The sequence below is a fragment of the Dendropsophus ebraccatus genome, chromosome 8, assembly GCF_027789765.1.
Source record: "Dendropsophus ebraccatus isolate aDenEbr1 chromosome 8, aDenEbr1.pat, whole genome shotgun sequence".
Lineage (NCBI taxonomy): Eukaryota > Metazoa > Chordata > Amphibia > Anura > Hylidae > Dendropsophus > Dendropsophus ebraccatus.
In genome coordinates, this window is record NC_091461.1 from 53,217,995 (window position 1) to 53,362,173 (window position 144,179).

At 43.1% G+C, this 144,179-nt stretch overlaps 1 protein-coding gene across 8 annotated transcripts; it reads left to right on the forward strand.

The window, feature by feature from the left end:
* Positions 1–25,648: 25,648 nt before the first annotated feature.
* Positions 25,649–110,771, forward strand: PCGF5 (polycomb group ring finger 5). Of its 8 annotated transcripts, none has more exons than XM_069980367.1 (10): positions 25,649–25,760; positions 88,466–88,779; positions 89,156–89,252; positions 90,250–90,305; positions 91,841–91,900; positions 96,224–96,363; positions 98,822–98,920; positions 105,764–105,853; positions 109,307–109,384; positions 109,753–110,771. In XM_069980367.1, the coding sequence occupies exons 2-10, from the start codon at positions 88,668–88,670 to the stop codon at positions 109,798–109,800; spliced, it is 780 nt and encodes a 259-aa protein (XP_069836468.1). In that variant the 5' UTR covers positions 25,649–25,760; positions 88,466–88,667; the 3' UTR covers positions 109,801–110,771. The 8 variants fall into 8 exon arrangements, with proteins under 8 accessions (XP_069836468.1, XP_069836475.1, XP_069836474.1 ...); XM_069980373.1 differs by lacking the exon at positions 25,649–25,760 and adding an exon at positions 25,972–25,992; XM_069980372.1 differs by lacking the exon at positions 25,649–25,760 and adding an exon at positions 26,609–26,661.
* The last annotated feature ends 33,408 nt before the right edge of the window (positions 110,772–144,179 follow it).

A 144,179-nucleotide genomic window follows, 5' to 3' on the forward strand; every position in this document is an offset into this window, starting at 1 on the left:
TAACAGGGGGGCTGGAGCTAATACAAATCCCCATAAAAACGGTGGATTAACTAGGTTCTTATACATAAGGTATGGTATCACAAAGTAGATAACAGTAAAAAATGGGGAACCTATATATACACATATATACTGGGCACTGGGTTGGTACTACATACAATAAATAAATATATCTCACAGTGAGTACACAGAAAGAAATACCATCCACATATAATAAATATTACCCATACGTGTCCTTAGTATACGAGTCCACCTCACCATACACCCGACGCGCGTTTCGCGTGTTGCTTTATCATCACCCTCGATAAAGCAACACGCGAAACGCGCGTCGGGTGTATGGTGAGGTGGACTCGTATACCAAGGACACGTATGGGTAATATATATTATATGTGGATGGTATTTCTTTCTGTGTACTCACTGTGAGATATATTTATTTATTGTATGTAGTACCAACCCAGTGCCCAGTATATATGTGTATATATAGGTTCCCCATTTTTTACTGTTATCTACTTTGTGATACCATACCTTATGTATAAGAACCTAGTTAATCCACCGTTTTTATGGGGATTTGTATTAGCTCCAGCCCCCCTGTTATGTATTTTTAATTGAAATAATTTATTTTTGATATTCTAATAAAAGATAAAGTACTTATATATACATTGGTCTTGCATTCGTAGTTTTTTCTTTCGGTTTTTATGTTGGACAGTTTTGGATGCGCATAGACTGCACTATTTGGGCCTTATATAGGATTACAAAAAACTGTATGTAAGCTTTTCTCTCTGTTTCCCCCTCCTCCCTTCTGAGACAGATGATGTAAACAAGTCCCTTACTAGCTTTATCTTCAACATGCATAAGTGCATGTGCAAAGTGCATATAAAAGTAGAATCTTTATTTCATTTTCAAGTTAAAAAGTGTATGGGTGCTTACAAGATCTTTTGTATTTTTGCTTGTAAGGGTTAATCTGAGGTCAAGTTGCTGATGAACTCACTGTAATTAATGTTCCCAGCATTAAAAAAAAACTATAATGTTGCAGATAAAGCCAGTCAGGTACTTGTTTACAGCTGTCTCAGAAGGAAGGGGGGAGGAGGGGAAGAGAGACAGAAAGGCTTATACACAGATTTGTGTGACTTCAGCAGAAAGCAGCATCTCATAACTGGGGGAAGGAGATAATTGTTAGTCTCATTATGGGCAGCAACATATGACAAGTTAAGTTTGAGTGGAATACTCCTTTAACTTTTCTCCTCCAGCATAATTCCTGAAGTCACCTTTGGCAGTAGCTTATGTTCATAATCTAAAGTTTGAGCATCATATATGCTTGTTGTATTAGCTTATCTAGTGGAATTAGGACACATTTCTAAATGTCAATCATGTACAATGACAGTGTATCAGATAAATGGGACTTAGCTCTAAAACTGATGTTAGAGGAAATAATCAAGGCAAGAAAAACTAGTTTTTTGTTTTTTTCTGAAACTGCGCCACTACTACCTGTTGGCTCTGTTGGGTATTGCAGCTCAGACCCATTCAGTTTAATTATAATAAAATAAAAGATAAAATAGACACAATTTTTTGACAAATGTTCCATTTCCATGTGCTTATTTTTTATTATTATTATTATTATTATTATTATTATTATTATTATTATTATTATTATTATTATATTTTATTGTAATACTCCTCTTTAACCCCTTAACGACCATGGGCGTACATTTATGCCCCCACTGCCTGGGCCTTAACGCGGGAGGGCGTAAATGTACGCCCTGCTGGGGTCCCGGGCTATGGAGCGGCCTCACAAGCTGAGCTTGCTCCATAGCCGGTGAGGACCGGCTGCTATCTGCAGCCAGGCCCTTACCCTCAATGGCAGGCCACCACGTTTAAGTATAAGTGACCGGAGCATCTCCGGTCACTTAGCAATCAGGACCCCCGCAGAGTGTCTGCGGAGGTTCCAATCGCATGGCCTTACTGCCGTAGGTCTCTTACCTTCCTCCATGCAGTCAGGCAGGCTCTATCAGAAGATCGCCGATAACACTAATCCCTGCTATGCTATGGCATAGCAGTGATCAGTATGAGAAATCTAATGCAATAATGTAAAAGTCCCCTAAGGGGACTTAAAACGTGTAAAAAAAAAAATTATAAAAGTTTTAAAAAATGCCCCAAAGCCCCTCCCCGAATAAAAGTGAAAATCACCCCCCTTCCCATTTTACACATAAAACACATAAAATAATAAAGTTAATTAACATACAATAAACCGTAGCATGCATAATCATCCGATCTATTAAAATAAAGCAATACTCTTCTCACATGGTGAACAGCGTGAACAAAAAGCAGTAAAAAAAATCCAGAGATTGCTTTTTTTTAAATTACATTTTATGTATAAAAATATAATGTTTGATCTAGAAAAAAGATGTTACTTATAAAAACTAAGAGATCATGACACAAAAAAATGATGCCCCATATGACCCCGTCGGTTAAAAAACTGCTACTGCTAATAAAAATAGTAAAATGTTAAAAAACCTAGTAAACATTGTGGACATGTCACTGGTAAAGTGTGCGAGGGGAGGTACATCTCACCCAGGCTACTGCTTACGGTGAGATGGTAAATCCGGGAAAGATCTCTTACTCAGCAGTGTTATGCTGCTGAGTTGTTCTTTACATTTTCCGGGCCGGATTTACTGGAATGGTGGGTAGGTTGGTAGTGGGACCTGCCATTCCCTTCCCCCCGATCCAGTTCGGTTGTTGCAATCAGGTGTGCCCTGATTAGCCTGCAACAACTTAAAAGCTTCACAGTGCTACAGGGGATTGCTCTCAGCCAGGGGTGAACAGCTTGTATGCTGTATCTCCTGGGAGCAACGAATACTGCCGCCGCTGGGGCCTATTCATATCCTGTGATACTGCCTACTGAAGAGTCAGATAGGAGACCTGTGTTAGTAAGTGCCCAGACGGGCAAGGACCTTTTTGTTTTTGTTTTGTTCTGAAAAGCATGGTATTGCTACATTTCTGTTGAGGACTGTTTATGCAGCTAATAAACACCCAGTTGTTTTTTATAAGTCCAAGTTTGCTGTCTGAACTGTGTCCAACCACACCATCCCCCGGGAAGATCCCTACAATTGGTGGAGGATGCGGGCAAAACGGTTGCTAGGGGCAACGGTGTGCATGAACTTGGCTACAACTGCTTATGTCCTGGGTGAAGGCTGCTGCTTCACTCCAAAAACAGCCAAGCAACATGGAGGAGATGATGAAGCAGTTAATGCAAGTGAGTTTGCAGCAACAACAGGCTCTAACAGACGCTAACCTGCGCCATGAACAGACAATGGCAGCACAACAGAGACTTATTGAGCACCTGATAGCAAAGCAGGAAGCGTCTGCAGGTGCTAATCCCCAGCTGGTGGCAGCAGCCGCGCCAGAGACTTTGTCTGTGAAAAGAGCCGTGCAGCGTGCGCTGCAAAAGATGACTGCTGATGATGATATTGAGGCCTACTTAACTGTCTTTGAGCGGGTGGCGGAGAGAGAGAAGTTACCCTCCACTGAGTGGGCAGAAGTGATTGCGCCTTATTTAACAGGCGAACCTCAAAAGGCCTATTATGACCTCAGTGAGCAAGAGGTCAAAGACTATCCTCGGCTAAGAGCAGAGATACTCGCCCGACTAGGAGTTACTGCTGCTGTCCGTGCCCGGAGGGTCCGCAACTGGAGCTACAGTCTGGACAAGTCAGCGAGGTCCCAGATGTATGACCTGATCCATTTGGCAAGAAAGTGGTTGGAGCCAGACACCTCTACTCCTGCCCAGATCCTAGAGAGGGTTGTGATGGATCGCTACCTCCGTGCACTTCCTGCTGATCTACAACGCTGGGTAGGACAAGGTGACCCTAGGAGTGCCGACGAACTCGTCAGCCTTGTGGAGAGGTTCCAGGCGACCGAGGACTACCTCCGTGATGTTCCTGCAGCACCTTCACCTCCACGGAGTGCCAGATCTGTGCCATCATCTGGTAAGAGACTTCCATCTATTGGGGGAGTGTGGAGGGGTGCTGATAGAGGGAAGAGCGCTCAGGAGGTGTCTCAAGGGCAAAAGACTGGTGATGGTCCCAGGTGGCTAAGTGGCCCTAAAAAGGACTCCTTGCCAAGGAGACCAGGCCCTATCCAGTGCTGGAGATGCCATGAGACGGGACATGTGTCTGCCCATTGCCCTCTTACCGCTGAGCCCATGGGGTGTGACGCTAGCCGGCGTCAGTCGCTATTTGCGGAACCGTCTTTTGTTGCAGTCACTGGACTAAAGACTGAACCGCAAGTCTGCCACATTACTGTCAATAACTTCCCTGTTAAGGCGTTGCTGGACTCAGGAAGCCTTGTCACCTTGGTGCATGCCAGCCTGGTGACTGGGGACTTTGTGCCAAAAAGACATATGAGTGTGGTATGCATACATGGTGATACAAAGGTTTACCCTATAGTACTGGCTAATGTCGGGACTGAACTAGGCGCTGTACAATATGAAGTGGGTGTGGTTAAAAACCTTATGCATAATGTGATATTGGGGCGTGATTTTCCATTGTTCTGGGCTCTATGGGGAAAACAACAATCCCCTGAAAGGAGTGAGGAGACCCCTAAGTCTATGGCATTACCCACGGTAAATGATAAAAATGTACAGGATGAAAATGATGCTTTTCCTTTGCAGGTCCTGGCTGGTGAGGAAGAGGCTCCTCCCACTGAGCAGAATATTCCAGACTTAGAGGTGTCTAGGGATAATTTTGGTACTGCACAGTTGCAGGACCCCACTCTCAAAAATGCGAGAGAGCAGGTCACTGTTATGAATGGGGTACCTCAGGAACCAGAAGCTGAGAAAAAGTTTCCACATTTTTCTGTGACTAACGATCTCTACTATAGAGTCACTCAAATTAATGATGAGGTTGTGGAACAGCTTCTGGTGCCTAAGTCGTACCGGCGTCAGGTACTCGACATGGCCCATAATCATGTCCTTGGGGGCCACTTGGGGACAGATAAAACGCAGGAGAGAGTCCTCCAGAGGTTTTATTGGCCTGCGATTTATGCTGACATAAAAAAATACTGTGAGTCGTGCCCCACATGTCAGCTTAGCGCCCCAGTGTCGCATTTCCGCAGTCCGTTGGTTTCGCTCCCCATTATAGAGGTACCTTTTGACCGCATTGCAATGGACTTAGTGGGTCCCATTGTAAAGTCGGCAAGGGGACACCAGTACATTTTGATAGTCTTAGACTACGCAACCCGCTATCCTGAGGCTGTCCCCTTAAGAAACACTGCATCCAAAACAATTGCGCGTGAATTGTTTTATATGTTTTCCAGGGTGGGGATCCCCAAGGAGATTTTGACCGACCAAGGTACCCCGTTTATGTCAAAGGTGATGAAGGATGTATGCAAACTGTTTAAAATCTCACACCTACGTACCTCTGTATATCATCCCCAGACAGATGGATTAGTGGAGAGGTTTAATAAAACCCTAAAACATATGTTAAAGAAAGTGGTGGAAAAAGATGGTCGGGATTGGGATCACTTACTTCCTTACCTGATGTTTTCTATTAGGGAAGTACCCCAAGCGTCCACAGGGTTCTCTCCCTTCGAGTTGGTCTATGGTCGTCACCCTAGGGGTTTGTTGGATATAGCGAAAGAGACCTGGGAAAGCGAGTCCACCCCATATAAGAGTGTTATTGAGCATGTAGCACAAATGCAGGACCGTATAGCCACTGTAATGCCCCTAGTAAGGGAACACCTCCAGAGGGCGCAAGAGAGCCAAAGCAGAATTTACAATCGTTCTGCGAGAATCAGGACATTTAGCCCAGGTGACCGGGTACTCATTCTTGTTCCCACTGTAGAAAGTAAATTCTTAGCAAAGTGGCAGGGTCCCTATGAAATTGTAGAAAAAATCAGTGAGGTAAACTACAAGGTACACCAACCAGGTAGAAGGAAGCCTTTTCAAGTTTATCACATAAACTTGATCAAGCCCTGGAAAGACAGGGAATCCTTGGTGGCGACAAACTCTGTTAATAATTTGTCACAACCAATCCCTCCGGTCAAGATTGGTGATACTCTATCAGTGTCACAGAAGCAGGAGACTAAAGAGTTTTTACAGAAAAATAAAGACAAGTTTTCTGACCTTCCAGGGCGTACGCATCTCATTCACCATCACATTGAAACTGAGCCTAGAAGCAGGGTAAACCTTAAGCCCTATAGGATACCAGAAGCACGGAGGGAGGCGGTATCATCCGAGGTAAAACGTATGCTTGACCTAGGAGTCATTGAGGTGTCCCAGAGCGAGTGGTCCAGCCCGATTGTGTTAATCCCAAAGCCCAATGGAACTTGGAGGTTCTGTAATGATTTTAGAAAGTTAAATGAGATCTCCAAGTTCGATGCCTACCCCATGCCCAGGGTAGATGAGTTGATAGAAAGGATGGGTAATGCCAGGTACATAACTACCCTCGATCTCACAAAAGGCTACTGGCAGATCCCACTCACTCCTGAGGCTAGAGAGAAGACTGCATTCTCCACCCCTGATGGGCTCTTCCAATATGTAGTGATGCCATTCGGGTTACATGGAGCCCCTGCCACTTTTCAGAGGTTGATGGACTTGATTCTGCGACCACATCGTGATTACTCCGCTGCCTACCTCGATGATGTGGTCATTTTTAGCCCTGATTGGGAAAGTCACCTCTGTAAAGTCCAGGCGGTGTTAGAGGCCATAAGTGATGCAGGGTTAACTATCAATGCAGAGAAGTGTGCACTAGCCTTAGAGGAGGCCAAATACTTGGGCTACATTATTGGGAAGGGGTTAATCAAACCACAGCTAAATAAAATTGAGGCAATACAGAATTGGCCTCAACCCCTCACAAAGAAACAGGTCAGAGCTTTCCTGGGTATTACGGGCTATTACCGTAGGTTTGTGCCAAACTTTGCCACAGTTGCAGCCCCGCTAACTGACCTGACAAAGGGAGGTAAGTCCGCAATGGTGACATGGACTCCAGAGGCCGAGAAGGCTTTTCAAAGCCTTAAATCTGCCTTGTGTCAACAACCTGTACTAATCACCCCTGACTTTAGGCAAGAGTTTCTGGTCCAGACAGACGCCTCTAATACAGGGTTAGGCGCCGTTCTCTCACAGATCGTGAATGGCGAGGAGCACCCGGTGATGTACTTAAGCAGGAAGCTATCCCCGGCCGAAAAAAACTACGCCATTGTGGAGCGAGAATGTCTGGCAGTGAAGTGGGCCCTAGAGTCCCTGAGGTATTACTTGCTAGGCAGAAAGTTCAAGTTAGTGACCGACCATGCCCCCCTAACATGGATGAAGGTTAATAAAGAGAAAAATGCGAGGGTGACTAGATGGTTTCTGTCCCTCCAAAACTTTAATTTTACCGTGGAACACAGGCCAGGAAAGTTACAGGCAAATGCGGACGCCCTATCAAGGGTACACTGTCTGTGGGGACAAAATGCTCAGCCCTCCGGTCTGAAAAAGAGGGGGGGGATATGTGGACATGTCACTGGTAAAGTGTGCGAGGGGAGGTACATCTCACCCAGGCTACTGCTTACGGTGAGATGGTAAATCCGGGAAAGATCTCTTACTCAGCAGTGTTATGCTGCTGAGTTGTTCTTTACATTTTCCGGGCCGGATTTACTGGAATGGTGGGTAGGTTGGTAGTGGGACCTGCCATTCCCTTCCCCCCGATCCAGTTCGGTTGTTGCAATCAGGTGTGCCCTGATTAGCCTGCAACAACTTAAAAGCTTCACAGTGCTACAGGGGATTGCTCTCAGCCAGGGGTGAACAGCTTGTATGCTGTATCTCCTGGGAGCAACGAATACTGCCGCCGCTGGGGCCTATTCATATCCTGTGATACTGCCTACTGAAGAGTCAGATAGGAGACCTGTGTTAGTAAGTGCCCAGACGGGCAAGGACCTTTTTGTTTTTGTTTTGTTCTGAAAAGCATGGTATTGCTACATTTCTGTTGAGGACTGTTTATGCAGCTAATAAACACCCAGTTGTTTTTTATAAGTCCAAGTTTGCTGTCTGAACTGTGTCCAACCACACCATCCCCCGGGAAGATCCCTACAACATGCATATCGCTGTGTTCAGACTAACCTATAGAATAAAGACAAAATGCCAGTTTTCCGTAAAGTGCATTACGTAACATATAACCCCACCAAAAAATTTGCGGAATTGCATTTTTTTACCCAAATTCATTATTTGGGGATTCCGTCATTCAAATGAAAGAGTAATGGGTCTTAGAAGGCGAGGAGGAAAAAACTAAAACGCAAAAGTGACAATTGGCCCGGTCCTTAACCCCTTTCATCCACAGGACACACCGGCATGTCCTGCAGGGGGTAGAGAGGCTCAGAGAGGGGCCGCGCCGCGGCCCTGCTCTGAGCCACCGCAATCCTGGCAGCTTACTGCAGCACGGGACCGCGGCTGTTAGCGGGTACCGCCGATCGGCCGCACCTGCTAATTAGACCAGTTAGATGCAGCTGTCAAATATGACAGCTGCCTCTAACACTCCTGTTTGCTCCTCTCCCTGGTGTCCAGTGGCTGGATCTCCCCCCTTACGATGCGATCGCAGGGGGGAGATCCAGTGTACTGAGCCTGTGGCAGACTCAATGAACAGAAAGCCGATCGGACCGCACAGAGGAATATAAGAAACTTCCGGCAGTCCAAAACAGCGATAGGGGCCACCGCAGTCACACTGCGAGGGTTCCGATCGATAAGTGACAGGGGACTCCCCCTGTCACTTACACTTAAACGCCGCGGTCGCACCGCAGCATTTAAGGGGTTAATGACGCGCTGCAGCGCGATTGCTGCAGCGCGATTGCTGCAGCATGTCATTAACGGTGAGGGCCGTTACTGCACCGCTCACTGCAGCCGGCCCCAACCTGCTACGAAGCGTGCTCCACTCCGGAGCGCACTTTATAGCCCAGGACTTACCGGTACACCCAGGGTCGTCTGGGGACAGACTTCCAGGGCGTACTGGTATGTCCTTAGTCATCTAGGGGTTAAGAGAGACTTTGGCAAAAAAAAAGTTTTCTTTCTAATCAACTGGTGTCAGAAGGTTATATAGATTTGTACATTACTTTCATTAAGGCTATGTTCACACTACGGATGAGACTGGCCGTTCTGTGACACCGTCGGAACGGCCGGTCTCTGGCCGGATAATCTCGGAAAATCGGATGATTTTCCGTCGACAGAGCTCTGATGCGGGCGCATCAGTGCACGCCCGCATCAGAGCCTCCCATAGCCCACAGTGAAGCAAGCGGCCGTAGCCGCTCACTTCACTGTGTAAACTGACAGGTCTTTCTGCGGCCGGATTTCACTGAATTCTGGCCGCAGAAAACTGACCTGTCAGTTCTTTGCGGCGCCGCATAGAAAGTAAGATTATGTTCCACCCCGCAAAACTACATCCGTAGTTCTGCGGCGAGGACTACAGCCGTAGTTTTACGTAGTGTGAACATAGCCTTAAAACGCTTAAGTCTTCGAGTACTTATCAGCTGCTGTATTTCCTACAGGAAGGGGTGTATTCTTTCCAGTCTGATAAAGTGCTTTCTGCTGCCACCTCTGTCCATGAGCAGGAGAGGTTTTCTATGGGGATTTGCTGCTGCTCTGGACAGTTCCAGACGTGGACAGAGGTGGCAGCAGAGAGCACTGTTTCATATTGGAAAGAATCCAATAGAAAAAATCCGAAGCACTTGTTTTTCATATGCAAAAAGTGTTCATAAGTTTATTAATAGCGTGCAAAGGGTAAGGCCAGGAAAATAACAATGCTCTCTTATATAGCAAGACAATTAATGGTTTATGGTTTATAGCGACTGTGGACGTTTCGATCCTATCCAGGACCTTTTTCAACGTCGCTGTGGTATGGTCTGATGGGGAGCGCTCCTGGCGCTATCCTGGGCCGTATCAAGCGCTGTGTGGATCTTTTCTATTGGATTATGTTTGGATAAAATATCCGTCCACAAATAGCACCGAATATTCCTGCTGTGCACCCCTATCTCTTCTAAATCATATTGGAAAGAATACACCACATCCTGCAGAACATACAGCAGAAGATAACTACTGGAAGACTTGAAATTTTTAAATATAAGTAAATTATAAATCTATATATTTCTAAAACCAGCATTAAGGGTTTAAGAGCTCACCGTTTTTCAAAATTGTGACTTGCTCTAAGAGCATTGCTTTGGTTTAAGAGCTCCCTGAACTGGGTGGGAGGGGGAGTCTGGGAGGGGCATCGTCTGCATGGCTGCGTCTCTGACTCAGGAAGTCTCCCTCACCTTCCAAATCATAGCAGATCCACTTCAGGCTGGGGCTTACATCAGGGGACAGGACTGTGGAGGTAATCTCTTCATAGCTATAACCCCCCTCTCCCCGGACAGAGAGCGCTGCATGTATGTGCCCACATCTGTCCTGCTCATTCCTTCATGCTCCCTGCAGTCTCTGTCAGCCCTTGTGTTTCCCATCCTCTCCATTACTGTACAGTAACTTATAATATCACATATTCTGCTGTTTCTGAATGTTTGTTTCATCTGTTTTACATGTTATTCAGAATAATAAATCATTATTTTTGGGTTGTTGAACCAATTGTCTGCAGTTCAGTGATCTCTTACGGGAAAATTTGCTTTGGCTTAAGAGTAGATTTGGATTACAAGCACGGTCCCGGAATGAATTATGCTCGTAATGCAAGGCACCACTGTATAGTATTAGCTGGCTACTGACTGTTATCATATCTGACAAAAAGATGGCACAATACCAGTTAAATCATTGCGCTTCCTCACAGTTTACAAACTGTGATATTCTACCATCTGTGAAATGTAGAAACCGTCAATGGAATTAACAGTTGTCAAATATCTGCATAATGATATCTAGAAAAGCATATGTGTAATATGTCAATATCAGCTGGTACGCACTCACATTGGGGTCATAGGTCACACAAATGTATATTAACCTATCAATCCACCACTTAACATACACATTATGGAGCTGGTCAGAGGACTAACATTCGGGCTGGGTAGACATACAGTACTATGGTCATGTCTTTCTTTATAAACCACAATGGAAGAATTGTAAATGATTAACACAGCAATAACCTAGAAAATAACCTGTACTTCATCCACAATAGATATCAAAAGAATTTCATAGTAACGGCTATAAATGGCAAATCAAAGGTACAAAACATAGAGGAAGTTTTAGTATTAGTGCTCATGTGCACTAACTTACATCCTGTGCAGCTATTTTAGAACAACGTGAGCCATGCAGCCTGCACCGCTGTGCCCTGCCAAAAGGTGTTCAGCTGGACTCTATGGGGGACATTCATCAAGACTGGCGTACCAGTACGCCAGTCCTAAATAAAGCCCCACCCACTTTTCCCCAGCCGGATTTACTAAAAGGTGCACACTCTTAGTACAGCCGGCTTGGATGCAGGCATTGTGCAAAAGTCTACACCTACTCTGAAGCAGGTGTACATTTTTGCCTGGGTTATTCCTATTTTCAGGTGTAAACCTTTATAAATCAGGCACAGGAGGAGACCACACCTCCTCCCAAGTCTTGTGGCGCCCCCCATGCCCACCCGTTAGGTGAGCAGGATATGCCTAGCATACGCCATGAAAAAGGGGCAAATCTGCTCCATTCAGATAAGGTAATTCAAATATATAGCAAAGTTATATGCATTTGTAATATATGTGTTATGGGCAGGCAGGGGTGTCCCTGAGCCAGGATTACCCCTTTAAATCATATGTCTATATGGCTACCATACTGGCTTTGCATACTTGCATATGTAATATGACTATATACATATGCATTTTATAGGTTATACACATTGAATAGGGGCATGTGGCTTATATACATATAGGAGTATATACACATAGCAGTGCTCTAGATAGCAGTATCTGCATTATTTGGCTTTAACCCCTAATGGCATGATGACAGGGCCGAAGAAATAGCCGAAAATGTTATCAGAACTTGCAGAACAGTGCCACTGGAAGAAGTATGGGAGCGGGTGGCCATCTACCTTCATCGCACTGATGTGGGGAGGGTAATAGTAGTTATGGGCCAGAGTGGGCCTTGAAGGATGGGCCGCTACCCTGCTACTTATGGGCCAGTGCTGTGTGCTTGTCCCCAGGCTAAAATTTGCCAGCCAGCCCCTGGAGAGAGGTAATGCAAATCACATATGGTCACAAAATATGCACAAAGTCATGTACATACAACCTGCAATTATGGGAGACCGGTATGACCGGTATAATAATTAGAGAACAGAACACCCACCCCTGGGTTACCACATTTGTATATAGCTTAAAGCAGTTTGTCCATGGCTTATGTCTGGTGTTGTAACACCGCTTTAGGTAAGTAAATGGGACTAAGCTGCAATTCTGGCCCATTCTATGAAAAAGTGGTGCTGTTTGTGGGGGGGGGGGGAAGGGACTGATCCTATTTTCTAATCCCAGACAACCCCTTTAAGCAGTGTAAAATACGATATTCTTTATCAAAGTATTTTATCTGTGTATTTCCTTTTATCTCCCTTTAGGAAATCTGTGCCAGAATTCTTTACTTCTCCTTTAGGCATGAAAAATCTGATTTACAGTAAAACATGAATGAGGCTTAGTGAGAATCAGAGCATTAAACTGAATAAATACAAATTAAGTAAACTCTAATTATCTGCTTTGCTGACTTTACAGAATAAGTGTTTCTTAGAGTGAGAGCTAGGATTGTACTAAGTTATATGAGGAGATGTAAGGGATTATTATTATAACCCGCTTACTGTACTTCCACATTTGATGATATCTAATTGTCCTAACCAGACACAATGGGAGGCTCAAACTATCTGTACTCTGTACTCAGTGTCTGTATCAATAGACTATTTCTGGTACTCACTTTAATATCTAACTTGTGACTTCACCTATTCCAGAAGAAGCAATAATTTACAGACAGATCTTTATTCCTAATGTTTAAAGACTCTATAGTGACAGGGCCTGTCCCAAAGGACTGCACATATCAAATATTTGATAAATTTTCAAAAAGTCATAAAAAGACCCCTAAAATCATAGGCTTATAGGTTTACCCTCTGCAATGGATAAATAGTTTGAAGAATTGATAAGGATACTATAAATATACATATTTGCATCATATTTTTGTTGTTGTTGTTATTATTATTATGTTAGTAAGGCTGGGTTCACACTGTTTTTTGCAGTCCATTTTTTCATCCGTTTTTCAACTCCCCCCACCAAAAAAAAAAAAAAAAAATAGACTGTAGAAAACGAAGTGTGAACCAAGCCTTAGTTAATTTTAGAGTCCCCTTTCTTACAAGGTGCTATACAGATATGGAATTAAAAGGGTAGTCTGGGCAAAGAAACAGGGCAAGAAGGAGGTTGCGGGGACAGCTCATGGATGGCTTTGTACGTCATGGTTAACAGTTTAAACTGGATTTGTTTTACTACAGGTAGCCAGTGAAGGGATCGTCAGAGAAGAAAGACAGAGGAGGAGCATTACTGCATTAGAGGAGGGTGCATTAGTCGAGTAGCAGAGTTGAGGATGGATTTGAAAAAAACAAGAGTGTTTAATGGAATTTTACAGTGGAGGATATTGCTGTATTTCAAATGGGAGACGATGTTGAAAAAGGAGAAATGGAGAAAATGTTTTTTTAGGTTGAGGAGGCAGGAGGCGGTAAATATCTCTCTCACTACAGTTCTGGATTAAGAGAAGCATTTCTCAGTACTTCTGTATGTCCCCCATGCTGCTGCTGCTTCTTAGGGTATGCTAGAGAGTCCCCTTTTCTGTTTGTGTGTGGTGTATGTTCTGTGGCTTGGAATGCTGGGACTGGAGTTGAACCTGCTGGTGGGCTCTGGTGTTTTGGGGGCTACTTGTCACGGTGGCCAGGAGTGGTAACACACACACCCGAACACACAGCAACCAGACTGTAGTTAGGAGTAATGTGCGGTGCAGAGTGTAGGTGCGGCGATAGTGTCTCACTTTGAACAATGTCCAACTTTACTAAGAAAAGGTATCTTTAGTGCAAGCGTAGTAACAAACAGTGCTCGAATACATAGTACAAAAATAAATAACAGCAAATAGCAACTGATAGAAGGTGAGTTGATAGTAGAAGATAACAGTAGAAGGTGTCAGGGATCGGATAGGAGGGCCCCAGAGTGAGTACTCTGCCGGGATGTGGTGTCTCTATAGTGCTCTGTAATAATCCTCATAATCACATATACAGTATATGATCTCTGCATATATGAGCGCTTTCTCCCCCTTAGTGTCCGGTTTCTGTCCTAATGGGGTAGTACGAGTCCCAGGTCTTTTGTCACTGGGTGGAGCTAGCTACTAGTATCCTTACTGTTCAGCTGAGCGCAAGTCAGTAGAGAGCAGCTGAACTTGCACTATGCTCTAATGTGGTAAAGCCTTAGGGTCGTATTCCACAGGCCGATGGGGGCCCGATCAATGGTGTAAACAAGCTTGTTTACTGGGCCTATTTCACGGCCCCGTTGATCGTTACCGATGTTCTTGCAGCCCTTGTACCAGATATTACCTGTCCGGGCTGCAGGTCTTCTCCTTCTCCCGGGGTCCCATGGCAAGCAGCTTCAGAGTGGGGCTGTCTGAACTGACAGACCGCTCAGCCAATCACTGGCCGGGACCGCCGCAGCCAGTGATTGGCTGAGCGGTCTGTCAGTTCAGACAGTCCCGCTCCGAAGCTGCTGCACGCAGGACTCGGGAGAAGGAGAAGACCTGCAGCCCGGACAGGTAATGTATGATACTGCTAAAATCGTCGGTCACTGCCGTGCACCGCTATTCCGTAGCGATTCGCTGCTGGCGAACAATGATTTTAGGTCTGAACCTAAATGAACGATCAGCCGATGACACGATCATCGGCTGATCGTTCTCTCCATTCCACGGAGCGATAATATGCCGAATTGGGCCGATTCGGGCGAATATAGCTCCGATTTGTCCGATTATTGCTCCGTGGAATAGGCTCCTTAGTGTTCCTCCCCTTGTCTCCGGCATCCCTAGGGGTGAAGTCTAGCAACCCATTTAGGTTAAGTCACTAGCTCTGGAGAACAAGCTAAGCTAAACTAAAGGAAATGTTGACTATAGAGGGAAGGGTGTGTGTGAAGCTGAACCTAATGTTGATTGCAGCTGTGCTGTGGAAGAGTGTGACACCTAGTGGTTGGAGTAAGGCACAGCAGCTTCCTGTCCTAACTGTGACACTGAATTGATACACTTTTGTCTAGGTCTAAGAAAGAAGAAAAAAACATAGTGGGACCGTACATCATAGCAGTTCCTTCTCCATCATACCCCTTGATTCCCCTAGCTAAGCGCAATTGCCTGTAGTAGGATAGGGGCTGGTGAAAACTGCCAGATAATCATATAATATGCAGTATTGCTTCAATTCCTTCCATCACTTGCATACTATTTGAGCCTTTCACTAGGTTTGGCTATATTTATCATAAAAGAGGACAGTGCAGTTTTCAACCTCTGCATTTCCCCACCTTTTGGTCTCACATATTTCATGATGTGCTGTGTGGAATTTTTACCTTCAATATAAATTAGAAGTGTGTTTCAAGCCTATATGAGCAAAGTGGAATACACAGAGAAGGCTAGCTGTAAATAAGAATAAGGAAACAGATAACTGAGAAGTGCTAGTGTTACAGAGCCAAATTTACTGTAGTGGAGTCTAATTTAAAAGCTAGAATTCCACTATGGTGCCAGCCAGCGTCTGACCTGTCGAGTCTGGTGTCCTTGGCCCCATCACAAGTTTAACTCTACACATCAAAGACATAAAAGTGCCCAATATCTATATAGAATATCTATTAAATACCAAACCAATGTCAAAAAAGAGTTCAGTTCAGGTGGTGGAGAATGTCATCGCTGCAGTGATTTACTTGTACAGGCATCAGCTCAGTGACTGGATCCAGTTTCATTGCACAGGAAATTTTTACTCTGGCCCAAGCTGCGCGGATCTATTGCTGATAATTTTATGCTGATGACTTTTACTTCTGTTCTTTGTGATTCCTTTAGGGAAAAAAAATCAAGTATTAATAAAAAATCAAAGCGGCTGGGAAAGTAGATTGCGCAGTGGTTTGATCATATAGTCACAATCGCTGAAATGTCAAACACAGAAATATTAATATGTCATCCTAATAGCAATCTAAATTTAGTTATAATGTACACATATATTCTCATAATTTATTATGGTTGCTGCACCTAGTTTACGGCTTTTTTTCTTAATTAATATTTGCATATTTATCTCCAAATCCACAAAAGGAAATCAGTCCAGCTTAACACTCTCTCTCCTGCTTCTGGCAGAATTGTACAGTATCTTCCATTGCACTACATCCTGTGATGATCACTAGAGGTTGCAGTGCAGCTGAAGACATAGCCAGGGATGGGGGAGTTAGGTGTGTCTCTATTGAGGAGAACACCTGTCATTTTGAAAGGTGCTCTGCTTCTCTACAGCAAGCAGTGATCTGAATAGATTGCTGCTTACTGTCAGGCCCCCAGGTGCAGGTGACAGGTGCTGGAGACAAATACATAGGTGCAGGCTTAGCTCCTTTTCCCCTTCCTGGTCCCCAGCATAGTTCCTCTTTTCATTCCTGGTCCCCAGCATTCATAACTTTTCATTCCTGACACCATGAATTGCCCCCATCTCACGGTTCTCTGTATAATTCAGCTCTTATTTTAGGTCCCCAGCATCATTTGCATTTCATTCCTAGTGCCCATTATTGTCCCTTTCTTTTCTAGTCTAAAATGTGTCTCGTCTGTCATTACTCCCCTTTTATTCATAGACCCCAAAATAGCTTCTCTCTCATATTCATAGTCCCACACATTGTATTCTATACACTCCTGCTCCTCAACATGGCCCTTCCTAATCCTAGTCCCCAGCATGACTCTCCTCTCATAGTTCTCAGTATCATTCCCATCTCATTCCTGGTCCCAGCATAGTTTACTTTCTCATTCCCAGTCCCTAGCATGGCTTGCCTCCTATTCCTAGTCCAATGTGACAGGGGCTGCACTGTCTCCCTAATTGATGGCCTCATTCCCCCATCCCTATTGCTGTGAAATGTCATGGTGCTGAAGATGCTACCAATCTCTTTGCTCCAATGACTAAGCATTATGCTTTATTAATCTTAAATATAAAGAGATCCCCAGCATTGATCTCTAGCATTGTTACATGGCGGTGTGCTTTATGCTGGCAGGGGTGGCCTTTGGCTGGCTCTGCTGGTAACTTCCAGCCGATTCCCTCATCAGCATGTACTGCACCTACTGTGCCTTTATGGGAAATACAGCCCTGCGCAATCTAATAGTCTATATAACTTGACAATTTACAGCTTCAGCTATTGTAAAGGTATGGATGTTAGGAACTCGGTACACGATGAGTCAAATACAAAGAAAACCTCTGAATTGCTGTAATTGCAAATTTGTGTTTCTAAGTCATGAGCTGATTTGCAAATTATTACCTGTTATGTGATCCTATACAGAATAACCTGTAGTTAAATGTTCTCTTGAGATGTGAGAAGTTCATATATTACATTATTACTAGTTCTTACTGCAACTATTCAGCACTTAGATTTCTTGGCAACAATTCAGTGTTACGTAAAGAAGCAATATGGATTACATAATTTTTTATGCCTATGGGGGGAGGGGTGGCCTCTATGCTCCTTCTTAAGGTGCTAATGCACCTCTAATAGCTGTTGGACAAACATTTATTTAGCTGACAGCTATCTCTACCATTCACTCCATAAACATGAACGTTCAGCTCAGCCAAGTGGTCATGTTCTTTGAGTGGACAGAGGGCTAATCATAGCAAGATGGCTCTGGTGGCAGCTTCTCTCCCTGATAATCAGATAGGCAGCGGACAGCCATTCAGGTTTAGTTGACTCTTCAGTAAGGTGTATGGGGCCCTAGGAGTAAAAGGAGCTATACTTTAAAAATGTCCTGGATACCTAGAGGTCTGAGGTGTATCCAGGACAATGTGTTCTTCAGGTGCGAGCGGTAGTGTAGTAGAGCCAATTTTGATGAAGACCATCCACCTATGCCTCCTCAGGAAGTATATATCAAGCTAACGTCTGCGTGAAGGAGAAAAATCCTGGGAGTCGGTATCCACCTGAATTACAAAGTAAAACATGCAATACTATGTAATGTTCTGTTTAGTTTCTCCTTTGAAACAATAAATAACAGTGCCACTTTGTGTGTATTGTAACTGCCAAACTGTAGTGCCACATCTGAATACTGTAACCAGTAAGCTTCCCGTATCACGGGTCCCCGCTCTGAACACCCCCCGCGGCACCATGACGTACCAGGTACGTCATGGTCGCTAAGGGGTTAATGGTAGAAGTTCACTTTAATCCGCTCAGTACCCATTCCCTCATGTCCCCAATTAGACTTTTTTCTTTTTTTTTTTTTTTTAGCCCCTTACACTTTTTTTCTTTTTAGAGATATACTTATTATGTCATTTTCCCCCTTTGAGGCTATGTTCACACTACGTAAAACTACGGCCGTAGTTCTCGCCGCAGAATTACGGACGTAGTTTTGAGGAGTTGAACATAGCCTTACGTGCAATGGGATCCCGGCCGGAGCGTACACACATGGTATATGCTCCGTCTGGGATCCTATGCGGCGCCGGAAAAAACTGACACGTCAGTTTTCTATGGCCGCTTGCTTCACTGTGGGCTATGGGAAGCTCTGATGCGGGCGCGCGCTGATGCGCCCGCATAAGAGCTCTGCGGCCGGACAGATCATCAGGCCGGTACTTAAGTACTTAAGTACCGCCCGCGATGATCCAGGCACAGACCGGCCGTTCCGTGACCCGGCCGGGTCACGGAATGGCCGCTCTGATACGACGTGTGAACATAGCCTGAATTTGTAAACCTTAAGACTGAAGACTTAAGCTCCCCAGGTGCATTGGGGTTCCTCCTGCCAAGGCTCTGAAACAGTCTTTCATTCTATGGTCACCATTTATAAAGGTATCTTTGTGTATTGCACTATTCGTACCCTAGAGGTAAAATAATACAGGAGACAGGTAGACTATTTATTAACACAATAGGGTGTGCCAGACTCCTTATAGATATGATGTTGTAATTTATAGTTAAATGGGTTTCCCCATCACTAAAAGCACTAGCATATTGCTAAGATATGCTGTTACTCTGATCTTCAAACATGGGTGCTTTCTTCCTTGCTTGTCTCCAGTTCAGGTGTGGTTTGTAATTAAAGGAAAAGTCAGTTAAAATTTTTATTAAAGTACAGTGTTGCCTTGGATTACAAGCATAATCCGTTCCAGGACTGCGCTTGTAATCCAAATCCACTTTTAAACCAAAGCAAATTTTCCCTTAAGAAATCATAGAAGTGCAGACAATTGGTTCCACCCCCCCCCCCCCAAAATAATGATTTATTATTCTGAATAACATGTAAAATAAATGAAACAAACATTCAGAAACAGCAGACTATGTGATATTATATGTTACCGTACAGTAATGGAGAGGATGGGAAACACAAGGGCTGATAGAGACTGCAGGGAGCATGAAGGAATGAGCAAGACATATGTGGGCACATACACGTAGCACTCTCTGTCCGGGGAGAGAGGGGTTACAGCTATGGAGAGATTACCTCCACAGTCCTGTCCCCTGATGTAAGCCCCAGCCTGAAGTGGATCTACTATGAATTGAAAGGTGAGGGAGACTTCCTGGGTCAGAGTACAGGGCTGTAGACCCCACTATGCAGATCATGTCCCTCCTCCACTCGTGCTCCCACCCAGTTCAGGGAGCTCTTAAACCCAAGCAAAGCTCTTAAACCAAGTCACAATTTTGAAAAACGGTGAGCTCTTAAACCAAAACGCTCTAAAACCAAGTTACTCTTAAACCAAGGTAGCACTGTATTGTATTACCCCTTAAAAGTTATACAAATCACCAATATACACTTATTACGGGAAATGCTTATAAAGTGCTTTTTTCCCTGCAATTACTACTGCATCAAGGCTTTATTTCCTGAATAAAATGGTGATGTCACGACTCCCAGAACTGTGCGGGCTGTGACTGCTGGAGAGGATGATGGCAGATGGACACTGAGGCACACAGAGCACTGGAAGGACACTGAGCATCCCTCTGCCATCATCCTCTCCAGCAACCACAGCCCGCACAGCTCTAGGAGTCGGGTCGTGACATCACCATGTTATCCAGGAAGTGAAGCCTTGATGCAGTAGTAAGTGCAGGGAAAAAGGCACTTTATAAGCATTTCCAGTAATAAGTGTATGTTGGTAATTTGTATAACTTTTGGGGGGCAGTACAATACTTTAATAAAGATTTTCACCGGACTTCTTCTATAAGTATTGCAGCTCTTTTCCCTGGATAGTGGTGGTCCTAGGCACGCTCTGTTCAGGGAAATTCAACGCAGCACCACTCACTTGAAAGTGACAGAAGCACCAGAGAGAAAAAGGCAAAAATAAACTTGGTTATTGTATGCTCATGGTTAGCAGCAGCAGTCCCAGCCCCGGGGATAAAACCTCCACAATCATAAAACAATGAGCTTAGTATTTAACTGGGATCCCTGTGGGCCTGTGGTTGGGTGTCTGACAAGTGCAATATTTTATAACGTCCTATGATACTTACGATGTTCTACATTGATATGTACTGTCTTATAATATTTAACCCCTTAAGGTCAAAGCCAATTTTCGTTTTTGCACTTTTGCTTTATCCACTTTATGTTTAAAAGGCCATAGCGCTTGCATTTTTTCACCTAGAGACCCACATGAGCCCTTATTTTTTGTGAAACCAATTGTACTTTGCAATGACAGGCATTATTTTTCCATAACATATGCTGCGAAACTGGAAAAAAATCCTTTGCGCTGTCAAATTAAAAAAAAAAAAAGGAATTTGTTATGATTTCGGGGAGTTTTGCATTTACGCCGTTTGCCCTATGGTAAAACTGACTTGTTATGCATGTTTCTCAAGTCGTTACCATTACAACGATTTGTAACATGTATAACTTTTCTTGTATCTGATAGCTTGTAAAAAATTCAAACCATTGTTAACAAATATATGTTTCTTAAAATCGCTGTATTCCCATGCTTATAACGCTTTTATCCTTTGGTCTATGGGGCTGTGTGAGGTGTCATTTTTTGCGCCATGATGTGTTCTTTCTATCGGTACCTTGATTGCGCATATGCGGCTTTTTGATCACTTTTTATTACATTTTAATCTGGATTTGATGCGACCGCAAATGCGCGATTTTGCACTTTGGAATTTTTTTGCGCTTACGACGTTTACCGTTTGAGATCAGAAATGTGATTAATTAATAGTTCGGGTGATTACGCACGCGGCGATAGCAAACATGTTTGTTTATTTATTTATATTTATAAAATGGTAAAAGGGGGAGGGGATTTTTTATTAATAAAAAAAGATTTTTACTTTTATTTGTACTTTAACTAGAAGTCCCCCTGGGGGACTTGTATATAAACAGCACTGATCTCTCATAGAGCTCAATGCTGTGTATATACACAGCAATGATCGATCAGATCGGTCATAGATCTGCTGCAGGCCATAGCAATCTATTGCCGAGCCGGGATCAGCGTCATTCCGACGCTGAGGCCCGGCATGGACAGAAGAACGAATCTCCCCCCCGCGATCGCATCGCAGGGGGAGATCCGTCCCACTAGACACCAGGGACGGGGAGAGCACAGCATCTAAGTGCAGCTGTCAGGTTTGACAGCTGCACTTAGAGGCTTAATTAGCCGGCGCGGCAACGGGACCCGCGCCGGCTAATAGAGGCACTGCCCGGCTGCACATGTCAGCCGGGATCAGCGCCGTTCAGAGCGGGGTCCCGGCGGGGCCCCGCTCTGAACACCCCCCGCGGCACCATGACATATCAGATACATCATGGGTCGCTAAGGGGTTAAAGAGACATTGTCATCAGGTTTATGCAGCTCTATCTAAGGGTAGCCTAAAGTAGTGACAGAGAGGCTGAACATTGTTCTGTGCAGTTGTTTCAGACATATCCTCCAGGAATTACATAGACAATAAGTAGTCCTCTCCATTATGTGTGTGAGCCCAGGAGTCCTGGATATTCATGAGAAGCAGAAAACTCCGCCCACCAGCTGCTGATTGGCAGTTATCTATTCATGCTGTGTATAGGCAGTCAACTATTAATCAGCAGCTAGAGGGCGGGGGGAGGGCTGTGGCAAGAAACCTATTTTCCTGGAGAACGGCTGAACAGAATGATGTAAGTAATACACCGATCTGTTCTACATTTAGGTCACTTGTTTATACTGCCCTCATTTAAGTTGGAGTAAACCTAGTGACAGATTCCCTTTAATTTAATGATGCTTTATACTGCTTTGTATTGAGTTAAAATGTTAAAACTGTGATGTACCAGATATGGCTGTGAGCAGGTAAGGCATACACACACTGATAGGCACTTTCCTGAGAAAAAGGAGGTTTGCTGCTTTACTGAGGAGGTCTAGTAAGTTGAGAGCTAGCCTGTTTAATGAGAGAGAGAGTCTAGTGTAGCTTAAGAGCTTTGGAGAGGAATAGGGGCTGTCTTGGGGACCTTGCCGTTTTAGAAGTGCACTCTGCCGCAACTATAAAATATTTTGACCATTCAGTTTTAGTTAGCTTAGGTCATGATAAGAATTTTTCCAATATACATTAATAACCTAAAATGAACAGTTTTTTAAATACATAAGGCTGATTAAGCCCTTACAGCCCTCTCTGGCTGTGACTTATTTCTGCATTCCTGCTGGACACGCCCCCTCCCTGCAGATCCCTCCTGAGTGTACGGACTCTGACAGGAGGATCAGATAACAGCCCTGTCACAGAGAGAGACATAAACAAAACCTCCTCCCCCACCACGTTCTCCCCCCTCCCCTCACAGAGGTGACTAAGCAGAGCTGAGGGGGTTGTGTGTGAGGAGCAGCGCAGGGGAAGAGCTGGAGCTGACATTATCCTACAGTGTAATGAGAGCAGATGACTGTATCTAATCCCACTGTGTGTGATACCATCGGCTGGGGCTCTGAATCTAATCTTACATTGTGATACTGTATGCTGGGGCTGTATCTAATCCCACTTTGTGTGATACATCTGCTAAAGTGCTGCTCAGTGAATGGAGGGAGGCAGCCAGAGAGATGAGGGAGAGGCCACGCCCACTTTCTCTCAGCCAGAAGAAAAATTCATTTATTCCTCTGAGCCAAACAACTGGTGATATCTCAGCGAGCGTACATGCTATCAACGCAGTTTAGGGCTCTTTTTAAAGGGTAACATGTGTGCTTTTTATTTGAGGAATTTCATTTTTTGGCTACTGAAATTATAGTTACGCTTTAATGACTTAGTGTTACTGTAGAAAATCTTCATACTCACCAGAGAAAGAAGTAGATAGGAGACTGCCTTTTGCCAAGCCAGCCCAGAGACTGTCAGGTTCACTAGCAAGAATCCCAGGCTTGTACAACAGGGCGAAGCTAACTTCTCAAGATTATCCAAGGAAGTCGAGCAGCTACCAATAGGATACTTCGGCTTAGGCCCTTTGTTGTACTGAGGATCAATCCCTCACTAAAGAAGACCCAAAGACCCAGGCCCTGGCCTAAGCCAGGCTTGGCTGAAGACTGCAGAAGCAACTCTCTTTCTATCTCCTGACTGCAGCTGGCTAGAGAAAAAAGACCCTCCCAGCAGGAACCAACTGACTTCAATAGGGGTGACTGGGTCCAACCTCCCATTAGTGGGGAAGTGTTCAAGAATTGTTATTCAAGAATTGTGTCAGCTTTGTGTATGAACTTGCTGATATTCAGTAAATACCTGTTGCTATGGTTTTCTGGCTTCATCCATACATATTACTTTCAAAGTCACCATAATACACCATCACATAGGGCCTGACTCAGGGGAACTACGAAAAAACTAAATGTGAGAAATTTCAGTGGCCCTCAACATGGCCTTATGACCACGGAGACCCATACCATACCATGACCAATATGAGGTCTACAATCCTCAGCCATCCCAGAGGCCTTCCTCATCTATGTTCCTTACGCTGTCATGTATGTGATAAGCCATCACTTCTAGGAGTATACAAACAATGAAGAATCATATCTGGCAGGTGCTCCTGGGATGAAAGACTCTAATGGGTTTAATGTCAAACTCCTAGGTACAAGAATTACCAACCTGATACAAGACCATACCAGTTTCTTCCTCAGGTTAATACACCAATAAATCATAAGACAGTAGTGTGGCCTTGTGACTTATTGGTCTTGCATAAAGTATATTAAACTCATTGGAATTTGAAATCAGACTGACTAAAATAGTTGGGTTTGGCCAAAATATGGCAAATGTTTAATATTTCAGGATTATTTTTAATATATGCATGTATCATCCACTGGAGTACCTGTATATATATTTTTAATATAAGAATATGTTTTACATGAAAACTTGATTTGAACAAGAGCTCAATCTACTATTGCACATTCCCGTTATTATGGAAATAAAATAGAAAATAACAATGACATGAATAATATAGTCCAAATAAAGACTGATCAGCAATAAAAATATAATCAGACAGTAATGTTCATATATCACGATCATAAGCATGTGTATAAATGCTGATGTAGCTGTGCTGACCCTGTTATTTAGAATTAGATAATTAGGTCCACACTGGCTTTTTTGCAGAATCCGTTTGGCACTGACAGCCGAATGGACTGTTATAGAAACCGACACAAACGGTTGCCCGTTTTTGTCTGTCATCCGACATGCAGCGTTTTTTTTTTCCGGTAATTTAAAACAGTGGTGTGGACCTGTTCTATTTTTAACGGAAGGGAGTGCAGATCCGTGAAAACACTGAACATGTGAATAGCCCAATACAAAGCAATGGGCTATAAATTTGTCTCTGTGCATGGACAACTTCACGGAACATGTGAATTCAGCCTTAGTTCCAAAGATGTGAATGGCTCCAAGTTGTAATACAAAAAACAACCTAAGGACAGAGAAGCAACACCATAAAGGTTTTTTTTATTAGGGTTTTTTTAACTTAACAGTACAGGCATTCACCAGTACGCTCAGAACACCGATGAGTTAAAAGTGCCCATCAAGGGCTAATACAAGTCCTTTAACCACAGCATGTATGTTTAGCATAACAGCAGTTTTCTGTACCGACCATATAGAGTTATAACAAAAAATGCTCCTGAATTGTTATTTCATAGGGAAGACAATAAACTGTCCAGAGAAGTAATAAATAAAAGAAAACCTCTCCTGCTCTAGAATGTTCTTGAAATTGAAAGAATTGGCACTTTAAAAAAAACAACAATTTTTTTCCCAGAGTATCCCTTTAAGCAGACATATCTGGAGTGATGACAGCTCCTTTTTATATGCAATATATAGGAGTAGAAGAATAAATCTACTTTTTTAACCCTTATTTTAGACCAGGGTTTCAGGGTGCGCAAAAGTTTCTTTACTTCATAAAAATCATTCTCTTCACCCATCTGTATACATTTGACAGATCTTTATGGCAGAGAATATGTGATGTCCAATTCTCAGAGTGCTGATGCTTAGGATAAAAAAAATACTAGCCCACTTTGTAAGTTCTTCTTATATAATATATTCCGATGCATTGCTTAGATCTGAACTTCTTGCTGCACTGGTGCTTCTACCCGCTCAGAATTGTGATAAACAGTTCCTGTATCTTTAATGCAGTGCACGCCCACCAAGAAGTCACACGGATCCAGCCCAGCAGCGTGAATTCTGTGTCTGTGTGTGCTGCTGCAGGCTCTAATGAGGAAACACCATGATTCACTGCACACTTTCTGGCTTTACTAAAGATTCTGGTAAGTTTCCGGCTGGGTTCTACCCCGTCCTCTCCCCCTAAGTTCATCTGTGTGGTTATGTGACATTCCAGTACACAGGACAAGTTGACTGTGTGTCTATGAGGATGAGCATACACCCCCCCCCCATTCCTGTATGCTCTGCTCATGTTTCATAACAAACTGCTGGGCTGACATTAGCATCAGATGCTGGCTCAGTGATGCACATGTTAGAAGAGATGCAGAAAGTGGGACAGTGAGTAACTTCCATATATACCGTATAATATACCGCTATAGTAACACTTCTAATAGATTACATTGGAATTGTATCTATCTCTATGGCAGGAGGAATAAGCTACTAAGTCTCCTTGTAAGATGCTGACGCAGGTCCTAATGTGTTGAGCTAGCTGAAGCCACACTGACTTAGCAGGCAGCACTGATCAGTATGTGCTGTTGTTTCTCTGCTGCCAGAGGCATATTACAATGGGCCGGCTTATCATACCGGGAGAGCTGTTACGTAAGATGTCAGTGTTGCCATAAAGGATCCATGACCGTGTTGGAATGGCGTGTATTGGTGGGGTGGGGGGAGGCTGCTCCTTTTCACCTGTGCCATGAAGGGGTGTAGTTGATGTCACTCACTACACGCTTTACGTGGGAGGGCTACGCTACACTAGAGTAGCATCTATCTGCCTGTTTCCTACATTAGCACTGACATTCAGAGGGGTTTTCCATACTGTAAGAGAATGTATGAATCATATCCCAGCCCAGTTCATGAGAATTTGGTTTCTGACTATTTAGAATGATGAATGAGGGTCGCTCTTTAGCTCTTTTATTGATGGATGGGATTCCATGTCTTTCAGTGTATTCAAGCAGAAATTGATGGCAGATACCTTTTAAACAGGCTGCGAGTTGGAGAATGATACCAGTATGTAACAAATGTGTTATTCAGTGCTATAGATGACCAGGCCAGCTCTATATGGCAGGGAAATTAATTTTCTAATGCTTTACAATGTTATTATTGGGCATGCAACCTCTGGGGTAAGTTTCACATGAGCACATTGTGGACATCCATGTTTTAAACTAGTCTCTCAGCCTGACTGTGGGTTTAAAGGGGAACTACTATATATGTCCCTATTGCACACGGAGTGCAGAGGAGAAGGGTATGTCTCTTACCTTCCTCCTCGGCGCCGTTCCTGTGTTGTTACCAGTGTATTCCTTGGTCCGGAGCACCATTAGGAGCATTGCCCTGCCTGCTCCATTGATCATTAGAGGGAGCGGGCCGGCTTGCGAGATGGGGGTGGGGCAGTTCTCCTAACAGTGCTCGGGACCGAGGATTACACTGCTAACAGCACAGGAACGGCGCAGAGGAGGAAGGTAAGAGACATACCCTTCTCCACTGCGCCCCATGTGCAATAGAGGCACAGCCTCTACCCTACCCGCAGGAGGGCATGCTGGCACGTCCTAATGCAGAATGAGGTTAATATGAATGTCTTGTAGCCAAGAGAAGTCAGAGGGTTGAAATTCAAAACACATATTCCATTTTTCATAGTTCACATGTTAGTATTTATTTTAGCTGCTCTGATATGGTAACAGGGAGATATATGAATTGTCAGGTGTGTCCTGCACCTTGTGTGTGTCTTTATGTGTTCTAAAGAACATATACAAATACACTTAAAGAGTCGCTGTCATTATAACTTTCTAATTCTAATCATTATCATCAAAAACTCAACACTTCCTGTAATTTGACAATTTTTTTTCCCAAAGAGACTATACACAGGAAGTACCATGTTACCTGGGTCATCTGACCACCCACAGAGAAGGCAGTCATGTAATTGATGGAGACATTGAACGGTGACACTCTGTACTGGCCAGAATTCCTGTGTTTAGTCTGTTCTTTTTTTTCAATCAGCACAATACTAAAAATCAGAAGATATACTGTATACTGTATACTGTTGCTTCGTTTTACTGCATGATAAGACAAAAATAATAATAATGAATGTGTATTGCAAGCTTGCTTTATTTTACATATGTATACTGTTGATTTAGATTTTGAAAGCTATAATGACCGTGACACTTTAAAAGGGCACTCCAACATCAGGTAAAAAAAAATGAACATACTGCATATAGTAGCATATAAAGCATATAGTATTGCTTACCTGTCTGCCCTAGTTCTGAAAGTACCAAAAGGCCATTAGTTATTATAAGGGACTTAGTTCTGTATTTTGCTGCCCGAGGGGGCAGACCCCAACTGGGCAACAGTCCTTACACTGTTAAGTGCTGGGGCCCTCAGGGAAGAATAATCAACTGTCCATATCAAAACCAACCAAGTTTGGATAAGCCACAAAATCAGAACCAAAGAGAAGTCAAATACTAGGCCAAGGAGTCATAACAGAAAGTAATGAACAGGACAAAATCAGAAACAAAGACAGAACCGCCAAACAAGCTGAGGTCAGAAAACACAGACTGGAGCGAGGTATGAAGACTCTGAAGGAGAGTCAGAAAGCAAGCCAAAGTCAGGGTACACAGAAAACACTATGGAAATGCTGGTGATGAAGGGCAAACCACAATGAATCACAAGTGTCTGCTCAATGCAGATGTCTGTTTAAATATTTTGCCCTTGATTTCCAGAGAGCGTTGGACCACTCATGATTGGCCCGATGCTCTTGCATGATTGATCGGCTGGACAGTGCCCACATCACTGGGGTCAGCCGAAACCAAGTGCCCCCAGCTGCTGACCACAGCCCAAGCAGGCTGGATGGGCACAGAGATGACGCCCCTCCTCTGTCGCCACATCAACAGAGAAGCAGTCACCGCTTGCTGATTAAAGTAACGGCACAATAGAGCTTTTTACCCTGATTGAAGAGATTTTAATCTTATTTCAATCTGTCGCTCCATTGCTGAGATATAAATTTCAGAAGTCTTATGAAAATTAGCAAATAAAGCCCACAGTTTGTTAACCTGGCAATATCAGAAAAGATAAGTAACAGGAGATACCATCAAGCGTCATTTATTTTGCTTCTGTATACAAGGCAAAGTCCAAGCTAGCAGACCACAAGGATGCCAACCAACTCACCGAACAGTGAGACGGCTGTTTTGCATGTAATCACATGCTTCTCCAGAAACCTGGAGAAGCATGTGATGACATGCGAAACAGCTGTCACACTGTTCGGCGAGGTAGTTAGTGTCCCTGTGGCCTACTAGCATTCAGACCGTTCTCTTCTAACCTTGCACTGCTGTGCCCTAAAGTAAACAGCCACTTTATTTAGATTGACAGCTCAAACTTTTCTGGGCTTTTGTAGCCCAGGGGAACACCCTGTGGGTTTTATCTTCAATTTTTCTAAGATCTAAAGCTTATATCTCAGTGCTGGATTGAAACAAGAGTTATATATGTCCACTTATGTCAACTTTAAATAGTTTTTTTTAGAAAGTATATTTTATACTGTATTATATAGTGCATAATACAGTCTGACTTCCTTTACATGATTAATGAATATTCAGAAAAGAAGTAATGTATTTTAATACTATTTGCCTGGGATATAATATTAAATGAGTGTTTTTGCTTATCCCCTAGGTAGACATGACAAATCTGTTTGATGGTCCATAGTTCACGATTTCTGAATCATTAACATCCTTAAGATGTTCAAAGTACAGTTATTTGCTTTATGATATAGTTCAGCATTTCAAGCTTTTTTATAGTAAAATGAAAATGTCTGTAATATTCTAAAATTCTAAATTGAAACATAATTTTATTTAACTCTGGACAGTAAAATAGACATTTATCCTAAACGCCACACTGATAACTCTGTTCTAGACTGATACGTTTGATATGATATGTTAACCCCTTCAGGTCCACAATCCATATATATAAGTTCCTACTGCACATGCCCATGCAGTTGGAATATACACTCACCGGCCACTTTATTAGGTACACCTGTCCAACTGCACGTTACCACTTAATTTCTAATCAGCCAATCACATGGCGGCAACTCAGTGCATTTAGGCATGTAGACATGGTCAAGACAATCTCCTGCAGTTCAAACCGAGCATCAGTATGGGGAAGAAAGGTGATTTGAGTGCCTTTGAACATGGCATGGTTGTTGGTGCCAGAAGGGCTGGTCTGAGTATTTCAGAAACTGCTGATCTACTGGGATTTTCACGCACAACCATCTCTAGGGTTTACAGAGAATGGTCCGAAAAAGAAAAAACATCCAGTGAGCGGCAGTTCTGTGGGCGGAAATGCCTTGTTGATACCAGAGGTCAGAGGAGAATGGGCAGACTGGTTCAAGCTGATAGAAAGGCAACAGTGACTCAAATAGCCAACCGTTACAACCAAAGTAGGCAGAAGAGCATCTCTGAACGCACAGTACGTCGAACTTTGAGGCAGATGGGCTACAACAGCAGAAGACCACACCGGGTGCCACTCCTTTCAGCTAAGAACAGGAAACTGAGGCTACAATTTGCACAAGCTCATCGAAATTGGACAGTAGAAGATTGGAAAAAACGTTGCCTGGTCTGATGAGTCTCGATTTCTGCTGCGACATTCGGATGGTAGGGTCAGAATTTGGCGTCAACAACATGAAAGCATGGATCCATCCTGCCTTGTATCAACGGTTCAGGCTGGTGGTGGTGGTGTCATGGTGTGGGGAATATTTTCTTGGCACTCTTTGGGCCCCTTGGTACCAATTGAGCATCGTTGCAACGCCACAGCCTACCTGAGTATTGTTGATGACCATGTCCATCCCTTTATGACCATAATGTACCCAACATCTGATGGCTACTTTCAGCAGGATAATGCGCCATGTCATAAAGCTAGAATCATCTCAGACTGGTTTCTTGAACATGACAATGACTGTACTCAAATGGCCTCCACAGTCACCAGATCTCAATCCAATAGAGCATCTTTGGGATGTGGTGAAACGGGAGATTCGCATCATGGATGTGCAGCCGACAAATCTGCGGCAACTGTGTGATGCCATCATGTCAATATGGACCAAAATCTCTGAGGAATGCTTCCAGCACCTTGTTGTATCTATGCCACGAAGAATTGAGGCAGTTCTGAAGGCAAAAGGAGGTCCAACCCGTTACTAGCATGGTGTACCTAATAAAGTGGCCGGTGAGTGTATATATACGTTTGTGGACTGAAGGGGCTTTAAATGTTTGTGGGACCGCTCCAATGCGAGTGATCCCGCACACATCGGTGTGGTGGGAGCTAATGACAGGCAGCTGCCCATCATTAACCCCCTAAACACCGCGACGCATAGTGATTACATCGTTTAAGGTAGTCAGTGACAGGTCAAGCATCTGTCACTAACAGTTCGGGACTCTATGCATAGATCACCGTTAATACTGATCAATGCTATATTATAGGATAGCATTCCTCCTCCACATAAGTCCCCTGAGCCCCCTACATATAAATGTATTGAAAATAAATAAATATAAAAAGATTTAAAACATATTTCAAAAAACCCTAACAAAAATACCACAATAAACACGTACAGTACCCCCCTGTCCCATTATACAAATAAAAATATAAAAAAATAAACATATTACATTTTGTAGCTGAAGACCCCCATAAAAAGACCAAAAGCAGGACTTAAAATTGCTACCCAACAGTGCTGACAGGGCCATGATGAAGGAGGAGGGAGTATGCAAATAGGACGAGAGAGGGGGGAAGGCGGAAGAAGGAGGCGTGGCTGAGCTGGGAGGAGGAAGAAGGAGCACCATAGTATCCAGGAACAGCACCCACAGTGGCCTTGTGGTGCCAGGGAGCAGCTCCAGCAGCCACCGGGACCCCCAGACTGACCCCCCTTCTTACCTGGTAATTAGTGTCTTCTGGATGACACAGGCACACAGAATCTGGAGGCTAGAGTTGTCCTGGCTGTTTACAGAGGCCACAGGGAGAGAGGGATGAGTGATGGGAAAAGTGAACTGAATAGTGTACAGTGCTAATAACAGTGATGTAATAGAATGGTGTACAGTGCTAATACCAGTGATGTAATAGAATGGTGTACAGTGCTAATACCAGTGATATAATAGAATGGTGTACAGTGCTAATACCAGTGATGTAATAGAATGGTGTACAGTGCTAATACCAGTGATGTAATAGAATGGTGTACAGTGCTAATACCAGTGATATAATAGAATGGTGTACAGTGCTAATACCAGTGATGTAATAGAATGGTGTACAGTGCTAATACCAGTGATGTAATAGAATGGTGTACAGTGCTAATACCAGTGATGTAATAGAATGGTGTACAGTGCTAATACCAGTGATGTAATAGAATGGTGTATGGATCCTGATACCAGTGATGTAATAGAATGGTGTATGGATCCTGATCAGTAGCGGATTATAATAGGTCCTTTTCTAGCGGTAGCTCGGGGCCCTGAGCTCCTGGCAGGCCCATAGCTGCCCAAACAGACTTATACTTTCAGTGGTGTGTTGTCCTTGGCTACAGTTCTGCCAGGATTTGCGAACAATCTCTGCTTTTTTATCTCGATTTTGCACAAATCAGGGCATCATGACATTATCTATCCTGTACTATGCACACCATGCTACTGCTGCGATAGCTACAGTGGGGTGAGGGGCCCAGGCTTGGCGAACAGCCTGGGGCCTATGGTAAAGTTTATCCGCCCCTGATCTTAATACCAGTGATGTAATAGAATGGTGTATAGAGCTCCTGATTTATCTGATGTAATAGAATGGTGTATAGAGCTCCTGATACCAGTGATTTAATGGAATGATGTATAGAGCAGGGCTGTGGAGTCGGTAAGCCGCAGCTCTGACTCCAACTCCTGAATTTTATCAAGACCGACTCCGACTCCTGCTCCTTCATAAATGGCCAGTCACATACCAGGGGAGTTATTTATCACACTGGCTCAGCAGCTTCTCCCTAATGTCCTACATGACTCTGGGGCGATTTCTGAGGGAATGAGGAAAGATATAAAGCAGCTTCTCCTGTGTGTGCAGTGAATGCAGCCAGTCTCCAGCCTCCATGTCCTGAACTACTCACAACTAGACTAGATGGAGCAGGAGGTCTTTTCCTGCTGACAATCTTCTATGTTTCTAACTAAATATTTACCATACTTAAAGAAACACTGCTAACAATGCCAAATACCTGTAATATAGAGGGGGGTCACACACAGTGATATAGAGGGGTCACTGTGGGTGTGGGGGCACGCCATAGCACACACACAGCCTGCTGCAGCCATAGCACACACACAGCCTGCTGCAGCCATAGCACACATACACACAGCCTGCTGCAGCCATAGCGCACACACACAGCCTGCTGCAGCCAAAGCACGCGCGCGCGCACACACACACACACACACACACAGCCTTCTGCATCCATAGCACACTCACAGCCTGCTGCAGCCATAGCACACACACAGCCTGCTGCAGCCATAGCACACATACACACAGCCTGCTGCAGCCATAGCGCACACACACAGCCTGCTGCAGCCAAAGCACGCGCGCGCGCACACACACACACACACACACACACACACACACACACAGCCTTCTGCATCCATAGCACACTCACAGCCTGCTGCAGCCATAGCACACACACAGCCTGCTGCAGCCATAGCACACACATACAGCCTGCTGCAGCCATAGCACACATACACACAGCCTGCTGCCGCCATAGCACACACACACAGCCTGCTGCAGCCAAAGCACACACACACACAGCCTTCTGCATCCATAGCACACTCACAGCCTGCTGCAGCCATAACACACACACACACACAAGGCCTGCTGCAGCGATAGCACGCGCACACACACACACAGCTCCAGCCATAGAACACTGAAGAAAAACACCACATTGAGGACAGAGGTTACTGCTACACTACTTGTGTCTTCTCCTCCTCTATATTACACAGGATATCTTCATATTACACTGCTGTTCATATACAGTCATCCAGCATCCAGGAAGAGAACAGCACAGATCTCCCCCCACACAATGGAATCTTTCAGCTCAAAAACAAACTGCCAAATAGTGACCGACAACCTTTCCCCGACCACCCTTATCTAATAGGGTCTGTGTGCTATTAGAATGTTGCTCATAATATATATTGATGAGCAAAACTTATTAAATTCATATCAAAACTCAATTCTTAATTGTTCTAGGATTTTTTTTAAAGCTGGAGTCGGAGTCGGTAAATTTTTTTCCGACACCAGCCAAAACTAGCTCTCGACTCCGACTCCATGACTCCAACTCCACAGCCCTGGTATGGAGCTCCTGATTTAACTGATGAAATAGAATGGTGTATAGAGCTCCTGATACCAGTGATGTAATAAAATGGTGTATAGAGCTCCTGATACCAGTGATGTTATAGAATGGTGTATAGAGCTCCTGATAAAAGTGATGTAATAGAATGGTGTATAGAGCTCCTGATACCAGTGATGTAATAGAATGGTGTATAGAGCTCCTGATACCAGTGATGTAATAAAATGGTGTATAGAGCTCCTGATACCAGTGATGTTATAGAATGGTGTATAGAGCTCCTGATAAAAGTGATGTAATAGAATGGTGTATAGAGCTCCTGATACCAGTGATGTAATAGAATGGTGTATAGAGCTCCTGATACCAGTGATATAAGGAATGATGTATAGAGCTGATACCAGTGATGAAATAGAATGATGTATAGAGCTTGTGATACAAGTGATGTAATAGAATGGTCTATACAGCAGATACGGCTGGGCAATACTTCCCATACTGTATGTAGCAATGTACGTAAAAAAAGGTCATAATACAGTACTGTTTGCTGTATGAATGCTGTCTCATTAAACATGTGATAAAAGACATGACTGTAAGCTCTTTCATCATTATATATTTTTTTATTTATATAGCGCCAACAGATTCCGCTGCACTTGATATACGTATACATGTGTGCTGTACATGTTCCTGCTTTAATTAGACACTTAATTCTGCATTTTCTATACTTTGTTTATTGACTAGTTCACCCCCATAAAAGCGTTTTGTTTTTTTCTTGTACAAAATTGGTTGGTCGACTCATAGAGGTTTCACTGAACTAAGGAAATCCTCAAAACATGGCCTGTTGGTGGACCATGAGGACTGGAATAGAGAAGTACTGGTATATAGGGTGCTCAGCAGGGTGGAACACGTGCTCAGGTAGCTACACCCTGGTGTTGGATATACATAAATGCATGCTCAGATTAGGTAAGTGTGCATTCTCATTTCTGTAAGGAGAGGAGTATAAACTTCAGTACTGTCAGACATTGCTGGCTGTGCTTATCTCTTGGAGAATTAACCCAGATGGAATTATCTTGTGAGCTTGGCTAGGTTGCATCTTTTCTTAAGGCCCTATTCCGCGGAACAATTATCGGCCGTATTCGGATGATATCGGCCGTTATGTCCCATAATCGTCCGGTGGAATTGACAGCAAAGATCAGCCGACATCGTTCATGTCGGCTGATCATTGCAGTCGTTTGTTTTTCAACATGTTGAAAAACAAACGACTGATACAGCAACGATCTGCTGCCGTTGTTCCGTGGAACAGGGGCGGAGGCAGCAGACACTGCTGTATGCTATGGGCTGGCCGGACTATCTAGCGATCACCCGGGCAGCCCCCTTGCAGCTCCCTTCAATAGGGCCTTTAGAATATTATGTTGTGATGTTTCTTTGTTATAATTACATTAAGAAGTGGGTGATACCATTCCCTTTGCTGAAGGGACATGTCCCTACGTCCTGTCCAGTCAGTGCAGACAGTGTCAGACTGCGTAGGGACTATTGATGCACAGAATGGTAACTCCAAGCTGACAACTTCTACATTTCCAGAAGAAATAACAGAGTGCCACAAGGCCAGAATAGATGACACACAATTGTAATATAATGGGGAATTGTAGTACTTACTAGCTCACAGGTCATCTGTGGCAGGTCTTCTAATGACTACTAATGCCGTGTCTTATTTATGTAAACCTGTTGCCACCTATACCTGGGGTAATTGGCAGAGAGGGCAAAAGAGGTCTTTAGACCCCAAGTCATGAAATCACTAGTCACAGATGAGTGCATAGTATGGCCTCCACTGCCCACTTTACTTATTAAATTGCTCACTACTTTTCCTTACATACACAGCTCTGTGCCAACCAGTACTCAGGATCTTATTGCTGTTGTTAGTTCTCTGGGGAATTGCCACATATTACAGCGTGACAGAAATTCCAGACCAGTGACACATCAACGATCAAGACGTTTATTGTATGGCTGACAGCTCTCTAAAATAGTTCTTACTAGCAATTATTTTTTATACAATTCGAGGAAATGGAAAGGATACCAAGTAAACAGAGGGTGCCCATAACTGCATGGAACCTTTACCTAACTAAAGGAATGACACAGTCATGTGCAAAGGCTTTTCTACATCCACTATAAGGCTATGTTCACACTGCGTACAATTCCGTCCGCAGTTCTTACGCCGTAGTACATGTGCGGCTGAAACTACGGGCGTGTGAAAAATTGACATGGCGCCGGATGCGTACGCACCGCGAACATACGCCCGTAGTAGAGTTATGCTTCCCTAGCTTGATTCGAAGCGATCTGAGGCAGGTCATTTACTTGGAAATCTTCGCCCAGCCCCGTAAACCACACAGAACCTTTTGGATCGAAAAATCAAGTTCAATTTGGCTGAAATAAGTACTTCGTACGGGACCGCATGGAAATCCACGGCCATGAGTTTCAACATTTCCGTCCTCAAACAATGGTCTTGTTAATTTTTCACGGCGCCGTATACGATCCGGCCGTAAGCTCATACGTAGTGTGCACTGTGTGGGCGTATACTGTATACTTTCAAGCGAACGCATCAACCTCAAAACTACATGCGTATTTTCGCGGTTCGCACTACGGACGGATTCATACGCAGTGTGAACATAGCCTGCTATAAAACGTCAGAGATAAAAATGCCTATAAAAATTTACACAAAAATTAGAAAATACCAGAACAACTACCAAGAAAACCCCAAAAAGCAGGGAAAAAATAGTTGGTAGTTTTTGGGTGTTTTTTGTGGCATTTTTGTTAGCTCAATAAAACATTGTACAAAATTTGTGTCTAAGGGAAGGCTCAAAATAGTCAAGTGACTGCAACTGAAGTTGGCTCCAATACCTGTGACAGTGGCTATCAGCGGCACGGGACAGGTACAAAACATATTGCCCTGTTCAATCGTTTATTTGCACTACATAAATAAAAAGAAACATGCAATAAAAACACTCAAAAAAGCTCACTTGGTGCAAAAAACCACCTAGAAGGAATTAAAACATGCAATAAAAACACTCGAAAAGCTCACATGGTGCAAAGAACCACCTAGACTCATGATTGAAATCACAAAACCTGATTTCAGTACAGAGCAAATCCACATCTAGGTTGTACAATATAGTGCAGTAAGAGTATGTACAACCAATAAATATAAGAAAACATATAAGTGCAAAATCAATTGATAGAAACAGATAAATTGGGTATCCTATAGAAAATCAGGACTTTGTACTTTGAGAACTATATTTGGATTTGGGTACTTTGTATTAGTATTTTAAACAATCGCCCTTCCCAATACCACCCTATGTCTAATATACATGTATAACCTATCCTGCACCCTTTCCCTGTTTGTTTGTTTTTTCTTATGCTTATGTGCTCTGGATGTGTAAAATCCTCTACTATGGGTCCATTCTGACCACGCTCAGCTCTCTTCCCTCCTCTTTACCTGTTCTGTAGTTGTGATCTCCTTTCTGGGGAGCGGGTTAGCTGTTTATTGACTTGGTAACCCGACCCCCAGTAGACATCCTAATGTACACAAACATGTCACAGCACAGAGGTAATTAACAAAGTGACAATTCTTATCAGCACAGGGACAATAAACAGCAAATCATAAGGATAATGTACAGTGTACACATCAGTGATATTACTAAGTGATTTAAGACTACTATTTCCATGGGTGTCAGAGTAGATTTTGGCTCCTCAAAAGACCCTACAGTCCAGATGTAGCTGCAGCATATTTGCCCCTAAATTTACCCTTGCTGTCAACCATCCATTGTATTATCCATTGTATTTGCTGTCACTGTCACTATGAAGGAAGTATGCAAGGGACACCTGTTCATGGCAATGTGACTCCTATAACACTAATGTAATTATCCAATAAAGAACTGGCGATGCATATATTAGTAGTGTAGGTGTAAATGTGACAGCTAGATGAAACATTCCCTGAGTTGGATTTAACAGATTAGATCTTCACCAGTACTTACCTGAGACATCATAAACTGGAAAGTGCCTGAGCTGTATGGTTTATATGGTGTATAATAGAGTGGAGCACTAACTTCTACATACCAGGAATGGCATTCTGTTAGGTCAGGCAATCTATCAAAGCACTAAATTACCAGGAGAATGTGTATATAGTATAGTCAGCAATTCTGATTATTACTTCATCCGGACATCACATTATCATACAGATAGGTTTTAACAGGTTTATTTCTGGAATGTCAATATATTTAGAACTTGCAAATACGGTAATTGAAAATGACAGCTGGTTCCTAAATGCTTAGTATGTATTTATGTACAGGGGTATCTAGTGTGTACCGAATGTTGTTTAACCAGGCATTTATCAGGGAATGCTACATAGATACTAGATGTCTGTCAGAGCTCAGTAGGTTGCCCCAAAGGTTGGACCACCTATGGGCTGTGTTCACACACATTGGCCCACATTTACTAAAACTGCAAACTTAGACTAGACAGAGTTATCAGGCTGTTTGATAAATCTGTCGCACTTAAACACTGTCTAGTTTTTTGGTGCAAAGTTTAAAACATCTGTTACTTGGCTTAAAGTCTGCCAGATTCTTCAGCCAGATTTTGTTGGAAAATAGACCATGCCCCAACTTTGCATAGACACCACCCCTTTATCTAACAGGTGGGAAAGTGTCTGAAAGTGGTGGAAAACTGTCTAAAATGTGTAATAAATGCGGAGAAAAGCCATTTTTGTCAGCCAAAATCCTTACGGAGACACTTTAGTAAATCAGTGCCATTGTTCTGAAGTTTTTGTCATAGTACTTTTACTATTTAACGGCAAAATCCACTCCTGCCAGACATTATTTAACCCTTAGAAGCTGGGCCAATTTAAATTTTAGCACTTTCATTTTTACCTCCTTGTGCTTAACCCCTTAAGGACTGGGCCCATTTTCGTTTTTGCGTTTTCGGTTTTTCCTCCTTGTGTTTAAAAGGCCATAGCACTTGCATTTTTCCACCTAGAAACCCATATGAGCCCTTATTTTTTGCGTCACTAATTGTACTTTGCAATAACACGCTGAATTTTTGCATTTGGTACACTACGAAACCAGAAAAAAATTCTAAGTGTGGTGAAATTGAAAAAAAAACAAACATTTCTTTTATTTGGGGGAACTGTGTTTTTACGCCATTCACCCTGGGGTAAAACTGACTTGTTATGCATGTTCCACAAGTCGTTACGATTAAAACGATATATAATATGTATAACTTATATTGTATCTGATGGCCTATAAAAAATTCAAACCATTGTTAACAAATATACGTTCCTTAAAATCGCTCCATTCCCAGGCTTATAGCGCTTTTATCCTTTGGTCTATGGGGCTGTGTGAGGTGTCATTTTTTGCGCCATGATGTGTTCTTTCTATCGGTACCTTGATTGCGCATATACGACTTTATGATCGCTTTTTATTACATTTTTTCTAGATTTGATGCGACCAAAAATACACAATTTTGCACTTTGGGATTTTTTTGCGCTGCCGCCGTTTACCGTGCGAGGTCAGGAATGTGATTAATTAATAGTTCGGGAGATTACGCACGCGGTGATACCAAACATGTTTATTCATTCATTTATTTGTTTACTTTTATTTAAAACCTGGAAAAAGGGGGGTGATTCAGACTTTTATTAGGGGAGGGGGCTTTTTACTATAAACAACACTTTTTTTTTTTTTTTACACATATACTAGAAGCCCCCTAGGGGACTTCTAGTATATATACTTTGATCTCTCATTGAGATCTCTGCAGCATAGATATGCTGCAGAGATCGATGAGATAGGCACTTGTTTACTTCCGGCTGCTGCCGGAGGAGCGATCTCCCCCACTAGACACCAGGGAACGGTTGCCTCTGGTAATCGAAGGCAGCTGTCAACTTTGACAGCTGCCTCGGATTAGCTAATTAGCGGGCACGGCGATCAGACCGTGCCCGCTAATAGCGGCGGTCCCGGGCTACACGCGGCACCTGGGACCGCGGCGCTTCAAGTGAAATGCTTGAAGTGCTAATGAGGACATATGACGTACGGGTACGTCATATGTCCTTAAGAGGTTAAAAGGCCATAGCACTTGCATTTTTTCACCTAGAAAACCCACATGAGCCCTTATTTTGTGCGCCACTAATTGTACTTTGCAATGACAGGCTGAATTTTTTCATAAAGGACACTACAAAACTAGAAATAAATTCAATGTGAAATTAAAAAAAACGCATTTCTTTTATTTTTTTTATTTTATTTTTTTCGACGTTCGCCCTGGGGTAAAATTGACTTGTTATATATGTTTTTCAAGTCGTTACGATTACAACGATATATAACATGTATAACTTTTATTGTATCTGATGGCTTGCAAAAAATTCAAATATATGTTCCTTAAAATCGTTCCGTTCCCATGCTTATATCGCTTTTATCCTTTGGTCTATGGAGCTGTGTCAGGTGTCAGTTTTTGCGCCATGATGTGTTCTTTCTATCGGTACCTTGATTGCTCATATGCGACTTTTTGATCGCTTTTTATTACAATTTTTCTGGATTTGATGCTGCAGCCGGAAGCAATTGAGTGCCGAGCCGGAATCAGTGCCATTATGACTTTGACAGCTGCATCCGATTACTTTATTAGCGGGCACAGCAATTGGACCGTGTCAGCTAATAGCCGCGGTCCCGGGCTACATGCCGTACCCAGGACCACGGCGGTTCAGAGTGCGGCCGTCGCGCGGCCCCGCTCTAAACATACGTTGGTGGCCCTGGACATACAGGTACGTCCAGGGTCGCCTAAGGGTTAAAAGCCTGTTATTTGTTTTACTAGCATTCTTTCTGCCCATTAAATGGGCACTGTCATTAATAATACCTATTGATAAATCATCAGGGCAGGTGATATACTACATTTTTGCAATGTACTTCATATTTTTTTTCACTAGGTGTCTCACATACTGTTAAACTGCAATCGAGGTTCCAACACTAAGGGCTTATTCCAGCATCTCGTATTCTATGGACGCTACAGACGGCCCTGTACTAAGTGTTTTCCTGGCTGGGAACCGCTGTAATTTCCTGTTAAATGGCGGCCATCAACTAAATTGCAACAGTGTATGAACATAGCCTTTTTGTGTTTTCAATCCACTCCTGGTTTTGGTAGCTAAATACTGACCAAAATACTGTGTGGGAACATAGCCTCAAGCTGTAATTTTAACTTTTTTTTTCTAAGCTGGGGTATGGAACCTAACCTAGATTATGTCTCCCATACATGGCACACATAGAAGAGGGGGTCTTGTTCTCCTATATCTCTATACACACCCTATGAATAGCTATATAAGGGACATTTCAGAGCAGTAAAGAGTAGTCTAAGTTGTAAATCATGTGTATAGGAGCATGTAATTGATCTCTCAGTGAGCTGCTATTCCCTCTTGTACACACAAGTGGGAATGAAGCTGAACTATACCTCCTGAAGACAGTTCTCTCCCTGCAGCTCTACCCCCTTAGATTGTCTGCTGTGTATAACACAAGTCCACCACAAGCTCAGAAGGATGTGGGAGCAAAGAGAGATTATTTTCACTATAGCAATCTTATGAAGTACAGAAAATGAGCCAGGAAGCCACTGGACAGATAAGCCCCACTGAGTGGGGCTTGAGCCTATCCAAAACCATAGCAAAATGTGGCGAAATATACTGTAACACACAGCACAAATCCTAGGCATATTTTTCATTATTATTGTAAATTTACCTTAAAGCGTAACCGTCATGTTTTTTTTTTATTGCAGAAATCAGTAGTATAAGCGATTTTAAGAAACTCTGTAATAGGTTTTATCAGCCAAAAAAGCCTCCTTCTGTACTCAAGAAGCAATCTCCCAGCCTCCCCCCTGACTTCTTATCTGTGCATTATCAGGCAAACACGTCTTCATTACAGAGAAGCCAGTGAAGACGGGCTCTGCTCTCTCCATTCTATCTATATGGAGGGGGGAGGGGCTGGGGGAGATGAGGGAGCAGGAAGAGGTGACATGAAGGTCAGCTGTTTCTAGACTGTCTGGGCACCTAAACCGCAGGATTCAGGGGGCAGAAAGGTCAGTGCTTATCTATGAACTTACTGAGAGAAGATTGCAGGGTGTTGTGCTGTGCAAGACTGCTCCGTGCTCAGTCACTCCTAACAGCCCCTCCCCTCTCCATAGCCACATAATGGAGACAGAAATCCTGCTTCTTCTGAAGTGAGGGGGGAGCCTGGGAGATTGCTTTTTCAGTCCAGAAGGAAACTCTTTTGGTTTATAAAACCTATTACAGAGTTTCTTAAAATCGCTTGTACTATTGATATTTAATGTTTTCAAAAAAATTACCCTGAAATGACAGCTACGCTTTAACCTCTTAAGGACATAGGACGTATGCGTACGTCATATGTCCTCACTTGCACTTCAAAGCGGGGCCGCGCGGCGGCCCCGCTTTGAAGTGCCGCGATCCCGGGTGCCGCGAGTAGCCCGGGGCCGCTGCTATTAGCGGGCACGGTCTGATCGCCGTGCCCGCTAATTAGCTAATCGGAGACAGCTGTCAAAGTTGACAGCTGCCTCCGATTACCGGAGGCAACGTTTCCCTGGGGTCTAGTGGGGGAGATCGCTCCTCCGGGACCTTGTCCCGGAGGAGCGATCTCCGTTACTGATGCCGGCCGGGGACGCGTCCAAGATGGCGCCGTCCTCGGCTCGGCACTCGTTCGTTTTCGGCTGCAGCAGTGCCGATCTCATGGATCTCTGCAGCATATCTATGCTGCAGAGATCTCAATGAGAGATCCAAGTGTATATACTAGAAGTCCCCTAGGGACCTAGAAGTCCCCTAGTAAAAAGCCCCCTCCCCTAATAAAAGTCTGAATCACCCCCCTTTTCCCAGGTTTTAAATAAAAGTAAACAAATAAATAAATAAATAAACATGTTTGCTATCGCCGCGTGCGTAATCGCCCGAACTATTAATTAATCACATTCCTGATCTCGTACGGTAAACGGCGTCAGCGCAAAAAAATCCCAAAGTGCAAAATTGCGCATTTTTGGTCGCATCAAATCCAGAAAAAATGTAATATAAAGCGATCAAAAAGTCGTATATGCGCAATCAAGGTACCGATAGAAAGATCACATCATGGCGCAAAAAATGACACCTCGCACAGCCCCATAGACCAAAGGATAAAAGCGCTATAAGCCTGGGAATGGAGCGATTTTAAGGAACGTATATTGGTTAACAACGGTTTGAATTTTTTACAGGCCATCAGATACAATATAAGTTATACATGTTATATATCGTTTTAATCGTAACGACTTGAGGAACATGCATAACAAGTCAGTTTTACCCCAGGGCGAATGGCGTAAAAACACATTTCCCCCAAATAAAAGAAATGCGTTTTTTTTTTTCAATTTCACCACACTTTGAATTTTTTTCTGGTTTCGCAGTGTACTTTATGCAAAAATTCAGCCTGTAATTGCAAAGTACAATTAGTGACGCAAAAAATAAGGGCTCATGTGGGTTTCTAGGTGGAAAAATGCAAGTGCTATGACCTTTTAAACACAAGGAGGAAAAACCGAAAACGTAAAAACGAAAATGGGCCATGTCCTTAAAGGTTTAAAGTGTAACTGTCAATATAACTATAAAAATCTAAATCAACAGTAGATAAAGCAAGTTTGCCATATACATTCATTATTTTTTTTCTGTTGTTCATGCTGTAAAACAAAGCTGAACTTACCAGAAATCCAGGTCCAGTCTCCTGAAGGCAGATTTTCTGACTTGTGCTGGTTGGAAAAAAAAACAGACTAAACACAGGAATTCTGGCCAGTACAGAGAGTCACGGCTCAATGTGTCAGTCACATGAGCACTTAGATGACCTGGGAAACACCAAACTTCCTGTTACCTGATTCTTTGAGAGAAAAAAAAAGTCAAAAAACAGGAAGTGCTGTGTCCTCCATGATAACTAAAAATAAATAATTATATATATAATAATGAATGTAAATTGTTAACTTGCTTTATATCATATCTACTTTTGGTTTAGATTTTGAAAGTTATACAGACAGCTACACTTTTAAGTCTTAACATTTATTACATATATTGTTGCTACTTGTAGTCTGATGTATTGCAGAATGGAATGATGTACTTTATCTGATGTCGTTCCAAAGGACCTGCTATTTTATTATTATATTATTCTTGGCATGCATAGTAATTGAGCTGGCCAAAATGGCAGATTATGTTCAGTAAAACTCACTCGTTAATTTATTGAGATATTGTACATTCCAGCATTTTTGAATCTTAGTATAATAATACAGGGGTCTGTGTCTTGTCTTGATTTTGTTTCCTATCAATGCTAAAATAAGATGGTTGTATAGTCTGTTAGTAAAAATGGTGTTTCAGATAATTCCCATTGAGAGACTTCTGCTTGCTGTTCATGAATAGAAACATTTTTATTGGGTTTAACAAAACTTAACAAGCTGAAATCTCTCTCTGGTCTTATGCTGCGTTTACGCAGACAGATTTATCTGACAGATTTTTGAAGCCAAAGCCAGGAATGGATTTGAAAAGAGGAGAAATCTCAGTTTCTCCTTTTTGACCTGTTCTCTGTTTACAGTCTGTTCCTGGCTTTGGCTTCAGAAATCTGTTAGATAAATCTGTCTGTGTAAACGCAGCATTAGGCTATGTTCACACTACGTATATTTCCGGTCGTAGTGCGAACCGCAAATATACGCCTGTAGTTTTGAGGTGGATGCGTACGCTTGAAAGTATACTATATCCAGGCCGCATAATGCACAATGTATGAGCCTACGGCCGGATCGTATACGTCGCCGTGAAAAATGAACAAGACCATTGTTTGCGACCGGAACTTTTTCAACTCACGGCCGTGGATTTCAATGCGGCCCTGTACGGAATACTTTTTTCAGCCAAATCGAACTTTATTTTTATATTAAAAAGGTTCTGTGTGGTTTACTGGGCTAGGCGAAGATTTCCAAGTAAATGACCTGCTTCAGACCGCTTCGAAACAAGCTAGGAAGCATAACTGTACTACGGGTGTATGTTCGCGGTTCGCCCGTATGTTCGCAATTCGCCCGCATGTCTATTTTTCACACGCCCGTAGTTTCAGCCACCCATGTCTGGCCGCGTACGAACTACGGCCGGACATATACGTAGTGTGAACATAGCCTTAGGGTGTGTTTACACAGAAAGATTATCTGACAGATTATCTGCCAAAGATAGAAATCTCAGGCTTTCCTTTATGACCTACTCCCTGTTTATAGTCTGTTTCTCTCCTCACCTTCACGACGGCACCATAGGAGGATAGGTTATACCCTAGGGACAGGAAAAAGCACGAGAGGTTAAAAGCCCCTCCCTTTCCTCCCAGCACCAGTGCTTTTTCCTGTCCCATTAGGGCAGGCACGAGAGGGAGGGGATCCGCGTGAAGGCGAGGAGAGATCCCCTCTGAAGAAAGAGTTACCAAGAAGGCTGTGGGGTCGATCGGGGCCTGGCTCCCTTCCTCCCAAATCGACAGCCGGTCTCGGGGCAGGGGACGGTTCCGTCGTCCATATGGGGCCTCGCACCGTCTCCAGGCGCCCGGTGGATGCGGAATCGGCGCCGCCATCAGAGGTAGGCCTCAATTTCCCCACCAGAAACAGTACGGGGCGGCGGGCATCGCGGCGCTCTGCGTGTGACGTCGGACGCCGCGTCGCTCTGCGCGTCACGTCGGACGCCGCGTCGCTCTGCGCGTGACGTCGGACGCCGCGTCGCCTCGTGATGGCGTGGGACGCCGTGCGGCCGTGTACGCTTCCGGGACGCACAGTTAAAGCCACGCCGGGAACTGGTCGGATCGTCTTGCCGGTAAAGATGGATCCCTCCACGTCCGACAAGACTGCTGCAACGGTAACCGTGAGTAATGATCCGGCTCCGGCCGCTTCCGCATGCGTAGCTCTGCATTTTCAGCACGCTTCCCATGCAAACTCTGCAGTCCTTATCCCTTGGGATCTGTGCATGTCTCCACTGGGGGTGCTTTATTACCTTGAATGTTATCACTATGGTTCCCTCTCCACTCACTATATATATTCGGGTGCAGGGAATGCATATGTATATGTATGTATACTGGTATATATATATACAGGGGATATATATGCATCTATACAACTGGTGTGTGGGTACTATCCATCAGATCATTGTGTCATATGGATTCTGATGTGCATATTGCTTATCCTCCCTAGGAGACTAAAGAATCCAATCCTAGGAAGGATAAACCCAAAATACCAGAGAGGAGATGCGTGACCTGCAATGCTAAATTGTCACATAGTTGCAAGAAAAACATTTGTCCATCTTGCATTGGAGATATTATAAAGGAAGACAGATCATCTTTCCTAGAAGATATTAGGAAGATGATGAAGGATGAGATTGCTACGTCCATAGCTAATCTCCCTCCTCCTCCTCTACTACCACCTCCACCTCCTCCTGCTGCGCTAGATCCAAATCCTCCTCATGTATCCCCGGTCCATCAGGTAGTGACTAATGATGCGCCGGTGGAGACTATTACTAATTATTCAGCTTCCGTAGCAGCGTCAGATGAATCCACATCATCCAGGAAACGCAGAAGACATTCATCTGCGTCTTCTTGTGAGTCGGGTCAGATTCAAGAAACAATTGAATTAAGTGACAATGACACGGAACAAAAAGAGGAAGTAAAGAAATATTTCTTTGCCTCAGACCACACCTCTGCTCTTCTTAAAGCGGTCAGAGATGCTCTGAGTGTAGAAGAGATTCAGGAGCAAGTGGCTCCCAAAGATAAAATGTTTCAGGGCTTGAAAACCAAGAGGAAATTGGTTTTTCCAGTTCATGAGACTCTACAACAGCTAATCTCTGATGAGTGGGAAGAACCTGAGAAAAGACTGCAGGTGCCCAGTGAGATCAGGAGACGATTACCCTTTGGGGAAGAAGATATGTCTAAGTGGGGAGATATCCCTAAGATTGATGCTCAAGTGGCAAAAACCACCAAAAGATCATTACTTCCCTTTGAGAATTCTTCTCAACTTAAAGAACCCATGGACCGCAAGGCGGAAAGCCTGTTAAGGAAATCCTGGGAGACGGTATCTTACTCCTTAAAAAATAACATTGCGGCCACTTGTGTAGCCAGGGCCCTCCACGTCTGGGTAGAACAGCTTGAGGACCATTTAAATGATAAATGTCCAAGACAGCAGATAGTGGACTCCTTACCCCTACTAAAGGACGCCACGGCCTTCCTAGCTGACGCCACAGCCGAATCTATTAGGTTTGCAGCTAAGGATGGTGCTTTAACCAATGCCGCCCGCCGAGCGCTCTGGTTAAAAAACTGGACCGGAGATAATACTGCAAAATCAAATCTTTGTGGTATACCCTTTGAAGGGCAGTATGTATTCGGGACACACCTGGATAAAATTATAGAGAAATCAGCAGATAAAAAGAAAGCCTTACCGGAGGAAAAGACTCCGCAAAAGAAACAACAATTCAAACGGCCCAAGTTCCAAGATAACTACCGCGGGAAAGGGAAAGGAGGCCGCTGGAGTTATGCCAAAGGAGGGAAGGGGAGAAATATTTTTTTCAATCCCAAGACCTCCCAAGATAAACAGTGACATCGGTCCGGTAGGGGGAAGACTGCAGGGCTTTTCAAGTGTGTGGGAATCTATTACCAACAACAACTGGGTAATAGATATCATCAGAGAGGGCTATCGAATAGAACTGATTCACCCTCCCCCACACAAATTCACCATCTCACGCCAGTCTTCAGATCCCCTACAAAAAGAACTACTAAAAAGCATGAGGAAACTACATCAGATGAAAGTAATCTCCCTAGTTCCACCAAAGGAGAAAGGAGCGGGTCATTACTCGAACTTGTTTCTAGTAAAAAAAAACAACGGCTCCTTCCGTCTAATTATAAACTTGAAACCGTTGAACCAATATGTCAGGTACCAGAGGTTCAAAATGGAATCAATAAAGACAACAACACCATTAATAGCGTCCAATGCCTTGATGGCCTCCATAGATCTCCAGGACGCTTATTATCACGTCCCAATACATCAGGACTCCCAAAAGTACTTAAGATTTGCGATACTAATAGGGAAGGAAGTACGCCACTATCAGTTCACAGCTCTCCCATTCGGGATCTCCTCGGCTCCAAGAATCTTCACCAACGTGATGTCAGAAGTGATATCTTTTCTCCATCTCCAGGGAGTAAATATAGTGGCCTACCTGGACGATCTTCTGGTCATAGCAGACACACAAGACAAACTACTACGGGATCTAGAAACAACTCACAACCTTCTTACATCCCTAGGTTGGATCATCAATACCGACAAATCCGACCTGACGCCATCACCCAGGAAAATATTTCTGGGAATCCTCATAGACTCGACTCTCCAAACGTCCTTTCTCCCAGAGGAAAAAATACAAAAGATCATCACAAAGGTCAGGAGATTAAAGAGCGGTTCTCTGACATCCGTGAGAGAGGCCATGTCAGTACTAGGCTCAATGACCTCATCCATTCCAGCCGTACCATGGAGTCAAGCCCACTCCCGGTGGCTTCAGGCTCAGATCCTAAAAGCCTGGAACAAAAAACCCTCGGGATTGGACATGAAGTTTTCTCTCACCCCGCAAACGAAGTTATCTCTACGCTGGTGGCAAAAAAGAGAAAACCTACAAAAAGGGGTACAGTGGAACCCTCAGCCCAAGATAACAGTAAAAACGGACGCAAGCCAGACAGGTTGGGGAGCCCAAGTCGGGACCCAGTTCTTTCAGGGGGTTTGGGACACAAACAATTCAAAAGACTCCTCAAACCTCAGAGAACTCAAGGCAGTAAAAAATTCATTACTGGCAGCTCAGAACACCTTAAAAGGGACCCACGTTCATGTCCTATCAGACAATGTAACTACGGTAGCCCACCTAAGACACCAAGGCAGTGCAAAACACAATCTCCTGTGGTCAATATCAAATCAGATATTCACTTGGGCAGAGGCTTACCTTCTGTCTCTGTCAGCAACTCACCTGAAGGGAACAGAAAATATTCAAGCAGATTTTCTCAGTCGCCACCAGGTCCATCCGGGGGAGTGGTGCCTCAAACACCAAGTCTTCCATCAACTAGTACAGCGCTGGGGGAACCCCGAGATAGATTTGTTCGCCACGAGAAAAAACAAGAAAGTGGCAAACTTTTACTCCTTAAACCCGACAGACCAGCCGGCCGCAGTAGATGCCCTGACACAGGATTGGAAGGTAGATCTAGCGTATGCCTTCCCACCCATCCCATTAATACCAAAGGTACTCCAGAAGATCAGGGACCAAGGAGTAAAAACGATTCTGGTAGTTCCGTATTGGCCAAAAGAAGCTGGTTTGGCCTCCTCAAGGCATTAGCACTAGAAGAGCCAGTCCTACTCCCACATCTAACAGACCTTCTCTTTCAGGGTCCGATTCTCCACCCAGAACCAGAGAAACTACAGCTGTCTGCATGGATCCTGAAGAGACAATATTAAGGAGTCGTGGCTTATCAGAAGAGGTAATATCCACTCTGATGAAAAGCAGAAAGAAAGTGACTAACTCCATCTATCTAAAGGTCTGGAAGGTGTTCTCCTCTTGGTGTACATCTCCCCCACCAATTCCGGCAGAACCAAACATAGCCCAAATACTGGACTTCTTGCAGGCTGGTCTATCCAAAGGCCTTAGACCAGCCACGCTTAAAGTACAGGTCTCCGCCTTATCGGCAATCTACGACACTAACTTAGCCGACCATAGATGGATAAGGAGATTCATAAGAGCCGCGTCTAGGATCAATCCTAGACCTCAGTCCATTCATCCGTCATGGGACCTAAATTTAGTACTAGAAGGGTTAACAGGACCAACCTTCGAGCCTATAACAGATATCAACATAAGACTACTCTCATACAAGACAGTCTTTCTGGTTGCGATATGTTCCGCCAGGAGGGTGAGCGAGATCCAGGCCTTAACTATCCGCAGACCATATTGCACTCAGAGGACTGCATTACACTAAAAACAGATCCATCATTTCTACCCAAGGTAGTTACAGAATTCCATAGGAATCAGGACATTATCCTTCCATCATTTTGTCCAGATCCAAAAAATTCATCAGAAGAGAAATTCCATACTTTAGATGTCAGACGAGCAGTCTTACAGTATATGGAAACTACGGCCCCCTGGCGAATTGACCAAAACCTGTTCATACAATTCCAGGGAAAGAACAAGGGGAAGAAGGTGTCAAAAAGTACCATCGCTCGATGGATAAGAAATTCAATAACAGAAGCTTATAAAGCTCAAGACCTGCCTTCTCCCATTAACATCAAAGCCCACTCTACGAGAGCAATGTCTACGTCGTGGGCAGAAAGAGCTTCAGCTTCTCTAGAACAGATCTGTAGGGCCGCGACATGGTCGTCCCCTCACACATTCATAAAACATTACAGACTACGTCTGCAGTCAAAAGAAGATCTCACCTTCGGCAGGAAGGTGCTGCAGGCTGTGGGCCCCCCCTAAGAGTAATGGTTGGTATTGCTCCTATGGTGCCGTCGTGAAGGTGAGGAGAGAAAATAGGATTAGTCTTACCGGTAAGACTGTTTCTTCGAACCTTCACGACGGCACCAGTATCCCTCCCTAGTATTGTATGATTAAATATAATACTCACGTGGTGCTATTGGTTGTTATAAAGGCACTGGTGCTGGGAGGAAAGGGAGGGGCTTTTAACCTCTCGTGCTTTTTCCTGTCCCTAGGGTATAACCTATCCTCCTATGGTGCCGTCGTGAAGGTTCGAAGAAACAGTCTTACCGGTAAGACTAATCCTATTTTCTGGCTTTGGCTTTAAGTCTTTGGCAGATAATCTGTCAGATAATCTTTTTGTGTAAATGGACCCTAATGCTGGGTTTACACGGAACGATTATCGTGCGAATTTGCACGATAACGATCTAATTGGAACGATAATCGTATGTGTAAACGCAGCGAACGACGTGCGAGAAATCGTTCATTTTGATCTTTTAACAGGTTCTTAAATCATTGTTCGTCGTTCACAAAAAAATCGCCGATCGTTCCGTGTAAACAGTCGTTCACTGATTTTTCCTATGTGCGAGATAGGCTTAAACGATCGCAAAACAATTGGAAAACGAATTTTCTGTACGATATATCGTTCCATCTAAACGCTGATCGTTATAAAAGAAAAATTGTTACTTAGAAATCGTTAATCGTACGATTGGGCGAATTATCGCTCCGTGTAAACCCAGCATAAGACTCCAAGCTGATAGCACTCTCCTACACTGCTCTACTGTAACAAGGCTGAGAACTGGTCAGGAACATTTTCAGCAGGATTGTTACCATATACTGACTGCTAATAGACATCTTGGGGGAAATTTATCAAACATGGTGTAAAGTAAAACTGGCTCAGTTGCCCCTAGCAACCAATCAGATTCCACTTTTCTTCCCTCACAGACTCTTTGGAAAGTGAAAGGTGGAATCTGGTTGCTAGGGGCAACTGAGCTAGTTTCACTTTACACCATGTTTGATTAATCTCCCCCCCCCCTTGACTTTAAATTTAGAACCTTTTATTGTACAAACATAAAGGTTATGTTAAGGCAGGACTCTTCTAAGCTGTGTGTCTGTGGAGGGTGGAGTAAAAAAAATTACATGTAGTTACTTCCCTGGTACCCACCCTTCCACCAGTTCTATGCCAATCTGCTCCACATGATGGACATAACATAACAGGCCTGCTCAGCCAATCAGGCACCTTATATATGTATCGACAAGAGACCTTAAAGGGAACCTGCCGTCTCTTTCATACCGCTTGAGTGGTCCCTGGTGACTTCTGCCTGCACCACTGCAGGACGTCTGCCCCTGTGACACTTGGTTTGGACAGCATGAAAAGAATGGCAGGTTCCCTTTAACAAGTATGTTGCTGAATACATGTAGAAAGTTGAAATGGACTTGATGCAATGTAATACCATCCTATATGCAAGACAACTGGCATGACACAGATTATTTTAGGATTTAAAGTAATGATGAGCGAGCATGCTCGTCCAGGATTGGTGCTCGTTCGAGCATTAGGGTACTCGATGGTACTCATTACTTGGACGAGCATCATCTCATCATCCGTTTCCTGTAAGTTTGGGCGCTATTTCTCAGCCAAGAAACATGCAGGAGACTCTTTGGTACATCCTGCGATCACGTGGGACCCATACATGTCAATAGCAGCGATTGGTTGGCCAGATCAGATGACCCTGCCATATAAAAATAGCGTCCGCCGAGGCTCGGCTCACATGCATGCTGGAAGAGATCAGGGACAGAGCTGCTGCTGGTCAGGGAGAGCGTTAGGGAGGGAATAAGCATTCCAGTAGGCAGGGAATACTAGCAAAACACCTAACAGCCTTTGTAAGGGCTTTAAATCGTTTTTAAATTGTATTACTACAGACTGCTGGCTGGGAGCTGCAGTGCAGCTACCACAACTTCAGCAGCACACTGTGGTGATCAGCTGCTGGCAGAAAGGGGACACTAGGTGTTGCATACAGATCCCTAAGAAGTGCTCAGTACTATTTTATTGGGACCACTAGTATATTTTCTGATTTCTGTATTTCCTGCTCAAGCCATATCTAAGTTCACTACTGCTTGCTCGGTGTAAAGGGGGTGTCACAGAGTGTATAGGTGCAACCACCAACAGATTGTATCCCACAGCCCCCCAAAAACTAGTGGGACCACTAGTATATTTTCTGATTTCTGTATTTCTTACTCAAGGCATATCTAAGCTCCATACTGTGCAGTGTCCATAAAATGGTGAACCCCAGGGGTAAGGGTCGAGGACGAGGGCGTGGGGTTCCAAGTAATGCAGTTGGCAGAGGCCGTGGTTCAGGGCAGGGTGACACAGCAGCACCCGTTGAGGAGGGAGCAGTGGCACACTGCAGACGTTCACCCCCTAGCTTCCTCGCCCAACCTACGGGGTCTCATGGTAGACCGATATTGAAACCGCAGCAGTGTGAACAGGTGATCATGTGGATAGCCGATAATGTGTCCAGTAACTTATCCACCACCCAGTCTTCCACGCAGTCCATTCAGCAAAAAGTAACACGCACTATGATGCTCATGAGCACCCTCCACACTTCCGAACTCCACCAGTCCGGACAAGACATCCAATATATACAATAAATGTGAAGGAAAAAAGTGATCGGCTCACCATGCAGCCGCAAACTTCGGGTACTGAAACCCACTGTGCTCCAATTTCATGGAGCGATATACTCACAGAGTCGATATGACTTAAATCTTTTTTATTTTCTTCTCATAAAATGGATGCAGCAAAAAGGTTACATGCTCACAGCTGATGTAGCTCTCAAACTCGGGCGTCCAGCCATGCTACCTAAGGGAATGGAACCCTTGCTCCAGCATCTCAGCCTCCTTCCCCACAGCCTGGCCCCTCCAGGGAAACAAGGGATACAGATTCCCTACCACCACCATGCTCCCAGGAACTCTTTTCTTGACCCTTCCCTGAGTCTGAGCAAATTTATTACAAATTTATTACAAAATCGTAACAAAGACTGCACAGTGTTTTGCTCATTCTAGAAAGTTGAAGCCCAGTGATACACAACTCTGGAAATTATCCAAAGGTTGTGGCAATATCTTTCTCCTTAACCCCTTAACGACATCGGGCGTACGCATACGCCCCCGCAGGGTGGGCTTTAACGCAAACGGGCGTATAGGTACGCCCGATGTTTCCCCGATCGCTGTGTGCTCACACACAGCGGTCGGGGAAGATGGCCTGCTATAAATCATAGCAGGCCACCTTAGCTTCACGGCACGGGGGGGTGGTTAACACCCCCCGTGCTTACGATCGCCGCTATAGGCTGATCAATTCAGATCAGCCAATAGCGGCGATCGGAACCTTTCCGGGTCATCGGTGACCCGATGACCCGGAAAAAAGTGGCGGTCGGTGCTGTCCGAGGACGGCACCGACCGCCATTACTGTAAAAAGTAATGGTGGTCACCGTGCCACCGGCCCGATCGCCGTGAAAGGCCGGCCGGCCGTTCACGGCGATCGGGCCGGTGGCACGGCGATCAGAGTCCCACAATATAGTAAATACCTGCCCTGGACCCCTCAGCTAGGTAGCCGAGGGGTCCAGAGCAGGTATTTGTACATTACTCACCTGTCCCGGGCTCCTGATCGGCGTCTTCCGGGTTCGCGGCGTCCTCGTCTTCGTTCGGGTCTTCGGCTTCCTCCGTGACGTCACGTTCGGCTTCTCTCGGCTATTTTCGGCTCCAGCGTCGGCTTTTTCCGTATTTTGCGCTCTGCTGCCCTCTAGCGGCTGATATGTGTAATACACTTATCAGCAGCTACAGGGATGTTCAGAATGTAGAAAAAGTTTTTTGGTTTTTTTAAATTTTTTTTTTTCTATTTTCCGCACCCTATCGCCGCTGAGTGTTAATCAGCATCGCACGAAAGTGCGCTGCTAATCAGCAACTCCTCCTTTTTGGCGTAGGGTGTTTTTTTTCTATATTCTACTGCCACGGTCTGCTTATAAGTGCCGCACATAAGTGCAGCATTTATCAGCAACTCCTTTGTTGGCGTAGGTTTTTTTTTTTATACTTACTGTAAAAAAACACGTAAAAAACACTACATTACACCACACTACACTACATTGAATAAAGTTTGACACTACACCACTACATACCCCATATACTAGTCCCCGTATAAAGATGGCCCCTAGGGTGTTTTCGTGTCGGACGCATACGTTATTGCCTCCGACACCGAAACAGCCAGTAAGGATGAATGGGGGGATCCTTCTTTCCTCCATTCATCCTCATCATCCTCATCATCCAGTGATGTGTCTGGGGGGTAGCGTAGTGTGCGCTGCCCCCCAGACACGTCTTTTCTGCCAGTACCGTCTCAATAAGAGATCACGGTATGGCGTGAAATTCTACAAACTGTGTGAGCGTACCTCTGGGTGCACTTACAGATTGAGAGTACGTGCACACTGCGGAATGGCGAAGGTTAACCCTTTGTGCATTCCGCAGCTGGCACCCGCCGGCGGACTGATGCGGGCGCATGTCTCTATCCGTGTCATAGACTCCATTCTATGCACGGGCGGATTCCGTCGTCCATCCAAAGAATGAACACGTTGGACAGAGAGCGGAATCCGCCTGTGCATAGAATGGAGTCTATGACACGGACAGAGACGTGCGCCTGCATCAGTCCGCCGGCGGGTGCCAACTGCGGAATGCACGAAGGGTTATCTGTCGCGATTCCGCAGTGTGCACGTACCCTTAGAGTGTATGTAGGAAGGGACACCCGAATCCAGCCCCAGATGCCCCCAGGTGCCCCCCCCCCCCCCCATCCTCGGAACAAGTGGGAAGATCGTCCGGGAACTGATCTTCCCACTGCTGGATAAAGGTTACCACCTGTACGGGGTATTATACCAGCGCCCCCTCTTCCGGTCCCTCGCTGCCCGAGCTACTGTAGCTTGCGGCACGATCCGTAAACATCAGAAGTAGTAATAGAGCCCTAATATTTAGCAGCCATGGAGTGGACCCAGCGCTTCTGGATATGTGGGACCCTGAATCGCACCAGGACAACATTTTCCAGGTGACGTCCCCCACACTGGAAAACAGGAGACCCCAGAAGAAGTGCAGAGTGTGGGGTAACAGGGGAATCAGGAAGGACACCATTTACCAGTGTGACACCTGTCCTGATCCCCCCGGCCTCTGCATACTGGATCGCTCCAAGGCGCACCACACGTCACTGGGGTTCTACATTATCTAACTTCTGTCCCTTATTCCTATTTAAGGGTCACGTTGATCCAGGGATTATTCTGATCGCCAATATGGAGTCGGGAAGGAATTTTTCCCAGTGATGAGGCTACTGTCGTCTGCCTCACGAGGGTTTTTTGCCTTCCTCTGGATCAACACAGGTTGAGTTTGATGGACACCTGTCATTTTCAACCTTATAAACTAATAATTGGCCTAATACCCCCAAATAAATTAGAATTGTCCCTTTTCCCCAGCTAAATAGGTATGGCCGCCATTCCCATTAGAGGATGCCATGATGCAATTACAAAGCCTCTGTGCGGCCAGGACAGTAGAAACCCCCCACAAGTGACCCCATTCTGGAAACTACACCCCATAAGGAATCTAACAAGGGGGGCAGCGGGGATATGGCCCCCTGGTGACGGCCACATTTGGGACGTGAAAATGAAAAAAATTGTATTTTTTATTTTCTCGGCACATGTTCTACGTAAGTGCCCGTCACCAGTGGGGTCCATATCCTCACTGCACCCCTTGTTAGATTCCTTATGGGGTGTAGTTCCCAGAATAGAGTCACTTGTTGGGGGTTTCTACTGTCCTGGCAGCACAGGAGCTTTGTAATTGCGACATGGCCTCTATCCTCCATTCCAGCCTCTAAATGGCGCTCTGTCCCTTTGGTGACTTGCCCTGTGCCCATATGGCACATTATGCCCACATGTGGGGTATTTTCGTACTGAGGGGAAACTACCCTACACGTTTTGTGTTCATTTTCTTTTTTAACCCCTTGTGGAAATGGAAAAAAATCAAGGCTAGACCAACATTTAGTGTAATTTTTGTAAAATTTTTACTCTAAATCATTAATCTTGTCATGATTTTTTCATTTTCACAAGGGGTTAAAAGATAAAAAAAAACATTTAATGTGTAGCGCAATTTCCCCTGAGTACGGAAATACCCCACATGTGTACATAAAGCGCCATGCGGGTGCAGGGTAAGCCTCCGAAGGGACGGAGCGCCATTTGGTTTTTTGAGGCTGGATTTGGATGGAATGGATTTCGAGGGGCCATGTTGCATTCAAAAGGCCCCTGTGTTGCCAAGACAGTTGAAACCCCCCACAAGTGACCCCATTATGGAAACTGCACCCCTCAGGGAATGTAACAAGGGGTGTAGTGAGCATATGGACCCCACTGGTGACGGGCACAAATGTGGAACAATGTGGCGTGAAAATGAAATATTAAATTTTTTACACTATAATGTTGGTTTAGCCTTGAATTTATCATTTTCCAAGGGGTTAAAAGAGGGAAAAAAAACAAAATGTGTAGAGCAATTTCCCCCGAGTCCGTAAATACCCCACATGTGGACATAAAGCGCCATGTGGGCGCAGGGCAAGCCTCCCAAGGGAAGGAGCGCCATTTGGATTTTGGAGGTTGGATTTGGCTAGAATGGATGATGAAAGCCATGTCGCATTTACAGAGCCCTGGTGCTGCCAAAACACTGGAAACCCCCCACAAGTGACCCCATTCTGGAAACTGCACCCCTCAAGGAATCTAACAAGTGGTGCAGTGAGGATATGGACCCCTTGATGACGGGCACATTTGTGCCATGAAAGTGAAAAAATGAAATTTTTTACTTTTACGTCACATTGTTCCACATTTGTGCCCGTCACCAGTGGGGTCCATATGCTCACTGCCCCCCTTGTTAGATTCCTTGAGGGGTGTAGTTTCCAGAATGGGGTCACTTGTGGGGGGTTTCCAGTGTCTTGGCAGCACGAGGGCTCTGTAAATGCGACATGGCGCTTGAAATCCTTTTCAGTGAAATTCAGCTTCCAAAAGCCAATTGGCGCTCCTTCCCTTTGGAGGCTCGTCCTGCGCCCCCTTGGCACTTTATCGCCACATGTGGGGTATTTCCGTACTCGGGAGAAACTGCGCTACACATTTTTTGTCTTTTTTTGCCTCTTATCCATTTAAGAAAATGAAAAATTTAAGGCTAGAACATCGTTTTAGTGTAAAAAATAAATTTTTCTTTTTTCACGCCATATTGTTCGGAAAATCTGTGAAGCACCTATGGGGTCCAGATGCTCACCGCACCCCTTGTTACATTCCTTGAGGGGTGTAGTTTTCTAAATGGTGTCCCTTTAGGGGTGTTTTTTAGGTTTTGGCACCCCAGAGCCTCTGCCAACCTGAAGTGGTACAGTCAAAAATGACCAAATATAACGGAGGCGTTGAAATTCACTAGGCGCTCCTTTATATCTGAGGCTTGTGGTTGCGTCAAATAGCGCAATAGGGCCACATATGGGGTATTTCTATAAACTGCAGAAACGGGACAATAATTATTGGGGTGCATTTCTCTGGTAATAGGTTTATAATTATGAAAAATATTGGATTACAATAAAATCTCTGCACAGAAAATTAAAATTTTCAAATTCCTTACACACTTAGCTTTTATTTCTGTGACTCCCCTAAAGGGTTAAAACACTTTCTGGATATGCTTTTGCAGAGTTTGGGGGGTGCAGTTTCTGAAATGGGGTGCTTTGTGGGGCTTTCTAACATACAGGCCCCTCAAATACACTTTAAACCTGAACAGGTCCCTAAAAATATCTGATTTTGAAATTTTACTGAAAATTTGCTGCTAATGTTTTAAGCTCCCTATTGTCTAAAAAAAATGAAATATAGATTAATAAATGCAGCCAACATAAAGTAGACATGTTGCTAATGCTATTTAATATATAATTTATGTGGTATAACCACTTTCTGTATACGCAAAAAAGTTTCAAAGTTGGAAAAATGCATTTTTTCACATTTTTTCACATTATTTGGGATTTTTTCATAAAGATTTGTTATGAGTATCGACTCCAATTTACCAGAAATGTAAAGTACAATATGTCACGAGAAAACAATCTCAGAATCAGCCAGATAGGTAAAAGCATCCCGAAGTTATTAATGACTAAAGTGACACAGGTCATATTCATAAAATTTGTCTCTGTCATTAAGGCCATTTCAGGCTCTGTCCTTAAGGGGTTAAGAGTGGATTATTGGTTTTGTCTGCCCATTCCCTGCCACAAGGGTCTGCAGATCCTTGCACTATAAGGAGATACATACTCCTCTGGCTGTGAAGGGGCAGAACATGGCAGACATGTGTTTCTTTTATTACCAAATAGTGCTACAATGAACAATGCAAACTTTGCTGTCTAATTCTGTGTTTGTCTCTCTCTCACTCTTTTTTTTGTACAATTTGGAAACAGAGTGGTAAACGTTGTCAGTATTCTGTTCTTAAGTGTGTGTCTGTATACAGACGTGTGTGTCTGTATACACACCTGTGTCTGTCTGCTGGCATAAAATGATAACAAAACAAAAGAGGAAAAAAAAAAAATCAGACCCTACTCAAACTAAAAAAACAAATGACAATTCTAGTTGTTGGGCAGCACATAATTAGTAAGGCAAGACCTCAAGTGATGATCCCTTTGCATGAGACAATTGCCAGATCCTCAAGGAATTAGAACCAGGATTCCTGAGCCACATCAGTTCTGCAGTTATGTTGAGTATTGTGCTGAGACAGCCATACCCCATGAACATCACATGAGGCAAGGAATGTTACTCCAACTGCTACAGTCAAATTCAAACTCAAAACAGCGGTGGGGGGAGAGGTGGTGAGTCACATGATGCAGGGAATGTTACCCCAACTGCTACAGTCAAATTAAAAGTCGAATTCAAACTCAAAACAGCGGTGGGGGGAGAGGTGGTGAGTCACATGATGCAGGGAATGTTACCCCAACTGCTACAGTCAAATTAAAAGTCGAATTCAAACTCAAAACAGCGGTGGGGGGGGGGAGAGGTGGTGAGTCACATGATGCAGGGAATGTTACCCCAACTGCTACAGTCAAATTAAAAGTCGAATTCAAACTCAAAACAGCGGTGGGGGGAGAGGTGGTGAGTCACATGATGCAGGGAATGTTACCCTAACTGCTACAGTCAAATTCAAACTCAAAACAGCGGTGGGGGAAGAGGTGGTGAGTCACATGATGCAGGGAAAGTTACCCCAACTGCTATAGTCAAATTCAAAGTCAAATCCAATTTAGCATCCTTGTCTTGTCCATTTCGAACCATATTATCTGTGTATGTCATCTTATGGGTGTCCTCTGCCGTCCTTTCACCAGTACCTTTTACCTTCTTTGGATGTTGCTATGTTGTGTCAGGCAAAGTTTTTGGGTGGTTCATCATATGCTACCTCTGTTTTAATGGTTCCCTGTGTTCTCACTGCCATGCTGTGTCAGGCTAAATATTGGGGTGGTTTATATGCTACCTCTATTTTAATCCTTCACTGTGTGATCACTGCCATACTGTTGCCCATAATTTGGCGTAATGGTGCGATTAGGCCGCCTCAGAGGCATCCAAGCCCCTGCTGTTTCATGTCCATTTCCGTGGTGTTTCCATCATTTTCTGAGGTTGACAGGTTTTCATACGACCTTCCCTCTACAGAGCTTGGGAAAATGCTCAAGTTTCCCATTGACTTCAGTGGGGTTCGAAACGAGCACCCGAGTATGGGGAAATATTTGTCTTGAGTAACGAGTACCCGAGCATTTTAGTACTCGCTCATCACTAATTTAAAGGAGTTTTTGCATTTAAACGACCTGTAGTTTGGGCGGTGTCGGTAACTGAATCCAGTATCGCTTTAAAAGATTTAAAGTGTCACTGTCATTATAACTCTCAAAATCTCAATCAACAGTACATGTAAAAAAAGGACGTTTTGCCATATACATTCATTATTTTTTGTTATTATCATCCTGTAAAACAAAGCTGAACTTACCAGAAATCCAGGTCAAGCCTCCTGAAGGCAGATTTTTAGTCTTGTGCTGGTTATAAAAAAACAGACTAAACACAGGAATTCTGGCCAGTACAGACAGTCACGACACAATGTGTCCATCAGTCACATGACTGCCTTCTCTGTGAGCGCTCAGATGGCCTGGGATACACAGGACTTCCTGTTTTCTGACTGTTTCCTGTTTTTTGAGAAAAAAAAAAGTCAGAAAACAGGAAGTGCCGTGTTTTCCATGATCACTAAAAGAAAAAATAATGAATGTAAATTGCAAACTTGCTTTATTTCACATCTACTGTTGATATAGATTTTGAAAGTTATAACGACAGCGACACTTTAAGGTTGGAGGAGTTAGGGTGGAGCTGCAACTATTGTAATAGCTGTATCTTAAAAATGCTGTAATGAATGATTTAGCTCATTTTTTCTAAACAGTCATACTAATATCACTGGAGGAAGCTTTGTCTACCATTGCCAGTCAACCATACAAATAAAGGGTCACCCATGTCATATATAGAATTTTGCTTACATAGAGGAGAGTATTGCGGCTCTCTGCGGCTGCAAAGTACTGCAGTACCGGCCGGGATGACCTTTTCACAGACCGGCCGTTCCGTGACCCAGCCAGGTCACGGTACGGCTGGTCTCTTACTGTGTGTGCACATGGCCTAAGAGCTTTATATTGTTAAATGTTATTAGTTACAAGCCTCTTATACACTCACCGGCCACTTTATTAGGTACACCTGTCCAACTGCACGTTACCACTTTCTAATCAGCCAATCACATGGCGGCAAATCAGTGCATTTAGGCATGTAGACATGGTCAAGACAATCTCCTGCAGTTCAAACCGAGCATCAGTATGGGGAAGAAAGGGGATTTGAGTGCCTTTGAACATGGCATGGTTGTTGGTGCCAGAAGGGCTGGTCTGAGTATTTCAGAAACTGCTGATCTACTGGGATTTTTCACGCACAACCATCTCTAGGTTTTACAGAGAATGGTCCGAAAAAGAAAAAACATCCAGTGAGCGGCAGTTCTGTGGGCGGAAATGCCTTGTTGATGCCAGAGGTCAGAGGAGAATGGGCAGACTGGTTCAAGCTGATAGAAAGTGACTCAAATAGCCAACCGTTACAACCAAGGTAGGCAGAAGAGCATCTCTGAGCGCACAGTACGTCGAACTTTGAGGCAGATGGGCTACAGCAGCAGAAGACCACACCGGGTGCCACTCCTTTCAGCTAAGAGCAGGAAACTGAGGCTACAATTTGCACAAGCTCATCGAAATTGGGCAGTAGAAGATTGGAAAAATGTTGCCTGGTCTGATGAGTCTCGATTTCTGCTGCGACATTCAAATGGTAGGGTCAGAATTTGGCGTCAACAACATGAAAGCATGGATCCATCCTGCCTTGTATCAACGGTTCAGGCTGGTGGTGGTGGTGTCATGGTGTGGGGAATATTTTCTTGGCACTCTTTGGGCCCCTTGGTACCAATTGAGCATCGTTGCAACGCCACAGCCTACCTGAGTATTGTTGCTGACCATGTCCATCCCTTTATGACCACAATGTACCCAACATCTGATGGCTACTTTCAGCAGGATAATGCGCCATGTCATAAAGCTAGAATCATCTCAGACTGGTTTCTTGAACATGACAATGAGTTCACTGTACTCAAATGGCCTCCACAGTCACCAGATCTCAATCAAATAGAGCATCTTTGGGATGTGGTGGAACGGGAGATTCGCATCATGGATGTGCAGCCGACAAATCTGCGGCAACTGTGTGATGCCATCAAGTCAATATGGACCAAAATCTCTGAGGAAGCTTCCAGCACCTTGTTGAATCTATGCCACCAAGAATTGAGGCAGTTCTGAAGGCAAAAGGGGGTCCAACCCGTTACTAGCATGGTGTACCTAATAAAGTGGCCGGTGAGTGTAGATGGTATGTGGCATTACAACTGTTATATTTTGACTTGTCAACAAGTATAGTGATGCTTTGCTTTATGATACTTTTTCATTTCTTACATATCAGCAAAGTTGTTGTGGTGCGCTGTGGAAAAAGGAAAAAGAGTTCTATAAACGTAATGATTTCCAGGAGCTGAAGTTCACAGCCCTCTCACTAAAGCCACTTCTTGAATGAACTTTTTGTGTTCTTTAAGAAGTAGGTAGCTGGTGTACTACAAGAGTACAGTGTATTTCAAATAAAATACACTCCATGTAGAAAGGGTAAGTCACAAAGCACCTTTGTTCTGTAGTATGGATTTTCATGGGCTAATAAAAGCGGCTACCTGAAAGAAAGCTGTAAAATCACATCCATCTTCTTCGTGAGAAGGACATACTTGTGTTCACAGAATGGTTCACATGGAGATGTCTTTCAGACTTAACATTTTCTCTTATATAAGTAATCAGACCAGTTATACTTCCAAATAATAATTAATCATCCCTGAAAGCATGGATTTCATAGGATGTCACAAGTGAATGGATGTACACTTGGCTCCAGGAAGAGCTTGTATGGATGTTTATATACCATTTCCACTGCAATGAACAGAAATCTGTACAATGGTAGAGGCTTCCATCCCAACCATGAGACCTGGAATCCATCTAAACCTGTTTTGCAGTCATACATTGTAGAGTTGACCGTTCATGCACATGGCTCCTCCACAGAAGTCTATGGTGTATGCCTATGAAGCAATCATAATGTCAGGCCCCGGGGAACAGAGAGACAAAGGACAAGTGGGCCCTATGGCTAACACCCCCCACGCTGTCCCTACCTACTTGCAGTGCAAGTCCTAAATGACCGTCCGCAACTGGGCGTCAGTCCCTGCACTTAAATAAGTGCAAAACACAGACAAGACACAGTACAGGCAAACAAGGTACAATGACAGTAGAGAAGGCAAAGTCACACAGAAGGACAGGACCAAGAAGGCAGCGAGGAACAGGGGACCAAACCAATGGAGTACGAAAGCCAGAGATGCAACAAGGTAAACAGAGAAACAAAAGCCAGAGATAGTAGCAAGATAAACTGAGCACAAGGGAAGGAACACTGAACCAAAAGACAAAGAAAGGTAATAAGGCTAGCAAAGGGATCAGGAAACCAGGAATACAGACAATATGACAAGGCTGAATCTAGCTGACAGACAAGCTGCACATAACTATCAAGAACACAGAGTGAAGGGAGAGACCAAGCTATAAGGGAACAGATGTCCTGGATTCCAAGCTGATAGGCTGAGCAGGAGAAACACACAAGAGAATCACAGAAAGCCAGAGGTGAAGAGACCTGTCAATCACAACACAGCAGACACAATTCGTGAATAGACCACAGCAAGGAAAGTGCAGGGAGAACTAAGAAAACATGGACCGGATCACAGAAGACCTAAGCAAAGAACATAAGAAAATGAGGCACAGACTTAATGCCAAAAGCGCAGTCTTTGGCGCAGAGGTCGGATCTTCACCGCAGAAGGTGGCACTAATGCCTTTTCGGGCACGATCATGACACATAATGGGTTGCTTACAAGTTTTGTTTAGTGCTAACAGGTAACAAAAACCTAAAGAGAGTCAGGGGCGCAACTAGAAATGGCTGGGCGCCATAGCAAACTTTTGAATGCCCCCCCTCCCCCACACCTGCAACCATCAAGTGTGGTCATCAGCAGATAGTTAAAGCATTACTGTTTTTTAGAATAACCTATGCTGCACCTGTGACATGTCAGACGTTACTGATCACAGTAGATGCTGAGACCTACTGCAATCCCGAGATACAATCAGGCGACTTTGCAGCAGTGTGTTCCAACCACCATCAGGTACATTCGCTTTAACCCCTAGGCGACCCTGGACGTACCTGTACGTCCAGGGCCGCCTCCACACACAGTGGCCACGCTCTGAACCGCCGCGGTCCTGGGTGTCGCTCGTAGCCCGGAACCGCGGCTATTAGCAGGCACGGTCCGAGTTGACAGCTGCATCCGATTACTTGATGCAGCTGTTCCCTGGTGTCTAGTGGGGTGGGTCGATCCACACATCTCGCCCCGTCCGGGGTCAGCGCCGTGATGGCGCTGATCCCCACTTGGCACTCGATTGCTTCCGGCTGCAGCACCCAGAAGCAATCGATGTGCCTATCTCATCGATCTATGCTGCATATCTATGCAGCATAGATCTGTATGAGAGATCAGTGCACTTATACTAGAAGTCCCCCAGGGGGGCTTCTAGTATAAATGTAAAAGTACAAATAAAAGTATTATTAATAAAAAGCCCCCTCCCCTAATAAAAGTCAGAATCTCCCCCCTTTCCCCATGTTATAAATAAAAATAAACAAATAAATAAACAAACACGTTTGGTATCGCTACGTGCGTAATCGCCCCGAACTATTAATTTATCCCATTCCCGATCTCGCACGGAAAATGGCGTAAGCGCCAAAAAATCCCAAAGTGCATAATTGCGCATTTTTGGTCGCATCAAATCCAGAAAAATTGTAATAAAAAGCGATCAAAAAGTCGCATATGCGCAATCAAGGTACTGATAGAAAGAACACATCATGGCGCAAAAAATGACACCTCACACAGACCCATAGACCAAAGGATAAAAGCGTTATAAGCATGGGAATGGAGCGATTTTTTTTGGAACATATATTTGTTAACAATGATTTGAATTTTTTACAGGCCATCAGATACAATGAAAGTTATACATGTTACATATCGTCGTAATCGTAACAAGTAAAGGAACACATATAACAAGTCAGTTTTACCCCAGGGCGAACGGCGTAAAAACTAAAGAACCCCAAATAAAAGAAATGCGTTTTTTTTCACCACACTTTGAATTTTTTTCTGGTTTCGCAGTTTACTTCATGAAAAAATTCAGCCTGTCATTGCAAAGTACAATTAGTGACGCAAAAAAAGGGACTCATGTGGGTTTCTAGGTGAACAAAACACACACACAAATACACAACGACAAACAGCATTTACAGCTCAGTCAGAGGGGTTGACTTGAGTATTGTAAACATGGTAGTCAAAATTATCTATGTGGAAGATATGGAAAAGAATGTGGAATGATGTTTCTTTTTAATGTATTTTTGAAAAAGAAAAATAAGTAATTAAAAAAGGGCAGGCAGATAATAGCAGCAGTGTGTATAGCTGAGTGTAAGTGCAGGCACATTATAGCAGGAATGCAGAGGATGGGAAACACAAGGGCTGACAGAGACTGCAAGGAGCATGAGGGAATGAGCAGGACAGATGTGGGCACATACATGCAGCACTCTCTGTCCGGGGAGAGAGGGGTTACAGCTATGAAGAGATTACCTCCACAGTCCTGTCCCCTAATGTAAGCCCCAGCCTAAAGTGGATCTGCTATAATTTGGAAGGTGGGTCAGGGCCCCATTCCACGGGACGATTATCGTTCGCATAAACGTTAACGATAAACGATCCAAACGACCGCTATTGCAAAAGACCTGAAATCGTTCACCCATTTACATGGAACAAGCAACGATAAAAATAGGTCCATGTCTTATTAAACGGTCAATGATTTCTCGTTCAGTCGTTAATCGTTAACTGCTATTCAAACGAATGATTATCGTTTAGATTCGAACGATTTAACAGTAATCTGATCGATAATCGGGCCCCCAGAGTACAGGGGCTGTACAGGGCCCTCAGAGTACAGGGCTGTAGATCCCGCTATGCAGACCATGCTCCTCCCCCACTCGCCCTCTCACCTAGTAGAGAGAGTTCTTTAACCAAATCAATGCTCTTAAACCAATTTACAATTTTGAAAAACTGAGCTCTTCTTGCCAAGCGCTCTCAATCCAAGTTACTCTTAAACTGAGGTACCACTGAATATGAAATTTACCATGACCTAAGAGCCATCTAACAGTGCCAGTTTGGAACGTGAATTGAAGGTCACAGATTCCCTTTAAGCCTCTGACAGTAGTGTAAACATAGCCTTATATTTACATAGATTTTTTTATCTGCATATTTTTTAAACTTAATTTAAAATTTGAATAACTAAGATATATAATGGGTATTCAGTGCATTGTGTCAGTTGTAAGAAGCCACAGCACTATACTCATAATCGGTTCTCCATGTTGTGACTTCAGTATAAAATCATACGTGCATTTTCTAAACAAAATGTAACTAACAGATGTCCCCTCTTTTATGTTATTTGAACAGACAGAGGGCACAAGAATAAACAGTTCTCCATTACACCAGAAAGTATTACACTACACAGATGGAACGCCCATAGATATTGCATTTAAAAGTACAATTTTTGCTCTGCACTTCCTTTTACTGGAAAAGAGGAAGTAGGCGCGTGCTTATTAATATGTAAGATAAACAGATAAGTACATTGTTCCTAGAACTACGTCTCTGAAAAACCTCAATTGTGGCACAATGGTGCGATTTTCCTTTCACATTACTAGGAGTTATGTAAGCTGCATTCTGTGAGCTACTCTATTTCTGTAAACCCCAGGTTACACATCAGAGTTTGCAGTGCAACTCTGTTCATGCAACTCCAATTACATGCATTAGAAGTTAAAGGAGAACTCCAGCCAAAAAGTATTTTTTAATATGTTATTACAAAAGCAAAGTTAGACAAATTCCTGATATATACTAATTATGGGAAATGCACACATAGGGGGAGATTTATCAAACTGGTGTAAAGTAGAATTGTCTTAGTTGCCCCTCGCAACCAATCAGATTCCTTGAAAAATAAAAGGTGCAATATGATTGGTTGTTAGGGGCAACTAAGACAACTCTACTTTACACCAGTTTGATAAATCTCCCCCATAGTGTTATTTGTCTCTAATTTTAATAGTTCAGGCAGGCTTCAGTTTTTATAGAAAATAGTAAAAAAAAAAGTTGACGTCACAAATCAGTTGTATGTACATGAAGTGTCCAGCGGGGGGAGCAGTATATGTAGAAATTATATGATGATAATAATAACTGGCCTTTTCTGTGCTTTACTCACTTTACTCAAAAAATTTTGCTACTGTAACACAGCACCACAGCAGCACCATCCTATGTTCCTGCTGCTAGCCGCCACGCGAGAAGCAGCCGGGACACACTGTACACAGGACCCAGCTGGTATGTGCAAGTGATGCGGTCGGGGCGGCTGGGGGGGGGGGGGAGTTGGAGGATGTCTGGGAGGGAATATTTTTAATGGGGGGCTCCTTTCAGAGCTGGTGAAGGGGGGCGTTTAGCGGCGGAAACATAAAATAGGGCCGCTGTTCTGCTCTGTTACCTGGGATGAGATAGGGCAGGGGGCGGTTGGGGGGGGGTCACATAAGCTAAATTTTGTGAGTAAAACACAGGAAAGGCCAGTTATTATTACCATGTAATTTCTACATATACTGCGCCCCCTGCTGGACACTTCATGTAAGTACACCTGATTTGTGATGTCATTTCCCGTAATTGGTGTACATCAGGAATTTGTCTAATTTTGCTTATGTAATAACATTTTAAAAAAATACATTTTACTGTGTAAAAAAAGTCATTTAGCTGTCCTCAGCCTCCCAGCAACCTTTAATGGTCCGTTTACACGAAGCGATAATTTGCCCAATCGATCGTTTAACGATTTTAAAGCAACGATTTGTTTTTTATAACGATCAGTGTTTAGACGAATAAATTGTTAGAAAAATCGATATTGCAATCGTTTTTAAGATCGCTTAAGCCCATCTCACACATAGGATGAATCTTTGAAAGACTGTTTACACGAAGCAATCTGCAATTTTTTTGCGAATGACCAACGACTATTTGAGAACGTGTTGAAAGATCACGATGAACGATATCTCGCTTGCCGCTTGATTGTTCGCTGTGTTTACACGGAACGATTATTGGTCAAATGCATTCGTTATTGTGAAAATTCGAACGATAATTGTTCCGTGTAAACACACCATAAGGGTCCTCAATCTTAAGATGAATGGGTATGGGTGCCAAAGATGGGACTATACAGTATCTAAGGGCTATGATCAAAGACAAAGTGTGACTGAGATATATCACCAACCCTTGGTCATTCTATTGATCCAAACTTACATATGCATAGAACACGATTTCTTGCTATTATAATATAGATGATAAAATGCAGTACAAGGCAATACATTTAAAAAGTTTTATTCCCATTCCCCTTTTTTATGCTTACATTGTTTTATGTGCATGATTTTTTTTTTCAATACACAGCATGCCTAATCCGTATTGGCACATTGTTTAGTTTTTATTCAGATGTTCCATTTTTGTATTGTTCACTTGTGAAAATTTGTTTTCTATTTTTTTATGTTTTTCTGTAACAAACAATGAAGAAATATAGACAATTTATAATAAAATAGTTACAATATGGAACCAAAAATAGAATGCACTGTAAAAGTAAAAAAAAAAAAGAATAAATAAATGAACATAAAAAGATTGGGCCACAAAGATGCTCAAAAAAGCATCAAAATCAAATAACGTATTGCAGTAACCTAAAAATAAAAACAGCAAATCATTATTCCTCCTTTGCCAAATATTGCAGTAGTCACTTTGCATTCTGGTACTTAGCTTTCTCCTGGTATCTACCAAACCCAGATTTGTCCATTTAGAGAAGCATTATTAGATTCTCCTTCTTAATCTTGTGTTGGTGTACTCTACTCTTTGTGCGTTGGGCAGTGTGCACTTCACCTTTGTGTGTTGGCCGGTACAACTTGGGGGAGATTCATTAAACTTGGGCCCCTTATGTGGCCTCCTCCTGTGCCTGATTTATCATAATTTACGCCCACTCGCAGGTGTGCATCACTATGTAAATGTACTCCTGCTCCCCAGCAGGCATACATTTCTTGTACCAGACGCAAGGGCTAGAACGTATGAATGTGGCCTAAATTGGTGCTTTTTTCTTTTTGGTAAAGAGCAAGGGAGGAGGTGGCAGAACATAACAACATGCAGCTACCTACCCGGCTCGATCGCTGGGGTCCGCTGTCCTCCACTTCCTGGTCTGAATGGGGACCCTGGTCATGACGTGTCAGGCCCACTTAGCCAGTCAGCGGCCAAGGTGGGACCCGGCCATGGATGCAGACTGGCTGAGTGAACCTGACAAATCATGACTGGGGTCCCCACTCAGACCAGGAAGCAGCTGCGGGATTGGGAACTGGAGTGGAAGACAGCAGACCAAGTGCTGGCTGTTTTGGAAAAAAATGTCTGACCTCAGACTTTGACTTTAATGTCTATATTTACATCTACCAGAAGGGCCCTTTAACCAGAGGACAAATTTGCTTTAGCCCCCCCCCCCCCCCCCCCAACCAGCGCCGCTGACAATGGCCCCCTCACTCATAACAATTGTGTGTGTGTTTGGGGGCACTCTTGAGGTCTTTGTATAGGGCCTACTAGTGTATTAAAATGGCCCTGTCTACCAGTCAGCATCTTAAACTTGCTGCAACAGATGTTGCACTAGGGTCAGATTTCGGGAAGACAAGAAGTGAGCTGGAAGGAATTAATTGCATTTATAAATTAAGAAAATTACTGAAGCAAAATGATTTAATGAGCTTAGAGAAAAGGAACAGGAAAGGTGTTTGACATATTGTAACATTTTCTCTCCATGTCGTTTTTCTTTTGTAGATGACGCTATCTGCATCTCATCTCTTTCTTTCTGATGTGATCACGGAGGGGAGATCCCTTCTTCTGAGCCGGCCGAGGCTCAGCGTCCCAATGACACTGATCCTGGTTTGGCAATCGATGTATCTGGTCTGCAGCATGTGTATGTTAAAGGGAACCTGTCACCCCCCATGCCGGGGTGACAGGCTTCCGAACCCCCCCCGTTAGAGCCCCCTATACTCACCTGATCCCGCCGGGTCCCGCTTCTGGATCCGGTCGGGTCACGGAGATCTCAGCCGCTGCAGCCCGGCGCGCGCGCTGAGAGATGAGTCCAACGCTCATAGAGAATGACGGGAGAGTCCAGCGCTCCCTTAAAAAAAAAATAATAATAAAGTGTTTTTTTATAATAAAAAATCCCCTCCCCTAATAAAAGTTTGAATCACCCCCTTTTCCCATTTATTAAATAAAAATAAATTATAAAACAAATTTGGTGTCGCCGCATGCGTAATCCCACAAAGTAATACATTTTCATATTTCTGATCATTCACAGTAAACGGTGTAATCACAATTAAATTCGAAAGTGCTAAACTGCTTGTTTTGGTCATATCAAATCCAGAAGAATTCTAATAAAAAATTGATCAAAAAGTCGCATATACACAATTTAGGTACTGATGGAAAGTACAGATCATGCCGCAAAAATGACACATCATACAGCCCCATAGACCAATGGATAAAAGCGTTAGGGGATGAAAGTAGAGCAATTTTAAGGAACATAATTTTTTTTTTTTTTTTTTAAGATTTAAACTTTTTAAAAGCTGTCATATAAAATAAAATAGAAAACACCTCCACTCCGCCTAAGAATATCCACGGGCGCAGGTTCAATGGACACACAATGAATACTGGCTAAAAATTTTATTCTAAAACAGTATAAAAACAATAAATGGCGACACAGCACGTTTCTAAACCGATACGGTTTCTTTCTCAAGTGTCATCAGATAAAATAAAAGTTCTGCTAGTTGCATATCATTGTAATCGTAACAACATAAGGAACATATATAACTTTACTCTATAGTGCACCCCCCATCCCATCACTGTATGTATGGGAGATGATGGTGCACTGCCTGTACTACTACTGTACTGTATATGCCCTCCATAGGCAGCATTAGGAAGTGTGAGCTAGCTGTCATCTGACTGAGGCCTGGGTGATCTTTCCCAGCCAGATGACAGCAAGTTCCAGAGCCCCTTGCTACGGGCTAATCCATGGGCAGCTCTCCTAGGGCCCTCAGTGGTCCCAGCAGTGGTCCTCTCCCTGCCATAGAGTCTGGTGTGGGGATGTGCAGGAGGAGCAAGAGGCTGCAGCTATGACAGGAGCCCTGGCTGCTCTTCTCCTCACCAGCCTCCTTCTCTGTCAGAAGTGAAAGAAGTTATCAGCACCCAGGAGGTCAGATGTATGGCTGCCGCTGAACAGTCCTGAGGCAGAGGTCAGAGGTCATCCCACCCCCTCCTCTGCTGTCCTGGGGTCTGAAGAGAAAAAAAGCTCCAGGGAAACAGACAGGTATGGTGGGTAATGGGAGGACTGACATGTGACTGGTGAATATACTGTATGTCTGTGTAACAGAATTTGCAGTGTGTGTGTGTGTGTGTGTGTAGATATAGTGTGTGTATATAGGTATAATGTGTGGGGGGTGCAGAGGGTATATATGTGTAGTTGTGTGACTGAATCTGCAGTGTGTGTGTATATGGGTATAATGTGTGGGGTGCCAAGTGTATACAGTTAGGGCCAGAAATATTTGGACAGTGACACAATTTTCGCGAGTTGGATGCATGCCACCGCATTGGATTTGAAATGAAACCTCTACAACAGAATTCAAGTGCAGATTGTAACATTTAATTTGAAGGGTTAAACAAAAATATCTGATAGAAAATGTAGGAATTGTACACGTTTCTTTAAAAACACTCCACATTTTAGGAGCTCAAAAGTAATTGGACAAATAAACATAACCCAAACAAAATATATTTTTTTTCAATATTTTGTTGCGAATCCTTTGGAGGCAATCACTGCCTTAAGTCTGGAACCCATGGACATCACCAAACGCTGGGTTTCCTAATGCTTTGCCAGGCCTTTACAGCCGCAGCCTTCAGGTCTTGCTTGTTTGTGGGTCTTTCCGTCTTAAGTCTGGATTTGAGCAAGTGAAATGCATGCTCAATTGGGTTAAGATCTGGTCATTGACTTGGCCATTGCAGAATGTTCCACTTTTTTGCACTCATGAACTCCTGGGTAGCTTTGACTGTATGCTTGGGGTCATTGTCCATCTGTACTATGAAGCGCCGTCCGATCAACTTTGCAGCATTTGGCTGAATCTGGGCTGAAAGTATATCCCGGTACACTTCAGAATTCATCCGGCTACTCTTGTCTGCTGTTATGTCATCAATAAACACAAGTGACCCAGTGCCATTGAAAACCATGAATGCCCATGCCATCACGTTGCCTCCACCATGTTTTACAGAGGATGTGGTGTGCCTTGGATCATGTGCCGTTCCCTTTCTTCTCCAAACTTTTTTCTTCCCATCATTCTGGTACAGGTTGATCTTTGTCTCATCCGTCCATAGAATACTTTTCCAGAACTAACCTGGCTTCTTGAGGTGTTTTTCGGCAAATGTAACTCTGGCCTGTCTATTTTTTGAATTGATGAATGGTTTGCATCTAGATGTGAACCCTTTGTATTTACTTTTATGGAGTCTTCTCTTTACTGTTGACTTAGAGACAGATACACCTACTTCCCTGAGAGTGTTCTGGACTTCAGTTGATGTTGTGAACGGGTTCTTCTTCACCAAAGAAAGTATGCGGCGATCATCCACCACTGTTGTCTTCTGTGGACGCCCAGGCCTTTTTGAGTTCCCAAGCTCACCAGTCAATTCCTTTTTTTTTAGAATGTACCCGTTGATTTTGCTACTCCAAGCATGTCCGCTATCTCTCATGTCTGCTATCTCTCTAAAGGGATTTTTTCTTTTTTTCAGCCTCAGGATGTTCTGCTTCACCTCAATTGAGAGTTCCTTTGACCGATGTTGTTTAGTCACAGCAACAGCTTCCAAATGCAAAATCACACACCTGGAATCAACCCCAGACCTTTTAACTACTTCATTGATTACAGGTTAATGAGGGAGACGCCTTCAGAGTTAATTGCAGCCCTTAGAGTCCATTGTCCAATTACTTTTGGTCCCTTGAAAAAGAGGAGGCTATGCATTACAGAGCTATGATTCCTAAACCCTTTCTCCGATTTGCATGTGGAAACTCTCATATTGCAGCTGGAAGTGTGCACTTTCAGCCCATATTATATATATAATTGTATTTCTGAACATGTTTTTGTAAACAGCTAAAATAACAAAACTTGTGTCACTGTCCAAATATTTCTGGCCCTAACTGGTATATGTGTGTGAATGAATCTTTAGTGTGTGTGTGTGTGTGTGTATATATAGGTATAATGTGTGGGGTGCCGAGTGTATATATGTGTGTAAATGAATCTTTAGTGTGTGTGTATATAGGTATAATGTGTGGGGGTGCAGGGTGTATATATGTGTAGTTGTGTGACTGAATCTGCAGTGTGTGTATATAGGTATAATGTGTGGGGTGCTGAGTGTATATATGTGTGTGAATGAATCTTTAGTGTGGGTGTGTATATAGGTATAATGTGCGCAGAGGGTATATATGTGTAGTTGTGTGACTGAATCTGCAGAGTGTGTGTGTGTGTGTGTATATGTATATATAGGTATAATGTGTGGGGGTGCAGGGTGTATATATGTGTAGTTGTGTGACTGAATCTGCAGTGTGTGTATATAGGTATAATGTGTGGGGTGCCGAGTGTATATATGTGTGTGAATGAATCTTTAGTGTGGGTGTGTATATAGGTATAATGTGTGCAGAGGGTATATATGTGTAGTTGTGTGACTGAATCTGCAGAGTGTGTGTGTGTGTATATATATGTATATATAGGTATAATGTGTGGGGGTGCAGGGTATATATATATGTAGTTGTGTGACTGAATATGCAGTGTGTGTATATAGGTATAATGTGTGGGGGTGCAGGGTGTATTTGTGTGAATGAATCCTTAGTGTGTGTGTATATAGGTATAATGTGCGTGGGTGCAGAGTTGATATATGTCACATCAAAAAGACCTGTCATATAGAGACACCAGTGATCCAACAATAAATGTAATAACCCGAAATCTATTAAAATCTATTGTAAATAGTACACAACATGCAAAAAACACCACAAAAGACAAAAACACAAAATATGATAAATATCTGGAGGCCATGATGTAACAAGCGGCCCTTCAGACCAACTAACCCCAGTCTGAACAGTAGAAAAATGAGAATTCTAATGTACCACTCCAATACATGAGTAAACAGTACAGCAATGTAGTTCTGGCCTATATAAGCATATATGTACCATGCAGCCTACAAACATGATACGTATATGCTTGTATACGCCAGCACTACATTGCTGTATGGTTTACTCATGTATTGGAGTAGTACATTGGTTCTCATTTCTCTGTATTGGGTCTCGTTCATATTAAAGCGAATGTACCATCATTTACAATCAGGGGTGGATTAACTTTGCCATAGGCCCCGGGTTGTTCACCATGCCTGCCCCCCCCCCCCCCCCCCAGCCCACTGTAACTATGGCAGCACTGGCACTAGTTCATAATAAAGGATAGATAATGTCATGATGTCCTGAATTGTGCAAAATTGCTGTAAAAAAGCAGAGATTTTTGCAAATCATGGCAGAACTATAACCAGTAGACAATATACCACTGAAAGTATTAGTCTTTTTGGGTGGCCATAGGCCCCCCAGGAGCTCAGGGCCCCGGGCTGCCGCCCGAAACGGACCTATTATAATCCACTACTGGGTACATTCTCTTTAAGTATTAACCATGTATAGAACGGCGCCGGCATGGTGAATCAATGGAGCCACGCCATAGAGGAGCGGAAGTTTCCTACCACTGGGGGCGGGCCAGCCCACCTTCAGTGCTTCACCATCAGCCTGATACTTGTGAATAGAACGGTGCCGTACCCGGGAACCGGGCTGCGGTTCAAAAAAAAGGATCGGGGCACGGGCTTACGCACGCCAGCGCCATTCTGTACATGGATAATACTTAAAGTGTCACTGTCGTTAAAATTTTTATTGCAGAAATCAATAGTCCAGACGAAAAATGCCTGTAACGGACTGTAACGGGGGAGCTGTACAGATATGCGCCGCTCTGTAATAAATCAGCCGCACGGCGCTGCCATTACAGCGCAGTGCATATTCACATATTCATATTCATGTACAGTTCCCCCGCTCCCAGCATCTAATTACAGATGTTGCCCTGATGGGGGAGAAGTCTGTTACAGGCATTCCACGTCGGTGTTCCATGTGGAACACGGACCATGTGAATTAAGCCTAAGGCTATGTTCACACTACGTAAGTTTCGTGAAAATTTAAACAAAACTGAAACAATGGCCGTGATTCCCACGGAACTTATGTAGTGCTGCAGGCTGAAGGGATTCCGGATGGAGTGTATACACATAATATACACTCCTGCCGGGATCCGTAGCGGCGCTGCAGAAAACTGACATGTCAGTGCACACTATGGAGCAAGCGGCTCCGGCCGCACGCTGCATAGTGTGCTGTGGGAAGTTCCGATGCGGCGCAAAAGATCATCCTGCTGGTACTGCGGTGCTGCAGGTACTGCCGGTCTCTTACATAATGTGAATATAGCCTAACAGTGTGAGTGTATGGTGATAATATAGGAACCTCCTACTACAACAGCTGCAAACACTACAACTCCCAGAATTTATTGACAGCATACAGTGCTCAGGATATGATGGGAGTTTTATATCTTAACGGATAATAGCTGGTGATGTGAATAGATTTATTGATGGATCTTCAGGGCTGATGGTTGTATCACATTACAGCCACCAGAAGCCTCTACACAACCCACACGCCGTATACGCAGCAGATACGCAACAAATACGCAGCAGATTTGATGCTGTGTTCAGTTATTTAGATCTAATCTGCTGCGTATTTGCTGCGTATACGGTGTGTGGGTTTATAACCTAAGAGTCATAAAAGGGCCATTGTAATCACACCTATTTGCAAAAAAAAGTTCTACTGTTAATGCAAATAGTAAAACATTAATACAAATAGTAAAACATTAGAAAAGCTATATAAACTGCATATAACTATATTCAGACTGACCTATAGAATAAAGATAAAATGTCAGTTCTACTGTAAACTGCATTAAGTAAACACGGAAGCCCCCATAAATTATATTTTGGGGGTTCCATCATACATGGTATGGAAGATCAAAAGACGCCTTTACAAAGTACACCTGTTCCTGAAAAAGACCTTACATTACCCAGTAGCTGGAAAAAATAAAAGAGTTATAGCTCTTAGAAGACGAGGAGGAAAAAACAAAAACGCTAAATTGGTTAAAGGGGTTAAAGGGGCTGTCCTCTCTGCTGACATCTCTGGCCGAGACAGGAACTGTCCAGAGCAGTAGTGGTTTTCTATGGGGATTTGCTACTACTCTGGACAGTTCCTGACATGGACAGAGGTGTCAGCAGAGAGCACTGTTTCTGAATGTAACCCCTATTAACAAATCTGTAAAGGGTAATATAGACAGTAGAATTCAATATTGTGTTAATTTTTCTTACGCATGCAACTCCACTGTGCACATGATTCCAGCATGGAACTGTAATATAATGTGGCATTTCACAAGACCAGAGGCAGAAAAATGAGCAAAGAGAACCAATTAGGAAATTCCTCACATTAACTTCTTAAGGTCCTCACAAAGTCCATCACACAGTCCAGGGATTAAAGGGGTTAGTCATAATATTACAAACAATTGCATATTGCTAGGATATGTCATCTCAGTGGGGATCCTGTTCCTGGAAATATCATGAGCCTCTAAATGAAGGGGCCATAGTGCATAAAAGGGTTATCCAGCGGAAATATTTTACTTTCAAATCAACTGGTGTCAGAAAGTTATATAGATTTGTAATTTACTTCTATTTTTAAATCTCAACTCTTCCCATATTAACCCCTTAAGGATCGGGCCTGAAATGGCCTTTAGGACCGGGCCAATTGTCACCTTTGCGTTTTCGTTTTTTCCTCCTCGCCTTCTAAGACCCATAACTCTTTTATTTTTCCACCTACAGGGCCATGTGGGGACTTGTTTTTTTTTAAGGAGTAGGTGTACTTTGTAATGGCATCTTTCAGTCTGCCATAAAATGAATGAAGGAATCCTATATCATTTATGGGATGAATTTGGGTTAAAAAATGTGATTCCTCAAATTTTTAGGGGCTTCCATGTTTACGTAATGCCCTTTACGGTAAAACTGGCATTTTTTCTTTGAACACAGCGATATGCATGGTTACTAGGTTTTCTAACATTTTACTATTTTTATTAGCAGTAAGACTATTTTTTTCAGCAAATAGGTGTATTTAAAATAGCCCCATTGTGACTCCTATAGCACTTAATTTTTTTTCACCTACAGGGTCGTATGGGGCATAATTTTTGCGCAATGATCTCTTTTTATTAGTAAAAATTTTTTTCTAGATCAGACGTAGTGATCACTTTTTATTAATTTTTTTTATACATAAAAAGTAATTTAAAAAAGCAATCCCTGCATTTTTTACCACTTTTTTGTTCACACCGTTAACTGTGTGGGAATAATATTGTTGTATTTTAATAGATCGGACGATTACGCTCGCTACGGTATATTATATGTTAATTAACTTTATTATTTTTATGTGTTTAATGTATAAAATGGGAAGGGGGGGGTGACTTTCACTTTTATTGGGGGAGGGGCTTTGGGGCATTTTTTAAAACTTTTATTGATTTTTTTTTACACTTTTTAAGTCCCCTTAGGGAATTTTTACATTATTACATTAGATTTCTCATACTGATCACTGCTATGCCATAGCATAGCAGGAATCAGTATTATCTGTGATCTTCTGATAGAGCCTGACTGTGGCCTGTGGCCTGTAGCAGACTGTATCAGAAGATCGGACTGCACGGAGGTAAGGATTAGATTTCCGGCAGTCAGGCAGTGCAATCGGGATCCCCGCAGACTCGCAGAGATGTTCCGGTCACTTACACTTAATTGCCGCAGTTGTGATGCGATCGCTGCGTTTAAGGGGTTAATGGCGCCATTGATGGTGAGGGCCTGGCTGCAGATAGCAGATGGAGCAAGCTTAGCTCGTGAACACGGTCCATACCCCTGGACCACGGCAGAGCGTACATTTACGCCCTCCTGCCTTAACCCCCTAAGGACAGAGCCTGAAATGACCTTAAGGTCCGGGCCAATTGTCACTTTTGCGTTTTCGTTTTTTCCTCCTCGCCTTCTAAGACCCATAACTCTTTAATTTTTCCACCTACAAGGCCATGTGGGGGCTTGTTTTTTTCAGGAGCAGGTGTACTTTGTAATGGCATCTTTCAATCTGCCATAAAATGAATGACGGAACCCCCAAAATATAATTTATAGGGTGAACTTGGGTCAAAAAATGTGATTCAGCAAATTTTGGGGGCTTCCATGTTTACATTATCCACTTTGCGGTAAAACTGGAATTTTTCCTTTATTCTATAGGTCGGTCTGAACACGGTGATATGCAGGTTTACTAGGTTTTCTAATGTTTTACTATTTTTATTAGCAGTAAAACTTTTTTTTTGCAAATAGGCATATTTAAAATGGTCCTATTGTAACTCCCATAGCGCACTTATTTTTTCACCTATAGGTCGTATGGGGCGTCATTTTTTGCGTCATGATCTCTAGTTTTTATTAGTAAAAATTTTTTCTAGATCAAATGTATTGACCGCTTTTTGTTATTTTTTTTTTATACATAAAATGTCATTAAAAAAAGCAATCTCTGCGTATTTTTACCGCTTTTTTTTTCACGCCGTTCACCGTGCGGGAAAAGTATTGTTTTATTTTAATAGATCGGGCGATTATGCACGCTACGGTGTATTATATGTTAATTAACTTTATTACTTTTTATGTGTTTTATGTATGAGATGGGAAGGGGGGTTATTTTAACTTTTATTGGGGGAGGGGCTTTGGGGCACTTTGTAAAACTTTTATTGATTTATTTTTTTTACACTTTTATAGTTCCCTTAGGGAACTTTCACATTCATTTTTTACATTACATTCACTGATCCCTGCAATGCCATGTACGCCCGTTGTCGTTAAGGGGTTAAGGCCCAGGCAGCGGGGGCGTAAATGTACACCCGTGGTCCTTAAGGGGTTAATAGCTACCATATGTCATGCAGGAAATGTTTTATTTTCAGTCTGACACAGTGCTCTCTGCTGACATCTCTGGCCCAGACAGGAACTATCCAGAGTAGGAGCAGTTTTCTATGAGGATTAATAGAAAACTGAGAGAGAGTTCCTGTCCTTGTGGACTTTAGTATGTGGGTCGAACTCAAATACAACTACTTACCCGAGTAAACAAACGCAGATCAAATGTAACTCGAGGCTTTAATAAACACAGTGTCTCCAGACATGCTGCCATGCATCATGATTGTGACTTTGGAGTCTTTAAAATTTTACCTACTGAACACATTGCGGAGACAAAAACCAACAGGATTGCCACTCTCAGGAAAAGAGAGAATTACTGGATATTTAAACTTAATACCCTGGAACCATATGGCCTAAACGAGATCATCGAGTATACATTATACAAATGTTTTATGAACATTTATATTTTTAGTGTCCTCCTAGCGTTGTTTCAGTGTGTCAGTATGTACTGACATCACTAGTATTTTATTCAGTGGGGTTACAGGTCATTCTTTTATCATCAGATACATTGTTATACTAATATACATTTTATTTAGCTAACTAGTTTATATTTCTACCATCCCTGTGTTTAGACATTGTTTTCATATATTTATACAGTATGTGTTGATATATTATTTACACTTTGGTGGGTGCCTGCGTGCGGAGCCCTGTGTCTGCCTAGGGCCGGCGGTTTACCCACCTCTATATATCTGTCCTTACACATAGGTCATACAGTTGACATTTTTATTTCATGTTTTCATGTAAACAGCGTGCACATTGCCTAACAATATTTGCTACGTAGCAATACATCTGCTGCTGAGTGCGGAAGGACCTTTGGCATCAGGCTGTTACCACGCCGACGACTCAGTGAGCATGTGCACTGCCTACATGACAAAGGTCCTGCATGGTTTTGCTATTGCAGATGGAGGTGTGTACAGCACGCTGGCTCTCCCACACCACTAGCTGTAAGTTTATTTTTCTTTGTATGTTTTATATGCTACAACACGAATTGGTGCTGCCTCAGCCCAGGTGGGTCAGCCTGTAGTTTCGGCTGCATGCATGTTTATAGAGTGTTTTATGCCGTTTGTCTATAGTCTTGTCCGTCCTTATCTGAGGAAGTGGCCTGTGTGCCTTGAAAACGCGTTTATAATCATTGGACCTTAAATCTTCCCTTTTGCTACAAAGCCTGCGCTTACGGTTGACGTGCTTTTGAAGTTTTGTACTACTGTGGAGCTGCGGCTGGTATCTATGCTTCACTCTACTCACACGTATGTGCTGCAGTGGTTGTGGCTGTACACAACCTGATCAGGTGAGCCTTCCATCGGTGTCACACTATTGCCTTACTGTGGTCCCAAGTGTACTACCCCATCAGGCGTCTGCCTGTTTTTTATGTTTTTGTCTGTGCTATACATTGATACCTGGTCACACTTGCTGTCAGGACTTCTGATTGGGAGCCCTGACCTGCTAATTTATAGAGAGTGCATACATCAGCCCATCAGACTGCATTCACATACAGCAGATCGGAGGCAGATTTTCATTACCTGCTTTTAGTTAAGGAACTTTTACACTGACTTTTTCTAGTACTACAGATGGATTTTAACTATTAAGTGACAGCTGCAATGTATTGCTTTGCAGTTCAGCTGTCACTCGATAAATAAAGGGGTCCCCAGTCTGGGAAAAAGCATTATATATATACAGTGGTGCCTTGGGTTATGAGCATAATTCGTTCCGGGACCGTGCTTGTAATCTAAATCCACTCTTAAACTAAAGCAAATTTTCCCATAAGAAATAATAGAAATGCAGACAATTGGTTCCACAACCCAAAAATAATGATTTATTATTCTGAATAACATGTAAAACAAATGAAACAAACATTCAGAAACAGCAGAATATGTAATATTATAAGTTACTGTACAGTAATGGAGAGGATAGGAAACACAAGGGCGGACAGAGACTGCAGGGAGCATGAAGGAATGAGCAGGGCAGATGTGGGCACATACATGCAGCGCTCTCTGTCCGGGGAGAGAGGGGTTACAGCTATGGAGAGATTACCTCCACAGTCCTGTCCCCTGATGTAAGCCCCAACCTGAAGTGGATCTGCCATGATTTGGAAGGTGAAGGAGACTTCCTGGGTCAGAGTACAGTGCTGTAGACCCCGCTATGCATACCATGCCCCTCCTCCACTCGCGCTTCCACACAGTACAGGGAGCTCTTAAACCAAAGCAATGCTCTTAAACAAAGTCACAATTTTGAAAAACGATGAGCTCTTAAACCAAAACACGCTTAAACCATGTTACTCTTAAACCAAGGTAGCACTGTATATACACACACCTTCCCTTCTGTCACCATGCCACCACTGTTCTCCCTGAGCTAGTCCCATTGCACAGCACCTTTTGTGTTTTGGCGTTAGCACATGAACTACCTGCACAGCCAATCAGTGAATGAGGTGAACATGTGTTAACCCTAAACACAGGATGTACTGTGCAGTGGGACCGGCTCCAGGAAATTGGGAGCAGCAGGAGTGAAAAAGGTAAGCAGGGAATAGCAGCGGATAACTGGGAATAGGGAAAAATATGTTTGTATTTTATTTTTTTCTGCCCCAGCAGCATTTCATTTTTACAATAGACAGGAATACCCCTTTAAAGGAGAAGTCCGGCCAAAATTATTTTTTTTATATGTTATTACTGATGGAAAGTTATACAATTTTTTTATGCACATTAATTATGGGAAATGCTCATATACTGCAATTTCCCTTAATTTAGTGTATCAGGAAGTGTTAGAATTCTCTCAGAAGCAGTGACGTCACGACGAACGGTGTATTTCCTATGGAGTGTCCAGCAGGGGGCGCTCTATATATAGAAGTCAATGAGTACCATTGACTTCTATATATAGTGCGCCCCTGCTGGACACTCTATAGAATCAATGCATATGTGTATGTAATGTAATGTTATGTACTGTACTTTGTGATTGAATACATTCATGGAATACTTTGGGGAGCAAGTGTTCTTGCTCCCCTAAGTATCCCATAAATGTATTCAATGAATACATTTGCAGGGCACCGAGCAGGGAGGGAGAGAGGTGCCTGTGCATCTACCTCCCCCCTCCCTCCCTGCTCGGTGCTGGGCACATATACACAGTACTACTCCCCCATTATCTGAAGATAATGGGGGAGTAGTACCTGTGCTATCTATCCCCGTCCGCGCCGCTGCTCACACAGGGGCTGCTCTTCATGCCCCCCCCCCCTCTCCTCTTAGCTTGAAACAAACTATCGCGCCGCTGACTCCCCGCCGCCTGTGCTGGTCCTCACACTATCCCGCCACCCGCACCGCTCCTAACACTACCCCGCCGCCGGCCGCCAACGGCGAGATAGTTCGTTTCAAGCTAAAAGGAGGAGGGGGAGCGGAGGAGGGGGCATGAAGAGCAGCCCCTGTGTGAGCAGTGGCGCGGGCGGCAATAGATAGCACAGGTACTACTCCCCCATTATCTGCAGATAATGGGGGAGTAATACTGTGTATATGTGCCCAGCACCGAGCAGGGAGGGGGGAGGTAGATGCATAGGCACCTCTCTCCCTCCCTGCTCGGTGCCCTGCAAATGTATTCATTGAATACATTTATGGGATACTTAGGGGGGCAAGACCACTTGCCCCCCAAAGTATTCCATAAATGTATTCAATCACAAAGTACAGTACATAACATTACATTACATACACACATCCATTGATTCTATAGAGTGTCCAGCAGGGGCGCACTATATATAGAAGTCAATGGTACTCATTGACTTCTATATATAGAGCGCCCCCTGCTGGACACTCCATAGGAATTACACCTTTCGTCGTGACGTCACTGCTTCTGAGAGAATTCTAACACTTCCTGATACACTAAATTAAGGGAAATGGCAGTATATGAGCATTTCCCATAATAAATGTACATTAGAAAATTGTATAACTTTCCATCAGTAATAACATATAAAAAAATAATTTTGGCCGGACTTCTCCTTTAATTAACCATGTAGCACAGGAATGGTGAACCTTCCGTCCTCTGGCTGTTGCAAAACTGCAATTTGCATCAAAGCTTTACGCTGGTCAGGCATGATGGGCATTGTAGTTTTGCAACAGGTGGAGGGCCACAGGTTCCCCATCCATGATATAGAACTAAAAAAAAGTCACTGTGTAATGTGTCTGTATGTAGCATGTCTGGACCCAGCCTAGGCATGCTTTAGATGTAAATATCCACCACATAATCTCAAATTCTGCAGTAGCGTTCATTCACGTGTTTGGTAATGGCAGATTTCAACGAAAATCTGCAACTAGTCCCCAGCAATGCTTAGGTTAGGCAAACAGTATGTGGGTGGTAGGAATCCTATTAGTACTCATTTGGGTGCGTTTACACAGAAAGATTTATCTGACAGATTTTGGAAGCCAAAGCCAGGAATGGATTTGAAAAGAGGAGAAATCTCAGTCTTTCCTTTATGACCCGTTCCCTGTTTATAGTTTGTTCCTGGCTTTGGCTTTTAAATCTGTCAAATAAATCTGTCTGTGTAAACGCACCATTAGAGATGAGCATAACTCGAGTAGCTCGAGTCTGATCAGCATTTGAATACCGACGCCTGGAGAAGTTGGATGCAGCCCTAGGAGTCAGGACAGAATACAGCCTATGGCCTATAGCTGTAGCCTTGTTTTCCCTGAACTGAAATATTGGACTCGAGCATTACACAAATGTAATGTCTATCCTTCCATATTTTTAGCCAAATCCAAAAATGGATCATACAGTGGAAAAACTTGATCAGAAAACACTTGGATTGGTTTTACACAAGGTGTTTTTCCTAAAAAGAATAAAATGCCAGGGGCGACGTATGGTTTTGTTTGTGTGTGTGTGTGTGTGTGTGTTTTTTTGTTTTGTTTTTTTCCCTGGGAAGTAAAAAAAAAATGTCCAAATGCTACAGTATATCCAGAATGTTTTTTGGTTTATAATGTTTTTCCTCACTTGAAGGGTGTTATTTGGGTTCGTAGCAATTTTCTAAAATGCAGTATGTTGTGTCTGTGGCATTTTCCCTCCCATAGACCTTTTATGGGTTGTATAAAACTAGTAAGTGTGTGTGTGTGTGTACGTATGTATGCATTCATTCTGTTTGGCATTCTTCCCTTTCTTAAAGTGCCATGAAAAACTTTTTCCCAGTAATTGAAGCACATTACAAAGTTATATAACTGTGTAATTTGCTTGAATCACCTATCTGCCTCCCTTCCCTGTCTTTTCCCCCGTCCACCCCCCACCAGGAAGTGTCCTGACTCACACAGACCTGATTACTGTCGTCACCGTCACCAAGCTCTTCTCTCAGCTCCTTCTCCTGTTACACTAGCCTCCCCCCTCCCCTGCCTTGTCAGGTGACAGGCTTGCTCAGCTCCCATTGGCTGAACAACTGCAAGCCATCACTTGTCACATGTCATGCTTATCTTCCCTCCGACTGACTCTGGCACATAGGCAGCTCCCCCCTCCCCTCATACCCTCTCTCCTGCTGCCGTGGACTCAGTGAAGGAGTCATGTCACTAGAGAAGATAAGCTGAGCAAGCAGAGTCACCTGACAAGGAGGGGGAGGGGGAGGCTGGTGTAACAGGACCTAGAGCAGCCCTCCTGCTGATGACTCATCCTCACAAGAAGGAGCTGCCTGGTGACGGTGACGACAGTAATTAGGTCTGTGTGAGTTAGGACACTTCCTGGTGGGGGGTGGAGGGGGGAAAAGACAGGGAAGGGAGGCAGATAGGTGATTGAAGCATATTACAGAGTTATATCACTTTGTAATGTGCTTCAATTACTGGGAAAAAGTTTTTCATGGTACTTGTCCTTTAAAAATGATGACTTTTGGCAAAATTTGGCAATAAAAAAAAAAGAATACAAAAACTGGGGGGAAAAAAGTGTAACAAAACACTGGTAAAATTATGAATGAAGGAAGCCTTGTGGTAAAATTGGGCTAATGGTATACTATCAGTTTGTATCTGACCTTTAAAGCAGAACTCCAGGCAAAGGTAAAAATCCAGGAAGGGCATAATATAATAATTAAGTTACACTTACCCATCCCTGTGCCCCTGCAGCCGCAGTGCCACCGATCAGGGTCGCCCGCCAGTCTCCTGTATCTCCCATCCCTGTGACATCACAGCCCCATTGAGAAATGCCTGCTCAGCCAATCAGTAATGAGACGGGACACCTCTGCAATCACTGGCTTAGCAGGTAGTTCCTTCCACCCAGGAGACCAGAGGGTGACAGCTGGTTGCACTGTGGCCATTTTTTACGCATCCACTATCCCCTGCCCTCCCTAAATTTTTTCTACCTTTGCCCAGAGAACCTCTTAAGACTCAATGGTAACCAAAGATTCCGGCCTATCCACATCAGTGCTTGCAGATTTTATTGAGGATATAAATGCAGATTTTCCTTCACTTTTGCCCCATTATGAAAGTTGCTATTAAGTCATACACTTGACTAATGGTGCGTTTACACAGACAGATTTATCTGACAGATCTTTGAAGCCAACCCCAGGAACAGACTATAAACAGGGATCAGGTCATGAAGGAAAGACTGGGATCTATCCTCTTTTCAAATCCATTCCTGACTTTGGCTTCCAAAATCTGTCAGATAAATCTTTCTGTGTAAACGCACCCTTAGAGGCTAAATACCTTGTATCTGTCATTTTACATTTTTTTTTTGGGATACGTTGTTTTATCTGTGACCATGAGGAGCAGCACTATATCTGGACATTATGTATCATATTTATTGCCCTATTCAGCAGGTTTCTTCTCTGAAAGTTGTCTTTTAGCCGTCTTTCTCTCTCTGCACTTCCCCTCACATCTTCCTGCTTCATAGACTTCAGACTTCAGATGAAGTTGTAACCAGTAAACATTGCTGCAAAGTAGATTTTTAAGCGTGGATGGCAGTTTAAGGGTGCGTTCACACCTACAGGATCCGCAGCTGATTTTCTGCTGTGGATCCGCAGCAGATCCGCAGCAGGTTTCATTTAAATAACTGAACACAGCATCAAATCCGCACCATCAAATCTCCTGCGGATCTGCTGCAGATCCTGTAGGTTTGAACGCACCCTAAGGATCTGCAGCAGATCCGCAGCAGATTTGATGGTGCAGATTTGTTACTGTGTTCAGTTATTTAAATGAAATCTGCTGCGGATCCACAGCATAAAATCAGCTGCGGATCCTATAGGTGTGAACGCACCCTAAGGGTGCCTTCACACCTACCGACTCGCAGTGTTAATAACGCTGCGAGTCGGCTAGGTCCTGGCCAATCACTGTCAGTACATACACGCAGCGGTCTGAACGACCACTGCGTGTATGTAAATCTGCCGGCAGCTTAACCCCTTCTGATGCCGGCCGGCCGCCTCCCGCTCAGCTCTGTATACATTACCTCCTTGCTCCACGGGGTCCCGGCGTCCTGCTCTCGCGCCCGGCCAATCAGTGTTTTGCCCTGCCGCAGCCACTGATTGGCCGGGCGGGAGAGCAGGACGCCGGGACCCCGTGGAGCGAGGACAGGTAATGTATACAGAGCGGAGCGGGAGGCGGCCGGCCGGCATCAGAAGGGGTTAAGCGGCTGGCAGATTTACATACACGCAGCGGTCGTTCAGACCGCTGCGTGTATGTACTGACAGTGATCTGCCAGGACCTAGCCGACTCGCAGCGTTATTAACACTGCGAGTCGGTCGGTGTGAAGGCACCCTTAAGGTGTGTTCACACGTACAGGATCTGCAGCAGATTTGAAGGCGCAGATTTGAAGCTGTAGATTCAAAGCAAATCTGCAGCTTCAAATCAACGCCATCAAGTCTGCTGCAGATCCTGTACGTGTGAACGCACCCTAAAGGGATATTTCCATTACCTAAACTTTTGTTAGATGAAAATGAATGCAAAAGAAAAGCAATTTTGAAAATGCTTTGCATTAGCAAAATTGCCTTATTTTGTTGCTTGGCCCCTTTCTGTCCTTGTAGTGTTGACAACTCATTGTCTAGGTTCCTGAATACGGCTCTCAGCTCTGAGACTGCTAGACAGGCTGTTACGTCATTTGGGTGGCCGGATCCTCGTGAGAGGTAAGTATAGATTTTTACTCCCTCACTCTCCTCCACTGTGTCCTCTGAAGTCTCAGATGTCTTCAGGGCTTGCACCAATGCGTCCTGTGCTCGCTTCCTTCACGCCAAACCAAGAAAGGACTTAATGTTGGGCAGCTGGAAAAACTCCTTTAAAATTAAAAAGTCAAAGTGTTGCTCTACCCTGAGTAGGGAAATAGGAATTTATTCTCCAGGTGTCATTGTTGTATGTTTTATTAGAATGGCATGAGACCGATTGCTAGGATAAGGGTCCATTTACACAGAAATATTATCTTACAGTTATCTGCCAAAGATTTGAAGCCAAAGCCAGGAACAAACTAAGAACAGCCTGAGATTTCTCCTCTTTTCCAATCTGTTCCCGGCTTTGGCTTCAAATGGACCCTAAGCGCTTTGCTAAGTGCTTCTCTCCACGTTTTGCACCTGAATGCACAAGCTCCATAGTCTTTACAGTCAAATCTGCCGTGTGAACTGTTTACATCAGAATTTTAGTCTAACAAAAAGCCAAAAGTGTCTGCTTTCTGTTCAGTAAATCTTGCTCATTATTTATTTTCTATAGTTTAAAAAAAATCCCTCACTATATACCAGACATTTGCTCCTAAGTATTCGAGAAAATAAATTTTATTCCATAAAAGCCATGTAAACAAGGGAGAACATACAGTACAAACTCCATGCAGGTAAAACCCAGGACCTCAGCAAAGCAAAGTAACAACACAATTAGCCCCTGTACATATACCATGTCACAAACATTGGGGCTGCTAAAGGGGGTTGTCAGCTGTTATTTCCAGACTTCTGGGAGGATAATTTTACTTGCCCCTTTATAGTTCCATTGTTTAGCAGTTTGCTTTTCAGGATAATAGCAAACCCTATTATATTCGTTTTATTATGTTATTGTGTAAAATGCTGAAGGTATATTTCTATAATATAAATGTAATTGGTTTGGTTGTCTCTTGTCACCATTTACAGTTTTTCTTTGTGCTGTGAAAGTAATCTTTTCTATCTCACTTCTCTCACGCAGGAGTCGGGAGGTGTAACACATTTTAAACACCCAAAGGCAAATTGAAGCGCAATGAACATTATTTTAGTAAGGTTCATCTCGAGGGCAACCCCAGCGTGGACAAAAATGTGAGACGTTTAAGAAGTTTGATGCTCTTTAAATCCTTGCCCATTCTCCAGTCTCTGCCTGCATCCAGGGATCATCTGTCTTAAGGCATCTGTCAATGGCAACCCAAAGAAGGCGCTTTGTAAAAGAATTCAATCTTCACATCACTTGCTATATCTGTAAAGGCTATCTTATCAAGCCAACCACAGTCACAGAGTGCCTGCATACATGTAAGTACTGTATTTTATTAGAGAATACACTTTAGACGTGGAAATGCTGTACCAGTTAAAAGAATAATTGAGTCAATGATATGTAGTTCCTGAAAATTTATTTGGAGAGTTTGGAGAGTTAGAAAACGGTGGGGGAGATTTATCAAGCAGTCCTATAGTAAGATTCTCTATTGATCATTGCTCTGGGCAACAAATGACATTCTTACTATAAGACTCGGTATCAGTAGAAGAGCCTGCAGCATCTCTGCTTCTCTCGCTCTACACTTCATTCCTCTTCCTTCGCCCATGTCTCCTCTGTACACTTCTTTGACTAGCATTTAAACTTACCCCTCAGTGAGTTGATAATCTGTTTCATCTCACATCTCTTTTTCAAAAGTTTGCAAGAGTTGTATTGTTCAGCACTTCGAAGAAAGCAATGACTGCCCAAAATGTGGAATCCAAGTTCACGAAACTAATCCGTTAGAAATGCTAAGGTATGTGGTTATGCATTATACATTTGGAATGGGGTATGTACTAGGGTCCCTAGCATGGAAATGGTGTATTTGGAAAGGTGTTTAACAATAAAGCCGATATGTTCTTCCCTGTATTATACCTTTTGGCTTCACTTCTCTCTGTCTTTCTTACTCAGTGCTGTCCTCCAAGTTTTCTCTAACCTGTCCACTTTTTGAGCTGGTGTGTAAATCAACACCTCTCTGCTCCTATCTGTAATACATAGAGACCAGGAGGTCCAAATAATATATATCTTATATTTCAGTGAGTAGCAGCTAAATGTAAGGGCATTTCTAATAAGGACAATTTATGGTGCGTTTACACAGACAGATTTATCTGACAGATCTTTGAAGCCCAAACCAGGAACAGACTATAAACAGGGATCAGGTCAAAAAGGAAAGACTGGGATCTATCCTCTTTTTAAAACCATTCCTGGCTTTGGCTTCCAAAGTCTGTCAGATAAATCTGTTTGTGTAAACGCCCCCTTAGAAAGCTGCATTATTTTTTATTCACTGCAAAGGTGTCTATAATGGATGCTAATAGTGCCCACAATACAGAGCCCAGAATCAGAATTTGGAGGCTGCCGGTCACCAACCTGCAGGTTCTTCATTTCATAAGGTTTCAGCTAAATTAATATGCAAAGATAATATATAAATTTTTGTAATTTTTTCCCCCTGGTTGTTGAAGCAGATATGTCAGCACTTCTGCTTGACCTCTACTTCATTTTCTTGAGGCACTAAGAACCTCTGTTCCTGTAATTGTTAAGAGGTCTGAAAGGTTAGGCCCCTGCAGATCATATACCTAGCACTGATCCTGTGGATAGGTGATACCTTGGAATAACCCCCTTACGGATTATGGCTTTATGCGTTGCCATAAACTATACTTCTATTAATATATTATAAAACTAAACTGATGCAAGTAGGACCTATGTGCAAAGGAATTTGTGATTAAAAATGTAATTATTTGTTTTTCTATTTCAAGACTAGACAATACTCTTGAAGAAATCATATTTAAACTGGTACCAGGTCTACGGGAAGGTATGTTTCTTTTTCTTTTGTGTCTTTGCCTCTTGTATATAGGCAATAAATAAATAGGATAATAAATAATACAAAGATTAGAATACTTATACATATACATAATTAAAAGGGTTGTCCTAGATAAAATATTATTTTACTATGCTACCGGGGCTCTGGGGGAGATGTCAGGAACAAATATTTACCTGTCCTGCTCTGGGCTGTTGCTGTGTTCCAGGCTATGTGCCGCCAGTTTTTTCAAAACATCTGGTTATGTGCTGGGAATGGAAGCTCAGTACAGCCAGTATAAAGTCTATACTGAATTTCCATTTACGGCAGGAACAGGGCATCACCAGATATTTTGAAATCGCTGGCAGCAGAGAGTGGACTGGCAACAGCGGCGGAGCAGGACAGGTAGGTATATATCCCTGACGTCTCCCCTGCAGCCCAAGTAGCATAGTAAAATATAATGTTATCCCAGACAACCCTTTTAACCACTTTAAGACCGGAAAATATTCCTTTTCTGTTTTTATATTTTTTATTAACATAAGAGAACTTGTTTTTTGCTAGACCAATTTGTAATTTTTGTAAAATATTCCTTTTCTAATCCCTACAAGTTTAATTTTGTGTCTATGGATGGACTCTTAATAGATAGGACTATTTTATATACTATCAAATGAGAGATATCATGTGACCAATTCCACAGTTAGTTTTTTTCCATGCACGTGGTTCAATGTGCGGGATCTATAACATCATGTTTTAACAGTTTGAATTTTTTCAATACCAAATGCAGCCTGTATTATTAGCTTTAACATAAGAGTCACAGAGACCTTCAGAAAGACTCCGGCTGCCATGTTACCCATTTGCATTGGGTTAAATAACTGGCATCAATGGGATTGGTTATTTTGCTGATTTACATAGGGCAGCGGATGGGGGTTAATATTGTGAGATACAGTACGCTGCCTTTGAGCTTATAATCTACTGCAGTTTGGCTCTGTTCACACTTGTGTTGTGAACCCCATTGCTGGTTCCATCAAACTTCCAGTGTTTCCAGTAAACTCTAGCCTACTGCTTTGTTCTAGCTGTCAAAAATACCAAAACACCAACACACCCTATTCAAGTTTGTGGTGTCCATTGCTGAGAATTTCAGTCCATTGTCTCAGTATCATGACTTTCACTATATATGGAAACCTTGATAATACACTGTAGGTAGCCTATATTAGACATTTATGGCATACCCACAGAAATTTCCTTAAATGTCTGAGACATTCAGGTTCCAAATCTGGGACCCACTCCTACCTCTAGAACTGAGTATCCCTGGTCCCCTCCAGCCTGTGGTGGCCAGGGGTGGTCAGTATTTCAAAAATGGACATGCAAGTGATTTTACAAAGTTGCTGTAACCCCCAGAGATGGTAATTTGAGTTATGGATAACATCCAGGATGGAGGGGGCTGGGGGCACTCCTAGAGATAGGTATAGTCTCAGAGGTGGAGGCTATAAATGTAGGAGACTATACAATATGGCTCATTTACATTCATTTTCCTATGTTGTTGTGTCTAGGAGAACAGCAGCGAGAAACAGAATTCTGGAAGAGAAAAAGACCACAGGAGAATGGAGAAGGTATATTTCTGTTTCTTGTATACTATATTTTAGTAAGTTCAAAGGCCTATATAGATAATCTGTCAGTAGTAGTGGGCTGTCAGATCTGCAGTCAGCTCTATATAAAGGACAGAAAGAGGCAAAAAATATAGCTATGGTTACAGTCACACCGGGCACAACCAACAAAAAGTCTTTTGGTGACCTGGGCGCTGCTGCGGATGTGCCTGGGGAGCCACCCTGCATCATGTTAAGTAGGCTTGCCCGGCCCCTCCTGTGAACATCCAGTCTGGACACTTCTATAGCTGTCGCTTGGAGCTGCATGATTGAAAACATAGCTTCTTGCTTTTTACTCAATAATCCAGTTTTCCTGTGAACCCAACTTAAAGGAGATGTCCGGCGAAAATTTTTATTAAAGTATTGTATTGCCTCCCAAAAGTTATACAAATCACCAATATACACTTTTCACAGGAAATGCTTATAAAGTGCTTTTTTCCCTGCACTAACTACTACATCAAGGCTTCACTTCCTGGATAAAATGGTGATGTCACGACCCGACTCCCATATCTGTGCGGGCTAAAGCTGCTGGAGAGGATGATGGCAGAGGGATGCTCAGTGTCCCCCCAGTGCCCTGTGTCCCTCAGTGTCCTTCTGACATCATCCTCTCCAGCAGCCACAGCCCGCACAGCTCTGGGAGTCGTGTTGTGACATCACCTATTTATCCAGGAAGTGAAGCCTTGATGCAGTAGTAAGTGCAGGGGAAAAAAAGCATTTTTTAAGCATTTCCCGTAATAAGTGTATATTGAGGATTTGTATAATTTTTGCTGGGCAATACAATACTAAAATAAAAATTTAATAAAATTTTTTGCTGGACTTCTCCTTTAACAATCTTGTAATATACTTACACTCACATTTATGTAACAAATTCTGTAAGTGTAATGCACAAATGCTTATTCATTAGAAATTATTTGAGGGATCCTGTGTCATGGACACATCTGTAAACAGAAAAAACACTACAATGTCATGCTTTTTTCATAGTGACTTATAAAATGCGAATAATGTGGGGAAAGTAATTTTTCATTATAACTAATGGTAGGACATAATAACTTGTGTTTATTAGGTCAGGAAACATTTACTTCCTAAAGTGAACGCTGAACGAATCCTTCTCTTTTCATTGTGCTGGGTATTATATGTGCACCAGGAAGCCAGTATTTCCTGGTGAATGACTTTCATTTTCGTTATTCACTCTTGGTCTGATAATGTATTATGACAAATAGACCATGCTTCAAAAAGAATGCTTATCTAATGTGTAACAGATAAATGCTTCATTGCTTCCTCCAGTGTTTGTTATTAACTGATGAACTGATGGTGGAACAGGCAAAGGTTACAAAAAATGTTCACACTTCAAAACCATTTTCTTCTTTTACCTAAATAGGTGTAAAATTCAGTGTGGTTAATTGTAGAGTACATGGGAGGGGGGATTATCAATGGAAAAAGTTTTTAAGCCCGGCGCAAAAAAGGCCAGACTTAATAAATGTCCCCCCTAGTATACATGTTTTGGCCATGTTCACATGACGTAAGACTCCGTCCGTTCTGTGACCCGGCCAGGTCACAGAAGATCATCCTTTTACTTCTGATGAATTGGGATGCGGGCGCATCTGTGCGTGCCCGCATCCCAATTCGCCACTGCACACAGTGGAGCGTGTGGCCAGAGTTGCACGCTCCATTGTGTGCACTGACAGGTTCTTTGGGGCCGCTATTCAATAAATAGCAGCTGCAGAAAACTGACATGTCAGTTTTTTGCTGTGCCGCTAGCGATCCTGGCCAGAGTGTATACTATGTGTATATACTCCGGCCGGGATTCTCATTGTGCCTACAGCACAATGTAGGATCAGTAGTAATGACAGCCGTTGTTGAAAATCGTTGTTGATTTAATAATACAAGGGTATGCAGTGAGCTCCTATGCACCTAGTGGTGCAGGCAGGCAGAAATTTTTGTCAGACTTGCTGATCCCTATCAGAAAACAGAGTTTCAACCCTTTGGCCCAAGTCACGCATTCATAATATATGGTGCATGCATGGACTGTATACTACAGACATGTGAATAGGGCCTAATAAAACTGATCAGTACTGAATTGTGGACCAAAACAACATGTCCATTGAAAGTGAGCTCTTGGGCACCTACAGAAAAGCCTCTTGAAGTTCTTGTCAGAGAAATGGAAAATAATCTAAAAGTAATGTGTTTAGTCTCATATCTATGTAACTTTTTCTTGTTCACGCATAAACATGTAAATTCTTTGAGCAGAGAGCGGAGGAGCACAACACAACACTACACTGAGGAAGCCGAGATTCCAAACGGAGTCCGCGAAGATAAAACAAATGTTACTGGCCTCTTAACTGATGGTTGTTTGCAAAATTATAAAATAACATTCTCCCTCTAAATGTAAGAGCTGTGGAGGCAGTGCTTTATGTCCTATATTTTTCTGGAGGGATCCATTTCCAACTACTGAGCTTATAGGAAATCAGTCACCACATTTATGATGTCATGTCTACAGGGAGCATAAAGTAGTTATAGTGCAGGATATTGGCTGCAGCATGCTGTACACCTCTCTCATGTTCTCTCAGTGGCAGGTAGGTGGTGAAAAGTTATGTATACACTGAACCCTTAGAATATATCATTCACAACACACTGCAGTGAATAAGCTGTAAGTCCTGCAAAGCCACAGCTTGTTTACAGCTGCTCATTGTGTCTGTCCTCAAATGTGCAAATGTGGTGATGAAGGTGCCCAAAGCTGTCAGCCAAATGCTTATTAAACTGACAGCTATCACTCATAACACCCCTTTCTTTACACATGTACGCTCGGCCAAGCCTGCATATGTTGTTAATAGGGAGAGAGAAATAAGCTACTGCCACACATACCCATCATGTCTAATGTTTTTTTTTTCTCGCACATCTGCCAAAGATATCACCCCCCCATAGACATCAGATGGTTGGCTTGTCCCACTAAAACTGGCAAGTTTGGATGATGTTTGTCTAAAGTGTGTGTCTATTGTTGATTTTTCTGACAAACATGAAGGGGGGAGGGGGCGGGGTTTAATGCCCAAACGTCTATTTTTTTTTTGTTTTTTGTTTCAGGAGCTTTTAAAGTCAAATTAATAGCACATAGCAGCTTCATTGTAAGCAGATAGACTTGGTGTTGTTTTTTTGGGTCAATAATCTTCTACTTTCTGGGGTGCGTTTAAGACTGTAAAGGAGAATATGTTAATTAAGAATAGATGATTTGACTTGTCTTATGAAGATAACCCCTGTTAGGGCATGTGGACATCAGCATCATTTTAGATATTCTGTCCTGGACCTGATAGAAAAATGGGAAGGTGTTCCACATATATTCTGGCCACTATGCAAATATTCTGGACGAGTTTGTGATCTTGATTCTTGGTTTATCACCAAGCAATAACACAGTGGGTTATTTAGTACAGGGACACTGAAGGACCTAAGGTAATATTTCCACCATTTGGTCTCAGAATGCAACTACAGTAATAATAATAATATTAATAATATTTGTATAGCGCCAACAGATTCTGCAGCACTTTTTTTTTTAAATACATAAGTGCAATACAGGTTATATTTATATTAAATTATACAATAAATAAATTTAAATAAAAACATTACATAATTAGAGACCTGGTCACGACAGCGTACAACATACAGTGGAGCATGTCCTGCTCATGAGAGCGTACAGCGTACAGTGGGGCATGTCCACCAAATATAAGCATAGCAGCTAATCATTCAGCATCCCCTAAAGCCAAGCTGGAAAGAATCTGACCAGATCGCATGGAGGCCCTTGGGGACCAGGTGTAATCTATGTAAAATCTTAAGGGACATCTTAGAGTGATTCAGTAGCTCCCCTTAGATACCATTGTGCAGCAGGATATCAACTGGGGATTCTCAGTGTTAGGCTGTCTCCTAGCACTAAGTAGTAACCAACAGTTTTTTTATGTTTGTTTTTTACAAATAAAAAACAATGAAAACTTTAGTTCCTTTATGGCCCCTATTATACTGCCATTGAGTGGAAGAAATAATAAGGCTTTGGTTGGTGACTGAAACCTCATTGTAGCTCTTGCACACCTTGGTAAAGTCAATTGGATCACAAGTTTGATCCATCAGCTGACAAGATTACATGATGTAATGGTTTCCAGTAGCTGTTCATGCCTTGGTTACATCACTGGTTTGAACATGCATGTGTGTTTAAGCGCTGAGCTTTGTGTTATTTAGCACTAGTTCAGTTCTGATGGCTGCAGTTTTTCTGTATAATTACACTAAGATATGTATTTCTTTTTAATACAGATGGGTTTCCAAATAAAAGACTTAAGGATGATGAAGAGGAAAATGATGAAAACAAAGACTACCACAGAAGCGACCCACAGATTGCCATCTGCCTGGACTGTTTACGTAATAACGGACAGTCTAGTGACAATGTAGTGAAGGTACGCCGCCTCAATTATTTTCAGTGCTGGATTTATATGCCGACATTTTATCACAATAGTTATGAGCATTAATCACAGATTATATGAAATGTAACATTAGGTTAGGGCATACCTAATTCTGGGAATATATGGGATATCGAATATTGTGCAGTAATGTCCATGTAGCGCTTGCTGTCCCGCCAGCGGCCTGTCATTGAAGAGAGATAGGTAAGCATACATGTTTATTATTTTTTAAACCATTTCATCAGCCGTCGACCACACATCACGCGGAGATATGCGCGACCAGTGGCTGGCAATTCTCAAATATGTTGAAAGACCACGATTGAGCCGACTAGTAAGCGATTTCTTTTTTCTCGGCTGATTGTTGTCTTTATTACATGGAGCAATGTCTGCCCTATTCGGCCTGATTTTGGCAGATAATCGCTCAGTGTAATAGGACCCATACACTAGCTCCTTTATCAGTTCTTGTGAAAACTGCCTAGTACTTTTAGAATAAATCAGAGAGGCATGAACAACTACATAGGGATAAACCAGGAGACAGCACTGTATATGCTATGATGTAGAGTAAATGTACTGCCCCACCTAAAAAGCTGATCACCACCTTAGATTGTGACTTAAACTCTGGGATTCTGGTCACCTTACCATTGCAGGGGCTGCTATTTTGCAAATCCTACAGCTGTTGAAATAAATATTCTTATAGAAAAAAAAGATTCATGCAATGCAGCAAGTCTAATCGTATTAGACTTAACAATTTTTTATTATCACCTGAAAGTAGTGTTTCTAGGAATGTAGAGCCAATAGGTTTTAATCCTACATCTGGGGGTTTGGGTAAAAAGGCCTAAATTCACAATTGTGCATTACTATTCTCCTTCTCAATAGAGGCTGTGCCTACACATCTTAAGAATTCAAAAGTCAACAGCATTCCACAATCATTTGTTGAGTAATCTAATTGTTAGTAGTGTTAGTATTCTCTTCTTACATAATCAGTATATGCAACGCTGTAAAATGTCGAAGACTGAAACGTTAGTATTATAAATTTAAAATTATTCCAATGAGTAGAATAAACCCACAGTGGATCTGTTTCAATGTTAACTAATTTTCATATATCAAACCCAAAATAGCAATGACATGCTGTACCAATCATACAAAAAATTCATAATCTTTATTATTTAAAAAAATAATTTAACATATAAATAAAAAGGATAAGCAGTTCAGACCCTTTGGAGGTGGGAACATATACTGCACAGACCCTTAGAGTGACTCTCTACCCACAATCTGACCCCCCCCCCCAAACCACTTGTACCTTCAGATAGCTGCTTTTAATCCAAGATCTGCCCTGGGTCTGTTTGACATGTGATGCAGTTATTGTCCTAAAAAATAACTTTTAAACTTGCAGCCCTGTGTCAAATTGGCGTTGCTTAAAGTACCCATGTCCTAGGATTGCAACGCCCCTCTGTCCCTCCTGCCCTCCTCCCCACTCTCTTCACTATTAGGAACACCCCTAGAATTATGTTTTTAAATAATAAAAATTATAATTTTTTATTTACTTTGTCCAGCATGTCATAGTTATTTAGGGTTTGAGAAGAATTATGTGTATGGACATATATCTAGGGGATATTGTTGTTGACTGGCATACAGTAATTTTCATATATGCTGAGCCGCATGGCATATAATAAGAGAAACAGATTGCTGAACTCAGGGAGACCAGCCAAATGACAACACTGCCGGCTGCTAGTGAAAGCGCTCAATGCAGTGAAGTCCTAGGTGCATTGCCCCCTGGGAAACATGAATTTGCAAAAAAGGAGCCCGTGGAGCCTCACTGAAGAGCCTCAAAACACAGGACTAGCCAGATATCACTCCGGGAAGGACCCTGCCAAGGGGCAGCTCCTGTTAGGGAACCACCATCTTAAGTGGCCCTATAAGTCAATGTAATGACAAGGGATAAACCAAGGCTAGGTAACCATCCACATACAGCTTTTTCGGGGTGTTGCCCCTCATCAGTGTGGAGCAGGATTCTGGCTAGGTGGGAGCAATGCCTAGTAGAGCCATAAGAGAAACAGATTGCTAAACTCAGGGAGACCAGCTAAACGACAACACTGCCGGCTGCTAGTGAAAGCGCTCAATGCAGTGAAGTCCTAGGTGCATTGCCCCCTGGGAAACATGAATATGCAAAAGAGGAGACTGTGCCGCCTCATTGAAGAGTCTCAAAACACAGGACTAGCCAGATATCCCTCCGGGAAGGAGGCATATATATGGCATATAATAGGAATAATACAAATAAAAAGATCACTCAAAAAATAATTGTGGAGTTCTGTTGACTTTTGAATACTGGATTTGGACCCAACCAGCCTTCAGCAAGCACCCATACCCATAGGCTAAGTGCATAGTTAAACGTAAGGGTTACGCGGTGTGAGAATGTCAGCCCTCACTGTTTAATGGTTTGTGTTTGCACTTGCAGGGATTGATGAAGAAATTCATCCGCTGTTCAACACGTATAACAGTCGGGACTATTAAAAAATTCCTAAGCCTAAAATTAAAACTACCAAGTACATATGAGGTAAGAAGGTTTCAAGTTTGTTTTCACATAAAATTCTACTGGTAGGGCACAAAGCTATTTTCTGGCCTATATAGCATGTATCCAGGATTTTTACATGCAGTACATAATCACAGATTTCCTTAGACGTATCAGTAGAAAACTTTTCTAGAACTCCTTTAGGAGCACTTATAACTGGCATTGGCTTATATACAACAACATTTGAGACACTGTTCAATTGTAGGTGTCATTGTGACTTTAAAGGGAACACAATTGTGCTGATATGGTTCCTTGCAGCACAGTATAGAGCTACTGAGCTGTAGAGCATACGAGCTGCGTCTACAGCAACGCAGTGCGAGAAAGATTCACAGGCACAGAGACCCCGAGAGAGCCGTGACTACACATTGGCCCCCCGCCCAGATTACTAGTTGCCAACCCTCTCTCAGCCTTGCAGGGCATAATAAAACTTCTTTTTCACCTTTATAAAGCTACTGCTGCAGCCGTGGCTGGTATCCTCCTCAAGCTGCACAGTAGCTCTATACTGTGCTGAAGGGATCCATATCAGCACAATCTGATTGGTTGCTGATTGGTTACTTTAAGATACTTGATGATCCTTTCATTGTGTATTAGGGAGCTGCATTATGTGAGTATTTTTACTGTCCACATCAATATCTTTACAAGTGGACATGTATAAATATAGAGCAGAAGCGGCGACAGGAGTATCAAATTCCCATCACGATCAGTGGAATACAGAAGCGGTCTATGATCTATATTTGTCAATGAGAGGGCAGAGAAGTCATAGTGACTGCTAGTACATGGTGAAACCCTTTGCTATGTCCATTGACATTTAGGCGCTGTTAAAAGCTTCTGTATTATGCATTATTTGCTGTTTTTCTTCCTTATTGCCCAAATCTTACTGCAGTTCACTAGTATACTAGCAAAGGTTCACATTCAAGCTACATTATAGGATCTTAGTATGTATGGATCAAACATGCCAGTATTGATACATTTTATTTCACAAGAAAATCTCTGTTCTTAGTATGCTGGAGTATTCTGCTGCGTAAACCAAACTTGTTTGTGAATTTCTTGTGAAGTATCTCAGTTTACACAGCACTAATGGAACCGTAGGTCCAACCTTCTGTTATCCTTTGGTCTTACATAAGACCAGGGCCGGCGTTAGGGGGGGGCAAAGTAGGCACTTGCCCAGGGCCCCCATCCCCCAGGGGCCCCCTAGCTCCTTCCTTCATTAGTGGAGCAGGAAGCAGAGCAGCACAAGCAGCTCCCCTGCTCCACTAATGAACGAAGGAGCTGAGCTGTGAGGACGGAGCGCCCCTCCTGCAGAGCTGCCTGTGCCCTACAGAGGAGGAGGAACGGCAAGCCCAGGTAAAGAAATAGAGGGGGGGGGGGGTTAGAGGGTCACGGAGACTGGGGGCGGGACTTGCGGCCAGGGGGCGGTGCTTACGGCCGCGGGTGGGCGGAGCCTCGGGTGTCTTTATAAAACAGTAACCCCCTCCCCATATACTAGCCTAGCGAACAGTATACAGGAAGGGGGCAGGGGATCTTGTATGATGCAGTCCCCCCTTCCACCATATACTGTTCAGGGCCCTCCTCCCTCTGTATCTATGGCCACCAGGCCCTGAGCAGTACATGATGGAGGTGGGTGCTGAATCACACAGTATCCTGTATGATAAAGTACCCCCATATCTCTCCTCTGCTCTACTACTACCCCCAATACTACTCCTAATACTGCCCTACTATTACCCCCAATAGTGCCCTACTACTACCCCAATACTACTCCTAATACTGCCCTACTACTACCCCCAATACTACTCCTAATACTGCTCTACTACTACCCCCAATAGTGCCCTACTACTACCACCATCAATACTACTCCTAATACTGCTCTACTACTACCCCCAATAGTGCCCTACTACTACCCCAATACTACTCCTAATACTGCCCTACTACTACCCCCAATACTACTCCTAATACTGCTCTACTACTACCCCCAATAGTGCCCTACTACTACCACCATCAATACTACTCCTAATACTGCTCTACTACTACCCCCAATAGTGCCTTACTACTACCCCAATACTACTCCTAATACTGCCCTACTACTACCCCCAGTAGTGCCCTACTACTACCCCCAATACTACTCCTAATACTGCTCTACTACTACCCCCAATAGTGCCTTACTACTACCCCAATACTACTCCTAATACTGCCCAACTACTACCCCCAATAGTGCCCTACTATTACCCCCAATACTACTCCTAATACTGCTCTACTACTACCCTCAATACTACTCCTAATACTGCCCTACTACTACCCCCAATAGTGCCCTACTACTACCACCATCAATACTACTCCTAATACTGCTCTACTACTACCCCCAATAGTGCCCTACTATTACCCCCAATACTACTCCAAATACTGCTCTACTACCCCCAATACTGCCCTACTACTACCCCCAATACTACTCCCAATACTGCTCTACTACTACCACAAATACTGCCCTACTACTACCCCAATACTACTCCTAATACTGCTCTACTACTATTTCCAATACTGCCCTACTACTACTCCTAATACTGCTCTACTACTACCCCCAATACTGCTCTACTACTACCCCCATACTGCCCTACTACTACCCCCAATACTACTCCTAATACTGCTCTACTACTACCCCCAATACTGCTCTACTACTACCCCCAATACTGCTATACTACTACCCCCATACTGCCCTACTACTACCCCCAATACTACTCCTAATACTGCTCTACTACTACCCCAATACTGCTCTACTACTACCCCCAATACTGCTCTACTACTACTACTCCCAATACTACTCTACTACTACCCCTAATACTGCTCTACTACTACCCCCAATACTGCTCTACTACTACCCCCAATACTGCTCTACTACCATTGCTATTATTACCTCCACTCCTGATACTACTACTACTCCCAAAACTGCTACTCCCCTTATCTACTACTACACCCCTCATCTTATATGCTTCTACTATTGCTACACCCCTTATCCACTATGCCTATACTACTACACCCATCAAAAAATAAATAAAAAAAATCGAGAAAAGAAAAAACGAGATTTTATTTTTTGCCCACATCACCCCAGCCCTAGGAGATGCTATGTGCTGGGGGCGGGGGGGGCATTTAACTATCAGTGGAGATGCTATCTGCTGAGGGGGCAACTATCAGTGGAGATGCTATGTGCTGGGGGGGGGGGGGGAACAGGGGAGATGCTATGTGCTGGGGGGGGGGTAACTATCAGGGGAGCTGCTATCTGCTGAGGGGGCAACTATCAGGGGGCTAGCTAACAGGTGTAAAACCTACAGTGAGATGCCTCCTATATTGGTGGATACTACATACTGGGTGGTGGAGGTAACTACCAGAAGAATTACCTACAGAGGGATACCGACTATATGTACTATGGAGGCACAGAGGGACCTATCTACTATATAGGGCACAGAGGGGTCTTATTTAAGGTCACAGAAGATCACCCCACCTCGAGCAGCGCGCCAACCGCTGACAAAAAAGTATCGGGACCTTAAATTGCTGCTACAATGTTTTAGCATTTGGGGCCCCACCTTCAACTTTGCCCAGGGCCACATTTTGTCTAAAACCGGCCCTGCATAAGACTGTGCTAACATGCCAGCCTTGCGGAAAAAGCTTTAGTATGAGCAGTAGTGTGCACCATTGTGCAGCTTTGTATAATGAAAAACAACAGGGCACTACTACTCAAATCAAATCGAAAAGTATACCATAATTTTCGGGGTGCTCAACCCAAACATGACATAACAAAAGCAACTGTATCCAAAAAGAAGAAAGAAAAGTATGTCATACAAATATGGGTGGCACATCCAAATAATAAATAGTCGTATCTCTCACAATTAAGTAGAATAATTCTTTATTAATGTACCAAAAATATTACAAGTGCAAGACAAACATCTAAAAACATTTAAAAAACAGAGAAAAATTCTATTGGACTGGGCAAGGTAGCCACAGTACCACACTATCCCGACTGGTATAAGTATAAACCCCCTCCTATGCAATGTATGTGGAAAATGGCTATAGCTGTAACTAAACCTATGTCTGAGATGGACACGAAGACCAAGAAGATATCTCAGAGAAAATGGAAAAAATACAAAGAATATACATGGTAGAGCATAAGATCAGATATCACCATAGGAGGGAGACCAAGTCGGGAACTGGCAACCCCACGCGTTCCGTCTCTGTGCCGAGACTTTCTCGGCACAGAGACGGAACGCGTGGGGTTGCCAGTTCCCGACTTGGTCTCCCTCCTATGGTGATATCTGATCTTATGCTCTACCATGTATATTCTTTGTATTTTTTCCATTTTCTCTGAGATATCTTCTTGGTCTTCGTGTCCATCTCAGACATAGGTTTAGTTACAGCTATAGCCATTTTCCACATACATTGCATAGGAGGGGGTTTATACTTATACCAGTCGGGATAGTGTGGTACTGTGGCTACCTTGCCCAGTCCAATAGAATTTTTCTCTGTTTTTTAAATGTTTTTAGATGTTTGTCTTGCACTTGTAATATTTTTGGTACATTAATAAAGAATTATTCTACTTAATTGTGAGAGATACGACTATTTATTATTTGGATGTGCCACCCATATTTGTATGACATACTTTTCTTTCTTCTTTTTGGATACACCATTGTGCAGCTATGTATAGAGAGATCACATTTAGACAAGCACATCATATACGTGTTGTTTAGGAATTATTCTAGCAACAAGCGACATTTATGGTATGTGGAATATAACAATTTACACCCCCTGCCTAACACTTGATCACCTTAAGTCTGGCATTTCTAACATTTGGCAGGTCTGCCTACCCACTGTCTGTTTTTAGGCGATGTCTCAGGAGCATCAGGTTTCAGTACACAACACCGTTCTTGTCTCAGAAACAAAGACAGTTGGCAGATGTAGATTTGCTTTTAGCTTCTGCCCACTCCTATTTTTACAGACAAGCTTTGTGTTGTGTATCAGTAATAGTTGTACAGTAAAGTTCTTCGGTTACACACAAATTGTTAACAAAAAAAACAACAAATCACTTCACTTTCTCATGTTCCTATTGGGAAAGCTGGGTGAGAATTGATTTAACCATTATAATAACTGAGGTGTTGTCAGCCCCAGAAATGTTAACTGCTGTGCGCCCATTGACTTGACAAAGGCCTCCCTTGCCTGAAACATTGCCTCTTTCTCCATAATCTTTATAATAGAAGTAAAATAAGAACAAGTACAATTGACACCAGTGCCTTGGATTTCATTGACATGAAATTTATTTATGAGCTGTCCACCTTTTTGGCATTTTACATCGGTGGATGATCTTCCTAATACTCTGTATTCAAATGCCACTTTTATTGTATATCAGCTACCTTTGCAACCATTTGTGACAATTTTTTTTCTTACTTGTGTGTACTCTGTATACTTTACTTTAAAGAGCTTCTGTAGATAATTTTTTTTTATCTAAATGTGTTCGGGTTCAGGGGGGGCAGAAATTAATACACTTGTACACACCTGCTGCCGACTGCCCAGAACGTCCTGTTCTTCACCCGACACAAAGGAGGTAATCATTCAGCCAATCAGAGGCTGAGGTGGGTGACTGTCTGAGCGGACATTTCTAGAAAGCTCTAATCATTAAGGGGCAGCATCGGTGGGGGATCAGCAGAAGGTATGTGTGTATTTAATTTCTCCTCCCACATTGAGAGCCTCTTTTAAATAAAAAGTAAAGATTAGGCACAAATCTTTACCAATTAGCAACTGTTGGAGAAACTATAATGATGTAGTATTGGTTGTCACCCAGCTTTTACTTACAGATCGGTAAATGCACACCATATAAACCACCCAGCTTTTCCTAGCAGAATGTCATCTTCATCATTTAAACATGAGAGGACATTTCACACATAGGGGGACATTTATCAAGGCTTGCATACACGTACACCAGTCTTAAGTAAAGCCCCATCCCCTTTTCCCCAGATGGATTTACTAAGAGGTGTACACCTCTTAGTACAGTCAACCAGCTCTGCGCATGGTGCAGGCATTGCGCAAAAATCTACACCTGCTCTGGAGCAGGTATAGAATTTTGCCTGGTTTATTCCAGGCATGAACCTTGATAAATTAATCTCCGCCTTTCTTCGCCCCCCCCCTTTCAGCAATCTGCACCTCCTCCCTGATTTAACGCAAGGAAAAACGTGGGTAAAATCTTCAGCGAGTAAGGTGTATTTACTTTATTTACCATATTTTGTTTTCAGCCAGTGGCCAAAGCAAGAAATGCCCAACATAAAATCCTCAGCGTCAGATCTGCAGCATTGGGTGCAGATTTTATGCAGAGAAAGTCAATGATTACATTCTGTGGATTACACCTGTGTATAGCCTTAAGCTATCTGCACACTACTTAGTATGAGACCGGCCGTTCCGTGCCAGATGATCTTTAGCGCTGCAGAGTTCTCATGCGGGCGTGTCTGTGTGTGCCCGCATCAGAACTCCCCACTGCACACTATGGAGCGTGCAGCCTGAGCCATACGCTCCATAGTGTGCACTGACATGTCAGTTTTCTACGGCGCCGCTAGGGATCCCAGCCAGTGTGTATACCTGCAGTGCAACATAAGTTCTGTACCAATCACAGCCGTTGCAACAATGGCCATGATTAGTACAGAACTTACGCTGTGTGAACATGGCCTTATAATGTATTATTTTTTTACTCCGCTTATTCTAGGGGAGAATAGTATCAGAGGAAAGGTAGATTAGGGAAAGCATTTGGGGTTAAGGAATATGCTGAAATACACCATGCTTACATTATCTCTTATTTTTCAGCTGGATGTACTATGCAATGGCGAAATCATGGGAAAGGACCACACAATGGAGTTTATATATATGACAAGATGGCGACTAAGGGGTGAAAATGTAAATATGTTATCTTTGAAGTTTTACTCTAGACTAATTAGTAAAAACATAATTGTGATGTTTGCTTGCACAACAGGTTGGAGGCAAAACTCACAGCATGTTGCCTATAAACCCTCAATAACTCTTAGCCGACAATTATTTCTCCTATCCACCCCATACATATAAACATTCGGCGCAGACTGCTCTAGTGCCAGCTTATCTCAGGGAGTGAAAATCCAGCATGCCCAAACTCTATCTCCACCAACATTATTTGTGGGTGGAGACTCTGGCTTCTCCAATTCACCTTATACTGACGGTCAAACCCACTGCCAGTGGCAGGTTTGGTCATCTTTATTATAGAGTGTATGGGGGCTTTTACTGACATGGGGCTCCGAATCTTTAATAGTAATAACTGCCCTTTTCTGTATTAATCCCATAATATTATATATGGAGCACTTAAAGTGACACTGTCACCTCCTTTTTGCATTTTGACATCTCTACACAGGTGTAAAGGGAAAATTTAACGGTTTTCATACCTTATTTTTTATCATACGTCATGGTGCTTGTTCAAGTAAAAAGTCATTTTTTGTCAACTGCAGATTGTGTTAAGTGGGTGGGGCCTCGCGGCATTAGCGCCATTTAGCGCCACAACGCCACAGTTGGCCCCACCCCCTCGCCGGCCATTGGAACAGGCTGGCCGAAAGATCTAGACCCCACCCCTTTACGTCGGCCAAACAATGGGTGTCAAGGGGGCGGGGCCAACTTGCCATTGTGGGCGGGGCTAAGTGATGCTAATCCCGCGAGGCCACGCCCACTTAATACAATCTGCAGTTGATAAAAGGACACTTTTTACTTGAACAAGCACTATGACGTATGATATGAAATAAGGTATGAAAAAAGCTAAGTTTACCCTTTACACCTGTGTAGAGATGTCAGAAAGCACAAAGGGGGTGAGTGTCACTTTAAACCAAAATGGCACAGGAAAAAGCCTCCAGTCAGACCCTTACTGCTGGTCACTGTAATTGGTGGGTTGAAAGGAAGTTTCTTCTGTGTTCCTTATTAAGGCTGTCTGCACATATAAACACATATGCATTGGAAATTTTTTTTAAAAAAAGCTCCTGTGACTTGTAATGTTATTTCATACTTGTCATGGTGCGGCCTGCTGTTCTTTTATCTTTTTTTAGAATGTCCACCTAGTGTGTAAGGGTATGTTTACACTGAGCAAATGGGGCGGAATTCCCCCTTCAGTGTAAGACCACATCTTTATGGAAGGGCTCGCACGCCACCGCTCACCTCTCTCTCTCTCTTTCTGCTCAAAGAATTGACATGTCAATTCTTTAAGCTGAGGCACGCGAGCCCTCCCATAGAGATGCACTTTGACACTGAAGCAGGCAGAATTCTCCATGGTGGAATTCCGCCCCATTTGCTCAGTGTGAACATACCCTAAAGCTGGTGGTCACTCATACTCAGTAGCTCAATTCCACTGCCGGTATTCTCTTGTGCAGATGAATCCTGTACGCTCCCCTACCCCCCCCCCCCCCCCCCCGCCAAACACAGACAATGACACACATATACACACACAGAGGCACCATTAACGTATATACAGATACGCCACTGACATACACACATATATACACTGTAATGTGATTACACTAGTGCTGATGTATACACCATGAGTAGACTGTACACAGGGAAATCATCTCAGTGTAATAAGAAATACTCAACCAGAAATAAAAGAAAATGCAGCAGATATTAATGGTGGGTTCTTTTATTAGAGCCCAGCATTAATAGAAGCTGCTGCAGAACATTTTTGAAAGCAAACCTGTCAATCACTTGAGACACTACTGACATACACAAACACACACATATACACCAGTGCTACAGACATTGCTGACATACACACACATATACACCAGTGCTACAGACATTGCTGACATACACACATACACACACACACACACACATAGCCACAGATACATACACATACTGACATATACATATATACACAGATACATATATACACTCACTGACACACATACACAGCACTTACAGCTCCAAGGCTTCCCCCTCCTCCTCCTGTAGTCTGGGCTGATCTTCACATAGAAGTATTGAGGACCTTTGGGTCATGTGACCCAAAGGTCCTTCATCCCTCTCCTGTGCCGTTCAGGACCTGGCAGGTCCTGCTCCTCTGTTCAGCCCACTCACCCAGCACTACAGTGAGGGGGCTGAACAGTGCAGTGGCGGGTCCCTCTTCCACTGGACCCCTGGGGGAGCCGGGTACAGTGGTCGGATGTCAGTGTCAGTACCTACCATGAAGGCAGGGCAGGCTTACTCGGGCCCCCTTTCCTGCAGGGGCCCCATAGCAGTCGCCTTCCCTGCCTTAATTGTAGCTACGCCACTGTCCTGCAGCAGCTGCAGCACGTACCGGCCACGGCTGCAGCAGTACTGTATCATTTAATCCCCCAGGCGCGTGACAGGCAGCAATGGGGAAGTAGTCATCTGGGCGGCTCCCCGCCTGTATCTAGTCACCACACTCTTCCTGTCAGCGCACTCGGAGGGATGATTAACAGGCAAAGAGGACAGTAAAGGACCTCTCTGCCTGTCATTCATCCTCTTCGAGCATGCTAACAGGCAGAGTGCGGTGACTAGATACGGGCGGGGAGCCGCCCAGATGACTACTTCCAGCCTGTCACACGCCTGGGGGATTAAACCGTTTTGTGTTTTTTTTTATACAGCTCCTGCTGCAGCCGGTATGTGCCATGGCTGCTGCAGGAGCTGTAGACCGCTGTTCAAGGGACCATATCAGCCCGATTGGGCTGATTGGTTCCCTTTATTGGGCTTCATTTATTCTCTATGGGATCCCCCAACTTTTACAAGCACTCACTCATCAAATTTTCAGTGGCCGCTTAGAGAATAAATACAGTGATGTCCATGTATGCGCTGTGTTCCCTGAGACAATTATGTTCCTGTTCTCCAGATCGGTGGGGTGCCCAGTGGTTGAATCCTCTTTACCCTCTATCATCTGGATAGGGAATAACATATTGATATGGCAAAACCCCTTTAATTAAAACTAACCCCTTTAAATAATACAGTAATTTAAAATTGACCTTTAGCGGAAGAGAAAATAGATATGGATAGATTTATATCGTAAAGTTGAGATGATAAAAAATGCTATTTAATGTAGCTAGAACATGCTGTATTACAGGAGGGATATTGGGTCTTTAATGCAGATCTATGTTTTCATTAGGCGGGAACATGCACTACTGTTCCTGGATTCATGAATCATACATTGAGTTGTGTTCTGTAGATGTCAGAGTAATTATTTCTGGCAGCTGTTTTATGTATTTTGTGAAATGTACAAAATGGTGATGTTGCTGTTTTGAGAGACATTTTTAGACAAATAATTCAACAGATCACTCATTTCTACATGCAGTTGTGGATGTCTTGTTCTAATAAACACAATCTCCTTCACAGTTTCAGTGTCAGAACAATTCGACTGCACTACACATGTCGCTCAGTGATATTGCTCCTGTTTCAGAGACATCCTCAACCGTATGTATAAATATGATTTTTTTTTTTTTCCATAATACCGCACATATTGAATGGCTATTATGTGACCAATTTAGAGCTAAACAGAAGAAGGTACAACCTGTACTTTTAATATTGCTGTACATACTTTTTAAAGTGAATTTGTAATATGTTCCCTACCTCACAGAGGGCCATTGTGATTGTACTGCTTTCTGCAGTGCCCCTGTCCCGATATCCAGACAATAGTCGGCCATAATCTGTTAAAGGGGCTGCTTTGTGATAATTTCCCAACATAAAACATTCCTTGCAAAACTCCTATATTCCGAATAACAGTTGCGTAACCATTGTATGTGCTTTACTGTTTTCTTTTGTTTTTTCTCTCTTCGGTTTAGTCTTATCCCATGGTATTGCAATATCGACCAAGAATTGACTTTGGTTAATTGGTCGGGAACACTGAGAAGAAACCTGCACTATAAGTTTACTCATCGACAGATTGCACAATGAATGGATGTGCCTACGTACATGGACTGAACAGACACTGTCTATTACACAGCATGCAAAATATGGATGTGGTCTCTCTCCAATCTGCCAGTAGTGTCATTTGTAGCTGTTGTTATGAAGCCAAGTGACAGTCTGTTGTAAACCATCGGACTGACTTACAGTTCTGCTACCACATGCTGCAAAACCTAGCTTTAGTGGATGTAATGTACACAGTTTTGTGGATATTTGGTTAGAGCCAACATTTATGCATCACTGCTACTTCTACCTTTCATTGTTTTCCTGTTACCAAGTCTTTGGTATAATACTTGTAGCTGTAGTGAAATCTATAATGGTTTCCCATGCATAATTGTGACTGACAATAACTAGAAACTATTTAATGTAGTAATCACCAAAAACATTGTAGGTGATATTCTGACCACCTCTCCCCTGGGTAGGTGATGGATATTAGATTGATGAGAGTCCCACCATCAGGACCACTACAGCCGCTAGAAAAGAAGATTATACCAATCTTCAGTGAAGGAGACTTTGTATGGAGCATTTACTATGACACTCCTATATATTCTGGAGTTTAAATTATACTCTGCTGTTTCCATAACTCCAATAAAGTGAAGCTCCCTTTTACTGTAGTCAGGGAACCCCCACTCTATTGATTGGGGGTGGTCCCCGAGGTTGTACCCCCATTGATCAAAAATATTTCACCTACTCAGTGGATGGAGAATTAATGTTTCCGTCTAGAATGCCCCAGTAACTAGCACCTTCTTATTTTTTACATAAGAAATTGTTACGATCAGAATACTTCCATTTACAAGAATTGTAACAATGACACATAAGCAGCCCATTTTATGTGTATGTGAGCAATATACAATATGATAAGTAAGTTTTCTCTCTTTTTAAATACATTTTCTTTTACGATATATGACTCCCCCCAGCTACTGATTTTTACAGAATGTCACAGCCTAGCAATCTCAAAGTGATGGGTCAGTCTGCTTTTTCAAAGAGGTGTCCGCACACAATGTCATCTCTTAAAGGTATTCATAACTCCTATTGAGTTCAGTAGGGAGAAACTGCGCATATATGTGTCTGTCTCTATCAGCCTGACAAGATTAGCAGTTAACTAGTTAATTTCCACCCCTCAGGCTTTTGCTTGGATTAACACTCCAACTCAGCATATGTACTTTATAAAAAAGATTGGTTTATCCACCATACGTTAGAGGATATTATTTCATCATACCAAAACAACAGGAAGCATATTAGCATACAGGGTCTCCTCCAAATGGCATTGCATTACAAGTGCATCACACAACCATCTCATAGCTATTAGGTAATGGCCATGAGGAAGAGTGCATAACAGACTTAAAACATATTGGCATTTAGAGGTGATCCTCTATGCTACATGCTATATATTAAATGGATTCTCTGGGGGAAAACATTTAAATCAATTGGTGTCAGAAAGTTATACAGATTTGTAAATTACTCCTATTCAAAAAACTGAATTCTTCCAGTTCTTCTCAGCTGTTGTATGTCCTGCAGGAAGTGGTGTATTCTTTCCAGTTGTCTGACACAGTTCTCTCTGCTGCCACCTCTGTCTGTGTCAGGAACTGTCCAGAGTAGAAGTTTTTTTTTTAATGGATTTGCTACTGCTCTAGATAGTTCCTGACATGGATAAAGGTGGCAGCAGGAAGCACCCACCATGTCAGACTACAAGGTACACACCACTTCCTGCAGGGCATACAACAGCTGATAAATACTGGAAGGCTTGAGTTTTTAACAGAAGTAATTTACTAATCTGTATAAATGTACAAACCTGTGGATAGTTTCCCTTTAAGAACAGGATCAACAAATCTTTTTATAAGTGGTTGTCTATACATTTGAAACAGGAAAAGATTCCCTTTCTACTGGTGGGGTCTACATGGGGTGTACTTTAAGGGGAACCTGTCACCCCCTGTGCTGGGGTGACAGGCTCCCGACCCCCCGTTAGAGCCCCCTATACCCACCTAATCCCGCCGGGTCCCGCTTCTGGAGATGGTCGGGTGACGGAGATCTCAGCCGCTGCAGCCCGGCGCGCGCACTGAGAGATGAGTCCAACGCTCATAGAGAATGACGGAGCGCTGGACTCTCCTGTCATTCTCTATGAGCGTTGGACTCCTCTCTCAGCGCGCGCCGGGCTGCAGCGGCTGAGATCTCCGTCACCCGACCATCTCCAGAAGCTGGACCCGGCTGGATTAGGTGAGTATAGGGGGCTCTAACGGGGGGTCGGGAGCCTGTCACCCCGGCACGGGGGGTGACAGGTTCCCTTTAACGCCTACTGACTGGCTCATTTACTTTTCACACAACCGGTTGACATTGTATAAAAGTCAATTGTTGAAAAACTTTTGTAATCTAGAAAAATCAGATGTTTGTCTATTTCTGTTGAGACTTCTGATAGTAGCTGGACATCTTCAGAGTAGATGTTAGGCAAGATAAAAATCTTCCTTTTCTTACATTATTCCAGAATATGTACTAGCATATTCTAAAAAATAAGCAAATTCTGGCATTTCTGTAGTGTCTGAGTTATATTTCCCATAATGGCTTGCCAGTACAATACTCTTCTCCTCTCCTTTCTTGCCAAATGCTTGATTTTTTTTTTAGTCTTCCATTATTTTATTTTTTATAATTTATTAAATGCAGATATAATGCAAGAAACCCATAAAAGTTCCATGTAAAAATATTCTGGCAAAGTGACATAGTAATGTGTAGTCTATTATTCTTTCATCTATTAATGATAATGTATTGCTTTCTTTTATTTATACACATGTTCTATATTAGTGCGTCTCATACAATCTGTAGGTAAGAATTTTTAAGTAGCACTTACTAGTATTATAGAAAACTGTGTGCCTCAATGTAGAATTATATAATTCAATATAAAGTCTGGTTTATATATGAAAAATACATAGAAATGTGTATATGCACTGTGAGCGTTTAGGAAAGATACTGTTATTATTCCCTGTGTGGTGAGCTGGGTATATTTTCTTACGTATGTTTCTTTAAAGAGGAATAGTACTTATATAACTTGCTATAAAATGTGTAAAGATGCCTTTAAACATGTAACCAAAAGAACTAAGACTACAGAGGAGAATCTCTATTATACACAATAGTTTCATGACCAAATTCCTTGCACTACCACGTCTGAAGAAGGGACTTGATGTCAGGAAGTATATTTTTCTAAGTTATTTTTAGTTAAAATTGTATTTTGTACCTGTGAAAGAAGTGAGGTCGTCGCATATTCTCTCATTTCCTTTCAGATAGAAATTTTGTAACAATGCTTAAATTGAAATGGATTTTATAAGAAATGGCACATTTTGTAAATAGTCTTCAAGAGCTGAACATCTATCTAAACAGTTTACTCTAATATAAAACTGGATTGTTGGAATTAAATCTGTGTATCTGTGTTTTATTTCCATTCTCCAGTGTAAAAAATTTCCCTGGATTCCTAGCGCCTTTGTATTTCAATGGTAGAGCTGTTACAGTGACTACATTTCCTAGCTTAATATAAAGGCTGCAGACTGTCGTAGCATGCTGGAACTGTACAGCTATAGAGCTACAAGTGGCTGATAGTGTATTGTATATAAAGAATTCAGGTGCAGCACGAGAATAATCACTGTCATAAAAATGGGCCTCTATTTGTAGCAAGACAGTGAACTTTGGGAGTATCCCATGACAAAACTTTACTTTGCACATGAGCCAAAGTCAGGCCTCGGTACTTCAATGGATGTTATCCACAGTCTCTTTAAGTTTATCCATGAATTACTTGCCTATGAGCATTGCTGAATACAAGTTTTACCTAAATCCTCGGTAGCTTCACAGTCTGTACACTTTACAGAAGTGGATCCGTCGCATCCATTCATGTGGGTATGAGTGGCCTGGGCCATTATGAGGACTTATCTCAGTCTCGAGTCATTCCCGCAGGATCAGCCAAACATTTTAGGCTCCTCACTAATGCACCATCATCATCCTCTGCATCTATATTGCCCCATCTGTTCCCTCATATAGTGGTTAGTCCCCTCTGTATCTAATAGTAGTTAGACCATTCTGTGCCCCTATATAGTATAGTAGTCGGGCCCCTCTCTGTGCATCTGTATAGTAGTTAGGCCTCCCTGTGCAGGTAACCACCCATGTAGGTAGTATCCACCATGTTGTTATTTTCCCCATAGGTAGTGTCGCTATGGCTTCTATGTTGGTAGTTCTGCCATTGAGCTCTGGTGTGCATGCCGCCAACATTGGCAATTATGTTTACTTAAGCTGGCCTTACACTTTCAATAACTAGCCTGACCATTATTTCTCCCAAGTTCCACGTTTGTTATGGCCAGCAAGGCTCCTTTTCTATTGCTGTTTTGGTGATGACCCAGAAGAAGCAAACTAATGGTGAAACATGTGGGGGCATTAATGTTTAGTCCAATAGAGATAAATATCTGTTTATCTTTTTGTAGCCTCTACTCATGATCTACTCATAAACATTCAAGATAGATTGATCTCACCATAAATTAAATTATTATAGATCAATTAAAACTCCAAATAGAATAGCCCAAGCTTGGGCTATTGCTGAAAATTAGTTCTCAATTTACAACATTGCTGTGTTAGGTAACTCCACTCCACAATATGTTCCTGTTTAAGACCAGATTCAAAAAAATGTACTGTAATACATGCTTGATCCATAACCAATCGTGGGTCTAATGACTTGAGCTGACCGCTCTCTATAGCTGTTTTAATAACTCTAATTTTAATGTAGCTCTATATAACCAATGGTAAATAAACCGTGGGTTTATAGATCAATGAAATGTATAGGCATACCCCTAATGAACCTGTAATACTGAAATATGCTGGGTGCAAGATATTGGTGAGCAGATGATCATGTGATATAATTGTTTTTCAACATTAGCACAGTGACGGGAACGTATGAAAACTCTCTCATTTTTAGACAGTACAAGTTTATGAAGTCTTCAAATACTCCAGTTTAAGGTGGTTCAGACTGTTTGAAACATTTTATTTTTGTTTGTTGTTAGACCATCGATACCAGAGCGCTGTAAAAAGGAAAAGGGGTTTAACATACAGAATGCTTGCATAAAATTAAGAGAATGACAGGAATAAAGCAAATAAAAGACTTTTTGAATGCTTGATAAAGGCATTATTGCAGAAACGTTGCAAAAACGGAACATAGAAAACAAAGGAAAACACTGTTCACACTAGGCAGGAGCACGTTGCCATGGCTGAAATTGCAAACACACAAAAACACAGAAAAATGCAACAGCTCACCGCAACAGCAAGATACAGACCCACCATAGACATGAAAATAATTAAAAGCAGCCCCCCCAACTGCCCCAAAAATTCCCACAAAAATAATGAGTCTCTTGGTTACTATTTGCAAACAGCGTAAGCTGCCTCACCACGATAAGGTGGACTCATATCGAGGCAGACCCTACACTGTATGTACACTATGGCCTCTCCATGGCGTTTAACACGCCTATGCTCTGGGCATGCAAGATCCGTCTAATACCTGCAAAAATAATTGCATCACCTGGGTGAGACAGGTGGAGTGCACGACCAAATAGAGGCAGCCACTCCCCCAACTGGAAAACAGAAAACAAAGGAAAAAATTGGTCAGCTCTCCTAGAACACTGTTCACACTAGGCAGGAGCACGTTGCCATGGCTGAAATTGCAAACACACAAAAACACAGAAAAATGCAACAGCTCACCGCAACAGCAAGATACAGACCCACCATAGACATGAAAATAATTAAAAGCAGCCCCCCCAACTGCCCAAAAAATTCCCACAAAAATAATGAGTCTCTTGGTTACTATTTGCAAACAGCGTAAACTGCCTCACCACGATAAGGTGGACTCATATCGAGGCAGACCCTACACTGTATGTACACTATGGCCCAGGTGATGCAATTATTTTTGCAGGTATTAGACGGATCTTGCATGCCCAGAGCATAGGCGTATTATACGCCATGGAGAGGCCATAGTGTACATACAGTGTAGGGTCTGCCTCGATATGAGTCCACCTTATCGTGGTGAGGCAGTTTACGCTGTTTGCAAATAGTAACCAAGAGACTCATTATTTTTGTGGGAATTTTTTGGGCAGTTGGGGGGGCTGCTTTTAATTATTTTCATGTCTATGGTGGGTCTGTATCTTGCTGTTGCGGTGAGCTGTTGCATTTTTCTGTGTTTTTGTGGGTTTAAAAACGGAACATAGTTTATTTTGACCAGACATTTCCACTGTGACCTCTCTGTGTGGGGTAGATAAAAGGGGCAATATTATATCAATGTTATACTATGTTCACACTTGGGTTCCACTACGTACATTTTGTGTGTTTTTATTGCTGCTGTTGTACTGAGGACATTCTGGCTAATAACATATGTATTAGTAAGCATACAAGTGCTATTCGATTCTTACACTTTTTTTTATATTACTTATTAAACTAAGAGGGAACTTATTATTACTATCAATGGTCCAATAAAGTACCACTACTGTTCTACCTGCTTGTAGTGGTGGAAGTGGAGCTTCTCAGCTGAAGAGTCACAGGGCACGATCCCCTAAATACTCCTACTATTACCTGAATGACGTCCTTGAGGCAAACATTTATTACTTATGCTGCGTTTACACGAAATGATAATTGGCCCGATCGTACGATTAACAATGTCGGAGTAACGATTTTTTCATAACAATCAGTGTTTAGACGGTACGATATATCGTACGGAAAATTCGTTTTGCGATTGCTTAAGCCTGTCTCACACATTGGTTAAATCAGCGAACGACTGTTCACACGGAACAATCTGTGAATTTTTTGCGAACGATCAACGACTATTTGAGAACATGTTCAAAGATCAAAGTGGCCGATTTCTCGCTCGTCTGATCGTTCGCTGCGTTTACACGTACGATTATCTTCTAATTCGATCGTTATCGTGCGAATTCGCGCGATAATCGTTCCGTGTAAACGCAGCATTAGGAATCACAATCATCTGATGTATAATAATGTTTATATGGAATCTAGATTTTTTATGTACAGTAGGTATGCTGGCGATGATGTAGCCGTGCAGATTTTAGTGACCACTAACAGGAGTGGAGTGATAGCAGGAGAATAGAAAACTTATTGCAGAGTTTTCTTTATCAAGCATTTACCTGGGAAAACCCCTTTTAATACATTTCTATTAAGAAGTCAGTGAAAACAGTCTGGGCAAGGCTTAGATAGTCCATGCGTATTTCTCAACTTTTAATCTAAAGCTGTTATTCAGCCTCACCTACACCATACTGAACCATATTTTACCTCAATAACACTCTAGCAAAGTGTTTTCTTCCTACAGGTTATGTATCACAGACAGAAATAATGGAGACAATTTGTTACTGTGTAGTGAAAAGTGTCTTGCAAATAAAACTTAGAGTGCACCCACTGTTTGTTTTTGTAGCCTCTTATTTTACTCTTAGAGTTTATGCTTTAGACTTTATAATAGAAAAGTTCTGAAATATTTATATAAAATAGACTTGTTTGACCCCATCAAGGCTACTTTTTGTCTCAATAAGCAGCTGATCATCACAGGTCTGGCATTTGAAACCATAATTATATCACCAGATTAAATTTTCAATGACTACCCTCTGTAGCAAGCAAAATATTGTAAAAACGGTGAAATAACATCTCATGTACCCCTAAGATAAGAAAAATGGAACAATAGAATAAGTAGGCTCTACAAATAAGTATTTATATAAACAGTGATAAGGAAATAATACAAAAATACAATAATATCAATAATATAGCCATCAAGTATCTATCTATCTATGACTGGGTCTGGCTACCTGAGGTTGAGCACCCACCTGAGGCTTTGAGCCACATAGTGCAGTTCAGCAATTTCACCTGATAGGTGTTTAACTGTATAGGTATTGATGAATGCAGGATATATCGAAAAAGTACAAAATAATAAAAATACTCTATAGATAGCTAAAATAATGATATAAAAGCCACCCTCCTGTGGTTATTCCTGTATAAAAAGACTGCAGGGCCCTTGCAGCAACTGATTTTTGCATTTCCTAACTTTGGGTATGTCCACACTACGGAAATTGTGCGGAGAACTTGCCGTGGATTCCGTCATCCGCCCCATGCTCCTGCTTAAAGTTCCACCAGTCCCATAGACTCCATTCTGTGGTCAGGCATATTCCACCGCCCGCCCGAGGAAAGAACCTGTTCATTCTTTGGCCAGATGGCAGAATCTGCCTGACCATATAGTAGAGTCTATGGAACAGGCGGAGTCAAGCAGGAGCGCACACAGAATCCGTGGCAAGTTATCTGCATGATTTCCGTAGTGTGCACTTACCAATAATGAGGAATAAATGGCCAAATCACAGATGATGTATCCACAGAGTATCAATTCCATATAGGATAAACACAGTAGCGGTCTTTGGCACCAAGCATCCCAAGCAATCGCTTGGGGCCTCCAACATCCAGGGGGGCCCCCACGCCCCGCTCTTCTCTTGTGCTCAAGAACGCTAGACAGGGCTGCTGCCCCGCTCGCTGCTGTGATCTGAACTGTAACTATGAGCACTCGTAATGAGTGCTCACAGTTACATGCAGCAGCAGCACTGACAGGGCGGAAGCCTTTGGCTCCCTTCCTGTCAGTCACTCTTGTGGCAGCAGGAAGTATTTTCCCTGCGGTCACAAGTGGCCGCTCTGTCCTTGTGGTGTCGGTGCTCCAGTGACATCACTGGAGCATCGGCGCCAGGACAAGGGGAGCGCGGCCACAAGAGTGAAGAGAAGAGGAGACGCCCGGACTCAGGTGAGTATAAGTGTTTGTTTTATTGTGTTATATACTATATGGGAGGGGGCGCACACAGGGGCTTGTGTAACTGGGGGAGCGCACAGCGGGGGTCTATATAAATGGGGGGAGCACACAGTCGGGCTATATAACATGGAAGACACAGGGGGCTATATATAACTGGGGGAGCACACAGGGGGGCTATAGACTACTGGCGGCAGCAGAATGGGGTCTATATACAACTGGGGGAGCACACAAGAGGTCTATATCCAAGTGGGGGAGCACACAGGGGGGCTATATACTACTGGGGTAGCACACAGGGGTCTAAATACTACTGGGGTAGCACACAGGGGTCTATATACTACTGGTGGGGCACACAGGGGGTCTATATACTACTAGGGGAACACACAGGGGTCTATATACTACTTGTGGGGCACAAAGGGGGTCTATATACTACTGGGGGAACACACAGGAGTCTATATGCTACTGCTGGGGCACACAGGGGGTCTATATACTGCTGAGGCAGCACACAGGGGTCTATATATAACTGGGGGGCACACAGGGGTCTATATACTACTGGGGCAGCACACAGTGGGTCTTTATACTACTGGAGGAGCACACAGAGGTCTATATACTACTGGTGGGGCACACAGGGGGTCTATATACTTCTGGGGGCAGCACATAGGGGGTCTATATATAATGGGGAAGCACACAGGGGGTCTATATATAACTGGGGGCAACACACAAGGGGTCTATATACTGTTGGCGGAGCACACAGTGGTCTTTATACTACAGGGGGAGCACACATGGATCCATATAATACTGGTGGAGCACACAGGGGGTCTATATACTACTGGGGGAACCACACAGGGGGTTTATATACTACTGGAGGAGCACACAGGGGTCTATATCAAAGTGGGGGAGCACACAGGGGCTATATACCACTGAGGGAGCACACAGGGGAGCTATATACAAGTGGGGGAGCACACAGGGGGTCTATATACTAGTGGGGGAGCACACAGGGGGTATATATACAACTGGGACAGCACACAGGGGGTCTATATACTTTTGGGGGAGCACACGGGGGCTATATATAACTAGGGGAACACACAGGCATCTATACACTACTGGGGGAAGCACACAAGGGGTATATACTACTGAGGGGAAGCACACAAGGGGTATATACTACTGGGGGCAGCACACAGCGGTCTATTGTTGTGGAGTGCGTGTCGAGGGGGGGGGCCCAGATATAACTTCGCTTGGGGCTGCAGAAATGCCAAGACCACCCCTGGATAAACACTGACAAATAGATCTTGTAGCAAGCTAATAGAATACCAGAGTCTTTGTTTTCAGTCTTTATTGCAAGCATTCTTATTTAGGATAATAGGTACAGAAATACAATCTCTGTTTCAAAAAGTATAAAGACGCTTGTACAGCCAGTAAATAATTTAGACCATATACGTTTCTATGCCAGTCTGTTGTAATAGCAAAATAAGCTGTGTTTGATGCCTGTGCTTCCTGAGCATGCAGCCTAGTTCACATGTGTTTAGCTGTAGTATAGCTGGTATAGTCACCCCATATCCAGGACAAAGGCACTTAGGATGTAATGCTGGCTTTAGAGATATATCTTTCACTAGACGTGTTTCTGGGTGAGGTAGAAATAATAATGATAGTGGATATTTTGTATGTTACACCCTACTGTAGGGATGGTGTATGTTAATATATGCCCTATGAGTATACAATATTCTCTCTGAAAGGTTTTATGGAAAAGATATATGGGTCCAGTTTCCATTAAACCAACTCAGACTTTCAGTGCACTAGTGAATCTTTGCACCCTAAAGTACTAGACAATATTCTAACTTTTAAGTAGGCTTCCAGGAAGTTAGGTCAGCTATGTGGTTAGGTTAAAAACAAACATTTTTTTTTTTTTTTAGAAAGTCATATGCAATAAATAAAATTAAAACCATAGGAAAATCAGTTCATAACATGTAACTAGAAAAACAATGATAATCATATAGAATCATATCAAGCATGAAAAATAGAATGATATAAGATAAAATAGTTATACCATACTGTAAATTAAGCCACTAAAAGACTAAAAGACATTCCAATTCGACTGGCTGTGCAAGGACCCTGCCTAACTGATGTTTTTCTAATGAATTTTAATGTTACAATTTTGCCTTTATTTATTGTATAACTATTTTATCGTGTATCATACCAGGATGGACTATATATATATATATATAAAAAAAGTCCAGAAGCAGGTAATTTATGTCATTGAATACATTGTTACTAAATTACATTCAGTGTATTAAAGGAGAAGTCCAGCAAAATTTTTTATTAAAGTATTGTATTGCCCCCCAAAAGTTATACAAATCCCCAATATACACTCATTACGGGAAATGCTTATAAAATGCTTTTTCCCTGCACTTACTACTGCATCAAGGCTTTACTTCCTGGATAACATGGTGATGTCACGACCCTCCTCCCAGAGCTGTGTGGGCTGTGGCTGCTGGAGAGGATAATGGCAGGGGGACACTGAGGGACACAGGGCACTGGAGGGACACTGAGCATCCCTCTGCCATCATCCTCTCCAGCAGCCACAGCCCACACAGCTCTGGGAGTCGGGTCGTGACATCACCATTTTATCCAGGAAGTGAAGCCTTGATGCAGTAGTAAGTGCAGGGAAAAAAACACTTTATAAGCATTAACCGTAATAAGTGTATATTGGGGATTTGTATAACTTTTGGGAGGCAAGAGAATACTTTTAAAAAACTTTTTGCTGGACTTCTCCTTTAACAGAGAACTCAATGAGAAAAACCTAAATTCTGTAGAGACAGAGTTAAACCGCAAGTGCAGAGATGTGTTTAGGTTCTCTATTATGTTATTAATAGTTTTCTCTTCCATATATTTATTGTACTCTGCATGGGAAATGTACAGCTGCACATAACAGTAGATATAGTAAAATACATGGATACATATACAGCATGTCTATACACTTTTTCCCCCCAAATGCTCACATTGAAAATGATTACCCACAAATTAATTAAAAATTCAGCAGAAGAGGTAAGTACATTAGCATTAACCCACCATTTCCTTCATATAGCATGGATTTCTTTGTGAAGAAATAGAATTTTACATTTTTTAATGCCGGGCAGGCTCCTTAATAACATGTTATGTAACAGCTTTTATATGGGTAATAGAATTTTTCCTAACATTTTCCTTAAAATGAGAAATGATTTATGGGTCCAGTTTCCATTAAACAAACTAAATTCTGCTGGCAATCTGTAATTTGAGCACCTCCTTTTTATGGCAGAAATCCAAGAACTTCATTTGGAAGGTATGTTGCTGCATTTATAATTCATAAAAGTGTTGGCAATAATCCCATAAAGCAACGTCGGGAAGGAAAATGTTCTCATGCGGTTCAAAAACATTGCACACTCTATTTGCTAACTTTTTACAACTTCGGTTTTTCTAAAATATTATCTTAGCAGAAGATAATTGTTCAGCGATTAAACAAAAATATATAAAAATAAATTATTACAAAAGTGAAAAAAAAAAGAGTATTCATATGGATAAACCAACAATAATATCAAAAATTGTAATATATAGCTAAAATTCAGTCTTCAACCCTTCATATTCTCTTTAGCTGTTTAGTGGCAGATAAAAACTTGAGCTCCATGTTCAACTTTTGATTAAAGCCCAAAATCAGAAGTGTGCCTACCTAAGTTACTACACTGTAAAGGGGTTATCCAGGACTGGATAAAGCACAGCTACTTTCTTGCAAAAACAGCACCACCCCTGTCCCAGGTTGTGTGTGGTATTACAATTCAGCTCCACCTACATTTATTGTTTTTCGGCCATCTGTGTCTAGAAACAAGAACGGTGTGCTTGTTAGCAGTGCCTTTATAAAGCACGACTAATCTGAAAGAAGGTACAGCAAAACATGCCATACCAGGTCTGGTGTGGGGTCCTCCCCTGTTCTCATTATACCATTCTACCATTGCCTTGTCTACATCCTTTTCATACATTGACCGTGACTCTTGTGTTTGCCATAGGGTGTAGCCCTACACTGTCTGCTAGATGAGAGCCTCATAAAGACATGTAAAGACTAGGTGCTCCATTGGAAATTCTGGGGAAAGGAATATGCAAAGCAGCTCTCTGACATCTTTTGGAGGTAGTGTTCTCTACAAATCAATGTTACTTGAATTAATAAGAAGCCTTAGAACATGGTTGTGGATTTAAGATAAGCCAGACAACTCTCCAGCAGGATAGAGGACCCATCTATAGACAGTTGTTTTCTTGCCCAGTACAGAAGAGGGTGCTGGCTGCAGAGAGGCATATTGTCATGAGACTAAAGAGTTGATGTGTCTCCTTGAGTTGAGCGTTGTAAAGTCATATGGATCCTCTCTGTACTGTACTGACAAGGGGCAATAACTTGAAACAGTTGTCTGCAGATGGGCAATCTCTCTGTCTGGAGAGTTGTCTGGCTTGGCTTATATCCCCAGTCATGTTCTAAAGCTTCAACGGAAAAATTACAACACAGAGCTATAAAAAATATATTTCAGAATTCTTATGGGGTAAGCGTGTGAAGTTTTGTGTCACTGTAATAGAGATAATATAGTTCACAATAAATACTGCTTTGTTTTCACCCATGTCTGACTTGTAGTCGTATACCGCTATTAAGTAAAATATAAAACATTTTGTCTGGCCTCTCCATTTGTTTTTTTTTGTTTTTTTCTGTGTTCCAGATGGGGGAGTGGCTGCCTCTACTTGGTCGTGCACTCCACCTGTCTCACCCAGGTGGTGTAATTACTCTTGCTGGTATTAGACGGATCTTGCATGCCCAGAGCATAGGCGTATTTCATGCCATGGAGAGGCCATAGTACAGTGTAGGACTGTCCCGAGCATGAGGCCACCGTAACGTGGTGGGGCAGTTTATATCATTTTCAAGTGGTAACCAAGAGCCTCATTATTTTTATGGAGGTTTTTTTTGGCAGTTGGGGGGGCTGCTTTTAACTATTTTCATGTCTGTAGTGGGTCTGTATCTTGCCATTGCGGTGAGATGTTGCATTTTTCTGTGTTTTTGTGCGTTTGCAACTTCAGCCATAGCATTGTGCTCCTGCCTAGTGTGAATGGTGTTCTAGGAGAGCTGACCAAATTTGTCTTTTTTTATTTTTCTGTGTTCCAGATGGGGGAGTGGCTGCTCCTGCTTGGTCGTGCACTCCACCTGTTTAACTCAGGTGGTGTAATTATGGTGGAATTCGAACGATAATCGTACGTGTAAACGTAGCAAACGATTAAGCGACGAGCGAGAAATCGTTCATTTTGATCTTTCAACAAGTTCTCAAATCGTCGTTGATCGTTCGCAAAAAATTTGCAGATCGTTCCGTGTATTTCAACGATTTCACCTATGTGTGAGATAGGCTTAAGTGATCACAAAACGATCGCATAACAATTTTTCCGCACGATGTATCGTTCCGTCTAAACGCCGATCGTTATAAAAAAAACATTATTCATTCAAAATCATTAATCGTGCGAATTATCACTCCGTGTAAAACCACCATCAGTCCATCTAATCACATTCTGGCGGGGCCTTTTGCACTGCAGTGTGATTATAGCATATGAATCAGGTGTTTACATTGGTCGGTCATGGTGCGTTTACACATAACGATTATCGTGCAAATTTGCACGATAACGATCAAATTCGAATGATAATCGTACGTGTAAACGCAGCGAACAATCAAACGATGAACAAGAAATCGTTCATTTTGATCTTTCAACATGTTATCAAATCGTCGTTCGCAAAAAATTCACAGATCGCTCCGTGTAAACAGTCGTCGCGCGATAGTCCGGCCGCCCGCAGCCCCGCCCGGCCCCCCGCTCATACGCAGCCCCCTGCGCCGGCTCGATCGCCACCCCTGCCGCCGCCGCCGCTCCGATCGCCCCCGCCGCCCCGGCCGCGGGCATACGTTACCTGCTCCTCGTAGCAGGTCTTCGAAATCCCCGACTCCCCTCTTCAGTGCATTGATTGGCTGAAGAGGGGAGTCGGGAATTTCAAACGGCTCTTCTTTAGCCAATCAGTGCTCCTCTTCAGCACTGATTGGCTGAAGAGGAGCCGTTTGAAATTCCCGGGTCCCCTCTTCAGCCAATCAGTGCTGCCTTGCTGCGGGAGTATATATGTGATGATAATGTGGAGTCTCTTTGGGTAGAAATAAGGGGAGGGACGAAGAATAATAAAATTCTTATAGGAGTGAGTTATAAACCTCCTAGTGCAAGAATCAGAAAATCTTCTTCTAAGACAAATAGATGTGGCAGCGAAGCAGGGGGAAGTCATTATTATGGGGGACTTTAACTACCCAAATATCAACTGGAAAGCAGAAACCTGCAGCTCCAGGAAGGGAAGCGTGTTTTTGGAAATAGTAAAAGATAATTACCTTTCCCAACTAGTAGAGGAACCAACAAAAGGGGGGGCCCTTCTGGAACTGATCTTAACCAATAGGCCCGACAGAATATCAAAAATAGAGGTGGGGGGTCACCTAGGTAATAGTGGCCATAACATAGTAAGTTTTCAATTATCCTTCAATAAAATTATTAGTAGAGGTGCTACAAAAACATTAAATTTCAGGAAGGCTAATTTCCAAAAACTAAGAGAGGACCTTGGGAACATAGACTGGGACAATGCCTTCAGAAATAAAAGTACACAAGAGAAATGGGACATATTTAAGAGCATCCTGGGTAAATTGTGTGAATGACACATACCATATGGGAATAAACGTAGTAGAAATAAGAGAAATCCAATGTGGTTAACTACAGCTGTAAGGGGTGCAATAAATGATAAGAAACTAAAACAAGAAGGTAGTGGGGAAGCATTGAGCAACTATAGACAGAAGAATAGAATGTGTAAAACGCAAATAAAAGAAGCAAAAATAGCAACAGAAAGAAGGATAGCCACAGAAAGTAAAACAAATCCCAAAATGTTCTTCACCTATATAAATAACAAAAGACTTAAAACCGAAAATGTTGGTCCCCTCAAAAATAATCTGGGTGTAATGGTGGAGGGGGAAGAGGAAAAGGCCAATCTACTAAATACATTCTTCTCTACTGTATTCACAGAGGAGAATCCCATAACAGACGACATGACTAGGGATAATGTTAATCCTCCCATAAATCTCACCTGCCTAACACAACAAGAAGTGGGGAAACGACTTAAAAACATTAAAATCCATAAGTCACCGGGCCCAGAAGGTATACATCCTAGAGTTTTGCAAGAATTAAATACTGTGTTAGACAGACCGTTATTCCTATTATTTAAAGATTCTATTACGACAGGGATTGTTCCACAGGACTGGCGCATAGCTAATGTGGTACCAATATTCAAGAAGGGGTCAAGGAGTGATCCTGGAAACTATAGGCCCGTAAGTCTAACATCTATAGTAGGTAAAATATTTGAGGGGATTGTAAGAGATGCTATACTGGAGTATCTTAATGAAAATAATCTTATGACGCAGCACCAGCATGGATTTATGAGGGATCGGTCCTGTCAGACTAATCTGATCGGCTTCTATGAAGAGGTAAGTTATAGACTGGACCTGGGGGAGGCTGTGGATGTTGTGTATCTGGACTTTTCGAAGGCATTTGATACTGTGCCGCATGAAAGGTTGGTCTACAAAATGAGGATGCTGGGACTTGGGGAAAACGTATGCAAATGGCTAAGTAACTGGTTGTGTGATAGAAAACAGAGGGTGGTCATTGATGGAAAATATTCAGATTGGGTTTTAGTTACTAGTGGGGTACCACAGGGGTCAGTGTTGGGTCCACTTCTTTTTAATATTTTTATTAATGATCTTGTAGAGGGGCTACAGAGTAGAATCTCCATTTGTGCAGATGATACTAAACTGGGTAAAGTAATCAGCACAGAGGAGGATAATATCATATTACAGAGGGATTTGGAGAAGCTAGAGGCTTGGGCAGAGAAATGGCAAATGAAGTTTAATGTGGATAAATGTAAGGTTATGCATTTGGGCCATAGAAATAATAAGTACAGTTATGTGCTAAATAATAAAACACTGGGTAAAACTACTTCCGAAAAGGACCTGGGGGTATTGGTGGACAGTAAATTCAACTTTAGTGATCAGTGCCAGGCAGCAGCTGCCAAAGCTAATAAAATAATGGGGTGCATCAAAAGAGGTATAGATGCTAAAGATGAGAACATAGTTTTGCCTCTTTATAAATCAGTCAGACCACATATGGAATACTGTGTACAGTTTTGGGCACCGGTATATAAGAAGGACATAGGTGAACTGGAGCGGGTGCAGAGGAGGGCAACAAAGGTCATTAAGGGAATGGGTGGGTTACAGTACCAAGACAGGTTATCAAGCTTGGGGTTATTTACGCTAGAAAAAAGACGTCTAAGGGGCGATCTGATCACAACGTACAAATATATGAATGGACAGTACAGAGATCTTTGTAGTGATCTTTTTACTCCTAGGTCGGTAACAATGACAAGGGGGCATCCTCTACGTCTAGAGGAAAGAAGATTTCATCATCAGCATCGACGCGGGTTCTTTACTGTACGAGCGGTAAGACTGTGGAAATCTCTGCCACATGAGGTTGTCATGGCCGATTCATTAAATAAGTTCAAGGGAGGCCTGGATGCTTTTCTTGAACAATATAATATTACAAGTTATGAGCATTAGATTTCTGGTGATACGTTGATCCGGGGATTGTTCTGGTTGCCATTGCAGTCGGGGGGGGGGGGGGGGGGGGGGGGGGGAGTTTCTCCCTGTGGTGGGGCGGTTGTCTTCTGCCCCATAGGGGTTTTTCGCCTTCCTGGATCAACACAGTAGGATTCTCCTAGGTTGAACCTGATGGACTCTTGTCTTCTTTCAACCTTATTTACTATGTTGCTATGTTACTATGAATTCTAGTAACTTTTACATTTTAAATTTATGACATTCATCATGGTGCATATGTAATGTCATAATGTAGAAAGTTGTCCTCTATTTCTGCAAATATGAAGGACAACCCCTTTCCATATCTCCTATTAAAGGGGTTTCAAGGAAAATATAAAATTGTGTGCTGCCTCTTTGTGCATTAAAGTGACTCTGTACCCACAATCTGACCCCCCTAAACCGCTTGTACCTTCGGATAGCTGCTTTTTATCCAAGATCTGTCCTGCGTACGTTCGGCAGGTGATGCAGTCATTGTCCTAAAAAATAACTTTTAAACTGGCAGCCCCGTGCCCAACCGGCGTGGCCTAGATTGTGTATGCATTAGGCTAGCGCAACCTCTCTGTCCCTCCTCCCCACCCTCCTTATCTTTAGGAATGCTCCAGGCAGATTGCCTCCTATTCGTCAGCTGTGTGAATACTGAACATGGACTGGATCGTCAATCACCTGAGCAATGTTCAGACAGGAGTAAATGTTTCAGTGGCCTTCCTAATGATGAAGAGGGTGGGGAGAAGGGACGGAGGGGTGGTGCAAAGTTAGGGCACAGATACTCTCTTTGGGCGCGGGGCTGCAAGTTTAAAAGTTGTTTTTTAGGACAATAACTGCATCACCTGCCGAACGGACCCCAGGACATGTCTTGGATAAAAGCAGCTCCCCCGCTGCTCCAGCTGTGATTCTGGTCCCAGCTATGTTCCTGGTCTCAGCTGTGTTCCTCTTCTGCCAGCTTCAGATGTCACGTTCCCCTGCTCAGCTCTTTGATTGGCCGAATGAGGAGCGAGATATCGTTAGAAGGTGGTGGAACAGAAACAGAGCCTGGACCTGAAGTTCTCACAGTGGCAGCAGCGGTGGAGTGATGGATGTAACTATGGGCCCTTTTATTGTTTTTCTGCACGGGGAGTCAGAACACACATATATATCCCCTTAAACCATTAGGGGTTAGTATTTCCACCATAATCCAGCGCTCTCAGCTGCTAATTTTGTCAGGTGTCTCAGGAGATTGGTATTGATTGTGGTAAGACAACCCTTCTAATTACAGTGGCCCGGGTCACCGAGCTGGTGGGCTCTGGTGTCTTGGGGTAACCTTGTCACGGTGGCCAGGAGTGGTGTGAGGGTGCAGGTGTGATGGAAGGAAGGCAACAGAGTCCAGCACTTAACCAGGAGTTAAATCTTTACTTATCAAAACTTCAGTGCAGTACAAAAGTATACAAAGGGATCACTTACAGGTGCTAATGCAAGACAACAGTGCTTGAGGTAGGCTTTAGGTTGAGGTGAAGGACCAGGATAAGACTAAGAGTGTAGAAAGGGTAGTGTAGGGGCCCTTGTCTAATTACTGCTGTATTCTGCAGGGATTGTGTAACTTATATACTTGAAAGAAGAAATCCTTGTACTCACTCATATATATGGGCTTTGAATATATGACCGCCTTCTGCCCCACCAGCTCAGAGACTGCCAGGATGGGTAGTACAAGACCTAGGTCTTTGTCTCTAGCTAGTACTAACTCCTGAAGGTTTCCCCAGGTAGTTTAGCATAGTCAGTAGAATACATTGGCACGTAGCAACTTTGTTCTACTGGGGATCAGTCCTGCTTCCTCTGCTTTAGGGAGTGACTGTCCTGATGTTAAGAAGAACCCCAGAAGTAGACAAGGGTTTACCCAGCTCACAGCTACCCCACTTCTCAGGGTTTGGCACTGCATACTGTAGTCTCAAGGGCTGTGTTACAGGAAAAAGTAAGAGTAGAGAGAGTGTCAGGGTAGAGGGTCTGTACCTGTGATTAGTCAAAACACACATACTGTAGCTAAATCTTTTCAGACACTGCAGCTGTGTACAGAGGGGAGAAGTGAGACACCTAGTGGCTGGAGTGGAAATCACAGCTCCTAGCTCTTGGTGTGGCACCCGACAGAGATACTTTAACAAAGGAGAATTATTAGCTTAGAGGAACACCTGTACTGGGACACTACATAATCTATTCTTTAAAATACCCTGTACAGATATACCAAAACTGGTTTTTGCTCTCTTTGCCGTACAGTTGCTGCAGTTTGACAGCATTTACAGTATATACAATATATTAAACCATTGTAACCATTATTGGCAATATAGGGTCTGACAGGATAACCTGACTTTGTATTTTATCTTATTCTTTATTACAGGTCATTGTTTATTCTAGAAAAACTTCATATGCCTTATACTCTGGCATAGAATTACAGTGGGGGGGGGGGGGGGGGGGGGAAGTATTTAGTCAGTCACCAATAGTGCAAGTTCCACCACTTAAAAAGATTAGAGAGGCCTGTAATTGACACCATATGTAGACCTCAACTATGGGAGACAAAATGAGAAAACAAATCCAGAAAATCACATTGTCTGATTTTGTAAGAATTTATTTGCAAATTATGGTGGAAAATAAGTATTTCGTCAGTAACAAAATTTCATCTCAATACTTTGTTATATATCCTTTGTTGGCAATGACAGAGGTCAAACATTTTCTGTAAGTTTTCACAAGGTTGGCACACACTGTTGTTGGTATGTTGGCCCATTCCTCCATGCAGATCTCCTCTAAAACAGTGATGTTTTGGGGCTGTCGCTTGGCAACACGGATTTTCAACTCCCTCCAAAGGTTTTCTATAGAGTTGAGATCTGGAGACTGGCTAGGCCACTCCAGGACCTTGAAATGCTTCTTACGAAGCCACTCCTTCGTTGCCCTGGCGGTGTGCTTTGGATCATTGTCATGTTGAAAGACCAAGCCACGTTTCATCTTCAATGCCCTTGCTGATGGAAGGAGGTTTGCACTCAAAATCTCACGATACATGGCCCCATTCATTCTTTCATGTACCCGGATCAGTCGTCCTGGCCCCTTTGCAGAGAAACAGCCCCAAAGCATGAGCTTTCCACCCCCATGCTTTACAGTAGGTATGGTGTTTTATGGATGCAACTCAGTATTCTTTTTCCTCCAAACACAACAAGTTGTGTTTCTACCAAACAGTTCCACTTTGGTTTCATCAGACCATAGGACATTCTCCCAATACTCTTCTGGATCATCCAAATGCTCTCTAGCAAACTTCAGACGGGCCCGGACATGTACTGGCTTAAGCAGTGGGATACGTCTGGCACTGCAGGATCTGGCGGCGTAGTGTGTTACTGATGGTAGGCTTTGTTACATTGGTCCCAGCTCTCTGCAGTTCATTCACTAGGTCCCCCCGCGTGGTTCTGGGATTTTTGCTCACCGTTCTTGTGATCATTTTGACCCCACGGGGTGAGACTTTGCGTGGAGCCCCAGATCGAGGGGGATTATCAGTGGTCTTGTGTCTTCCATTTTCTAATTATTGCTCCCACAGTTGATTTCTTCACTCCAAGCTGGTTGCCTATTGCAGATTCAGTCTTCCCAGCCTGGTGCAGGGCTACAATTTTGTTTCTGGTGTCCTTTTACAGCTCTTTGGTCTTCACCATAGTGGAGTTTGGAGTCTGACTGTTTGAGGGTGTGCACAGGTGTCTTTTTATACTGATAACAAGTTTAAACAGGTGCCATTACTACAGGTAAAGAGTGTAGGAAAGAGGAGACTCTTAAAGAAGAAGTTACACGTCTGTGAGAGCCAGAAATCTTGATTGTTTGTAGGTGACCAAATACTTATTTTCCACCATAATTTGCAAATAAATTCTTACAAAATCAGACAATGTGATTTTCGGGATTTGTTTTCTCATTTTGTCTCTCATAGTTGAGGTCTACCTATGATGTAAATTACAGACGCCACTAATCTTTTTAAGTGGGAGAACTTGCACTATTGGTGACTGACTAAATACTTTTTTCCCCCACTGTATATAGAAAAGTGTTTAATAATCTGTAAGGCAAGAACTGAGACCATAAAGAACAGAAGAGTAAATGGTCATTGTTCTGTACAAATATTTGGCAGTGTCTTACAACTGTTATTCTTGCCTATGTAACAAGCTGAGCATGTTGTCTGTCCCAAATGAATTGCAGCTTAATTTTTATTATCTTTAGGCCCTTGCTCATCCCTCCTCTGACGGCCTCACTTGTCACATTCTCTTCTCCAGCGCTGTTTGTCATACCAGTGATTCTCATATACTCATCACAAGTTATTTTTAGCTATGTTCTAGCCTAAATAAGAACCGTACATGGGAATTAAAGCCACACCTGACTGTTGAGCCAGTGCACATGTACAATATTAGTTGTAAATGCTGCAATGGCAAAATACATAAAACTCTGAAATTCTTTCCTATATATTGACCTATATATGAAGTTACTTTGCGAGTCTATAGTGGAACTGTCTCGGTATTATGACACCACATACGAGAAATAACCTTGACATTCAACAATAATTATATTTGTATCTTGTACGGCTGTTGGAGACATTGATGAAATGTAAGGCCATGCACTTAAAGGTCATGCTAAAGGACCAACTTTGCTTGTCCTCAAAATACATTGTAGGATCTGCTTTGGAATCTACTTCACAAAGTGTAAAGGATGATAGATTCTTGAGACATTGCGAGTCTGCTGAGGTCATTCTGGAAGCTTTGTATAGCAGGTGCACTGGTTTATATTAAAGGAAGGCTTGTAGAAGTCTATCATAGATATGCTGAATCTCGAGGAAATTACATCTTCCTTTGTGGATTTGCTTGGAAAAACATAACAGAGGAAACAGAAATGTATAGTTGTCTGGATTTCAGTCTCGCAGGGTGGTTCTCTTGGACTGCTGTAGGGTAATGAGTGACCTGTTCTTTGCGGGCTCACCGGCAATTCTAATCAAACTTTATAATAATCTCAGCAAATTGATGCTTGACTCCACAAATAATAATACTCAGAATGGATACCAGGAAAGCATTTGGTAAAGTTTCTTAGACTTTCCTTAGCAAGTCATGTAAATTACAAAATTTTGGAATTACATTTTTCAGCAATTAGTATGCCTGAGGTCTGTGGCAGCAAAGTCACATGCGTCTCAAGATCTGCAACCAAAGATTTATCTACAGTCATGGCCAAAAGTTTTGAGAATGATTCAAATATTAATTTTTACAAAGTCTACTGCTTCAGTTTTTAAAATGGCAATTTGCATATACTCCAGAATGTTATAAAGAATTATCAGCTTAACAGCAATTACTTGCAAAGTCAATATTTGCCTAGAAAATGAACTTTATCCCCCAAAACACATTTCAACATCATTGCAGCCCAGCCTTAAAAGGACCAGCTAACATCGTTTCAGTGATTGCTCCATTAACACAGGTGTGGGTGTTGATGAGGACAGGGCTGGAGATCAATCTGTCATGATTAAGTAAGAATGACACCACTGGACACTTTAAAAGGAGGCTGGTGCTTGGCATCATTGTTTCTCTTCTGTTAACCATGGTTATCTCTAAAGAAACATGTGCAGTCATCATTGCACTGCACAAAAATGGCCTAACAGGGTAGAGTATCGCAGCTAGAAAGATTGCACCTCAGTCAACAATCTATTGCATCATCAAAAACTTCAAGGAGAGAGGTTCCATTGTTGCCAAAAAGGCTCCAGGGCGCCCAAGAAAGACCAGCAAACGTCAGGACCGTCTCTTTAAAGTGTTTCAGCTGCGGGATCGGGCTACCAGCAGTGCAGAGCTTGAATGAGCTGGAATGGCAGCAGGCAGGTGTGAGTGCATCTGCACGCGCTGTGAGGCGGAGACTCTTGGAGCAAGGCCTGGTCTCAAGGAGCGCAGCAAAGAAGCGACTCCTCGCCAGAAAAAACATTAGGGACAGACTGATATTCTGCAAGAGGTACAGGGAGTGGACTGCTGAGGACTGGGGTAAAGTAATTGTCCCTGATGAATCCCCTTTCCGATTGTTTGGGACATCTGGAAAACAGCTTATTCGGAGAAGACGAGGTGAGCGCTACCACCAGTCTTGTCTCATGCCAACTGTACAGCATCCTAAAACCATTCATGTGTGGGGTTGCTTCTCAGCCAAGGGAATCGGCTCTTTCACAGTCTTACCTAAAAACACAGCCATGAATGAAGAATGGTACCAGAATGTCCTCCAAGAGCAACTTCTCCCAACCGTCCAAGAGCAGTTTGGCGATTAACAATGCCTTTTCCAGCATGATGGAGCACCTTGCCATAAAGCAAAGGTGATAACTAAATGGCTCAGGGAACAAAACATAGAGATTTTGGGTCCATGGCCTGGAAACTCCCCAGATCTTAATCCCATTGAGAACTTGTGGTCAATCATCAAGAGACAGGTAGAAAAACAAAAACCAGCAAATTCTGACAAAATGCAAGCATTGATTGTGCAAGAATGGACTGCTATCCATTAGGGTTTGGTCCAGAAGTTGATTGAGAGCAGCCAGGGAGAATTGCAGAGGTCCTGAAGAAGAAGGGTCAACACTGCAAATATTGACTTGCTGTATTAACTCATTCTAACTGTCAATATAAGCTTTTGTTACTCATAATATGATTGCAATTATATTTCTGTATGTGATAAATACATCTGACAAACACACATAAAAACCAGAGGGTAGCAGATCATGTGAAAATATAATATTTGTGTCATTCTCAAAACTTTTGGCCATGACTGAAGGATGGATTTTTTTGTGACTGTCATGTCATAGTCACACAATGATGCAATTGCAATGCGACACTATTGACAAACTAAAGTCGCTGTGTAGCCCTGGTCCAAATTTGACCCGGGACCATTTATCGCACCTTTAACATATCGACTCATATACTGTATACAAGACACTGAAAGATGATCGCTCTGCCACTTAACATTTTTCGGCACCTTCCGTGCCTTTTTCAAGAGGTTAGCGGGCACTCACTAACCAAGGTTGCTCAGTCAATCAGACACTGAAGCAGTGTCCTACCTCAATGAGTGGTTCACTGAGCTGTGCAGTTCCTGCGTGGTCACAAGAACCAGGAAGAAAGCAAGAGGACAGGAGAACCAGGAATGTCAGCGTGGCATGGGGAGCCAAACAACCCCTTTAATGTTATGTATGCTGTTACGTTTTTGTCATGTATGCCCAATCCCTTTATATCATTCCAATTTCTACCAAAAAGAATTAATAAAAACAGTTAAAAAAATTATTTTCAAGATTTAGTACTTCATAATCAGACTTTAATTGTTCTGAAGGTTGGGATAAAGGTGCATTTATATCCGGGTCTGTGCATATCTTCCATATGCTAGAGGATGTATGGTTCTACAGTCCTGTATACCACTTGGAGCATACTGTAGCTGTCCTGAGGTGGAGTTTTAATGTTCAATCTGTTTTTATTTATAAGAATGGTTCACAAAGCAATCAATCGACCGAAGTCATGAAAACCCAATACAGGAAGACACATTAGTTTCCAAAAGAAAAAACAAAACACCAATTTGTGGATCCGACACACCAAGGCGTAGCCGGATCTCACCCTTAGACGTACGTGTCCAGTTTCTCGAACCAAGATACCAGCTTATAAAGAGGCTGTAGAACATTAACAAAGTAAACATTAATATGCATTAATACTCAGTAGTTTTGATCATGGAATGCAAGATCCCCATCCTGGGGAACAGAAGCCTGTTTCTCATTGGGTAACAGGCAGAACCCCAAATGGAAAGAGTAGAAAGGAAAGAAAGAGGAATAGAGGGGAAAGCGTATGAAATGCGACCCACAGCACAAAAACAAAGAAAGAGAAAAAAAAAAACGAAAAAAGGGGGGGGGGGGGACACAAGGAAGGGAAAGGGGAGGAGGGATCTGAGCAAAGGTTGAGAACAAAGGTAGCCAGGAAGAAATTTCAGGGAAACTCCAGAGACATCACCGCAATAAAGCCTGAAAGTCCGCGGATTCCATGAAAAGTCGCCATGGGAGCCATACCGCATCAAATTTGGGAGACCTATCATGTTGTTCAGCCACTATCTCCTCCATGCGCCCTATTTCGCCAAGCTCTGCCACCCACTCTATAAGAGGGGGCACGGTAGTCGTTTTCCAATGCCGTGGAATTACCATCCTAGCCGCTGTCAGCATGTGTCTCAGCATACCCTTCTTTATCTGTGACAAAGACCCGGAATCAGGGATAATAATGCTACTTGAGGAGTGTTAGAGATGTTCCTCTTAGAGTACTCATTATAGATTCGAAAGACTCCGTCCCAGAAAGCTTTAATCAATGGGCATCCCCACCAAACATGTAGCAACGAGCCCCTGTCGGACAAGCATCTCCAACACTGATCAGAGGCCGTCGGAAACATTTGGTGTAAGCGAGTGGGACAGTAATACCATCTCGTTACAATTTTATAGTTCTTTTCTTTGGCCTTCACTGCCTGAGATAAGCCATGAGTCAATGTACAAATTTTCAGACGCGCCTTCTGATCAAGTCCGAGACCCAGGTCCCGTTCCCAGGCTGAAAAGAAAGGCGGTGGTTCATCATTGCCAAGGCGCAATAATACTTTGTAAAGTAAGGACAAGGAATGGGGAATAGTTGCGGGAGCATTAAACAGATCGTCAAAACTAGAGCTTTCAGCAGAATATGGCGATCCGCTAAATAGTGAACGGAAGAAAGATTGCACCTGTTCCAACTCCAACCAGGATATCCGGCAACCTGGTTGCCTTGCTTCAAAAAAGCTAAGATCAGGTATTGTACCACCACAAACCACATCTCGAAATCGCGGGGGAGTTGTCATGTCCCACAACATAAACCGATTGGCTGAGAGCCCGGGGGGGAACGATGGGTTCCTCAGCAAGGGCGTCATATGCCCCGGTCTACTTGAAATGCCAAACTTATCCACACACACATCCCAAACATGCAACGCGTGCGAAGGCAAGAAGGGCCATCCAGCAAAAAATTTCCTCTCCTCGGTTCCCAGCCAAGGGGCCAAAGTAAGATCAATTGGCGCTAGCGCTTGTTCTATAGACACCCACCTTTTGGTGTCAGATGAATGAGCCCAATCCAGGATTCTGACGAGAACCGCAGCAGCATGATATAACCTGAGGTCCGGTAACCCGGTGCCTCCGTCAGTTCTACTGAGGTGGAGTTTTGTAACTCATGTTACTGATGTGAAAAAGTAATTGCCCTTACACTAAATACCAGCTTGCACCTTAGGCTTTGTTCACATATGTATTTCCATTGTGTTACTGCATCATTTTATTGCAATAATTAATAATGTAATTGCTGTTCAGCCATCCTTCATTGTGTTACTGCAATGAAACACTATGTGAGAACCAAACTCTCCCTATAAGTTTGATATCGGCCTTTAAGCACACCTGTTTTGGTTAACCACCTACATTGTGCTTTAGCAACATAGGCAGCGCAGGAAATAGAAGGTTCGGAGTCTTGCATTCAGGAGTGCACTGTGTGGGCCTATGGAAATAGGAAAACAGCTCTTGGGGTATGTTCACACACATTGACGTTTCATTGTGTAATGCAAGGAAGGACAGCTGTACAGCAAATTAATGTTTAATTACTGAATGAAGTTGTAATGGATGGTCCAAGCACAAGGTGGTGGATCTCCTGGATCACCAAGGAGTGCTTGCGTTACTTCCCAGAGGAGCGGAGTCTATGGAGCTCTAGGTTTTCACCAGCGCCCACCCTAAGGCAGCATGGACTTCGCTATGGGAAACTCCCAGGTCATTGCCCTAAGAGAAGGACCTCAGTGACCAACGACTAAAGATCTGGAGGAGTGCTGGAGTTTGAGACTTTCACCCCCCTTACTCAATCTGATCTCCTATAGAAATCCCCAGTGGAGGACCCTGACAGTTCCTTTCTTTCCTCTCAGCCGAGTCTATAGGGATAGGAGACCATGTTGTTCCAAAAATTTATCTCAGATTTGTATCTGAGCACAGAAACGTTTTCCATTTTTCCCCAGTCCATAAACTTTGGCCCAGAGAAGACAGTGGCTTTTCTGTGTTGACATATGGCTTTTTCTTTGCATGATAAAACTTTAACTTGTATTTGGGGATTGCATTGCAAACTGTGCTCAGACAACAACTTCTGGATGTGTTCCCGAGCCCTGGCAGTAATTTCCAGTACAGAATCATGCCTGGGGCCTGTAGATCATGAGCATCCAATACTGAAAGTTGGCCTTGTCCCTTGTGCACATGGATTTCTCCAGATTCTCTGAATCTTTTGATGATAATATGTGCTTTAGATGGTGGAATATTAACCCTTTCACGACCTGGGATCATTGATGCCTCAATGCCCAGGTCGTGATTTGACATCAGTTTATGGGATCATAATGATCCCATAGATGATGTCCCCTATGTCTGCCCCCTCTCGGCTGTCTCCTGTCGCTGTCATAAGCTTTTGACAGTGGCAGGGTAGAGGGGCAGAGCGCACAGCCACATGCCCGGCGCGCGTCCTGCCTTCCCTCCTGTTCTTCGCCAGCCTCCGTAGCTAGAAACCGGAAGCCTGAGGCTTTCGGTTTCTATGGCTACCATCGGGGCTCTGCGATCAGTTCGCAGAGCCCCGATGGACACCGGAGAGGGAGAGGGAGAATTGTCTCTCCGGAGCCCTATAGATACTGTGGTCTTGCTGACCGCAGTATCTATAGGGTTAACTCTGAGTACTAGAGCGCGGCTCTTCAGGAACATTTTTTTTAATTGTTCTAAAATGTTTAGATGGAGTTTTTCGCAGATTGTTGAACTCTTGCCCATCTTTACTTCTTAGAGATTCTACCTCTCTACATGCTTTTTACACCCAGTTATGTGACTGAGTTGCACATTGCTCCTTCCACAGTTTTTTTTCTAGTAGCACTTTTATAGCCTTTTGTTCCCACTGTCCTAACTTTTTATTTAAAGGGATACTATGTACAGTACCTGTAGCCAGGACCGCATTTACCACTAGGCACCCATGACTTGCCAGTAAATCCGGTGTCTTTTTGGGAGGAGGGGTTTCATGAAATGGGCTTGGGCGTGATTACAGAGTAGAGTGGGAGACTGGTATGATGGTGTTATCCCGTCACAGTATGGTAGTATTCGGCTGCATGTGGTGACGTACAATAAGTGTTGGAATGCGACCTAAGACTGATCAGATAATCTACTGATCTAATTGGTGAGTGAAGATGGGGGCGACTTCAGGTTTATTGCCTAGGGCAACAGCAGCTGGTAAGACGGCCCTGCCTGTAGCAACGGAGCTGGTGATTCTGGCACAGGTTACTTATTTCTCTCTGTGGTGCCATTTTTGAGTGGTTAGTTTCAAAGCCAATATAGAAATTAGTCCGTTTGGTGCACTGGGGCACTTTCTTGGCCCCTCAGTGCATTGTCCTGCCTGACTGCTGGCAAGTATGCCTCCTCCTACTTATGCATATTCATCTATGCATAAGTAGCCCTCCTCGGACCAGACCTGCATGGGTGCTGCTCCTGGACAATTGCAAGATTGTCTGAGGAAAGAGACGTGGCTACTTATGCATAGAAGAATATGCATAAGCAGTAGGGGACGTAAAAGCCGACAGGCAGGCAGACGGGACAGTGAACTGAGGGGCCAAGGAACAGTGCACCAAATGGAATCAATTTCAAATCTAACTAGTATGACAGAATCAGCAGCTTTGCCACTACAGGTACATATCAGCAAGATTGTATGTACAAAGCCGCTAATACTTTCCTGTTAAGTTGCATTGCTGCCATCAAACTTTATATGTTTTCAATGACATGTTAAAATGTCTCACCTGCAATATCTGTTATGTGTTCTATTGTGCATAAAATAAAGATTTATAAATCACTGCATTGTGTTTTATTCATATTTTTCACAGTGTCCCAACATGGTTGGAACTGTGGTTGTGGAGATGCCTATAGTTCTTTGGTTGTTGGTGTAGAAAGTAGTTTCCTGGCTGTCGCAGTGCCCAGTAAATACTTTTAGGAGGACAACTACTTGTGAAAGATTCACCAAATGTTCCCTGTTTGGAGATTTTAGACTGATATATCCTAGTAAATTCATGTGTCCTGGATTATCCACAGCATGGTTTTCATGTAGAAAATTTGCAATGACCACTTTCCTGTTATGGTTCAGCTCTCTATATATAAAGTTTTAGTGCACGCTGAGGATTAGTGAAGCCTGGCATCACTTTTCTTGGCTAAATCTTGAGTTGCACCAATATATGTAAAATAAATTGTTTATATGAGCTTCAAAAGCCACCTGTAGTCACACAGAGGTCACAGTATGGAGGAAGTTACGGGAATGTGGATGCACATTTAGGAAATAAAAAATTCTTCCTGGATCTCATTTTAATCACACTTCATAAACTACTTTTTACTATATTTCAGAAGATGTAAAAAAAAAACTGCGGGAGAACCAAAGGTTATTATTTCTGGCTAAAAAGGTAAAAATTCTAAATTACTTTCTTAGTTAAATCACTCAATAAATTTACACTTTTTTATGAAAATTCTTGACACTAAACTAAAACCTAGTAAAGCACCACACCTATGCGAACTTGCCTAAAAGAATGGAGAATAGCAGATGTTATAAGAAGATATGCAAGATGAAATGGATTTAACTCCTGACCAATGAGCAATACTGTTTATATCCGCCGCTCTATCTTGTAGAATAAACACTTTTGTAATTGTAAGCAGTTGACACTTAAAGGGGTTATCCAGTGAAAATCTTTTTCTTTCAAATCAACTGGTGTCAGAAAGTTAAATTGATTTTTAATTTACTTTTATTTCAAAATCTCAAGTCTTCTCATACTTATTAGCTGCTGTATGTCTTGCAGGAAATGTTTTATTTTTTTTTAGTCTGACACAGTGCTCTCTGCTGCCACCTCTGTCCGGGACAGGAACTGTCCAGAGCAGGAGAGGTTTTCTATGGGAATTTGCTGTTGCTCTGGACAGTTCCTGGTAAGGTAACATTTCTATTATACAGCTGGATACAGATAACAGAGGATCCCTTGACAAATAGACAATGGACACAGATCACCTTTCCCTCTACTGTGACCTCTGCTCAGTTCACAAACCATGCCAAAAATCCTCTCAAAGATAAATGAGACCATTTTTTTTGCAACCTAGAGCTAAAGCAAATCTGTGATTTTGATGGTTATAGCATAGAATATGACTACTTCTATGTAAAGATATATGTATTCAAAAGAAGTTTCTTTGTATCATTTATAATTAATCTGCAAAAAAAAAAACAACAACCCATCAAACTACACTTCCAATGTTTCTAATAAGGAGGTAGGGAGGGATAAGTAAAGTAAAAAAATATATAGTTTTGGAAAAAAGAAAGTTTTCAAATTAGCTGGTACCAGAAAGTTATACAAATTTGTAGATTACTTCTATTAAAAAAATCCCAAGTCCAGTACTTAGCTCCTGCACTTATCAGCTGCTGTATGTTCTGCAGGAAATGGTGTGTTCTTTCCAGTCTGACACAGTGCTCCCTGCTGCTACCTCTGTCTGTGACAGGAACTGTTCAGAGCAGCAGCAAATCCCCACAGAAAGCCTTTCCTGCTTTGGACGTTTCCTGTCACAGACAGAGGTGGTAGCAGAGAACACTGTGTAGGGGTGCGTTCACACGTACAAGATCTGCAAAAGACCCGTAGCAGACTTGGTGCAGATTTGATCAGTTATTTAGATCAAATCTTCTGCGGATCTGCTGAGGATCCGCTGCGGATCCACAACATGAAATCTGCGGTACGTGTAAAGCTACCCTAAGACTAGAAAGAATGAACCACTTTCTGCAGGGCATACAGCAGCTCAGAAATACTGGAAGGCTTGAGTTTTTTTTTTTAAATAGAAGTAATTTATCCCTTTAAGAAGTGTCCGTATAATTTATAATGAATCAGCAAAACTGAAATTTGGGTGGGGATTTGACTTTTTTTTCCTTTTACATATTCAAATTTCTGATATGGAGGCAGAAAGAAGTAAAGTGAAGCTAGCATTCCTATTAGAGATGAGCGAACCTGGAGCATGCTCGAGTCCATCCGAACCCGACCTTTCGGCTGATTAGCGGTGGCTGCTGAAGTTGGATAAAGCCCTAAGGCTATGTGGAAAACATGGATATAGTCATTGGCTGTATCCATGTTTTCCAGACAACATTAGAGCTTTATCCAAGTTCTGCAGCCCCAGCTAATCAAATGCCGAAAGTTCGGGTTCGGATGGACTCGAGCATGCTCCAGGTTCGCTCATCTCTTTTTTTTTTAATCAGAATAATTTTTTTATTGAAAAAACTTTTTCACAAAACAGATTTTTTTTTTTTTTTTTTTTTTTAAATTCTTTATTTTTGGGATCAACAAGAGTGGAGGTACGGGGACAACCCCCCCCCCCGCCTCCCGGAAACGTACATTGACAATCAAGACAGAGCGAGGAGAAAAAATGAAAGCAACCATATTTGTTACCTAAATTAAACAATGTCCAATAGGAGATTCGAACTGTGTACACCAATCCGCATCGCGTTTATTGCGATGCCCCCTACAAGGGCCCTGTCAGTATTACTATTCGTGATGGTCGTCCCCGGGTGAGGAGGCCCATCCCGACCCCCACCCCGGATCCACCAAGTTTTTCCAAATAGATTCCCCACGAGGAGGGGCCCCCCTGTCCTCAAAGGAAGAACAGAGGGGGAGAAGAGAAAGCATAGGTGTTAGACGGGGAGGGAAGAGGATAGTGAGAGGAGCAAGAAGGGTGGAGGAAGGAGGGTGGAAAGAAGGAAGGAGGGATGGGGAAGGTAGGGGAATGGAGCGTAGCCTCTCCCGCCCCACCACCCAGGCAGGTCTGGTCCGAGTGGTCCAAAGCTATCGGCCAGCCCGGGCATTTCGGGGGGGGGGGCTTTCTATCCAGTGTCCGGAGTGTCATCACTCACCAGTCTCAGATAATCATGGGAACCCCGGAATTCCAACCAAGCGAACCAGGTTGTTGTGAATTTGGCATTCTGTTCGTGAAGGGAAGATGTTAAGTCTTCCATGTGCATAATGTCATTCACCTTCGTTATCCACAAGGATGTCGGGGGTGCCGAAGGCTTCTTCCAAAGCAGCGGGATACAAGCTCTGGCAGCCATGACCAGAAATCTTAACAAGGACTTCTTGTAGAGATGAATGGGAAGCGGGCAATGATGCAGGAGGAAGAGTGCCGGAGAAAGCTCAAAGGAGGCCCCCGTCACCTTCTTGATCACCTGCCGGACCGTACTCCAGAAAGGAGACAAAACCGGGCAGGACCAGAAGATGTGTAGATGTGTGCCAATAGCAGAGCCGCATCGCCAGCACAGAGGGTCAACATTCGGCCAGATAGCATGAAGCCTGGCTGGCACCCGGTACCAACGGGTGAGTATCTTGTACCCTGCTTCTTGGAAGTTGGAGCACACTGAGGACCTATGAACTAAGGTGAGTATTCTGTCCCGTTGGGGTTCGGTCAATGTAAGGTTCAAATCCGCCTCCCACTTAAGCAAAAAGTCAGGGGGGGGAGGGTCAGGAGGAGAGATTAGCAAGGAGTAAGTCAATGACAAAGTATGCCGTAGCGGGCCTTCCTCTATGCATAGAAGTTCAAAGGCAGTGTAAGAAGTCGCAAATGATGAAGCCAAGGGGAGGGTGTGCAGGAAATGACGGAGTTGGTTAATGCGCCAGATCCCCAAAGGGGCTGGGTCCGCCTGTTCCCCCAGTGCAGCCGGGGTCATCCACTCCGAACCCGAGCGGAAAGAGGTGATCCGGAACCTGCCCGCCCTCGCCCAGGAGCGGAAGACCGAGTCCTCCAGGCTCGCAGGGAAGGCGGGGTTGCCAAGCACCGGGAAGCAGGCGGATCTGTGGGGGAGCAGAAAAGACCGACTCACGGAACACGCACACGCCCGGACAGTGGGCCCAATAGTAGGGTGGGAACGCAATGGTGGCAGATTGGGTGGGTGTAGCCAAGGAAGGCAGGCCAGTGGAATGGGCGTGAATGATTGCTCCACTGTAACCCAAGGTTTGCTGTCCGCGTGTCTGCACCAATCCACTACCCTGGTTAACAACGCTGCCCGATGGTACAGGCGGAAGTCTGGGAGTCCCACACCCCCTTGTGATTTGGGTCTACACAGCATTGTCCGTTTTAGTCGGGCAGGTTTGTTATTCCAGATAAAGCGTATTTGTAGGGACGTGAGCGCCTTAAAAAAGGAGTTGGGAATGTTGACCGGCACGCATTGGAATAGATAAAGGAGACGGGGTAACAGGGACATTTTGAAAATGGCACATCTACCAAACCAGGAGAAGTACCCCCTGGTCCACACGGCACACTGTGACTGCAATTTGGATAACATTGGTGGAAAATTTAGGGAGTATAGCTTACGCAGGTCGGAAGGAAGCAAGATCCCCAGGTATTTAATCGCCTCTCTGGCCCATTTGAAACTAAAAGACTCGCGCAGCGCCACTACTGTTCTGTTTGGGAGCCCCACATTCATCGCCTCGGATTTAGCAAAATTTATCTTAAAGTTGGAAACATGGGCATATTCCTCCAGTTCCCTCATGAGGGAGGGGAGGGACACCGACGGGTTGGACACAAAAAACAGTAAATCATCTGCGTAGGCAGCAATCTTGTGAGTGTGTCCACCCACCGGTATCCCCCCCACATCCACATTGGATCGTATGTGGCAAAGGAGTGGTTCTAGTGTAAGTATGAAGATGAGCGGGGAAAGTGGGCACCCCTGTCTGGTGCCGTTTTTAATAGGGAATTCGTCAGACAGGAGGCCGTTCACCCTGACCCGTG

Bases quoted from the DNA above. Each gene is read 5' to 3' on its own strand.
- PCGF5 (XM_069980367.1), top strand. From the start codon at position 88,668: ATGGCAACCCAAAGAAGGCGCTTTGTAAAAGAATTCAATCTTCACATC. The intron at 98,921-105,763 runs GTAAGAAGGTTT...CTTATTTTTCAG, and splicing joins AACTACCAAGTACATATGAG to CTGGATGTACTATGCAATGG. The intron at 105,854-109,306 runs GTAAATATGTTA...TCTCCTTCACAG, and splicing joins GGCGACTAAGGGGTGAAAAT to TTTCAGTGTCAGAACAATTC.